Source organism: Mytilus californianus, unplaced genomic scaffold, assembly GCF_021869535.1.
Source record: "Mytilus californianus isolate M0D057914Y unplaced genomic scaffold, xbMytCali1.0.p SCAF_8, whole genome shotgun sequence".
Taxonomy (NCBI): domain Eukaryota; kingdom Metazoa; phylum Mollusca; class Bivalvia; order Mytilida; family Mytilidae; genus Mytilus; species Mytilus californianus.
Window position 1 is genome coordinate 110,783,732 of NW_026262734.1, and position 144,179 is coordinate 110,927,910.

Here is a 144,179-nt window from a genome sequence, read left to right on the forward strand (position 1 = left end):
ATGTATTATAGGTCAGTACTATTTTCTGCTAATAAAACAGTATCATCTGCATATAAAAGTAAAAATAATTTCAAAAATACTGTCAGTTTATTTTCGATATCTTGTGATAAAGATTTTAAGCCAGTTATATTTTTCTTTTCAAAAAAAGTTTGAAGATAATTTACAAATATAGAAAACAAAGCAGGTAAAAGGTTTCCCCCTTGCCGTACCTCCATCTCACAAGGGAAGAAATCGTATTTTTTACCCTGATGTATAATACGAGATTTGGCATAATCATACATATTCTGAATAACACGAAAAAATTTCCCATTTACTTCATTCTGCAATAATTTGAACCGAAGTAAATTTCGCTGTAAAGAGTCAAACGCTTTTTCAAAGTCGATAAAAGCACAATGTAACTTTTTCTTTCCCAATTTCAATAATTCAAATAAAAAATGTATAGTAAAATGTGTTCAGTCGTAAAATAATCCCTTCTGAAACCTTGGTTTTCCTTTAGTATACATAATTCATCAAGATAATTACATAATCTTGTGTTTAATATTGAGGTTAACAGTTTACCCAGAGTAGATAATAACGTTATAGGCCTATAGTTTTGTGGATCATTTTCAGAGCCTTTGTTCTTAAACAATGAAATTATATTTCCTATTAACCATGCCTCAGACAACAATCCTGTGTCAAAAATAAGATTAAATAAATACACATAAACATCAATAAAAAATTCAATAGACGAGCATATATACTCATTTACAATAAGATCATCACCAGGTGTCTTATTATTTTTCAGGCTTTTTATGGCCTTCAATACATTATTTCATCTTTAGTGATTCAAGCATTAAGAAATACATTTGATGAATTTTCGTTAACATCATTTTCTAATATGTATCGGTTTTCTGTTACGTTATATTTATTCCGATCCTTAAAAAAAGAAAACAAATCTTCAATATTAATATCACGTTTTTCCTTCGTCTACCTCGATTTAGAATTTTCCAAAATTCTTTTGAGTTTTTTTATCGCATTTTTTATCGTAAATTAACATAAAATTATCTAATATATTTATCCATAGTTTTTTTTATATAGAGTCTCACTACGTCTCATACGTTCCTTGAATATGCGTGAACCATATCTTTTATATAACCTGTTCGATTTTCTAAACGCCCTCCTTTCCCGACGGCATTCTGTGTTAAACCAATCACTGTTATTTTGTTTCCCTCCCGTGAAATCAAATCCATCAGTTTTCTGTACGAACTCCCCAAATGTATTTCTACCAGAATTGAGTAAAACATCTCTAATTTCATTTACAATTTCATCAATAGTATTTTTATCAACATTTTGAAAATTTTTAGTTTTTGTCATAATAAAAGCTGACAATTTAGATATACTTTCTTTGTCAATATTGTCTTTATATTCATTAACTTGATCATGATTCCATTTTCCAATACTTGTATTATTTTCACCAGATTTTACATTCATATATACATTTGATTGCTTAGTATTACTACAATTGGGTACTAATTCAAGTGGACAATGGATATCAGAATTAAACTGCTAAAAGGTAGAACATCAAAATTGTCGACTAAATAAAATACATCTGCAGTACTTATTGCATAATCTACGACACTTGTATTCTTGCTCGTAGGTTTACCTTCTTCATCATTTCCTATACGACCATTCATTATATACATGTTGTTATTCTTACAAAATTGTATAAGTTTTCTACCATATGTGTTTACACTTAAATCAGCACTGTGTCGTTTCCTTTGTATACCCAATTTGTCTAAGATATTTACATTACTACATTCATCCATATCAATTAAATTCTGTGCTAAAAAATCATCTGTGGCTACTAGATCACTAAACTCTTGTAAACTCGCTGTTCTACTATTAAAATCACCTAGAAGACAAATATACTTATTTATTCTTTGTTACTCAAACAATTCTAATTCTATATCTGAAAGTGCATTTTCTGATGTATATATAGAGTTTTCAGGTGGTATGTAAATTACTCCGAATATAACACTACTTTTTAAGTCAAATATTGTTTCGTTAATACTAAACCATTGTACAAAAGGACAATCGGTTTGTATTTGGGAAATACAATTTTCTAAATATTTCTAATAGCCAAAGGCAATAACACCAGATTTACGATTTAAATACTTTTTACGATTTTTAAAATGAAAAAAAAAATTATCCAATTCTACTGTATCCAGATCGTCAACTTTTGTTTCATTAAAACATACAACATCATAATTATCAAGTAAAGTAATAAATGCAGGGTACATTGATTTGGATTTAATACCACATACATTTAATGTTAATATTTGAATCGATTTATTGTTTACTATATGACATGATGTTTTATCATTAATTAAATGAAGGTCCGTTCCGCTGGAGTATTCAGGGTGAATGAAACTGTCTGTTAATACTCCTTGATTTATCTAGTGTCTTCACCCTCTGCGGGGTCCAATGTGTTTGTCGTTGAGGCTCTCTTTGAGGTGTTGCCCTTGGACGCGCTCCTTGCTTTTCATACTTCTCGTTGTCGTCATTTGTTTCCATCTCATCGTCATCGAGTAGGATAAATACATTCCCATCTATAAATAGCTTATCCTGTTTCAAATAAGCTTTCTTTTTATTTTCTTTTGCCTGTTTAAAATATGGCCATAACATTTTGCGTTTGTCCTTTATCTCTTTTGGGAATTGTTCCTGGATACCATAATGAGTCCCTTTTAGTTCCTTTGCCGACGACCAAACAATTTCTCTGTCTTTGTAGTTTTTGAATCGACATACGATATGTCTTGTTTTTATCCGTCTCGCCATCTTTTTTATCACGAAAGTCTGTTTCCTTTCCAAAACGATGCGCTCGGTGAAATCTCCATTTTATGCTCTGTATACATAAAGTTGTTAATAATGTTTTCTGTTCCTTCTATAGTTTCGTCGTTTTTACTGAGTGGAATACCATCAAACACTAAGTTCTCGCACATCGACCTTGTTTGCAAATCAAGATGCCTTTCATTCAAGTTGTTGAGATCACGGCGAATATCATCTAAATCAGTAACAATGTCTCCATTATTAATTTGTATTTCAGAGACAGTACTTTTGAGATTTTCCCGTTCTGTTTTACTAACTTCAAAGCTGCCATTTACAAATTCCATTCCCTTTTCAATTGCGTCAATCCTTTTATTAACAGACTGAGTGTCAACATTTATACCTAAATTTTTTTTATAGACGACTCATATTTTTTCAGCTTTTCGTCAATTTTGTCAAGTGTTGATAGTTTTTTGAACATTTCATCAACTTTTTGCACTAAACTGTCTATTTTATTTTCATTTCGGTATTTGCTTATTTCCCCGATTATAACTTCATTTGCACCTACTATTGGGACGTCTTTAAAAGTTTTTTATCAGATAAACACATTTGTCCTTAAAAAATTGACTCGTATTCTAACAATTTATGGAGAAAAATCTGCTGGTTGAACTTTGTTTTTTATTTTGTAAATCTCGGGCGATTTTGGACCATTAGAGCCCCGATTCTAAAGTTTGGTGGGAAGATGTCTCATTAGTTATCATACAACATTTTCTAATCTTTATATTAGTTAATGTATTTTTGGAGGCTAGCTCAACCTCTCACTTGTATGACAATTGTTTATAGTTTCGATGTATTGACTAAATAAGGTGAGCAACTCAAAAGATGTTAAAGGTTAATGTGATAATAATTGGAATGCAGCAGCCAAATCTGTGTAAACATACATGCCAGGCATATACAACACAACGAACTAAAAACAAACGTTCAAATTAATCTAACAAAGACGCCCACAAAAAGATGTATTAGATAGTAAGTGTAAAATTTGTCAATGACTTCAAGTAAAGTGGTTGTCCTTGATCAAGCAGGGGAATTACTGAAACCTGTATCTTTTAAAATTGCATTGCCTTGTTTTGTTTAAAGCGAGGCTTATTTAGATCATACTTATATTTGATATAAGTTACTTTTGTAAGTATTATTTTTATAGGTGTCCGTTCAAACATTCTTAACCAATTTTAACAAATTTTCACAAACATCTGTTTTTTGTCCCTACAATACAAGCAGTATTCCACGTAAAACACTAATTGCCTTTCTGACGCACTGATATTTCATATCCACGCTCCTGGGTCAGTTATTAGTCTCTTGGGGCTATCAAAGTATAACTTTCCTTGGAACTCGTAAGGTAGACGGATATATAGTCGCCGTCATGTAAAATTGGCACCGCGATTTTTATTGAAAAATTTTTAATTGCCAGGCGCGTTCACTCAAGATTCATTTTGCAGACTTTCCCTTACAACTGAATCGTTTATTTTATTCCCTCTACAATACGTGAATGGAATAAACTTGATCCAAAAATTCGCAGTGTTTTCTAAATTTCTAAATTTAAGAAAGAATTGAAAAACGATAGTCTACTAAGTAAAATTGAAACGTTTTATTTGTATGGCCCGAGGAAATTGAATATTATCGTAACGCAATTGCGATGCTCCGCTTCATTCTTAAACAATGACCTTTTTCGAGCTAATATTATAAATGATCCTTCTTGTCATTGTGGGTCAGATATTGAGGATGTCCATCATTACTTCTTCGTTTGTCCAAAATACACTTCATGTAGAAAAACATTATTCACTAATCTTAACTAGCTTTCCGATACAAAACTATTAATTTGCGGACACTTGGAACTTTCGAACGAACAAAATATTCATATTTTCAAACATGTTCAAAATTTCATCAAAAGGTCAAACAGATTTCTTGTGCCTTCATAAAGCGTTATTGATACTGGCACGGAACATCATCATCATCATCAACATCATCATCAACACTCACGTCATCATCACAGAATTATATAACTTTTCCAACTTTTTTTTCTCTCTCTCTCTCTTCTTTTTTACCCATGATAGCTTGTATAATATTCTATGAACTGTTTGCTTTACATGCATGTCCATTTTATTATACTATAACTGTAATTTTATATTGTATTATGGAGAAGACTTCACAAGTATGATTTACTTGTGTCTAATCCATTTTGCTTTAATTCAGCAAATAAAATATGTTTAAACTAAAACTCGAGATGACGTTTTTCAATTGGTAGAATCAACAATATTTATAAAATAAAACCACTCCTGTCCTACCTTTTATTGTGTTTGCACTGTATAATCCTTGACTTCACATAATCAAAGATTATTTTCAATGGTGGAATCCGACATTGATATTACCGGAAGTGTTGCCGTGGAGTTACAACTGCAGTCTATTTTTCTCGGGCCACTCGGATCTTTTCATCATTTTTATTGTTTACATGCAAAAAGCGCGGGAAACTGTATCACATCAATGACATGGATATTACCGGAGAGTAACGAATGTTATGTAAATAAAGCATCCTCATAGAAACCATGATAGCGGATTTATAATGACAAATAATCTTGGATAATGTGAAAGTCAGGATTATACAGTTTAATCACAACAAAAGGTAGGACAGTACTGTTTTTTTTGGAAAGATTTTTGATTCCCCTAATTGAAAAACGTCATCTTCAATGAATGCGGTAGGTTGTTTAATAATGTTCAACCAAAAACATGGTGTCAATTTTACCTGACAGCAATTATAGATAGATAGTAACTTGTGATTCAATTAATTTATTTCTGATTTGTAACCCAAAACAATTTCATGATTATGATTCTTATATAATTGTAATTACTTATTCTTACAAAAATGTATAAAATAACTAAACTCAGTAATATTTTTGTAATTATTTTTAAAGTAAGCCTGTTTCTCTATACTCCTCTCTCAAATTTGATAATTTATTAATTTGTGAGAAACAATAATGTACAATTTCATAAAAACTACATTTAGTCCATGCATTTATTGAAATTTAAAATAACTCTATTGAGTAATTGAATAATTTATAAAAACAAAAATGAGCTATATAAGTAACTGAAAACAATACTATTAGTAGAACATATCGTATACAGTATTTACAATTTCTCGATAAGTAAAGGTGTAATACCATCATTGATTTCCCCCTATTAGTCTTTGTTAAGTTTGCACTTTTCAAAAAATTGTGCAGGATTTATCTTTGTTTCAAATAAGGAAATACCTGGCATGAGTGCTGTTTTATCCTGTCCTGTACTATAGAAAAAAATTCACATAACAAGTCATTGCATATAAGAAAATAACCATCACTGAAAGTTAACCAATCAAATTTTCCCCCTTATTTAAGCTGTGTACAAGCTTTAGTAAACATGTTACCTCAAGTTTCCAAAATATTCTATAGGAACCCCAAATAAAAAAATAATGGTGCTTTGAAATACCCAAGATATATGTTTATGACCCAGAAATGTTTTACTGCAATAAAATGTAGGATTAATTACCCACAACTGTCAAATTCAAGGGAATTTTTTTTCGACCTATTTTCGTATGCAACCGGATGTGACTTAATATAATTTGGTGGTATTACACCTAAACATTAAGTAAATAGGTATACAAGGGGAAACAAATTGGAAAAAACGCCTTAAAAAAATTTAACCTATAAATTGCACATCATGACCACCTGCAATAGTAATACACAACGTGAAAAAGTGAAAACCCCGATGGCGGGATGTATAAATAACGAGTCATGTCAAAAGTCATACAACCAACAGAAACATGATAGCGTGAAGACAAATAAAATGCAACTTAAGAAAAAATAAAAGAATTCACAACATCAGCATAGATGATCTATAACTCAAGACCATCTTGTATTATTTGTATATCAGGTCTATATTCTTGAGAAAGTAACAAGAAAATTTTTGATAAAGATTAAACCCTTGCTCATTATTTATTTGCTACGACACCGATTAAACGGTTTTTTATACTGAGTAGTAGCCCCAAGTTCTTCAATATTCAATGTGTTGCGAAATGTAAACCCCATATGCTTATGTAGGGGAAATTTATAGTTTCAAAATTTAAATCGTCTCGTTTATCATATATTCTGGTACTGAGATAACCGCTTATGTCAAATTAGAGGTATAAGTCTAATGATAATGTCTCTTTTTCCTTTCCTTTCTAGATCTTGAGGATATAATAATGGAACCTAATCGGAAACGTTTGGATTGGTAATTGTAAAAACATCATCAATTTATTTGAATGTGAAATAAATTATCTAGCTTCTTTGATCTTCTTGTTTTTGAAAAGTGTCTGAAGGAACTCCGACTAATATAAAAAGAATAAGAGGTCGACAAGGAGAGACACACGGTTAGTTCACATAGGAATACCTCTCTAAGTTCAACAAATATGTTGTCAATACGAATCTGTTTTATATTGATCACTTGTTCCTATGGTTAGCACGTTTTAACTTTAAGTTCACTCTTAGCAAAAAAAGCGGTATGGTATTAAATTTATGGCGTAACTAGTATGCTACCATTTTTATATTGAAAAGCATTATGGATTATTTCCTTTATCCGCTTTTCATGTTCACTTCGGGAATGGTTGAATACAGGTTTGAAAAACTAAAATTTTGATAGAACTAATTTCAAAGAAAGATCAAGATTAAAAATTATCTAGAAGTTCTTCTGAATTTCTTTTTAATCCACACATGGTTAACACCACTACGCTACACGAGTTGATAGTTTAACAGCATTTCTGAAAACCCTTTTTCGCTGAATGCAGAATGTTGTCTATCTAGTAGACAAATACATTGTAGATCATGCAGATTAGCCAACAATTTACCATTGTTTGTACGGAGTCTTGGGACGCTTAGGTAACTAATACAAACAAGGTAAGTCCATAGATTGTTTGTTCAATGTGATGTTCATTGAAGGACTAAAGATTCGCCAGAATATCATCCTTGTTAAATGATAAGTTTTGTATTTAGGTTTTAAATTATTCAGAAAATAGAAAATTAAATAATAGGACACCATGTATTATTCATGTATCCGCATGTACACTTTCATAAACCTGACACTATATATTCACATTATGCTTTACATTACATAAGATGTAGATCTAGAGCATAGTATTACTAACTTGCAACGCAACGATAATTTTCATCGACGTAAGAATTTGCATTTAAATGAATAAAGACAGATATTTAAATGATTTTAATACACAGACTATTGAGCATTTAAAAGAATAATGACAGATATTTAAATGATTTTAATACACAGACTATTGAAACCAACTTTTCAGTGAAAGTATGAATATTAATTGTAAACAACCTTTCAGCAGAATCAACCAAAACAAACAATTCAGCTGCGGTGAGTAAATTTTTGTTTGTTTGGTTTACTTATCGTTTAGCTGAATGCTGTATTTTTTATATCTATGCTAGTGGAAAATTAACCCTTTGAAGTAAAAATCTAATCAGTTGATTTGTTTGTGCTGGAATAAGTTTATAGTTGCATTTTGACTGGTATTGACATTCGTATAAACTAATACCCGTCAACCTTTTGACAATGGAGTTTGCTTATCCTTTGTATCGTCTTACCTTCTTATTTTTTGTTGGCCCGGAAGGGGGGGATGTTACTTAATCTTTAATTCAAAGTTACTACGAGAAATTTGATCTGTACATGAATACATAATATACATTCGTTCTGTTCTAAGAGAAATGTGTTTGCAAACAGTGTATATTTTCATAATGGTCTATTATTGAAACGTATAAAAACAAAATAACAACAATATAATCTTAATTTTTATCAGATACCAATTTTCGTACATAGGAAAAATTGCAACATATGTTTTCATATGTTTAACATATGTTTTCATATGTTTAACATATGTTTTTCATATGATTGAAAACATATGTAAACATATGTTTAGGCCCGACATGAAAACATATGTTTTCGAACATATGAAAAACATATGGAAAACATATGAAAAACATATGTTTTTAAAATCATATGAAAAACATATGTTTTTCATACATGTAAACATATGGAAAACATATGTTTTTCATATGTTTTTTACAAACATATGTTTTTCATATGTTTTCATACCTGGCCTAAACATATGTTTTCATATGTTTGTCCTAAACATATGTTTTCACATGTTTGGCCCAAACATATGTTTTCATATGATTTTATCTTGGTCCTAAATATATATTTTTTATATGTTTTTAATTGTTCAAATGCATTTATTTTCTCATAGATTCTAAACATGGTTTGTATATATATGTATTTTTTTTTTGCAGTAGGTTTTTTAAAGTTATGTTTTGATGTTTTAATGTTTTTCTTCGTTATTTTTTTTTTCTGTCAGGAACTCATTTTGAGTGTAAATACTTCAGTGTGATGAGTTGTTGCTTTAAAAAGTAAATAACCCAAAATACCAAACTCCACAGAAAATACATGGCAAAATCAAAAGCTCAAACAAATAAAAAACAACTGTATACAGGCATTCTTTTATGCAGAAAAGTAACAGTGCTCCATAATTTTTATATCAAGTAGAATTCTTTTTTTATTAACCTGTTAACGTTGTCTCTTCTATTTTCATATTTTTGTCTCTTTGACATTCCACATTTCTATTGTCTAGTATATTCTATTTTGGTTTGTTTGTCTCTTCGACATCCACCATTTCTATTGTCTATATTCTATTTTCATATGTTTCTCTCTTTGACATGCCCCATTTCTATTGTCTATATTCTATTTTCATATGTTTGTCTCTTTGGCATACCCCATTTCTTTTGTCTGTATTCTATTTTTAATATTTTTGTCTCTTTGTCATACCCAAATTCTATTGTCTACGTTCTATTTTCATATGTTTGTCTCTTTGATATACCCTATTTCTATTGTCTATATTCTATTTTCATGTTAGTCTCTTTGACATACCCCAATTTTATTGTCTATATTCTATTTTCATATGTGTGTCTCTTTGACATACTCCATTTCTACTGTCTATATTCTATTTTCATATGTGTGTCTCTTTGACATACTCTATTTCTATTTCCCTATGATGTATGTGATATTTCTATTGCTATATCACCATACACAGATATTTAATTGTCTCAACTGTTGGCTATTACTGGTGCATGTGTATGCAGCCGCTTTTTTGGAAATATCCTGTATGATTAAGAAAGACAACTAAATTGACTTTGAGTTCAATATTGTATTAATCTAAAATTAATGTTCTTTGGTTCTGTTTCTTTACTTTTCAGTTCCTGCAAGTAAAAATAAAAGAACAGAGTTTCAATGTCCACCTAGTCGTACATTTTTTATCTATCAAGGGGCAATATTAAAAAAAAAAAACATGTTTTTTTGTTCTCAAAAATATTTATAAATAAAAAATGTGCTTGGGGGAAAAAAAGTTCTTTTTCTTGTATACTAAATATTTCAAACCGACCTTCAAGGGCATTACTATAATAGTATACTACATGTATAAGTTTAATAAAAAAAAATGAGAGCATTTACGAGGCCATTTTCCATAAATTTATTATTTCCAAGGGGCATAACTCTTTTGAAAAAAGTTGATCGGCCAAATTTATAAAACTTGACTAGGATTATGCTGATATTAACCTATAGAATAAGTTTTAAAAAATCTGGCAAGAATTGTACCTGCAAGACAAATATAAACACCTTACAATCATTCCATAAACATAAAAGTAGTTCACCTATACTTTTAGTATCTAAAAAAAAAGACCAAATCAAGAGAAATTTAATACTGACCAATGAACCATGAAAATAAGGTTACGGTCAGATGAAGCCTGCAAGATAAATGTAAAGTTTAACCTAAACACCTTACAATTTCAATCTACAATCATTCCAGAAACCAAATATAGTTCACCTTTACCTTATAGTATCTGGAAAACAGACTAAGCAAGAAAAAAATATCCAATGAACCATGAAGATGAGGTCAAGTTCGGGTGATTACTGTCAGACCCACTGGTGGCCTTTGGCTGTTTTCTGCTCTTTGGTCGGGTTGTTGTCTCTTTGACACATTCCCCATTTCCATTCTCAATTTTACATCAGTACACCTTACAAACATTCCATACACCAAATATAATTGACTGAATGCTTATAGTATCCAAAAATTAGACCAAAACATAAAGACTTATTACTGAACCATTAAAATGAGGTCAAGGCCAGATTACAACTACCAGTTGGACATCTACACCTTACAATAATTCCATACACCAAATATAATTGACTGAATGCTTATAGTATCCAAAAATTAGACCAAAACATAAAAACTTATTACTGAACCATTAAAATGAGGTCAAGGCCAGATTACAACTACCAGTTGGACATCTACACCTTACAATAATTCCATACACCAAATATAGTAGACTTATTGCTTATAATACCTGAGATATTGAATTGACCACGAAAACTTTCTGACAGAGTAGACAGACACTAGGACCTTGCAAGATACCCACACACTAAGTAAATATAAATATCCTATTACCATGAATACTATAAATAATATTAATAAGAGAGAAATTATGAGAGAAATTAACATTACAAAAAACCTTTATTTTTTCAAGTAATCACTGAACCATGAAAATGAGTTCAAGGACAATGGACAGTTGACTGACAGAAACTTCATAACATACATATGCATCTATAGACATTGTACATAGTATGAAGCATCCGTGTCTTCCACCATCCCTATGTCGAGCTTTCTGCAGCGGAAGTCGCAAGCTCATCAAAAAAACTAAGCCCATTTATTAGTTCAAATACGGAAAAATGAAAAAGAATATTTTCAAAATTTTGCCTTGGATACTGTAGTTTGGTCATTAAGAAGCTTCGAATATTCTGTCTCAATTTCACAAAATCCCATGTCTGTTTGACAAAGTTATCGATGTTCAAAAAACATTTAACCACAGACTGAACCTAAATTTTAGGACAGCGACGCCACCTCTGGCAGAATCTGAGCCTGTGTCGCTCACCTTGGTCCAAGTGCATATTAAACAAAGGACACAGATGGACAAAATTGTGTTTTGATGATGGTGAAGTGTTTGTAGATCTTACTTTACTGAACATTCTTGCTGCTTACAATTATCTCTATCTATAATGAACTTGGTCCGGTAGTTACAGTGGGAAATATTTTGTAAAAATTTACAAAAATTTACAAAATTTATGAAAATTGTATAAAATTGACTATAAAGGGCAATAACTCCTTAAGGGGTCAATTGACAATTTTGGTCATGTTGACTTATTTGTAGATCTTACTTTGCTGTACATTATTGCTGTTTATAGTTTATCTCTATCTATAATAATATTCAAGATAATAACCAAAAGCTGCAAAATTTTCTTAAAATTACCAATTCAGGGGCAGCAACCCAACAACGTGTTGCTTGATTGGTCTGAAAATTTCAGGGCAGGTAGATCTTGACCTAATGAACAATTTTATCCTGTCAGATTTGCTCTAAAGGCTTCGGTTTCAGAGATATGAGCCAAAAACTGCATTTTACCCTATGTACTATTTTTTAGCCATGTCGGCCATCTTGGTTCACGGGCGGGGTCATCGGACACATTTTTTAAACTAGATACCCTAATGATGATTGTGGACAAGTTTGGTTAAATTTGTCTTAGCAGTTTCAGAGGAGAAGATTTTTGTAAAAGATTGCAAAAATTTACGAAAAATGGTTAAAAATTGACTATAAAGGGCAATAATTCCTTAAGGGGTCAACTGGCCATTTTGGTCATGTTGACTTATTTGTAGATCTTACTTTGCTGAACATTATTGCTGTTTACAGTTTATCTCTATCTATAATAATATTAAAGGTAATAACCAAAAACGGCAAGGTTTCCTTAAAATAACCAATTCAGGGGCAGCAACCCAACAACGGACACATTTTTTAAACTAGATACCCCAATGATGATTGTGGCCAAGTTTGGTTTAATTTGGTCAAGTAGTTTCAGAGGAGAAGATTTTTGTAAAAGTTTACGGACGACGGACGACAGACGAACGACGGACGCCAAGTGATGAGAAAAGCTCACCTGGCCCAATGGGCCAGGTGAGCTAATAATATATGTATAGCCTAAGCCCGTCTTAGTTTAGTATGAACTTTTTCTAATATAAAATCATCTATTCTGCTGTCTACAGTTTAAAAAAAAACAACATTTAGGCATTAACTCTGATGTCTATTAAATCTTGATTTCCTGTTACATAGGCAAAATTGTTTAAATATACAATTTAAAGGCATGTAGTGGAATCTCAATAAATACTTATGATTGCAATGTAAGTTTAATCGTTGTTGTAGCTATGAAATCTATACAATAACGTCATTCACTACAGCATTAGGGTTACAACGTTACCATAGTTCAATGTTAGTACTTCACGTATACTATTTTCAGACAAGGCAATATTAACTCATGAACATACCCGTAATATGTTGTCATTTGTGTTACCATCCATACTTCATGCATTAAATAAAAGAATAGCGCTTCAATGTACCTCGCCAATTGATGGATATATAAAATTTGCTGTCAAAAAGCAAAAAATATGTATGTTCTTTTAACCTTTTTCATAAATTATAAATAATCTAAAAGAAATGAAGACATGTGTGGGATTGCTTGCAATGCAGTTTTTCTTACAATATCTATTTCCAAGAGGTATAACTACTGTAAACATATTTGATCAGCAGTTATTTTCTAACTCATAAAACTAAAAGACCATGCTGATATAGACATATGGTATGAATTACAAAAATATCTGACAAAAAAATGTAACCATTACAGTGCTTTACTGGTTATCTTCCATAGAATTTACATTTCAAAGTGAAGTAATTCCTGTATAAATAATTTATCCAAGACATTAATGGTATATAATAAACCTTTGGTATACATTAATATCATATGAATAAACTTTAGACATAGAAGTATGTCTTCTCTGTATGAAATCCTGTTAGTAGATTTCAAATGTTGATATTATAATGACAATGCTTAAACATCCAAAGTCAAACACCATCCATGACTTGACAAAGTTTCAAAATCAATAGAGCATGACTGAGGGGCTGGGCAAAATAAAAACAAGGGATATGAAATGCGCTAGTACTCTGACATATACAACTGCATACCAAATATCAAAGATTTATCATTATTGGTTCACTCAAACTGACCTAATCAGAAACTTTTCACATTTAAGTTAAGTAAAAATATCAAAGTCAATCAACCATGACTGAGGGATTTGGACCATATAATCTCAATGGAAATGGAAATGAGAAGTGGATATCCTACTTCTACTGCAAAAAATATTATTGACTTATATAACCATAACACGGCCATAAGTTATTGTTTGGTTCCTCTTAATCTGACCTAATCTCAATTTTTAACAAATTGTTTATGACTTCGCCTCTGTTAAAACAGCATGCCCAAGACTCACTTTCATGACTGTTTTTGCAAGACAAAAAAAGAACAAGCAATTAAGTGTTAATAGAGCTTCCAACGCTATTTTCTATAAAATTGACCTGTAAAAAATAATAATTTGTCACTGCTTATAGAAATAGCCCACAACAAGAATCAAAACTTTCAACTCTATCATGTCTATGACCTCAAAACTTGCAACATGTATACAGAGTCTGACAACAACCAAATATTTAAACAAAGTTATCCTCTTCATTACATACCTCTCATCACAAAATTATTCATTGATTACTGCTCGTTTTATGCACATAAATCAATATGACAATCTATGAATCCATTATATAATCTAGAAAGCAATGCCTCAAATGAATTCTGTTCTGTTGCTTAGATTCTTCTACTTCTTGAAGTACATGTACAAAATGTACTTTCATTGAAAATGCTAAAAGAAATAATGTATAACATGTTCAAATGTATAATAAAATGAAGTTACAATATATCTGCCAAATTGCCTTTAATATTTTTATATGGCAAAATTGGCTTATTTTGATCTTTTAAAACAAGAACAACAGATCTAGACTTGCCCTGAAAAAAAATTAACTATATCAAAAGTATTAAATTATTTGAATGTTCTAATCCATCTTATGCATGTTATGTTTATTAAATCCATAGTCATGACTGTTGTATGAAGTGATGAATCAAAGTGGTTAAATCTGCTTTGTACAGATCTGATGTCAGATGAGTTGAGCAGTTTCACACCACTATCCCAGGTTAAGGAGCTACCATTTTATTTTATAGGGGGGAGGGGGTAGGATGAAAAATTTTGTCCTGCATTTTTATTTTTCCACTCTATTCAGTCCTGTTTTTTTTTATTTATAGTTTATCCTGACAATTTTTTTACATCAATTGTCATCCTGCCTTTTTTTTTTTGGCAAAGTGGCTCATCCTGCCTTTTTTTCAAATTTCATCCTAGCCCCACCTCCCCCCACATAAAAAACAAATTATAGCTCCCTTAAGGGGAGGGTTTGGCACCAACAAACTAGTCTGACTCCACCACATCCTGTATGTGCCTGTCCCAAGTCAGGAGCCTGTAATTCAGCGGTTCAAGTTGTCGTTTGTTCACTTTGTTGCTGTATATCATATTTGTTTATTTGTTCCTTGTTTTGTTTATAAATCATTATCAGTCTGTTAGTTTCCTCATTTGCATGGTTTTACATTTGTCATTTCCATTAAATGTCTTTTATAGCTGACTGTGGTATGGGCTTTGTTCATTGTTGAAGTCATCTTGTACCATAACTTATACTTGTTAACTTCTATGTCATCATTTGATCTCTGGTGGAGAATTGGACCCTTCTCATTGGCAATCTTACCACATCTTCTTATTTTTATATTCACATTTTAAGTAGATGTAAAGTAGACCATTCATGCACTCGACTAGGGTCCACATCTTATAATGTACAACAAGGTGATAAGACCTGCCGCTGTAATAGCCTGGTTCATATTTTTCAGCTTAAAAATATGTGAATAGGTGTGGAAAACTATCAGAAGTATAATACATGTATGTTAAGGCTGAGAATTACTAGATGTTTATTGTTATAGTACTCAGTAATAGTAGTCTCAGACTCAGGATAATTAAGGCTTATTGTACTTGTCATATGCAAATTTAAGCCCTGTAATTTTCTTAGTTGCAAGTCTTGTTTTGCCTTAAGGTAACATAAAATAAGGAATTTGAGCCTCAGATTTGAGCTTTAATCAAATGTGATGATTTTCTCGGTAATGCCGGAATGTGATTCTTGTCCGCTCCTGTATGTCCTGGAATCACGTGCACTTATAATTAAAATTGGGAAAAGGTTACATGTACAATATTACCTACGCGATGTATGAAAAGGTATAATACATTTTTTAAATCTAAATTATATGAAAAAGGGGGAGTAATTGCTCCCCAGGGACACCCCTATCTATTAAGTGTAAAATAGCTATTAATTGCTAGAGAGATAATAAGATATACAGGTCTGCATCAGTTAAGGTAATTAAGTTCTGTTGTGACATTAGATAAACAATTTCAATTACATCAAGTATAAGTCTACAGTCAAATAGTTTTTCGTGAAAAATAAACTTAGTGAAAGCACACACATCTTCTACTTTAATCCAATAATTAAACAAAATGTGCATAATAATATTTACCTTTCGTTGCGTTTTTAGGGTACGTAAAATTATCCATCAAATTAAAAACACTTTGACTTTCGTTGCGTTGACTTTCGTTTCATAAATTTTCTGTGTTTCGTTCCCCGGTTTCTTCCAGTTAATCGACAAGTCACCCATTTCAATTTATCTGTTTATAATAAATTTTTGATTCGCCAGTTTGAAAAACCAAAGTTCCTTGTATCATCTATCTCTGTCCATTCTTAAAAACTTTTAAAAAGACAGCAGCAGATGGTCGCGTGAGCGTCCATGGATTTTGCGTCATAGTATAAAAAACGGTAACGATGAAAAGATTTCCGGGTTTTCGTGTTCGACGTACCATGCAAGCTTTCGTATATTTACGTATATTTGAGGGTCTGGAATCAAGATGGGGGTTTAAGAATAGAAAATAATGACATAAAGTGCAAAATAAAGAACAGATAGCAAAAAAAAGCAGAAATATAGAATAAAGAATCATAGAGAATAATGGGATTATCAATAAAAAAAAGAATTGAGAATAAAGAACAAACTAAAAAAAGAATATTTATTCATATTATTATTTAATATTTATAACTCATTCACTTATTTTACATTCTGTTCAATTCAAAATTAGATAGCTCTGCTGTGGGGGTGACACTGACAGGGCTGACCTGCTTTCAGCATCATGATCATGTGGGATTTCGTGGGAAGAGTAAAAAGTGAACTTTCCTGTTTGAGAAATACGCTATATAGATAATAAATGAAAAAATGTATGTGATAATTAAATGACAAATTTTGACATTTTCTCAAAACATTTTTTTTAATGTCCTATAAAACATATGAAAACATATGAAAATCATATGTTTTTCATATGTTTACAAACATATGTAAACATATTTTATAAAACATATGAAAACATATGTTTGCTTCCATATGTTTTCATATGTTTCAAAACATATGTAAACATATGTTTGTAAACATATGTTTTTCATATGTTTGGGACAAACATATGAAAAACATATGAAAATCATATGAAAATCATATGTTTTGAAAACATATGAAAAACATATGTTGCAATTTTTCCTGTGTATAAGAAAAAAAAATCACATATTTTTATCAACCCGTTCGTTTTGTTAATTAACTGTATTCTGCCATGGTATGTACTATTAGTTGTTTATGTTCTATGATCATCTTTTAATCTTTAAAAACATGTAACTGTATATCGATCCTATTATATTCATTTCGTAAATGCCAGTTTGTTATTTAATTGCAGAACGTTAACTCACTTATTACTTTTATCTTGAGATCGATCATATAACTTTTTTTGAACTGAAGTATTTTTTTATTTTTGCAAAATGATACAACTTTCATCATCAATCATAAATCAAGACATTTGAAAAAAGAATAACTTCATTTGTAACGCAAAAATCGATTGCTATTGCTATATTTGAGTAAAATAAAACAGTTGTCAACTTGCTGGATTACAAGTTATAATATATATAATACTAAAATAACGAGGTCCAATTTGTTAGCCGCCATGACGTAAAATCGACGATTCAAAGAATTCAATAATATATATAGCTAATATATGACATTGGTGATGACTAAAAATTACACCTAAACTCTTTTGTTTTCCGCATAACTAATTTTACCAAAAATTAATTAAAGTTCCGGGTCGAATCCGATACCGATACCAATGATATATGAGCCTCGTCGGATAAAATAGACCTTATGCACAAAAAAAAACCCATTTTGCGTTTTGTTTATATTCATTTTGTTAATAATCATAAAATATTAATACAAAAGACCGTTTTACTGTAGCTTTCTTCTGTAAAACGTTTCGCCATTTCCAAGTTTTGACGGATAAATAGATTTAATATCAGAATCTCACGACAACGTGGTGAAATTAACGTTATCGTGCATTGATTCTATTCTGTATCGGTTATTTTCTCTGAATGAAGAGAGACATGAAAACTTGCATTTGTATACAATATCTAATTTAATTCATAAGAATGTAACAATGAAAACACAAAAGATTCTCAAGTTTTCAATCCAACTGTAACCAGTAATGTACATGTAAAATGTTACTCCTCTGACGCAAGGATAAAACTCGTCACGGAAGTTGAACTGAACAAAAGGACGGACTTCATTGTACAGATAACGCCTTCTCTCCTCTATCAGCTCCGCTGGCTGAATAACTTCTCCGGTAGGTTTGCGGTTTCCTGTAGAAGGATCAGTCTTTTCTCCGGTTGACCAAGAGTTTCTCTCGCAAATACGACTCCTACTTCGTCACTGGTAAATCTGAAGTGATGAAATTTTCCTATACATCTAAGTGGTTTGATATATTTAGTGGAGAAATTATCCCATCTGCACCACTTTAACTAGTTTTCGTCCATGACATTTCCATTATAAACTTCTGACCTATTGCATTTTACAGAATTGTCTACAATTTGAACCAGTTGTGATACAGTGTTTACGTCCGACTTTCTAAATTTCTTTTTCAACATGCCAAAACATACGTCGCATAAACATAGTGTGTGCCCAGAAATCATATAAGCAAATAAATAGTTTTGTGTAAACCCTTTGCGCACCTTTGCAACAGATAATGTAAAGTATTTCTATTTTTGTTTTGTCCCACGGATTTATCAGCATAAAAATGACACGCCATTTCACCGTAAGTATTACCATGCAGATAATGATGTAGCATGCTTAAAACAGCATTGGGTCCATGTGTCCGACTTTGATTTTCTCCGATTGTTTGAAAATGATTCAGTAATATATACAAACTACCGCAAGACGTTACTATTATGTAACGTCACAAGTCGCTACTATTAACGATAACAATTCTGTCTGATGAACCGTAGGAGATGCGGTGAAAGCGCTAACAGAAACAATGTTCGATCTATAATGTGATTTTTTGTGTTTTTTTTTATTTTAAAACTATATATTGTTACTTTGTCAACACATCTGGTCTTACTCCTTTTGGAGGTTAGTAAATTTCTGTCACTTTTTTACAGCAATTATTGGCTTAATCAAAAATATGATATAAAAATTTAAATTTAGATATCTAATATCGTATCTAACCTGGCTTCGTTCGTGAACAATTTTTGATAATGGAATTTGTTTTGTTTTCTTCCTATTTTTTTTATAAAGATAAATATTTGTTGCTTATCTTTAAGGTGGATGGGGGGTCTTAATTAAAATCCATAGAATTTTTTAATAATTTGTCAAAATGTAGTTTTTATCATGCTTTTTTCCAAAATATAATAAAAAGTATTGGTCACCGGACTTTTTTTCACGCTACAGGTTGTGCAAAATTGTCAGATTTTGTATAGATTATGCATGGAAAATCAAATTTTGTGTGATAAAAAAAAAAACTACAACATAGAATTTTAAGATAAAATGTGAGAAGATAGCTCTTATAAAATGCTTTCAGATAAGAAAAGGAAAAAATGTGGTCACCAGACTTGTTTTCTTGCTACATATTAAAAAAGGTAAATTCACAACACTTTCTACTATAAAAATTACTTTATCTGAGTTATCTCCCCTTATGTGGCAAAGTTGAAAAAAAAATTAATCAAACAAAAATATTGTGTTTTTTAGAAAATACAGCCATAAATATGATAAAACACATAATATTCTATATTAACATGAAAAGTCTTACACATGAATTACATACTACTCTCAAAATTTGCACATGTCATTAAAGATCTAAACCAATTGTTATCTGCTACTTCAAAATCCAAGATGGAGGAAGCCACCTTAATGACAAGCAAGGTTGGGCGGTAAATACCGCCCCTGGTATTTACCGGTATTTACCGCCCCGGTTAATACTCCTCAACTGGTCAATACTGGCAAATACTGGTCGATTGAAATTTTCATAATTTTTTTGACAGATTTAACCATCAATTCTAGTTAAACATTATTTGATAGGGGAAATTATTTTTACTTTATTCCTGTTGCATGATTTAGTTTATAAAAAAAGAATGATATTGATATGTTTTATTAACTTTTACCATAAATAATTAAAAAGTCAATTGTTCATGAACAATTGAAAGGTCTTTCCTTTTTTTCTTTTATTGATAGCCTTCAAAAATATATGGTTGCTAAGGACTTTTATGTTCATAACAAGTGGTTGCTTAGGACTGATATGTCGTAACTAGGGACAAAAATGTCATTTCAAGTATTAAAAATGTCATAAATATATTATTCATAGCCTTCTAAATTCAAAAATATATGGTTGCTAAGGTGTTTCATGTCGTTGCTAGGGACTTTGACCTCATACCTTGACCTAACTTTGTAGATCTTATTATGCTGAACATTTTTGCAATTCAAAGTTTCTTTCTATCTCTATTCTCGTTTGAATTATAAGCAAAAAAACATCATTTCGGACCCGAAAAACAGTTTTGGTCCCCTGGGTCCATAATTGTTGGTCCAATAATTTTGGACCCACATAACAAATGTAGATCTCGACATGACACACATTTTCTCCGTTTCATTTTATCAGCCATCTTTTACGGTTATTGAGTAAATCCGATAACAAGCTAAGGTCAAAATATAGGTCATGACCTTGACCTTTAACTTAGGTCAATTTTCATTGTCACGTGAATGGATGATCATTGGTGAAGATCCTAGGTGGCTACAACTTACGGTTTTTGAGTTTTAATGGCCAACCGACATTGGTTAATTTTCGAAGGGGCATAACCCTACCAATGAGTCGTTGGATCTTTTCGATCTATATGTAACGAAGAACCAGGGTCTGTTCTTGAACAAATTCCACCCTTCGTTTTTTTTCTACCTATTATGGTTACGGAGTTAGAATGATAACAAGGTTTTCGGTGTTAGGGGAGATAACCGCTATAAAAGAAATGTTACGGGGTCGTGTCCTCACCACAAGATAGCTTTTGGTCAACCGATTCTAGATACCTAATATCATTTTAACATGTCGCGTACTTTTTTGGGGAAATGTCGTTAAAGTTTGGCGGAAAGAATAATAATAGTAATAATAATAATTAAAAAGTCAATTGTTCATGAACAATACAAAGGTCTTTCCTTTTTTCTTTTATTGATAACCTTCTTAGTTCAAAAATATATGGTTGCTAAGGAATTTTATGTTCATAACAAGTGGTTGTTAAGGACAAAAACATTCCCAAGGATAAAAATATTACTTCCAGTATTAAAAACGTCATATATACTATTCATAGTATTTCAAGTTAAAAAAATAAGTGATTGCTAAGGACTTATATGTCGTTGCTAGGGACAAAAATGTCATTTCCAGTATTAAAATTTCATATTTATATTATTCATAGCCTTTTAAGTTCAAAAATATATGGTTGCTAAGGTGTTTTATGTCGTTGCTAGGGACCTTGACCTCTGACCTTGATCTAATTTTATAGATCTTATTATGATGAACATTTTTGCAATTCAAAGTTTCTTTCTATCTCTAACTCTTTTGAGTTATCAGCAAAAAATCATCATTTCGGACCCGAAAAACAGATTTGCTGCCCTAGGTCCATCTTTTTTGGTTATTGAGTAAATCCGATAACAAGCTATGGTCAAAATCTAGGTCATTACCTTGACCTTTGACCTTAGGTCAATTTTCATGGTCACGGGAATAGATGATCATTGGTGAAGATCCTAGGTGGCTACAACTTACGGTTTCTGAGTTTGAGTTGCCAACCGACATTGGTTAATTTTCAAAGGGGCATAACCCTACCAATGAGTCGTTGAATCTTTTCGATCCAAATGTAACGAAGAACCAGGGTCTGCTCTTGGACAAATTCCACCCTTCGTTTTTTTCTACCTATTATGGTTATGGAGTTAGAATGATAACAAGGTTTTTAGTGTTCGGGGAGATAACCGCTATAAAGGAAATGTTACGGGGTCGTGCCCCAACCACAAGATAGCTTTTGGTCAACTGATACTAGATACCTAATATCGTTTTAACATATCGCGTACTTTTTTTGGGAAATGTCGTTAAAGTTTGACGGAAAGAATAATAATAATAATAATAATAATAATTAAAATGTCAATTGTTCTTGAACAATTGAGAGGTCTTTCCTTTTCAAAATGTAAAATACATGTTCCAATAGGCGTAGAATGCATTGAAAAGCTCTCAAAGACACATAAAACCGTTAAAATATGACAAAAAAAAACAACAAAATTCGCTATTTAGGACATAACCTTGACTTTTGATCTTGTGACCTTTTTGAAGGTCATCAGTTCACAATGTCATCGTAAAAGACCCCATGGGTCTAGGACCTTTGGTTCAAGAGTTAAAGCTAAGTTTACTTTTTCAGAAACCGTTAACGGGGGTTATGCCCTTAAGTATATGTCAAATCTCTTCGGTCATAATGTAAAAAAAGTTGTGCCTTAGTAACCTAAACATTTCTCACTATTTACTATTTCTGTAAGTATAATCGTTTTGGAGATATCCAATAAAAAGTTGTAAGGTCAAAGGTCAAGGTCAAACTTAAAAAGTTTGAAAACACACTAAAATCCTTTATATAAGGTTAAAAACACTTAATTCGCTTTTGGGACATGACCTTGACCTTTGACCTTGTGACCTGTGTCAAGGTAATTGGTCCCAAATGTCATTGCTGAAGACCCCATGGATCTAGGACCTTTGGTTCATGAGTTAATGCTAATATGTCTTTTCTAAAACAGTTAACAGGGGTTATGCCCCTTACGGATAAGTCAAATCTCATCGGTCAAATGTAAAAAAAGTCGCGCCTTTATGACCCAAACATTTTTCACTATTTACGACTTCTGTAAGATTAACCGTTTTTGAGATATCCAATAAAAAGTTGTAAGGTCAAAGGTGAAGGTCAACCTTAAAAACCTTTAAAACACACTAAAAATCCATTAAATAAGATTAAAAACACACAATTCGCTATCTTGGACATGGCCTTGACCTTTGACCTTTTGACCTTTGTCACGGTCATTAGTTCCCAATGTCATTGCTGAAGACCCCATGGGTCTAGGACCTTTGGTTATATAGTAAAAACTGATTTTGTCTTTTCAGAAACCTAAAACAGGGGTTATACCCCTTACAGAAAGGTCAAATCTCTTCGGTCAAAATGTAACAAAGTTGCACATGACCCAAACATTTTCCACTGTTCAACACTTCTGTAAGTATTAAGGTTGCTGAGATTATCCCATAACAAGGTGTTAGGTCAAAGGTCAAGGTCAACATACCAATTTGACCTTGAGGAATTTTTCAAAGTCACATGAATTGATGATGATTGGTGAAGATCCTAGGTGTCTACGACTTACGGTTTCTGAGTTATTGGGGCCAACCGACTGCGGTTAATTTTCAAAGGGGCATAACCCTACCAATGAGTCGTTGAATCTTTTCGATCCAAATGTAACGAAGAACCGGGGTCTGAACCTGAACAAATTTCACCCTTCGGGTTTTTTCTACCTATTACGGTTACGGTGTTCGAATGATAACAAGGTTTTTTGGTTTCGATGGGATTACTCCGAACCGACAAATTTTTTTGACTCACAGGGTGAGTTTCGGATAGGTATTCATGACACCGATACAAAGTGTGAACATGAAAGTGACACGTCTTACGGTTAAGGCTGCTAACTTCGTCAAAGTTTGGTGGAAAAAGAATAATAATAATAATAATAATAATAATAATAATAATAATAATAATAATAATAATAATAATTAAAATGTCAATTAATCTCGAACAATTGAGAGGTCTTTCCTTTTCATAATGTAAAATATATGTTTCATTAGGCGTAGAATGCATTGATAAGCTCTTTAACACACTTAAAACCCTTAAAATATGACAAAAAACACAAAATGCGCTATTTGGGACATGACATTGACTTTGACCTTATGATCTTTGTCAAGGTCATTGGTCCAGGATGTCATTACAAAAGACCCCATTGGTATAGGACCTTTGGTTCAAGAGTAAAAGCTAATTTAGTCTTTTCAGAAACAGTCAATTGTGGTTATGCCCCTTACAGATAGGTCAAATCTCTTTGGTCATAATGTAAAAAAGTTTTGCCTCTATGACCCAAACATTTTTCACTATTGACGATTTCTGTAAGTATAATCGTTTTTGAGATATCCAATAAAAAGTGGTTAGGTCAAAGGTAAAGGTCAACCTTAAAAAGCTTTAAAACACACTGAAATACTTTAAATAAGGTCAAAAACACATAATTCGTTATCTGGGACATGACCTTGACCTTTGACATTGTGACCTTTGACAAGGTCATTGGTCCCAAATGTCATTGTTGAAGACCCCATGGGATCTAGGACCTTTAGTTATATAGTAAAAGCTGATTTTGTCTTTTCAGAAACCTAAAACAGGGGTTATGCCCCTTACAGAAAGGTCAAATCTCTTCGGTCAAATGTAACAAAGTTGCGCCTTAATGACCCAAACATTTTCCACTGTTCAAAGCTTCTGTAAGTATAATGGTTTCTGAGATTATCCCATAACAAGGTGTAAGGTCAAAGGTCAAGGTCAACATACAAACTTGACCCTGAGGCATTTTCAAAGTCACATGAATTGATGATCATTGGTGAAGATCCTAGGTGGCTACGACTTACGGTTTCTGAGTTTTGGTCGCCAACCGACACCGGTTAATTTTCAAAGGGGCATAACCCTACCAATGATTCGTTGAATCTTTTCAATCCAAATGTAACGAAGAACCGGGGTCTGGTCGAGACCAGATTTCACCCTTCGGTTTTTTTCTACCTATTACGGTTACGGTGTTTAAATGATAACAAAATTTTATGGTTTCGGAGGGATTACTCCGAACCAACAAAATTTTTCGACTCACAGGGTGAGTTCCGTATAGGTATTCATGACACCGATACAAAGTGTGAACCTGAAAGCGACATGGCTTACGGTTACAGAGGGAAATTTTGTCAAAGTTTGGCGGAAAAAAAAGAATAATAATACTAATTAAAATGTCAATTGTTCCTAAACAATTGAGAGGTCTTTCCTTTTGTAATGTAAAATACATGTTCCAATAGACGTAAAATGTATTGATAAATTCTTAAACACACAAAAAACTGTTAAAATATGATAAAAATCAACAAATTCGCTTTTTAGGAGATGACATTGACTTTTGACCTTGTGACCTTTGTGAAGGTCATCAGTTCACAATGTCATCGTAAAAGACCCCATGGGTCTAGGACCTTTGGTTCAAGAGTTAAAGCTAAGTTTACTTTTTCAGAAACCGTTAACGGGGGTTATGCCCCTTAAGAATATGTCAAATCTCTTCGGTCAAAATATAAAAAAGTTGTGCCTCAGTCACCTAAACATTTTTCACTGTTTACTATTTCTGTAAAATTAACCATTTTTGAGATATCGACTAAAAAGTTGAAAGGTCAAAGGTCAAGGTCAACCTTAAAAACCTTTTAAACACAGTAAAATTCTTTAAATAAGGTCAAAAACACATAATTCGCTATCTGGGACATGACCTTGACCTTTGACCTTTTGACCTTTGTCAAGGTCATTAGTCCCCAATGTCATTGCTGAAGACCCCATGGGTCTAGGACCTTTGGTTATATAGTAAAAGCTGATTTTGTCTTTTCAAAAACCTAAAACAGGGGTTATGCCCCTTACTCAAAGGTGAAATCTCTTTGGTCAAATGTAACAAAGTTGCGTCTTAATGACCCAAACATTTTCCACTATTCAAAACTTCTGTAAGTATAATGGTTTCTGAGATTATCCCATAACAAGGTGTTAGGTCAAGGGTCAAGGTCAACATACAAATTTGACCTTGAGGCATTTTTCAAAGTTACAAGAATTGATGATCATTGGTGAAGACCCTAGGTGTGTACGACATACGGTTTCTGAGTTTTCGTGGCAACCGACACCGGTTAATTTTCATAGGGGCATAACCCTACTAACAAGTCGTTTAATCTTTTCAATCCAAATGTAACGAAGAACTGGGGTCTGGTCCTGAACAAATTTCACCCTTTGTTTTTTTTCTACCTCTTACGATTACGGTGTTTGAATGATAACAAGGTTTTTTGGTTTCGGAGGGATTACTCCGAACCGACAGAATTTTTTGACTCAATGGGTGAGTTCCGGATAGGTATTCATGACACCGAATTAAAGTGTGAACATGAAAGCGACACGTCTTACGGTTAAGGCTGCCGACTTCGTCAAAGTTTGGCGGAAAAAGAATAATAATAATAAAAATATGACAAAAAACAACAAATTCGCCATTAAGGACAGGACCTTGATTTTTGACCTTGTGACCTTTGTGAAGGTCATTGGTCCACAATATCAATTTAAAAGACCCCATTGGTCTAGGACTTTGGTTAAAGAGTTAAAGCTAATTTTGTCTTTTCAGAAACCGTTAACGGGGGTTATGCCCCTTAAGAAAATGTCAAATCTCTTCGGTCAAAATGTAAAAAAGTTGCGCCTCAGTCACCTTAACATTTTTCACTATTTACTATTTCTGTAAGATTAACCGTTTTTGAGATATCCAATAAAAAATTGTAAGATCAAAGGTCAAGATCAACCTTAAAAACCTTTAAAACACAGTACAAATCCTTTAAATAAGGTCAAAAACACATAATTCGTTATCTGGGACATGACCTTGACATTTGACCTTGTGACCTTTGTTAAGGTCATTGGTCCCAAATGTCATTGTTGAAGACCCCATGGGTCTAGGACCTTTGGTTATATAATAAAAGCTGATTTTGTCTTTTCAGAAACCTAAAACAGGGGTTATACCCCTTACAGAAAGGTCAAATCTCTTCGGTCAAAATGTAACAAAGTTGCACATGACCCAAACATTTTCCACTGTTCAACACTTCTGTAAGTATTAAGGTTGCTGAGATTATCCCATAACAAGGTGTTAGGTCAAAGGTCAAGGTCAACATACCAATTTGACCTTGAGGAATTTTTCAAAGTCACATGAATTGATGATGATTGGTGAAGATCCTAGGTGTCTACGACTTACGGTTTCTGAGTTATTGGGGCCAACCGACTGCGGTTAATTTTCAAAGGGGCATAACCCTACCAATGAGTCGTTGAATCTTTTCGATCCAAATGTAACGAAGAACCGGGGTCTGAACCTGAACAAATTTCACCCTTCGGGTTTTTTCTACCTATTACGGTTACGGTGTTCGAATGATAACAAGGTTTTTTGGTTTCGATGGGATTACTCCGAACCGACAAATTTTTTTGACTCACAGGGTGAGTTTCGGATAGGTATTCATGACACCGATACAAAGTGTGAACATGAAAGTGACACGTCTTACGGTTAAGGCTGCTAACTTCGTCAAAGTTTGGTGGAAAAAGAATAATAATAATAATAATAATAATAATAATAATAATAATAATAATAATTAAAATGTCAATTAATCTCGAACAATTGAGAGGTCTTTCCTTTTCATAATGTAAAATATATGTTTCATTAGGCGTAGAATGCATTGATAAGCTCTTTAACACACTTAAAACCCTTAAAATATGACAAAAAACACAAAATGCGCTATTTGGGACATGACATTGACTTTGACCTTATGATCTTTGTCAAGGTCATTGGTCCAGGATGTCATTACAAAAGACCCCATTGGTATAGGACCTTTGGTTCAAGAGTAAAAGCTAATTTAGTCTTTTCAGAAACAGTCAATTGTGGTTATGCCCCTTACAGATAGGTCAAATCTCTTTGGTCATAATGTAAAAAAGTTTTGCCTCTATGACCCAAACATTTTTCACTATTGACGATTTCTGTAAGTATAATCGTTTTTGAGATATCCAATAAAAAGTGGTTAGGTCAAAGGTAAAGGTCAACCTTAAAAAGCTTTAAAACACACTGAAATACTTTAAATAAGGTCAAAAACACATAATTCGTTATCTGGGACATGACCTTGACCTTTGACATTGTGACCTTTGACAAGGTCATTGGTCCCAAATGTCATTGTTGAAGACCCCATGGGATCTAGGACCTTTAGTTATATAGTAAAAGCTGATTTTGTCTTTTCAGAAACCTAAAACAGGGGTTATGCCCCTTACAGAAAGGTCAAATCTCTTCGGTCAAATGTAACAAAGTTGCGCCTTAATGACCCAAACATTTTCCACTGTTCAAAGCTTCTGTAAGTATAATGGTTTCTGAGATTATCCCATAACAAGGTGTAAGGTCAAAGGTCAAGGTCAACATACAAACTTGACCCTGAGGCATTTTCAAAGTCACATGAATTGATGATCATTGGTGAAGATCCTAGGTGGCTACGACTTACGGTTTCTGAGTTTTGGTCGCCAACCGACACCGGTTAATTTTCAAAGGGGCATAACCCTACCAATGAGTCGTTGAATCTTTTCAATCCAAATGTAACGAAGAACCGGGGTCTGGTCGAGACCAGATTTCACCCTTCGGTTTTTTTCTACCTATTACGGTTACGGTGTTTAAATGATAACAAAGTTTTATGGTTTCGGAGGGATTACTCCGAACCAACAAAATTTTTCGACTCACAGGGTGAGTTCCGTATAGGTATTCATGACACCGATACAAAGTGTGAACCTGAAAGCGACATGGCTTACGGTTACAGAGGGAAATTTTGTCAAAGTTTGGCGGAAAAAAAAGAATAATAATACTAATTAAAATGTCAATTGTTCCTAAACAATTGAGAGGTCTTTCCTTTTGTAATGTAAAATACATGTTCCAATAGACGTAAAATGTATTGATAAATTCTTAAACACACAAAAAACTGTTAAAATATGATAAAAATCAACAAATTCGCTTTTTAGGAGATGACATTGACTTTTGACCTTGTGACCTTTGTGAAGGTCATCAGTTCACAATGTCATCGTAAAAGACCCCATGGGTCTAGGACCTTTGGTTCAAGAGTTAAAGCTAAGTTTACTTTTTCAGAAACCGTTAACGGGGGTTATGCCCCTTAAGAATATGTCAAATCTCTTCGGTCAAAATATAAAAAAGTTGTGCCTCAGTCACCTAAACATTTTTCACTGTTTACTATTTCTGTAAAATTAACCATTTTTGAGATATCGACTAAAAAGTTGAAAGGTCAAAGGTCAAGGTCAACCTTAAAAACCTTTTAAACACAGTAAAATTCTTTAAATAAGGTCAAAAACACATAATTCGCTATCTGGGACATGACCTTGACCTTTGACCTTTTGACCTTTGTCAAGGTCATTAGTCCCCAATGTCATTGCTGAAGACCCCATGGGTCTAGGACCTTTGGTTATATAGTAAAAGCTGATTTTGTCTTTTCAAAAACCTAAAACAGGGGTTATGCCCCTTACTCAAAGGTGAAATCTCTTTGGTCAAATGTAACAAAGTTGCGTCTTAATGACCCAAACATTTTCCACTATTCAAAACTTCTGTAAGTATAATGGTTTCTGAGATTATCCCATAACAAGGTGTTAGGTCAAAGGTCAAGGTCAACATACAAATTTGACCTTGAGGCATTTTTCAAAGTTACAAGAATTGATGATCATTGGTGAAGACCCTAGGTGTGTACGACATACGGTTTCTGAGTTTTCGTGGCAACCGACACCGGTTAATTTTCATAGGGGCATAACCCTACTAACAAGTCGTTTAATCTTTTCAATCCAAATGTAACGAAGAACTGGGGTCTGGTCCTGAACAAATTTCACCCTTTGTTTTTTTTCTACCTCTTACGATTACGGTGTTTGAATGATAACAAGGTTTTTTGGTTTCGGAGGGATTACTCCGAACCGACAGAATTTTTTGACTCAATGGGTGAGTTCCGGATAGGTATTCATGACACCGAATTAAAGTGTGAACATGAAAGCGACACGTCTTACGGTTAAGGCTGCCGACTTCGTCAAAGTTTGGCGGAAAAAGAATAATAATAATAAAAATATGACAAAAAACAACAAATTCGCCATTAAGGACAGGACCTTGATTTTTGACCTTGTGACCTTTGTGAAGGTCATTGGTCCACAATATCAATTTAAAAGACCCCATTGGTCTAGGACTTTGGTTAAAGAGTTAAAGCTAATTTTGTCTTTTCAGAAACCGTTAACGGGGGTTATGCCCCTTAAGAAAATGTCAAATCTCTTCGGTCAAAATGTAAAAAAGTTGCGCCTCAGTCACCTTAACATTTTTCACTATTTACTATTTCTGTAAGATTAACCGTTTTTGAGATATCCAATAAAAAATTGTAAGATCAAAGGTCAAGATCAACCTTAAAAACCTTTAAAACACAGTACAAATCCTTTAAATAAGATCAAAAACACATAATTCGTTATCTGGGACATGACCTTGACATTTGACCTTGTGACCTTTGTTAAGGTCATTGGTCCCAAATGTCATTGTTGAAGACCCCATGGGTCTAGGACCTTTGGTTATATAATAAAAGCTGATTTTGTCTTTTCAGAAACCTAAAACAGGGGTTATGCCCCTTACAGAAAGGTCAAATTTCTTCGGTCAAAATGTAAAAAAGTTGCGCCTTTATGTCCCAAACATTTTTCACTATTTACTATTTCTGTAAGTATAGTCGTTATGAGATATCCAATTAATAAGTTTTAAGGTCAAAGGTCAAGGTCAATTTTAAAAACCTTCAAAACACACTAAAAATCATTTAAATAAGGTCAAAAACACATAATTCGCTATCTGGGACATGACCTTGACCTTTGACCGTTTGAACTTTGTCAAGGTCATTAGTCCCCAATGTCATTGCTGAAGACCCCATGGGTCTAGGACCTTTGGTTTAACAGTAAAACCTGATTTTGTTTTTTTAGAAACCTAAACTAGGGGTTATGCCCCTTACAGAAAGGTCAAATCTCTTCGGTCAAAATGTAACGAAGTTGCGCCTTAATGACCCAAACATTTCCTACTATTCAAAACTTCTGTAAGTATAATGGTTTCTGTGATTATCCCATAACAAGGTGTTAGGTCAAAGGTCAAGGTCAACATACAAATTTGACCTTGAGATATTTTTCAGAGTCACATCAATGGATGATGATTGTTGAAGATCTTAGGTGTCTACGACTTACGGTTTCTGAGTTTTGGGGGCCAACCGACTGCGGTTAATTTTCATAGGGGCATAACCCTACCAATGAGTCGTTGAATCTTTTCAATCCAAATGTAACGAAGAACCGGGGTCTGGTCCTGAACACATTTCACCCTTCGGTTTTTTTCTACCTATTACGGTTACGGTGTTTGAATGATAACAAGGTTTTTAGGTTTCGGAGGGATTACTCCGAACCGACAACATTTTTCGACTCACAGGGTGAGTTCCGGATAGGTATTCATGACACCGATACAAAGTGTGAACATGAAAGCGACACGTCTTACGGTTAAGGCTGCTAACTTTGTCAAAGTTTGGCGGAAAAAGAATAATAATAATAATAATAATAATAAACAGAAGAAATACAGTAAGGTCTTTCCCTTTTGAAAAAGGAAAGACCTTAATAATAATAAGCAGAAGAAATACAGTAAAGTCTTTTCCTTTTGAAAAAGGAAAAACCTTAATAATCTGAAGAAATACAGTAAGGTCTTTCCCTTCTGAAAAAGGAAAGACCTTAATAAACAGAAGAAATACAGTAAGGTCTTTCCCTTTTGGAAAAGGAAAGACCTTAATAATAATAATCAGAAGAAATACAGTAAGGTCTTTCCCTTTTGGAAAAGGAAAGACCTTAATAATAATCAGAAGAAATACAGTAAGGTCTTTCCTTATAGTGAAAGGAAAGACCTTAATATAGTTCTATGGGGTAATGCTATATAACATACTTAAGGTATGGATATAAAGTTGCTATATCAGTAATATCAACATATTTTTTCTTGAAAAAGATTTGATTTTAACAGGTAAACAGAATTACAGGTGACTAGATTATCAGGGCATTACCTATTATATGGCAAGCAAGTGTCAAAAGTTTAATTAATATTACAACTGTCCCCTAATAAATGTTGATATAACAGGAAAAAAGTCATAAAAGTTATTTTTGAAGACTCTTTAATACAATGATTTTATTCCTGACTATTCAACAGCATGATAAATATCTTCTCAACTAAATACAGAAAATGGAAAGTTTGAAGGATCTATACTCATTTGGCTGCTGTTTTTATCTATTTCTTTAATATTTTATTCTAATAATCACTGTCCATGATGTGTTCATGAAGAATTTCAATTTATATAAGAAAAGATAACACTAAAAAAGTCTAATATTGACTTGAAAACTTTCATAACTAACATTTGTTGAATGTAGGGCAAAATATCACAGGACAGAAAGTCACAATTCAATTTTGAGAGAACTGTTTCTTTGATTAAGAAAAGACTTATTTTTTAAGACATCTTTTGTTATTACATTTGATGAAATTACTGTTAAGAAAACAAGCTGTCTTAGTCTTTTTAGTGACTGGCTTCATGGTGCCAAGAAATATTCTTTGTATGATTAATATTTAATAAATCTTCATTTAGCCACGTTAAAATGAATTTATTTCAAGGGTTTTCCCTTACATATTCAAACACTTGTTTAAACTAATTAATTGTTACTTTTTGTCCTTGTACAATGTAGTAAATTAGTGACTTTCTGTCCCTTTACCCAGTAATTGACCAGGTAGGGACTGTCTTTAATAGTAATATTCTATCAAAATTTCAATTGACCAGTATTTGCCAGTATTGACCAGTATTTGCCAGTATTTCCCGGTATTTACCGGTATTCTGTATTTACCGCTGGCCTGGTCAATACTAGTATTGACCGCTTTTTTGCCAACCTTGATGACAAGGATAAATTACATAAGAACCGGTTTATGTGTTTCAAATTACGAATATCACAATTATAAGTAAAGTATATATCTGAAACCTTTGCACTCTCTCTTATTTCTGGTGGGTGTAGAAACAGCGTTGGTTGCGCCACTTTCAAATTTCTCAAACAGTAATTTTCTTTTTTTAACACAGCACTATAAATGACCAAATACAAATTTCCAACTGACATAAGCAAATAGATATTTTCCAGCAATGATTGAATGAAATATTTGTTGTTAAATATATGTTCCAGACCATATGAGTATTTGGACCGTACGCGTATGGTCATGACCATATGGGCATACTCATATGATCCGACCATACGCGTATGTTCTGACAATATGCGTACATACTCGTTTGGTTATTAATGGGACGAACCATATGAGTATTCAGACCGTTTAGTTATATTCCGAATAAATTCCTGACCAAACACAACTCGTTCGAGCAAAAATCGGCACAAATATTTAACTGAAATCTGTTATCTTATGTTACATATTGTCTAAATCTTTGTATTTATATATTTGCTGTCTTGCTTTCGCTATCTAAAGATATTTTAAGCACCTTTATCTTCCCGACAGTTTCGTCTGTACGTGAAACCTCAAGTGTTTGGGACATGTATTTTCTTTTTCCTCGCGTTTAGATTAAATTTTTCAATAATTTCTTATAATTTCCTCTTATTTTCACTTAATTGATGTTTTCATAGTGCAATCTTACTTTAACAGTGGTTTCTACTAAAGAATAATTGGTAATACGTATAAACTACTGTAATGGTAAATCGTGTAAAGAGAAGCATGAACGAAGTAAACGATAGATATTCTTGTTAGTTATGTCAAAATATTTTGAATGATTTATATGGTTCCCAGGAGTCATATCCATCCCTTGTCATTTAAGCATGTTCAAATATCTATGTAATGGTTGAAATCCATACCTTAAAACCATGTTTCCTTCTTCAAAATTAATAGAATGAATATAAGGATAATTCACTAGGGTTGTATACGCATTAGGGATTTTCCGTTTTGATTTTTCCTCGGAGTTCAGAATTTTTGTTGTTTTTACTTTATACGTATGGGGACTTTTGTTAGAATTTACAATTATTTCATGTTCTTTATGAATTAGAACTAATATAATAAAAAGTATAACAAGCATATCCAACTTCAAAAAAGAGGAAATCTATCAGACCAGACAAAGTCACACGATATTAATCGACGGAACAAGTGAAAAAACAACTTCCATCTTCCTGACTAAAGCCAAGGTCACACCTTACCGGATAGCGCGAACGGACGCCGAACGGATAACTTTTTTTTTCAATCCGTGCAATGTCCATTAGACATCCGTCCATATCCGTTTCATGTCCGTTCAGGTTCCATTTTATCCGTCGACGTCCGTTCTGTCCCGGTAGAAAATTATGAGTATGTTCAAAACTTTAAACGGACGTCCAACGGATGAAGTGTCCGTTGGACGTCCTGTAGCCGTCCGTTTTTTATGGTACTAGTCCGTTCCGTTTCAGTTTTGTATCCATTACTTGTCCGTTATACACCCGTTGGACATCCGCTAGACAAATTCACCAACGGACTTCTACGGGACGTATAACGAATAAAACGGATGTGAAACGGACATTAACGGAAGGATAACGGATACGTACCGAATTTTATACGGAAAATGCCTATTAAAATTTTCGCGTTATAAATGCCAATTATTGGTATTTTTGTTTTCTTGCCGGCACGTCAGTAACTTCTAGTAGTCCTTTGTTAATTTATGTATTATTGTCATTTTGCTTAGTTTCTTTTGTTTCCTATTCTGACAGCGGACTCGGACTTCTTTTAAACTGAGTTTTACGGTACATGTTGCTGTGTGTTTTTTGTATGTACATTGGCTAGAGGTATAGGGGAGAGTTGAGATATTACAAAAAATGTTTGACCCCATTTTTGCGCCTGTCCCAAGTCCGGAGCCTATGGTCTTTTTTAATCTAGTATGATTTTTAATTCTAGTTCATTTATATGTTTTGGAGTTAAGCATGGACTTCATTAGGGTCTACTCATGGGTACTTTGAGTGGGCTCATGAATGAAAGAATTTACAATAGACCCCTATGAGAATTTTTAAATGATCTTTACTTTAGAACAGCTAGTGATCTTCAAATTTGTCAATGAGAAAGCTCGAGATACTGATCACTTGTTCTTCGATCAAGCATACTTTATTTTCGGGCTCAGTAAAGAAAAAGTAGAATTATATCAAAAACAATACATTTGTAGCGTGTGGTAGAATTTTCATAGAGAAAATTGTTAAGTAATATTTCTAGATTTTAGACGGATTTTAATTTTTTCATGTGATATGGTTGTTTATAGGGTGGAAAAATCGATTGTTTTGAAAGAAATGATTTCAGAAAGAGGCCTAATTTTCCAGAAGTTGTTTGGAATTGTTAAGAATCTATAATTATATATATGGTTAATGCCGTTACGCGAGTAAACAGTGTCACAGTATTTATGTAATACATTTTTGATTGCGGACAACATCTTAAGAACAATTCCTTTATAGAACATGCATTTGAGCCAGCAATGTTCCGTTGTTTGTACGGAGCCTTGTGTAGTGTAGGTATCGGACACACACAAGAAAAGTCCTTTTGTTTTCAGGTTTACCTTGCATTATGTCCGTTACGTCATTTTTATGTTTAAATATGTTGAAGGATATATGTATAATACATATACGAAGTGACCACGCAGACAGCAAATGTATTTGTCATGTTGAGATGTGTTCAGTTTTTATGATTAGTAACAACATAAACATAAGGAGATGTGATATGGTAGATAATGAGACAACTATCCACAATAGTTCAAACTAGGTTAGCAATCAACAAAAAAGAAAAAATCTACAAATGTGTCAACTGACCGCAATTGTCATTTTAATCCTTAAAGGTTTAATTGCCCTTTAAATGAAATGTTCTCCTCTTTTGCAATTTTTAGGGGAAAATATTTTAAAATAAAGATAAGAGAAAAATTTATCGGCACTGAATAATTAGCAAATAGATAAACAAAGCTGTAATTATAAGTCGATTCCTTTCTTTATTAATCGTCTTTTATGATCATTTATTCCCATTGTATGGATTTTTTGTGCAAAAATTATATCAGATAAAAGCATTGATAGACAAAATCTACTGATTTTGTTTTATGCGTACCTACGTTACGTCACAGACAAATAGTCTTCTCTTAATGACGTTGTTCCTGACGATGAATGCAAACGATAGAGAATACAGCAATGTTTAATAAAGGCTACAGTAGTATACCGGAGTCATAAATCGATTGAGAGAAAACTAATCCGGGTTGCTAACTAAAACCGAGGTAAACTCATCAACTATAAGAGGAAAATACAGGAACACTAAGATCACTGAAGTGCAACAAAAAACATTATATTAGTCGACACAACATGCAAACTGCAGAACAACAACGAACATCTTTCATCAGCGACTGACTAACCACAAACAGTGACGCATTTACGTAACGAATGTGCTATCTCGAATTTTATAAAAATATTTTCACAATACCAGTACAAGCAATTTGTGTTTGGTATAACGATAATTTTTCACTTCTGTTCTCGTACTATGAACAACAAAATTATTTATTTTATAAAATATATTCTCGTTCTCCATTGTATACCTTACTTCAAATTACTTTTATTTACTTGTGTATGTTATTTTTGTTGGCGGTATTCGGTCCAAATGTTATGGCTGTCGTTCTGACATTGCTTTACATCTAACCCCCTTGTTTTATTAATTTTGTATTTACATTGTGTCATAGATCAAATGTATTCGTTCAATGTATGTTCACTTGTTTTTGTTAATATGTCTTTTGATTGAGTTAAGCCATTTCAATTGATATTCTATAGGGTGTCTTGTCTAGCTTTAAAATCAGGTTTAATCTACGTTATCTACATCAGAAAATATCATTACCCAGTCAGGAATATGACAGCTGTTATCCATTATTTTATGTGTTTGAGCTTTTAATTTTGACATTTGATTAGGGACTTTCTGTTTAGACTTTTTCTCGGAGTTTGGTATTTTTGTGGTTATCCTTTTCTCTATGTAATGATGTATACTATTCATTCAGATTGAGTGAAGATTGGCGCCTTTTAAAACGTTCAAACCCGCTACACCTGTCCTAAGTCAGGAACCTGATGTTCAGTGGTTGTTGTTTATAGATGTGGTTCATAAGTGTTCTCTTTTCTTCGTTTGTTTTGGTATAGATTAGACCCTATATAGCTTGCTGCTCGGTCTGGGCCAAGGCTCCGTTTTGAAGGCCGTACTTTGACAAATAACAGTTTACTTTTACAAAATGTTTCTTGGATGGAGGGTTGACTCATACCACATCTTCTTATATCTAAATACCATAGGACAGAGCAGATGGTATGTTACTGCTTAGAAATGGGAAATTGATACTAGTAATTAGGAAGCTGAGATCAGCCCGTATGTCATAGGTTTTAATGTGAAGATGTCCATCTGTTTCAATATTGAAGAAAATATCAAGGTTTGAAGCAGTCCTTCTTGTATCACTATTATCCTTAATTTCAAGTTCACGGGGGTATATGATATTAATTGGGTTGTAAAAATATGCAGCCTCTATTGGAATTACTTAACATGTGTCAACTGTGAAGTTTTAGAATAGTACATGTGTGGTTCGGTTTTTATCATGTATAACTTATACGATTGTTTTAGTTAAATCAGGAAAGATTTATATGATTAATTTTACATCATCATTATCATACTGAACTGACACTGTATTTATTTATTTTTTAATTTTAGATGAACAATAGTATAAAAGTATTTTACAGAAGAAAAATGCTAAATAATGATGAATAATTTAAGGATTTTGTTTGTTCTTCAGGTATGTATATCTTAAATATCTTTAAAACTTCTTCCGCGATTTTAGAGTGCATAATACACGTTACCATTCTTATTGTAATGTATTGTATGTTGCTTTTTCGCTTTTCAAATAATGCTTTGCTTAATACAGATTATAATGTTCACGTGGAATCTATTGATATACACTTATCTCTACTTTAACATACACTTCGGGGTGATTCTATATATACGGCAAACTTGTATTAAATTTTTAGTTGAGATCAATTTATCTGAAACAAGAATGAAACAGTCCCGTTAAGTTAAAGCCATAATTGGTATCTTCAACGTACTCATACAGATACAAAGAACATGTAAATTCACATTATTTCGATACTGCAAAAAGAGTTGAGATGAATTCCAGGAAGCAGTTGAAACTGTGATGCTGTTCAACACTTTTCTCTCTTTGGGCGAGTTGTTGTCGCTTTTACATATTCCCGGTTCCATTCTCATTTATTTTATCAAATTAAAGTCATCAGATTAACATCAGGACGGATGTGTGTACCTGGACAGGATTAAGTTGACATTTGTTTTAATACACGCAATCTAATTAAATTGGAATAGTTATCAAGTAAGAGAGATCGCTACTATTATGTACATTAAACATTTGCTTAATGTCCTGCTTGTACTTAAAATTGTGATTATTAATTTTGCAGTACTTGCATTGCAAACGGGATGTCAACGTCATTTTGATTATATTGTTTAGAACCTGTCTGTAAAGGATCCAAATACTCGTATCGGTTCATTGAATAAAATAATTTTTACATTACTTTTATATATTTTCAATTGTTTAATACAACGTTTAACATACACTACAAGCCAAGTATTAACTTTTATAGCCCTGCATCTTTTGGATACAAAAGTATCATTATTAGGCACAAGTTAAAGACTTTACCAAAGTGAGTATGGTGTCTCTACACTAAATCCATTGACGGTGTACTAAATGATATTTTATGTAGTGTTGTCATTTTAGCGAAATTTAATAGCATTGCCATATAAGCGGTTGGTTTGGCTAGCCATAATACCAGGTTCAACCCTCTATTTTGTTCTTAAAATGTTCTGTGCCAAGTCAGGAATATGGCAGTTGTTATCAAATAGTTCGTTTTTATGTATGTTGTAATTTGTTTTTGTTGCACTTCAGTGTTTCTGGTGTTCCGTTGTTTTCCTCTTATAGTTGATGTGTTTCGATCGGTTTAAGTTTGTAACCTTTTTTGGTTTTATCTCAATCGATTTTTTTACTTTTGAACAGCGGCATACTACTGTTGCCTTTATTTATTCTGAGCAAACACGATATGTTTTTCAACTTTAATCTAGTTCTCTTAAACTGCGATTGTTCTTTGCTATTTGTTTTTTGTCATAATGTTAAAGTACTGTAACTATTTGAGGTGAAATAAGAAGATGTGGTATGATTGCCTTAAATATGTCATATTTAATAACATGATTAAAAGATATTTAAACACAAGAATATATTGAAAAGAATATCAAAACGACAAGCAACAAGTTCTTTAATGTCTTATATTTTAATTTGTTTTCTATCATGGGATGTTAATTATATGTGACTGTGACCTTTTCACGTCAATGACGTTTTGAATTGCTTATCATTTGTCAGCTAAACATATAACAAAATTGTTTTCGTAATCTATTTTTCACCAATTTCCCAAAATATTTCAGTTATTTGTCAACCTTTCTAAAACCCAAAATCTAGGCATATATTGTTTTCCATACTACTTCCAAATTGGAAATATTAGTATGAAGTTATAGATACATGAATATCGTGTACTTTTAAAGTCGAAAAATATCGGTTTATAACCGAAATAAAAAATATTATTCACTGAGTGCGAAGGTGAGGTTTAACTCACTTTGTTATAACATATTTCTTCAGTGTAAAACAAATATCAGTTTTATGCCATTATCATTTTTTAAGTTGATATATCCCGATAATATTGTAAGGTCTCTACAAATTAAAATAAGTACTGTACACCAACTTATTTTTACGACTTTCGCAAGAAAAAAATATAAAGGAAATATAACTTGTCGCTAATATGTAAAACTTGGATTTTTCCTTATCAAACTACATCAGGTAAATTTGACAATCGCGAAATTATATTGGCTCTGAGTGGTCTCCAAAGTGCAAGACGTGAAATAAAGAAACCGCGAAAAATCAATTGGTTCTCAGTAATTGATTAAAACATTAGATTTCTAAGGCTGAAATTTAACAAACGGCCAAAGCCACTATATAATTTATCTTCAAAGAAAAACATGCATTAGCTTTTGTCGTTATTGAATAGAGGTAAACAATAAAACAGGCTTTGAAAAATTACTATATAAATTAATATTAAATACATTTAACTAGGTGTCAATCTTTTCATAATCGTTTGCGGTTCGCTACGAACGTTAACACTACATGACGCCTCATTTTCTTAACAAATACTATTGTACATCCTGCGGTCACTCTGCGTTTAATTGTGGTTGAGTTGCCATGATAACTGAATTCTTTGCTATAATATTTGGCAGACTGATACTAATTTGAGACATTCTCGGACAAAGGGTTTTGGAAGGTATTGATAATGCGAGACATAAAAACAGCGTCTTATGCAAGAACAGTCCGTCATTAACAATTGTAGTTAAAGACTTTTAGGCTCAAGCTCAGATTCTTCTGTGTCTGGATTGCCTGATTAAATAGACGTTGAGTTAAACAATTAAACCAATGTTGTGACATCAGCCTATTTATTTAACTTGGATTCTTTTCTAAAATTAACGCTACCTAAATCTGTCGCTTTAATGGACTCACCAAATTATATTCTAAGTTTCCTTTGTGTGCCTAATTTCATTACATTAGAATTTGTCGGTTAACTGATTTCTGTTCACTAATGGAATTTATGTCAAAACTTACATATACATTTTTCAATTTTACTTGGAATCAAATCCCTTCTTTATGTTTGTTATATGTGTTTGACATCATTACGGTGACGAAACCTCTCGGGTACCAATGGGTTGCAGATTTAACAATGTTGTGCTGTTATTTAGAGTAGGTATCAATATAAAATGTGTTTTCAGCCGTGTATTATCTTCACTGGTGATCCATTGGATTGATCCTTCGTAAATTGTCACTTGTTTAGACGAACTTATTAAAATAATTATTTTTGTGACTGTACCGTACGATCCTTTACGATAGATATTAAGGTAATCTGCAATCAATTCCATCTCCATGCCTAATATATCATGTACTGTGTTTCAATTCTAACGTCACATTTCTCAAATTACACCGAGTACCGAAATTGCACCTATTTAGCAAAAATAGAAGCGGAAATCTTATAAGATTTCTTAAAGACAAGACAATTTGTACTTTAATTATTTGACATTATACACGTCTTTCAATATAGATAAATATATTTAAATTTACACAAAACGTTCATAGTATATAACCACAGATGAAGTATTCACTAGAAAAAGTAAAATGAACGGAAACGTTGACAGGCGACGTCTACAAACAGTCATCTTTTAAAAATCAGCAAATAAAATATGTTACTAGCATCCATATCCTGAAAAATGAATAGTAAGCATGGACTGATGTCAAATTGTTATACACATTTAAAAAATGAAACAAAACATCTGTTATCCGATTTTTAAAGTTTTGAATTTAAGCATTGGTGCGATTTTGGTTCTCCTAATTACAGGACCATGGATCATTTGGAGGTCTGTTTCAAACCATTTTCTATAATTCAATATGGATTCAAAATTAAATTGGTGGAACCATATGAAAATAATACAATAAAATAAAGAGAGACTGGAAATTTTTGTCTGGATCATAAATAAACGTCAAAATAGGTGCAATTTGGGTACCCTCACGTTAGATTCAATTGACGAGGAAAGGTAAAACTAGTCCACCCATTGAGAGAAATTGTAAACAGTGTATGAAAATAGAAAATAAGATCAACACAAACGTTTGAGACATGATTTATATTATTTAAGATACACATAGACCTAGGTGAACGACACATGCTCTTTAGAACTTCTAGTTCTTAAGGCTTAATAAAATGTCCATCAATTGTGAGAGACGTCTTGATTCTCCCTACTAACAAGAATGAAACTGGTTTGTTAAAATCTGTATTTCTTCGAAATATTTTAAATATTAAGCTTGCTGCCACATGTGTCATACGCCCTCACAATATTTTCTCCAAAGCCTTGGTGTATTGTATTTATAATTGTTCGAGTTTTTATTGAATATCATACTGGCACTACGGGTCTTTCATATGTAATTTACATGACAGTTTTCTGAAAATCTTTATATATGATATTTTTTCTGCTTGAATAACTGGAAGCAACTTTATGTAATAAACTTAGCCTCACGGCTCAAGTGATCATGTTCTGTTATTTATACTTCTTTTTATTTTGGATTCTATTTTACTTATAAAGATTGTTCAGTGTTTATTTTCGAAGACATCGATTAGTACGAACTATGTAATGGTCACAGACATACAACTTTCTTGTCTTTTTTCATATTTATTGTTTTGACTGAAATAAACTGATAATCCTAAAACTAACAAAATTTACGTAAATATTAACCTGTTCATTGAGATATGAATATCAAACAAAATGCTATCATCCGGTGCACGTTGAATATTAGACATAGATTAAGAACAGTATTAATATCTTCAAGGTTATTGCTGTGACGTCGGAATATGCAGTTAGATGCCCCGTTGCAGCAGAATGGCGTTTTAGAGGGAAAAAGTTTAACTGTGGTGATACACAATACGTATGTTTGTTTCGTTCGCCAGGGGATACATATCATGAGACCTGCAATGGACTTGATTATAGCAGCACAGGTAATACTATCTTTGAATTACCAACTACTTAAAATGATAAAGAAAAGAACCTACGTAAACCTTGCCAGGATTACTTCATAACACCTCCGGTTTGTGTTGCTCGGTTTAAGTTTTAGGTTTGCTTACGTCTTATTGATTTTTATTGTCTCTTTTGTATCTTCCTACCTTATTTTGACAGCGAATTTAATATCAGATTCCGATTGGTATTTTGTTTTACATGTAACTAAAATATTTTTCATATTTAATCATTTGTTGAAATGTTACAATCCAAACCATATTTGTGTCACTATAGCTGAGTTTTTTTTCCAAAAAAAAAACACGTAAAAGTAACTGAAAAAACATATCAGATACAGAAAAACATGTTTCATACACTTACATCTTAAAAGCTAATTATAATTGAAACTAAACGTTAGATGAACTCATATCGTGTTGTTTTTTTTTTTATTTAAATTGTGTACAGAGAAAAAAATATATATGATATCACATGCTTTATAGACCTCTAAGATACGTCATTCTTCTGATTAGTGCTTTTAATTGTTTGTTTGCAATACAGGAATTATTTATAAAAAATTGTCAAAAAATAAGAGGCTACATCTGCAACAGAGACGTAACTAATATCCAGGTCTCGTCCTCTTAATTAAGAGAATCATTTAAAGATACAACGGCACAGCGAGTCTATTACAAAATTATTAAAAGAACACAAAAGAAAAACAAACAATACCTACCGTTATCTTGATGATATTTTTTCGTTAAATAATCCAGAGTTCTCAACATATACTATAGAAATTTTACCAAAGGAACTTACTTTAACTTAATCTAACATAAACATCAGTAGTTGTCCTTTTTTATATTAAGACATTTCAATATCTAAAGGGAAAAGAGGGACGAAAGATACCAGAGGGACAGTCAAACTCATAGATCGAAAACAAACTGACAACGCCATGGCCAAAAATAAAAAGACAAATAGACAAATCATAGTACAGATGACACAACATAGAAAACCAAAGACTAAGCAACCCGAACCCCACCAAAAACTGGGAGTGATCTCAGGTGCTCCGGAAGGGTAAGCAGATCCTGCTCCACATGTGGCACCCGTCGTGTTGCTTATGTTATTACAAATCCGGTAAATAGTCTAATTCGTTAAGTCACATTCATGAAAAGGGAGGGTATTGTAGTTACGACATAAGGAACATATCCGATATCATCTGTGAAACGGTTATTCCATAACGGTCAACCAACTCGTGATGGCGTCCGTAAAAATTACGAAGGGAACTTCATACAAAAATTTACGAAAAAAGAGACGATTTTTCATTCCCTATTGTTAATTTTCCATTTTTAAACGGCGATGTTCCGTTAGCTCCATCATACTGTGTTTATATATCCCAACTCGTTCGTTATGCCCGTGTGTGTAGTGATGTCATAGATTTTAACAAACGCGTATTCACAGGTAAATGCATCACTGGTACATTATTAAGTCAGGGATTTTGTTACCATAAACTACTTTAAACTTTTACTAAATTCTTTCATAGATACAAAGATGTGATTAGTAAATTTGGCTGAAAACTTATTAAAAACGGTATTTTACATCCTTAATTTTACAATTATATTGTACTTAAAGCGCGGAAACACTATGTGATCCGTGTAAACTCATCGAACCTTTAAACAAAATTATTAGTAAAGGTTATCTTACCACTGTTGTTATAAGATCTTTGAATATAGTTTACATTGGAACAAGTATCGATTTTGTCATCAGCAAATTAAAACATAACTTAAATTGTATTCTTTTCAAACGGGATGTAAAAAGACACATCTACGTTCATTTTTTATCTATAAAGAGGTAAACTCCTATCCTTCTACCTGTCGATACATTAATTTTTGGCATTGCACAAGTCATGTCTTCTTTGACTGTCCATAACGTTAAAATACTTTATCCCTTGGATGTGTTTTAGTTGATTTTAGTCTCTGATGCATGATTTTTTATTATTATTTGGTTTTGGCTTTTGACTAGCTGCCAGTAACTGCAAGTACGTTCAAATTGTACTTTCTTGTTATTTTGACCTGGTGATGCTATTTGTAATGTTTTTTTGTTATTCAATGTTTACTTATTCAGGGTTATTTCTCGTCTATATGTATCACTCCCAAACGTGTTCATCCCCTCAAACGTGTCCTACTCCCCCAAACATGTCTATTTCGCCTAAACTTCTCCTAAATCACCCAAACGTGTCGGATTTCATACCCCCAAACGTGTCCGATAATTGTTATTCGCTAAAACGTGTCCAGATGAAAACGCTAGAACGTCTCAAAACTCTTAACGCCAATATTTCTCAGTGAAGTCAAAAACGTTTACGGCGATTTAATGGCGTGGAATACAGGAAAAACCTTCGGGTACGGTTGGATTCTTAAAAATCGAAGTAGCTACCCACAGAAATCAAGAGGAAAAGTGTAGTAGTCTGTATAGACAAATGCCCAAGACATGCTACACTGTGCACAGTGACTTCTGCTTTCAAATAAACAGACATCAAGTTAAAAAAATCGCACAATAAAAAGTTTGTTTTCCTTGCAGCGGTTTTATTATTTTTTTATAAATATAATTATCATTGTTTTAAAGTTCAGCTAGAGGTATTTTACAATAAAGAATTTAATACAGTACATTTCATCTTGTAAGTTTTACCGGTGCTTCACTGTTAATAAAGTGGTCATTTATTAGCAATAAATTGTTCAACGCCGCTTATTTATATTACGCATAATTGCAAGCTGAATTTGCAACACACACTTAACTACTGACTGTTTATTGCTTAATGTTCAGTGGCAAATATGTCATGCGTATTAAGAAAAAAAAACATTGCAGTTTATTAGTTTTGTACAGTTTAAATCCTAGTTTATTAAGGGAATTATATTGTACTAATATTGACCGATTATGCCTTAATGTATTTATAATGTATGAGGGTAATGCATGACCTGCTTCATGCAGAATTGGTTTCTGTGCGTGTAAAAGGGAAACCTTAGGGTTTGTTTTGTCGTTCATTAACCTCATATTGACACTTTTGGGGAAATCGGACAAGTTTGGGGGGGGGGGGGGGGGGATGGACACGTTTCTGAGTATTACATGTATACCAGCTTTGATAAGTGTTTTTTTATGACAATACATTTTTATTTCTTGGTACTATAAACAACAAAATCATTTTTTTTGTAAAAATATTTCCGTTTTCCATTTAAACTGTATACCTTACAACAACATAATTTGCATTTACCTGTGAATATTATTATTTGTGGGCGTTTTGTCCAAGGTTATTGTTGTTTTTCTGAAATTGTTTAACATCTCTCAGCGGTATACTACTGCTGCCTATATTTATTCACCCTTTATTTTATTGATTTAATATTTACATTGTATCATAGATCAAACGCATTCGTTCATGTATATTTACTGGTGTAAATATGACTTTTGATTGAGTTAAGCCATTTCAATTGATATTTTATAGTGGTCTTACTATGTTGTGATGTTGCACTATTGTTTCAGATAAGGGTGAAGGTTGGTACTTATTAAACGTTTAAACCCGCTGCAACTGTCCTAAGTCAGAAAGCTCCTTACAAACATAGATTAATTTCGTCTTCAAACCATTGTTCCACTACTAAATTATCTATTGTACTTACTAGTACACATGGTACAATAAAAAACCTGGTAATACATTGTTCAAATACGGCCTTTGAAAATAGTGGAATTAATTACTTTTGGAGTGTCAAAAATTCGGTAGAAGTACTTGATAAATTGCATGGTTATATTGGTGATTTCAAATCTGTTCACAGTTTTGATTTTTCTACCCACTATACCACTTTGCCCCATAATCTTATAAAGAAAAAATTCACACACCTGATTAAATGGGCATTTAAAGCTGACTATGCGGTATGGTCTTTGCTCATTGTTTAAGGCCGTACGGTGACCGATAGTTGTTAATTTCTGTGTCATTTGGTCTCTTGTGGAGAGTTGTCTCATTGGCAATCATACCACATCTTCTGTTTTATATTTAAAAAGTCGGAACGCCAATATATATGTTCAAACTCTTTTAGGTCATTTTTAAGTAACAACAAACAAAAAAACTATGTCAATTGTGCCTGCTTTGATAATATAACTGCCCTTGAATTTTTACTAGATAACATGTTTGTTCGCTATGGAGATTCTGTATCGGCAGGTTATCGGAATTCGTATTGGGACTAACTGTGCACAACTAAATGCGGACATGTTTCTGTATTGTTATGGGTTACGATTTAATTTATGACTAAAATTAGCAAAGACCCATCGAAACAACATCTGATTCAAAAATTTAATAACACTTTTAGATATTCAGTATGTACACTAAAGAGATTTATCCTGCCGAACTGACTTTATATAAAGCTAATACTAACAATGAACACTGCCCTTTCCTGGATCTTGATATCTATATCTTCAATGGAAAGCTTAATACCAAAATTTATGATAAAAGAGATGATTTTTCATTTCCTATTGTTAATTATACATCTCAACTTGTTCGATTCGCTCGTGTTTGTAACAATGTATTTGATTTCAACGAAGACATCTCTGTATTACTGAAAAAAATATTACACCAGGGTTTTCGATATCACAAACTAGTCAAAGCATTTACTAAATTTTATCATCGGTACAAGGACATCATTCGTATATATAAATCAACATGCAGACATCTTATACGTTCAGGTATTTCACATCCAATATTTCATGGTAATTTTCTAAACAAAGCACAAACATGTCGGGATTCACTTCAAAAGCTAATTAAACCTTTAAACACACTTATTTGGAAAGGATATAGTTACGATACTGTTGTCAGGTCATTAAGGATTGCAGATTTTGGTATTAATATTGATTCACTCATAGGGCTTTGCATCGGAAATAAACAAATTTATTCTAAAACCAGTTGTTAGCATAACCAAGGTTATGTTCTTTTCATATATTTTATGATGGTATAATACTAAACCCCTAACGGGAGGGATTGTGCTTGATTTTCATATGATGAAGACATAATCTTTCAATCAGTTTAATTGAGGTCTGGAGCTTGCATGTCAGTTACTACTAGTAGACCTTTGGTAATTTATGTATCATTGTCATTTTGCTTCGTTTCTGTTATTATCTATTCTGACATCGGACTTCTTTTAAACTGAAACATTCCGCTATTGTGTTATTGTTCTAGTATAATTTTTGTATTCTGGTATTTCATATTTGCTAATGCTTTGCCTATATGCCCTTTTGTGTTTCTTTTATACATATGACGTGGCTCTTGTTTTAGAAGAAATACACAATAAGCATATAGACAAGCGGCAAGAAGGAAAGGTGAACTGCTATTTTACATTTTGCAAAGGATATGCCTAAAGAACTAAAGACTATAATATTTTCATACTTTGAACGACAAAATTATTTCATATCTCTACCTGTGTGACGTTTACATTCTGACGTCAAACGCACGATTCTACGTTAGAGTCAATGTTGGTCTAGCCATTTGGTCCTAGTACTTAAAGACTTTTAGTCGTTTATGGGTGGATTTGGCATACATAGATAAAATTCAAAAATGGAAAAGCGATGGGTGAGGTTGTTAGGTTTGATATATGCCTTTTTGTGCTTCTTTGTTATATATTTGTTTGTTTGTGTTGTGATTTTTGAGGCCCTTTATAGCTTGTTGTTCGGTGTGAGCCTAGGCTCCGTGTTGATAACCGTACTTTGACCTATAATGGTTTACTTTTACAAATTGTTACATGGATGGAGAGTTGTCTCATTGGCACTCATACCACATCTTCTTATATCTAAGCAATTATTTCCATATACAAATCATGTTATGCTCGCTTAATGCACTAATTTGGCATACATATTGAAAACCATATTCATTAATAATAATATGTACTAAGTTTCAAGTTGATTTCCCCAGATGCTATTACATTACTATGATCAGTAAACCGGTAAATAATTAAATAATTCAAACATTAATTTTGAATATGAAGTTAAGTCTGGTTATCTCGAACTCGGTTGACTCGACATTTTGGATGAGTCGAAACTTTCCCGTGGGTTCGAACTTAATATAAATATATGTAGTTCAACTCTTGATAAGACAAAATTGGATGAGTCGAAATTTCGGTTTCCTCAAACCGAATTTACCGTCCCAAGATAAACAAAAGGTTATAAATTGCATTATTTATCTCAGACTATACACATATGTCAAACATGACCTCGGACTTGAAATGGATTGAAGAGTTCTACTGATAATACACGTGTTTTCAAGTTTAAAGCCACTTACCACTGAATTGATTTATGACTTTCTTTTTCAACATATGTTTACCTGTATGTGGATTCTTTAGAACTGTTGTTTAATTTTCAATAACGATCTTTTTCTGAAATTAGATCAAAACTTTTTTTTCAACCTTGTATTTCACCATTTCACATGTGAAATTGTAAAAATCGTCTTAAAGAAATAGTCCAAACTGCTTTTCAACATACAAATGGTAGCATACGCTATAAATGTATTACTTTGGGATACCCTACGCCATATTTTGTTAATAGTGAACAAACAGGTAAAATATGCCACACAGAGGAACAAGTGATCAGTATGCTGGAGTTTCTTGTTGACAGCATATTTGTTGCATTTGGAGGTAGACTGTTTCTACAAATTGTCGGCATTCCTATGCCGACCTGTTCTTATTTTCATATGTTTCGGAGTTCCTTCAGAAACTTGTTAAAAACAAGATGATTAAAGAAGCCAGATCATTTAATTGTACAATTAAATGAGACTTACCTTAAGTCGAAATTTGATTGTAATTTTGTTGAACCTATTTATGCTGAGAGTTAACATGAGATGCGCACGCAGATCGTAGAGGTCATTTTTCAGAGAATGTAACAGAGCACATAAGCACATGATACACCAAAAGAAAACTGGGTGGGAATACGAGTGATAAGGAGGGCATGTTAACTCTCAGCATAAATAGGTTCAACAAAATTACAATCAAATTTCGACTTAAGGTAAGTCTCATTTAATTGTACAATTTTATTGAACCTATATGCTGAGAGTACCATGAGATTTCAGAGATATGTGATCTGTTACTCATGTTCACTGTAATTTAATACAGCCTCATCAATCATGATTTATTTTCAGGCTTTAAAAACAAGATGTTGTATCAACTTTGTATTCTATCAAAGTACAAAAGTAAAGTAAATCAAACATACATTGACATATGCACATGTTATGTTAAACTTTAAAATGTCATTGATTGTAAATCTAACATATGTATTATCATTATTCATGTTATACATGAGACTTATCAGAATTTGATAAGATATGACTTCTCAAAACCTTCACACTATAATTATCATTATAATTTTGTTTAGATACAGGTTTATCATAAAATTTTCTGAATGTTGATTCGTTTGACCAACCTGCCGCTTTTAAAATAGTATCTACTGAAGTAGCACACCGTAGTGCTGCAGATGTACTTGCTGATCTAGTACTATGTGGTTTGTATATAGTTATGTCTACACCAGACGTTTGCAAAACAATCTTAACCCAACGTCCAAGACTGTCTTTAGACACATGAGAATATGGTTTTATACAGCTCAAGTTTAATTTTTGGGTTTTCCGAAAACATGATGTTCTAACTGACTACTCTTTTAGAACAGTTACAATACACAGACTTTTATCCTCAATAAAAGCTGGCAACTCTATTGGTTGTAAATGCCTCCCTGGCTTTGAACATTTTAATAAATTTCTCACATCTATATATATGTTACTATCTGTAACAGTTATATCATCTAAATCTAAGCCATGAATGGTTTGTAACCTTTGACCTGTTAACAATAATAGCAGTGTAACTAGCTTATATGATAAAACACGTAAAGATAACATATAAACTGGTGTTAATGTCTTCAAATATTTAAGCACGACTTCAACATCCCAGGTTCTTTGATATCTGGGTAATGATGGCTTAAGATTGAATATGCCTTTTAGAAAGCGCTTCACCAATGGCCATTGCCTAACAGTTTTCTCTTGAATTACAGACATAAATGAAGATAACATACTTCTGGCAGTATTAATAGCACTGTAACCTAAACCTATTTTATATAACGAAGTTACAAATTCTAAAACATTTAACTCAGTGGCTTTAAATGAATTAATTTTTCGTTCACTGCAAAATAACAACCATCTTTTGAAATATGTCCAATATTGTTGTCGAGTAGCTGGTTTCCAAGATGCAATAATGATTTCGGAAGATTCTTTTGATAATCCATAATTTTGCAAGATTTCCCCGATATCCTGAAAACTGCTAATCGTAATTTCACTAAATGATGCTCTTTTGTTGGATTCTGGGGTTGATAAAGAAGATTTTTTCTACTGTTTATTATAAATGACTGTGCCACAATCCGATGAAGTATTTGTGGAAACCAGTTCTGAGTGTTCCACAATGGTGCCACTAATGTCATGTCCGCTTGATCCTGGTCCACCTTTTGCAATATCTGCCCTATCAGACTGAAAGGTGAAAAACAATAACAATTAATGATACTCCATTTTACAGAAAAAGCATCTACTTCTTCAGCATATTTATCAGGAAAGTAAGAGAAATAACGTGGTAATTGATGATTAAATTTTGATGCAAACAAATCTACATCATGTGGTCAAAAAAAAAAATCAATAATATTAAAAACATCATCATGCAATTTCCACTCAATATCCACATTTATTGATCTCGATAGTCTATCTGCTTCTATATTAGCAACTCCTGGCAAATGACAAGCAGTAACCCAAATTTTCCTTTGTATACACCAAATCCACAATTCCTTTGTCAAATTATTTAACTTTACAATGCGGCCACCCATTTTATTAATATAATTCACTGCGACCATGTTATCTAGATACACTTTTACATGAATGTTGTTTCTTGACGAACAAAACCAAATTAATGCTAAAAATGCTGCCTTAAGCTCTAGAAAATTAATATGGTTTTTCTGTTCTTCATATGACCAAAACCCTTTGGTTTCGAACAATGTATCTTGCACAACTGCACCCCAACCAGTGTTTGAACTATCAGTGTTAAGAATAAACTTCGGATCTATTAAAGTCATTGGTTTGAAACTACTATTTATATTATTAACCCACCAATTTAAATCTGAAATATTTCCATCTGACAAAGACATTTTTGCATCAAAATTTCCATAATTTTGTTTTAATAATATATCTTTTGTAATTTCTAAAGATTTTATATATAATGGTGCATACTGTACACCTGGTTCCGTTGCTTCTAATTTTCCAATAACTTGTGCAAACTCTCTTATTGTAATCTCTTCTTTGAGAATTAACCGACTACATAATTTAATTATATTGTCTGCCTTTTCTTCTGTTACTCTAATACACATTGTTATTGAATTAATCACAAAACCCAAAAACACAATAATTTGAGTAGGTTGAAGTACAGATTTATCAGGATGTATGGTAAAACCAAGATGATCTAATAATTGTACTGTGTCAATTATATTACTTTGACATCCAGAAAAGGTCTTGCTCACAAGTAAACTATCATCAATATATGGTGTGCTGCAATGTCCTTTACTTCTCAGTTTTGAAAAAACAACTTTTAAAATTTTTGTGAAAATTCGCGGTGCTGTTGTTAATCCATTTGGCAAACAAGTGTATTCATACAAAACCTCATTCCAATAAAATCTAAGATATTTCCTATCTTTTTCATTGATGCTAACAGAATAATATGCATCTTTTAAATCAACAGAACCAAACCAGCAATTTTGTGTAATGTTTGTTATTGCTGTTTTAAAAGTTTCCATTTTAAAGTGTATTTGTTCAATATCAAGATTTAACTGTTTTAAATTTAAAATTACTCGATAAGTGCCATCTTTCTTGGGTCTCACAAAAATATTTGAAACATACTGATCCTTAATTGGAGTAACAGGTTGAATAATTGTTTTTGAAATAAACTTATCTATTTCTTTTTGTACATATTCATTTTCTTCACTGCTGAATACAAGTGGGTATGGCTTTATAAGCTGTGTAGGAATGTTTTCAAATTCTAACTGATAACCTTTAATAATATTTAAGATCCAATAGTCAGATGTTAATTCCTTCCATCGATGAAAAAACTTTGAAATTTTCCCCCCAATAAAATTATTAGGAATATTTTGAAGTTTTATAGCAGTTAAGTCAATCAAGTGATCATTTGTACTTACATCACTATCAGAAATAACATGATCTACTTTTTGTCTTTGTTTTTCTTCTTGTTGAATGTCTTGCTGCGGTCTAAAAAACCATCATCATCATATTTCCTTATTCTTTTGATTGGTTTTCCTCCATCAATGTGGCGTTTTCTTTTCCCAAATTTATGAGGAAATCCACGCCCTCCATGGCCATGATGGCTACGTCCCCTGTTAGAAGACTGATATGAGTTCTTGGGATTATCCTTCCCAACTTTTTTACACACACTATGCTCCGCATCTAGCTCTTTGATTTTTTCTTTAATATCGTCCCCAAACAGCATGTCAGTGACTGGTGTGGTATCATCACACAGACCTTTATACTGGGGTTGAATGTCCCCCTTAATGAAACTCCTTCGTCTGAAGGTTATTTCGCTATAACAAGCTTGAAATAGCTGGTACGTATCTCTGCACGTAACTGCATATGCTTGCAGTTCCTCTCTAGACATTCCTTCTTTCTTTGAAGATTTATCCACAAACATATCCATCATATACATCAATGGGCAAGCTGTTTTAGACAAGAGATTCTGTAAACGTTGTAATTTTACATCCACATCTTTATTCCGTGGTGTCATTTGTTTCCAAATACCTACAAGTATAATATAAATTTAGTATATATACACTAAAAAGTTTATAGTGTGTATATTATTATTACATGCAAAGGATTTTTACGCAATATTTATACATTTACACATTTCGCATAATCATGATAATTATTGCGAGTTTTTAATCATATTTATAATACTATATTATTTATTACCATGTAAATTATGGTTTGTATTATAAAAAATTGATTTGCAGATACACTTGATTTTTCACAAGATAAAATTTTTATCAAAATGCAATTTAATTGCATAAATCCTCACCTATGTTGACTCGTGGGACTTTTAGACTGCTCACATTAGCAGGCTTATCATATTTCTTTGTGAGATTTTTGTATTTTTCTTCATTGACTCGTGTCCTCAGTCCCTGGTTCATGTATGAGGCTAAACCAGAATTAATTTTTGGACCTGTCTTTTCATCTGAACTAATGAAGTCTTCCAATTTTTTATGGAAATATTCTTTATAAAGCACAAAAATGTCAGTATTCACCTCTGAAACTAACAAAACCTTTAAATAGACTTATTAAGAAGGGATATAGTTACGATACTGTTGTCAGGTCATTAAAGATTGCATATTTTGGCGTTGATATTGATTCACTTATAGGGTCTTTGCATCTGCACTAAACACATTTATTTAAAAACCAGTTGTTGGCATGACACGGGTTATGTTCTTCTCATATATGTTATGATGGTATGATACTAAACCCCTAACGGGAAGGATTGTGCCTGATATTCATATGATGAAGACATAATCTTTCAATCAGTTTAATTGAAGTCTGGAGCTGGCATGTCAGTTAACTGCTAGTAGTCTGTTGTTATTTATGTATTATTGTCATTTTGTTTATTTTCTTTGGTTACATCTTCTGACATCAGACTCGGACTTCTCTTGAACTGAATTTTAATGTGCGTATTGTTATGCGTTTACTTTTCTACATTGGCTAGAGGTATAGGGGGAGGGTTGAGATCTCATAAACATGTTTAACCCCGCCGCATTTTTGCGCCTGTCCCAAGTCAGGAGCCTCTAGCCTTTGTTAGTCTTGTATTATTTTTAATTTTAGTTTCTTGTGTACAATTTGGAGTTTAGTATGGCGTTCATTATCACTGAACTAGTATATATATTTGTTTAGGGGCCAGCTGAAGGACGCCTCCGGGTGCGGGAATTTCTCGCTGCATTGAAGACCTGTTGGTGGCCTTCTGCTGTTGTCTGTTCTGTGGTCGGGTTGTTGTCTCTTTGACACATTCCCCATTTCCATTCTCAATTTTATTTCATGGATTCCAAGACATTTTCATTTTCTGCCTTTTCAATATCATTATCTACTTCATTCTCAAAACATGCTTCATCATCGCTATCGTAACTTTCGTCACTAGAAATATCTGAATATAATTCAGACTGTGCAGATATGTTTTTAGTTTGGTTATTGTTCATATCATTATCAAACAAACTGTCCAGTTGCGATTGGTAATCATCCTTTGTGGGTTTATTTTTCACGACCTTTCTTGGTCCGGCCATTGTTGCCGATTGTCTAGGATTCACCTTTGTGGAACTTTGTGTAGTATCAGTTCTTGAATTCTGATTTTTCATCAAAGTTTGGATATGCAATTGATTTTGCAGTAGCATATTGTAGATATCCGGTGTGACTACTTCCGGAGTGTGAGTGACAGGAGCATTGCTCATGGCTCCTCCTCCTACATTAATGTTTTCAATGCTTGCTTGAAACCCACTAATATTGTTATCATAACCTGGCGAAATAAGTTGCCTGTGGTCATTCATAATGCTAAAAATATTGTCACTTTTTGAACTAGTCTTGGCCGTGCCAGAAAGTTCCGATACCGAGTCAATGCTCGAATGTTCAGCCATGTCATTAACAAATGTATGCTGACAACGTGACAAATTATCCATCACAAGCTACATCGTTAAAATATTAATCCATCCAAAAACTATATCAAATCGTAAAGTTTGTATTCCAAATGTCACAAATATATTAATTTCCAGTTAAAAACAATTAAGATATCCATTATTTTCAAATAAACATAAGAGGGATAAATTCCATGACTTGACCTCATAAGACCAAATACGCTAGTGACCTCTACGATCTGCGTGCGCATCTCATGGTACTCTCAGCATATAGGTTCAATAAAATTTCAAATGCAGATACATTGATGGTGTTCTCTCCATTAAAAATCAAAACTTTGATTGGACTCATTAATATATCCCTAATATTACTTTAACTATTTAGTTCTTTTTTGGTGATATCCATGACCATTTGACGTGTCTCTGAACTTGTACATCCCGTCATTGTGTTATTGTGTTATGGTAAATTTTTGTATTTTTATCTTTCATTTTTGCTAATGTGCTTTGTCTTTATGCCTTTTTGTGTTGTTTTTTTGTTACATATGACATGGCTCTGTTCTTATACATCCCGTCATTTTGTTATTTTGCTATGGTTAATAATGGAATACTCGTCTTTCAGTTCTGCTAATGTGCTTTGTGTATATGCCTGTGTGTGTTTCCTTGTTCCATATAAGGTGGCTCTGTTCTTATACATCCTGTCATTGTGTTATTATGCTATGGTAAATTTTTATATTCATGTTTTCATTTTTTTATGTGCTTTGTCTAAATGTCTTTTTGTGTTTCTTTGTTACATATTTATTTGTTTATATAGCGATTAAGATTATAACACAATGTTGACTGCTGTACTCCAATTGTGGACATTTTTACCTATTATGTCTGTGTGTTTTGTTCACACATCGTTGTCAATATAATGGAATTGTATGCGACTGTCATACAATTGAGAGGTTTAGCTAGTTAACAAAAACAGGTTTAATCCATTTTTTTCTACATAAGAAAATGGCTGTACCAAGACAGGAATACGACAGTTGTTGTCCATTCGTTTGATGTGTTTGAGCTTTTGATTTTGCCATTCGAACTTGGACTTTCTTTTTTGAATTTTTCTCGGAATTTGGTATTTTTGTTATTTACTTTTTACCTAAGATTATCTTTGATCACCATGACAGATAATTAGGATATATTGCTATAGTTTAGAAAAAAATATTTTTATAATGTTTGAAAAATATTTAAACGATATAAAACACTTATGAGCTTGGTTGTGAAAAAGTGAAGATTAAGACTTAGTGATCAACTCAAATCTACGCAATAGGCGTCATTAATCTTTTTTGTACTTTAGCTTGCAAAAAAATAATTGAAATAGAAAAAGATGAATTGAAATCTTAATTTTCTAAAACAAACACACTTGTATCAACAGTTTTTTCAAATTTAAATCACGCTAGAATCAATTGATATTACTACTTCGGCTAAAAACTGAGGAAAACAATTTGCATCTGTACAAAGAAATAAGTAGATAACGATAACATATAAATTTATTATAATGATTAAAAGAAATAACATACAGATACAACGATTAAAGACCCATTCATTTATTCATCGGCCGGCATTAACTAAGCTTAGCAAGAGTTGTAGCCCTTAGTCTGTAAAATTTCCGATATGTTTAACCTCCGGTATTCTTTGAGTCAAACTACGGGTATCTCGAAAAATTTCTCTGGTCTGACTTACTTCGAGATAACGAGAGTCGACGATTCACTTCAAAATGAACACGTGTACTTAAACTATCCCAAACAAAAAATAATACATGATACGGGACAGACGGAACCACAAACGAAATTACACACTGGGAAACATAATGCTCCTCTTCTATTGTAGGCGGGTGATAAAATTATTTCTAAAAGTATTAACTCTATATTATTGTTATTGCAAACAGCAAAACTAATACAATTCAAAAAAGGTCACAATAAAAAAAAAATCAATTTGAAGCGATAACAAAATTTACATATTTTTAGACTCTTAAAAGGTTTTTAGCACGTGTGTTTTTTTTTCAAATTTTGAGTAGCTTATTTGTTGCTGTAACAATTTAGACTCCTTCTTCTAATTGAAGTATACATACTCCAGTTGCTGGATTTTTTCGGAATTGCCAAAGGTTGCCTTGGATGGTTTTCGCCTCTTTCGGGTTGTTGTCACTAATATTTAAAAAAGGAAACATTAAATTTAATTATCTATTACTATTTTGGATAACATGAATCCCCCATCAGTATAATTAGGATGATGTAAAATGAATCTTATCAATCTAAATTAATGTAACTGAAACAACTTCTACAGTTGTACAATTGAAAACCGAACAAAAAGATAATTAAGTTCACTTCTTGTAAGAGAAAAAGAGATGTTGGATAGCAAGTTACCAAGGAAAATAAAAAAAATATCATCCTGACTATCAGAAGACGTAATTGAGGATATATCTTTAACAAATATTTGAGTCGAAGAACGGAAGAAAGTATACAAATAAACATGTGCAGCGTGAACAAGAAATGTGTCAGTATCATGAAGGTAGTTTTAGTCAGAGCAATATCACTGAAATAGTCAACTACCTTAGTTTTTGAGTGTTCGTCTTCTAAATTCGTTTATGTCAATTTTAGGCAGTAAACTTATATATGAACCGTACTTCAACAAAGCACTCTGCAGCATCAATCGTTATCAACCTTTCCCCTTCTCAACTGATGGAAACAGTAAATGTGTGTTTCAAAAGTCATTTTGTAATGAAAAGGGACAATACGCTTTTCAAACTGGAACTTTGAAAAGTGACACAACATGTGGATGCGACTTGTCAAGAGGATACGAATTTGCTACCAAACCAAGAAACAACTGCTACTGCATACCGTCGGAAGAAGACTGTTCCTGTCACAAACTTCCTTGCAATGAAAAAGGTATGTAAAACAAAAAACAATCACACATCTGCATACCTCTGTAGTATTATAGATTGATGAAGATACAGCAAACGAGTAATAAAATATAAACCGCAGTTAAGCTTTATATTGATTCAACAATACACCATTTGTTATATATCTTCAAGACTGTAAAAAGAAATTATTAAGACGACACATGTTTTGCAAATAACCTTGATTTACTTTATTAGGTTTTTCCTTTTTTCTGTGGAAAGACCTATTGTATTTGTTGCGATAAATATTATTTTCTTTTTCCGCCATCTTTGTTCTTGCGTGTAATTTTGTGTTTGCAAGATGTCGCTTAGATGTTTGGTATATGATATCGCATAGTTTATGCGCCTTTGAAATTGACAATGTTTAGCCGAATATTTTTCTTTGCAAAAGTTATCTCCATAATCGTAAAGAAACCGATCAATTTTTTTTTTAAATAACCGAATTCCTCGATTTATCATCAGGACGTTTGGCAATTTTGACCGAAGCGATACAAAGAATCCATATGAGAGTTATTTCGCCTCCTGTATTTTCAATAAGTGATATGTTGATGTATAGCATGAATAGTTAGTGATAGTTACCAGTATATATTGAATTGTGGTCCTTGGTGCTCAAAAATGAATTTGAGGTCAAGGTCATGTTCTAAATATGTTTTTTTTTTTTTATCTCCACTGAAAGCTATATATAGAATTACAAATGCAAAATATTACTTTTATTGTGAAAAAGGTATAAGTTTGTTCTGTAACAATCCAATGAGATCCTATATGAGCGTTTGCCCCTGAAAAGTTTAAATTTGATATTGATTGAGTATTTCTTCAACATGATACATGATAAATCCATACGGTCTTTTGCAAAGTGTTGGTTAATATATTGCATTGAAAAATTCCAACCGAAAGTGACCCTTTATTAGCAAGAAGTAGCCATTTATGCACTTATTTCATGGAAATATACATACAAATCATCTATTTGTTTTAAATAGACATACATAAACCTATCATTTGAGACCAAAAGTGACCTTCGATAACCCGGGAGTAACTTCTTATCTCACTTATTACAGGCTAAAGTATATAGAAACCATGTTTTTTTGGAATCAGAGTAAAACAGATACCTTTTAAAACCGGGAGTGGCATTTTATAAACCAGAAGTTATCAATTATCTTCCTTATTTTAAGCAAAAATATACTAAAACCATGAATATTTGAAATCAGTATGAAAGGAGCTATCATATGAGACTTGAAGTGACGTAAATTAAAGAAAAACGGGAGTAACTTCTGATGAATTATTTATAAAATTAATGTAGAAAGACCTTCAATTGTTTGTGAACAATTGGTTTTTAATTATTTTTCTTTCATCTTCTGTCAAACCATTTTCTTGCGTTAAATAGTGGTATCAAAGGATGTCTCTCGGATTTTTTCCACATCATATCGAACAGTTATTGCGCTTTTGTAACTCATCCTATTCACCCGAACAATTTGTTTGTACAGGTCATCTCCCCAAACACCGTGTTTTGTGTACGAATTTGCTTTGCAACTGTAACACAAATCAATAAGTTTATTTCTCCAAATTGCTTGCTGTACTCAGGATACATCGGCCAATTTTAACCGAAGCGATACAGACTCCATATGAGAGTAAGTTTCACTTTTGTATTTGTCATAAGGGATATGTAAATGTTACTCATGAACAGCAAGTAATAGAGACCTAAGGTATCTTGGTTTGAGGTCCGTGGTCCACCAATATTTGATATATTGTATCGTACAGTTTATGCTCTTTTATATTTTACCCTATTTAGCCGAACTATTTTCTGTGTAAGAAATATCTGCTCGCACAGTATTTATAATGTGTGTGCCTTAACCAAAAAATATATCGACTAAATCGAATTTGTTTGTTACATCTGTAGAAATATCAACCTAAACAATTAGGTCAAGGTCAAAGGTCAGGTTCTCAATGTTGACTTTTCCTTGTTTTTGCATTTTCTCTGACACTTTGAAAGATTTATATATATATATAAGAACTAGTGCAAAATGCTTGAACAATTGTGATGAAGATATGCTACATTTGGTTTGAAATAATCTAATGACATCTGACAGGAGTTAATTGATTATTTTTTCAACTTTGTTCACAATAACTCCATAGGGCCTTTTGTAAAATGCTGCGCGACACTTGACCTTTAAAATGTCAACCATACGTCACCTTGAGGAAACTGGAAGTAGCGGTTTTCGCACTTTTGTCATGGAAAAGTACTTAAAACCCATATATATATATTTTTCTAATAGACATATGTCTTACAGGTAAATGTATATGGAAACCACATATGTTTGGAATGAGTGTAAAACAGCTATCATATGAGACCGGCAGTGACAATATAAACCGGACGTAGGCAATTATCTCCTCCTTTTTTAAAAGGGGAGGTAATTGCCTACTTCCGGTTTATGTTGTCACTGCCGGTCTCATATGATAGCTTTTTCACACTGATTCCAAACATTTATGGTTACTAAAAGCAAAAGTATTTTTGGTATCAGTGAACGAAGCAAATATATGAGACCAGAAGTGACATTTACTTAACTGGAAGTAGATCATTGTCTCCCTTATTTTACCCAAAAGTAAATAAACACCAATTATCTGTCGAATTTGTATGAAAAACATATGATTGGACGCAAATAGTAACTTTCAGCAAACGGGAAGTATCTTCCTATTCATTGTTAAGAAAATTGATGTGGAAAGACCTTCAGTTGTTCTGAAAAATTGGGTTTTAATACGTGAGTGATTTTTTTCTTTTTCGACTTACTCTTCATGCTCTTATTTATTTTTTTGAAATTTGCTGTTGATGAAAGGTAAAGGTAATTGAAACACTTCGGTTATCCCTATACACGAACTGGGTATCCACTATTTGTTGTAATTTTCGTAATTTGTTGTTGTAATGGTGTCAAACTTTGTATTTGTTTTGATCTCGACCTGTTTTCATTTCGGAAGTATCCGTTTTCGCATATTTGTCATGGAAAAGTACTTAGAATCCATTTACATTTATTTAATAGACATTCGTCGTACAGGTAAAATGTAAGGCTGTCAAACTTCGTATTTGGTTTTGATTTTCGACCCGTTTGCATTCTTCCGCAAATTTGGCGTTTTAACATTGTTGTGCCGATATTTAGAGTAATTCCGTCTAAATTTCACCTAGTTGGTAACTGAGAGGTTTTGTCGATGTGTTTGATATCAGTCATACATAACAGACTTCACAGACCGTTGGGTTTGATTCCCAGTACAGAAAAATACAAATAACAAAATTTAAACCCAGGATAGTGTTTAAATTACAATAAGAGACGCGAAAGATACCGAGGGGTAAATCAATTATCTTGTTTGGAAAGGATAAAGCCTACTTTGTAGAAAAATCCTTCTGATTGAAACTAAAAATTCTCTGATACTGACATTTTTCTGATTCTTGATTTATTGACAACATATGTGTTATGTTGGAAGGAAGTGTTTTTCAATAAACAATGGGATTACCTCAGCTGTATTTTGCAAAACCGTTTTGGAATATTGAGTCCGCAACATACTGAATGCTCTTCAATTTCGTACTTTATTTGGTCTTTTGACTTATTTTTATTTGCGCGATGTCACTGTTCAGTCTTTTGTAGTTATAGACAAGTGCAATCCTGGAACATATATCTATGAGGAGTTTATTCACTAAATAAGTTAAAGTGTGATGACTTCATTGAACGTATATATCCTATCAAACTTGAAATACAGGATACTACAGATACTGTTAGATGTGCTTATGTCTTGACTCACATAAGACAGAGGAAGTAAACAAGGTTTGAAAAAAAAAAGATAATTGTTGCACTTTTCTTTTATCAAGAAAAATGTAATACAGGAAATCACTTTTTTGCATTTCTTGGGTTGCTAAAAAACAAACAATATTCCTTCTAACAGTAAATCGTCAAGAGACAGTATGACGACAGGCTAAGGGTAAAATAAGTGTACGTTTCTATGTTTCCTTGAAGTATTCACTCCTTTATCTGCATCCATGGTAGACCTAACATTTATGATATACTTGTACGATACTCTTATTTGTTTTGATATTTATTAGAGGGGTCATGAAAGAAAAGTATACCAATAATTGCAAAGGTGTCTGCAATGATTAAACACAACATGACTATTATATTATTTTTTCAATAATAAATTGAAAAAATTATATAGAAAATGTTAGATGCACATCTTCGTGCTGACACACATGCAAAAAGAGTGAAGAAGATTCAAACAGATTGTTATCCGAATCATTAGTTTTTGTTTAAAGCACCAGTTAAAGTCTTACCACATGACAAGTTCAAAGCTATTTCCGAGTAGTAAGTATTAAACTAACAACATATATATGTAGTAAAGAGGAAGAAGTCAGACAAAATAATTATTTAGTTACGTGTTATCAAAAAATGAAGACCTCAGACAAATGTCCTAAAGCCATCATTGTTTTCCTTTTTCATTTTACAAACAAGCCCGAATACACAAATATTTCGTAGTGCATTTCTTTCAGACAATAAACTCAAATTAAAAAAAAACCACCTATAGGACAAATAATAATATCAAAATTATAGAAAATTCTCCCAGCTCTAACTCCAAATATGGTTAATTATGTGGTAGGGAGGTCTAAATTTTAGTTTTAACAGGTTCTGACATACTAATTTTTTACCTTGTGTAACTGGAACAAATCACTACTATATCATCGTACCAAAACGGATAAATATAAATGACCAATTCTAAAAAAAAAAAAAAACTTTGAATGACCTAAGCATAGGAAAGTTGGCCAGGGCCATAGGATATATATTATTGAATTGATAGCAGTTTTAATTTTCAAATTTGAATGTTTAATTTTGAGGTTTAAATGTCAAGATCACGGTGGATAAGGTTGTCCTGCGAGAGAACGTTTTGTGCTGGTGATTTGGTCCTGACTGGTGCTGGTGATCATTGCAAATATGTAAACAAAACGAAAATGCTGATTTTTGACGTTTTCCAGCATAAAAATTGAAAGGAAATAGTTGAGATATTTCAATTTTGTTTCTTATGGGTTCATAGGCAAACAATGTAAAATGTGACCCTCTAAACTGTTTCAGTAAGCGAAACAGAAAAGTGTTCATTTTTAGAAAATCTAGAACTGAAAAAACAAATAAAAAATGCCTATGTGTGAAAAACCTGCGCAATTAATTAAACTTGTGCATTTTCTCAGTTTAGACATGTCCTGATTCTGTGCTGGTGGGTCCTGATACGGTGCTGGGGATTTTTGGTAAAAGGTTGGTCATATTCAAAACAAACGTTACAGAATCAATAAAATTGGACAGATAATTGTATTCAATCGGCTTTGTGACTCCTATTTTTACTTTTGAACATCCATTGACTGTTTAATAAGCGTTTTCAAATAATCGTAACTTATATTACATAATCAGATGAAAATATATCTAATTAGAATAGTTTTATTTAAGATATTAAATGCCCTTAAATTGGTGATGCTCTAGATAACATGCTAACAAACAATTAAAAGGTGCTTGAGGTAAAGCGACATTTATAACGACAATAAACGTTTGACTGGTTTATTTCAATTAAATATACGAGGTTGGATGATCTAACTATTGGTGCCTCTAATTTTTCCTTCGACTGGATAAAAAAACCGACCCATTGTTGCTTACCATATATAGCTGATAAAAACTAACTACAATGGAGCAAGATGTGAACAATTGCAAGTCAAAGTATTACCTGCAAAAACGAGCGAAAACTATAACGAATGCTAGCTATAAAAATGTAAACGATTAAAAAATGAAGACGTTCGACCTGATTGAAAATCCTCTTTTGAAAAAAAAAACAAATATGACAAATGGCAACCATCAACAACCACTTGTTTTGGGCACTCGTAACTTAACATGGTTGTTTGCGCTCGCTCAGCCTCCACATCCTCCTCCCCACCTCAACCCAACCAACACCTCCTCCTTTCCTCCTTTATTGGTACAGTTGTGTAACAACACAACACTTAGCACACAACATAATAACATAAAGACACAAATTATTGAACCACGAGTACTCGCAGCTACTGAGAGCTAGTTCAAAGCCGTATTTTCAACTAATAGATAAACCATGTTCTATGAGATTAAAATTTCAATCGGTATTCATCAAACAAATTTCGCAAAACTTAAGTTCAGTTCACATTTAAATTTTTGGTATAGCAGAACTTAAAAACTGTGCAGTGAATCTTGTGCTCACAACAGTCATTGTCATAAATTTGTATACATCAGACATTATAAAGGGCATGTTGAAGATACTAATTAGTATTTTACAGTTCAATTTAGTGATCATAAAAAGATGGAGATTGCATGGAGGTGAAGATAGGATAAGAAGAAATTGATAGGTTTTTTGAGAAAAACAGCAGTAAGTGGTAAAATCCTCAACAAAATCTCAATAACTTTAGCTCCCACCCTGACGAGCCATGTGAGCTGTCGGTATCCTGTTGCACCTACCGCCCGTACTTTCTTCCTCTTAATTCTTTATCAAAAATCCTTGACAACAGAATTTACTTTTAGATCTTTAAAATGTATAACTTACAAAATCTTATTTTTGTGTGTGTTATCTAGGGTATCTAGTGTTCATTCTCTGACAAATTCTCTTTTCTTCCACGAACTATTTAAATATTTTTTAGTGTTTTATTTTCGAAAATTCCCCGCGACAACCTATCATACAATGACTTTATGTTCACAAAAGGCAAATGATGCTTAACAGCTAATAGATACATTTTTCTTTTAAAGTACAGCTTTTAATCTGCATCAAATAATTTTTTATCAATAGTTTTAGAATTTCAAAACTATTCCAAGCTTAACAACTTTCACCGTGACATCCCTCTCCCTTATTCAAAAAAAAAAACGAAATATTATTGTCATCCTTTTAGTAAATACTAAATTGTTACAAAGAAATTTGATTTTAGCTGCTGAGGGCACATGATTCTTACGCACAGAAACAAGGCTGAGATTCATATGGTTGATGACAAAAAAGTATCTACAGTGTCGGACAAATTTGTCAGAGAAACAATATCCAGGATGTTTAGGTTACACTGAATTTATTATCTGAACGCACATGATAGTTTGCCGTGATCAACTTAGGTTGTGCTTGATTTTCATATGATGAAGACATAATCTTTCAATCTGTTTAATTAAGGTCTGGAGCTGGCATGGGAGTAACTGCTAATAGTCACTTGTTAATTTATGTATCAGTTTCATTTTGCTCAGTTTCTTTCGTTACCTATTCTGACACGGTCTTGGACTTCTTTAAGCTGAGTTTTACTGTGCGTTTTGCTGTGTGTTTGTTTATTCTACATTGGCTAGAGGTATAGGGGAGGGTTGAGATCTCACAAAACATGTTTAACACCGACGCATTTTTGCGCCTGTTTTTGTTGATAACCGATAACAGCAATTTAAATTATCTTAAATAAGAAAACAGAAAACAGTGAATTCAAAAATAAAAAAAAACCAGTAAACAGGTTTTTTTTTCTTCATAATAACAGTTCACAACAATGTCAATTTTAAGAAAACAGATAACAGCTAATTAGTCAATAACAGTTAACAGCTCATATATCTTCAAAATAACAGTTAACAAATGTTTTAAAATGTCTAAAACACCTCAACAAAATATATCTTGCACCCCCTCTCAAAAACCAAATTAAAACAAAATAGACTCAACTTTGCTCATATGAAATATCCACCAAATATATGTTAGGTATATTTTCTATCAATTACACAACTTTTCTGCATCAATGATCTTGAATATTTGCCACTTTTAACTAAAATATAAAGGCACAGAACCAGGACATAGGTGCACAGAACCAGGACCGTTTTACCTAATCAGCAGTACGTCGTCAGGACAATTTCGCTTGGCTAATTTGCACGACGACTTTTGCAATAAAAAAATGTTGTATTATTCCTTGCATGGTATTTAGGACGGGTCAGAGAAAAATTAAGCAACGGAACGGTTGTTTGATTGCCGTTCTGATACAATGTAAACAAACACACCAGCACAGAATCAGGACCCACCAGCACCAGTCAGGACCGAATCACCAGCACATAACGTTCTCTCGCAGGACAACCTTACCCACCGTGAAGATGTGGGTCGAATAATTCAAAAACTGTATCATTCATTGTTCTCCAATATATATGTAATGTATTTTAAAGGGAACAAAAAGTTTTAAAAAGCATACCAGGTGCAATTCCACCAATTCGTAGTTAGTCACATTCACATGCACCTTTGACCTTGTGTGTAACCCAATTTATCAAAATTTCATGCTATTTAAATTTAAGTGAAGTATTACAAGAATGAGATTTTGGAATGGATTGAATCACAAAAACACATTTTTTAGAAAACTGCATTGAAATAGGACACTGCCATGAATATAAGTCAACAGAGCTACACTCAGTGTTTTGGGGAGATTTTGTCTGACTTTTTCAGTCTATCTTTTATATTTTGTTATAATAAAAAAAAACTATTATACCTTAATATACAGTTATAAGTAAATGAAATTATTTTTGAAGTAGTAACAATAAAAGGGAAGCTTTGTATGTCCCTCTTTGGGGCGCGGCGTCAATTTTAATCATTGTAATGTCAACCCCTCACTTAATAGAAAAAAGAAAATAACAAAAATACCGAACTCCGAATAAAATTCGAAACGGAAATTCTCTAAGCAAATGTCAAAATCAAAATCTAAAACGCACGAAACGAATGGATAACAACCATCATATTCCTGACAGATATTTTTGCATGCAGAAAATGGTGGATTAACCTGGGTCATATTTATACTTTAATATCAAGAAATGGTTTCCACCCCAGTAGTCAGCACTTCGGTGTTGACATGAATATCAATTATATGGTCATTTTTATAAATTTACTGTTTGCAAATGTATGAATAGTTGGAAATTCTAAGGATTTATTCCAGGCATAGACTTCCTTAGCTTTATTTGGCACAACTTTTGGAATTTTGGGTCCTCAATGCTCTTCAACTTAATACTTGTTTGGCTTTCTAACTAGTTTGATCTGAGCGTCACTGATGAGTCTTATGTAGACGAAACGCGCGTCTGGCGTATCATAATTATATCAATTATAAGCCTGGTATCTTTGATAACTATTTGCAAAGAGTATGAAATAAAGAACAAGTTATACACTGTTCACATTAGGAACAATATAGCCAAAAAACGATTACTGTTTCCTCAGACCAACTATGATATTCCATCTGGAACGTTTTAAATTTCCTTAATTTTTTAGTCTTTGTGACTTTGGACCAAACAATGAATGTCTCTTTACCAAATTTCATATTTTAAGCTTAACTTGGATATGCCTGTATTTAAAGCAGGTATAGTAGTTAGACGAAAACCAGGTTAATTCTCAGGTTAATGATCTCTGATGAAAAACCAATTGACATAATAGAACTGATCCGAATTTGGTCCTGTTGTAATGAATTAATTTACAACGGCATTTTGAATGTAAGGAAAGAAACGATATCTTCAGGTTACGATTTCGTTTTAGTTTTAAAGTAATATTAAACTAAAAATATAAAAATTGTTACCTTAAAAAATTGAAATCGACTTATTATCAGATTATTTTTCGTCATTAAGAATCAGATACAAAATTCTGCTTCATCAGGTTAATTTCTCCCAGGAAACTCATTTTATTTGCTTTTAAATCGTATGTTGAATAAACACTTGACTCAATTTATTACGTACACAAACAGAATATATTAGAAATATTCGTCCTCATATTATTGTACTTTTTTCTCTGGAAACCAGATATACAAGTTTGCGGGAAATGGTATGGCTATAACATGGCAAGTGGCAAGAGTAACTGTGAAAAAAAGTTAACTACTGTGACTTCACAAGTATATTGAAGTTTCGTTTTATTGAGTTTCCTACAGTCATTGAGGACTTTGTCCACTGATAATAATTTGCTCCCGATTATTACTATATGTCAGTTCCATACATTATTCTATCGTTCGTCGTCGTTTCCTCAAACGTAAATATTTCTGGTTTTAAAATTAAAACAAAATGGAGCAATTAAAGTCAAATGTATTACGAAACAGAAATATGTAGTGTAAACTAGAGTTATAATTACTTTAATTCTCTTTCTGTCAAGCGTTTTGTAAATTATACACTTTCCAAATGTTTGGCCAATTGTGTGTTCAATACAAACATTTCAAAAAAGAATATTACAATTCTATATGCGTTTTACCCTGGTTTATAATTTAAAGTGTAGTTTTTTATGTATGTTCTTGATCATTCTCAACATTCAATACTTGGTAGTATAAGCTGTCAGTCATTATGTAACTAATAGTGAAGCTATAAAAAATTTGGGGACATAACAATTTTACCTTATTATTATACACTAAATTGATTTTTAAGAATGTGATACTAATCTCCTGAAGATGTGTATTCATTTATTGTTGTTAGACAACATTTGGCAAAGGTATTTTGCACAGTGAAAATTACGGATTTAAATCATGAAGATATAAAACCACTAATTTATAGCCCCATTGCTTTTTGTGTAAAATTCGGCAATTTTAAGCATTAAAATGGCTATTTTGTCTAAAGTTCAAATAAAGTGGCAGTCATTTCATGTCTAAACTATACCTTATCCTGACGAGTGCTGAAAATTTAACATACCTTGTAATGGCCTGACCATTAAGTTTAACCGACGATTGGGCTCAAGCAATAAGACTATCATGTGCTGATAATTTATTCCCAAACCAATCTAACAAATGGTAAAAAGCTGAAAATACAAAATAAAATACAATTTTACAATGTGTTCAATTAATGTTATAATGTATGCATGTCAAGTGTAGACAATAACAAAGTCCATAGAACGCGAAATAAAGCTGCAGTTATTTAAGGTGAAGTTTCCAGTATATCACGGATAAAGAGTTCAATTATGTGAAGAACGATTTGAAGGCATCAAATACAAAGTTATAAATGTAACTCACTTTGTGGTTAGCCACGAATTGTGTCCTAGATGACGTTTGTCCTCCGAATGTTCTCCAGTACTGAGATGACCTTGCAGTATTCAGTTCGAGGTACGTGTAAGAAAGGGAAAGGTAACGATGATACGATGTTTTGACATTCTATACGGTTTAACGATGAATAATCCTCCTAGACTGGAACACATAAACAGATTAAGAATATAATCAAACGAACTATATAAATTCAGGAAAGGCGTAACAGAATACTCCCCGTATGATGTCTATCTGATATCACTATTCCATAAATTAATCGCATATGAATATAAGATAAATAAATAAATCCCAACATAAATTGAATATGTACAGGTGAAATGTCCACTATTGGTCATGTGAGAAATATCAGGTCTAAACTTACGACTTTTCACTATAAAGTTTCCTGAATAAATTCATTCTACGGGAAACTGGGTTTGGCACAGTTTCGTGTCTATTAGAAGAAGGATATCTCGGATGAGATTGTTGTGTTCTGTAGAATATTCCATTTCTGCTGTATCGATAATGGGAACTGTTTTCTCCAACGTTGTAAGACGGCGATATTCTCCGGTAAGTATGACGGGAGTTAGTACTTGGTCCTCGTCCGATTTGGCGAAATGTCACATCTTTGTGAGTCTCAGACGAAATTAAGCGTTTCGTCCTAACGTTCCATCCTGCGGATCTAGTCGCTGTAAAGTGGCGTCCTCGACGTTTGATTTTGTCGTAGTAATGTCCAAAAAAGGTGTGATGATGTCCAGATAAGACCACCGGTTCCTTTTCACTAATATTCAAGTCAGACTTGACGATACTGCTTCCTAATCGGAGTAGAAGTTGATTGTTCAAACGCAGATTGAGATTAGCAATCGGTCCTTCTTTCGGAATAGGTTTGTGAATGCGACTGATTTCCTCTCCATAAACTTCAGGTCTTGTTGATTTCGGAATGACTTTTTCTTCATCAATAGAATTTTCTATAAAAGTCACAGATTTTGCTTTTAGTGACACGAGTGCTGTCCCTTTAGAGAAATTCGTGAGTTTACCAGGCTTGGTACTAGGTTCAGTACACTCAAGGAATTGTATGGAATGCGATTTTGCAACCTTGGTATTCGCATTAAAGTATTGGTCGTTATCCTGAACAACAATTGGATTCTTGTCCTTGAAGACTATTTCCGGTCTTGGGGCAAGACGTTGTTCTGGTTCCGTGATTGAAACGTTAGTTATCTTCGTGTTGACTTCAAGCGGAACAGTTTGCTTGTCAATGTATCTATTTCCAATTATGACCCAACCAAGTTTCAACTTTTGGGCAAATGGAGTTCTGGATGGTCCTAGGCGTTGTTCAAGGACGTGGTGTGCCTCTATAAGGTCTCTTCCAATTAAGAAAAGAATTTGACAATGTTCCTCTATTGGTGGAATGCTTCCTCTGAGTTCTTTTAGATGAGGATGATGCATTGCGACTTCAGGAGTAGGAATTTCGTCTCGATTATTGGGAATATAATTACAATCAATTAATGTAGGCAGATCAAATTGTACGTCACCATGTACAGATTTTAAGACGAAATCTTTTCCTCTTTTCCCGGAAGTAGCTACTCTGCCGGAGCATGTTGTAAGAGAGTAGTTCTCAGGTTTTTCTCGAACGTTGAACAGACTGAAGAATTCAGGCGAGGCAAGAGACCGGTTGCTTTGGTCGTCAATGATGGCGTACATCCGGATAATTTTGTCTGTCCTGTCCTTGTGGTACACATCCACAGGTAATATCTTGGCACAAGATTTCCAACTCTTAGGATCTTTGTGGATCTCTGTGCAGGTCGAACTCACAGAGGTTAATATGATTTCAGCGGACTCTGTCTGCTCCCCGCCGTAGATTGTGCCAGAGGAACTAGATTGAGATTGTTCGTGCGGTTGCACCTTTGTTATGTGTAGTGCGGTGGTGTGTCGTTGACTTCCACACTCATTACAACTGATACTTGCGTTGCAGTCCCGACTTCTGTGTGTGGTTGACTCACAGCACTTGTAGCAAACATTATTTTGTCTTAACAGTTCCTTGCATTCTTCTATTGATTTGGCTCGGAACGCTCGGCATTCGTTCAAAGGATGCTTGTATTATGCAAAATGCACAGACTTTGTTGTTCACGGCTGTCTCCAGGTTGTTGTTCAACTGCTGTCTTATGGACGTTGACTTTAGAATACGTCTGAGGTGTGAACTTTGGCGCAGCACCTTTTGTATTTGGTGTGACTTTTGACCCAAAGATGAACCCAGGATCGTTCTTAATTTTGCTAATTTCCCTGATGAAGGCAGAGAATTCTGTGAAAGGTGGAAAGGCAACTTCATATTTAGACTTGTATCTTGAAGCCCTTGTTATCCACTTTTCTTGGAGTCCGTGTGGCAGTTTTTCCACACTTGGAATTAATCCCGGACGAAGAGTCGAAATAAGCTAGCAAACATCCCAGCTTGGGATTTTCCTTGTGATACTCTATTTCTGATAGAATATTAGACAAGTCGTAAAGAAGTGCGCTGTCTTTGTTCGTCAGTGTTGGAAAGTTGACAAGTTTGTTGACGAGAGACGCCTCCAACATTTCTAGAGCACCATATCAGTAGTTCAGTCTCTCCCATAGTCTCTGTAGGCCTCTTGTTGGGTTGTTTGCATTTGATGCCCTTATACTCATGGCATGTTTGGCAGACTCTGGTCCAAGCCATTTAATAAGTAGGTCTATCTGTTCCGAGTCTGAAACTTGTAATTCGTCTATGACGTTTTTAAAGCTGGCTTTCCATGTATGGAAGGATTCTGCCCGGTCGTTAAAGCTTGTTAACTGGGAGAACAGCAGACCCTTTCGTAGAGGAAATCTGGTTATCTCCGACGTAGGATTGATTTGTTGCATGTGTGCAGAAGGAGTCTCTTCTATAACGTCTTGTTTTTGATATGAAACAGGGCTCTCTTCTGAAACGCCTTGTTTTTGGTGTGAGACAGGGATCTCTGCTTAAACGCCCTGTTTTCCTATGCCAGCTACTGTTCCCAGATCTGGGAATACATTAACTTCTGGTGATTTAGCATGTGCAGGAAAGACCGCAGGTGTTTGTGATGGCAAGTTCAATGCCACGGATGGCACGAACGCTGGTGCTTCATGACTTAGTTCAATCTTAACAGGCGTTTGATTTTTCTTTTGAGGGCCTGTCACTTCCTGCACGGCAGTTGGATCAGGATGTTTATTGACGAAATCTTGCACACGTTGGAGCGAGTCTTCCGTCTCGTCAGGGAGATCGTCTAGCGCTTGGCTGTCATCGTACTCTAGGATACGAGCCTCGGCTTCTGCGGCTGCAGCTTCTCTTTGTGCTTCGAGAATGTTAAACTTGGCCTTTAGCTCGGCTTTTTCCCGGCTTACTTGTGCGGCCTCTTGTTGCATTTGAGCCTTCCTGCGTATGGCCTCTTGTTCTATTTGCACTTTTCTGTGTGCGGCCTTCTGTTCTAGCTGAACTTTTCTACGTGCCACCTCCTGTTCCATTTCAACCTTTTTACGTGTGGCTTCCTGTTCCATTTCAGCCTTTTTACGTGTGGCTTCCTGTTCCATTTCAGCTTGTCTGAACATAGCTTGTTCCTCTAACATTGCCTCCTGTTGAAGGATCAGGGCATGTTGTTCGACAAAGGCTATTTTAGACTTGGCAACCTCTGCTTTGGCACGCTTCCTCCGTGCTAGGCTTGACATGTCAGACACGTTAGACATACCGCTGTGTGAGGTTTTCTTACCCTTTGAGGTTTTTGTTTTAGTGGATTTAGCCTTGGTCAGGGCGATGCGATGTTCGTGCAATGTTTCTATTGCCAGGTCCACTTTGGACAGTCGAATATCTAACGTGAGATTACATGCGTCTATGTCCGTTAGACTGTCCAATGTTCTGGTCCTTTTTAGAAAGTTCAGGTATTCATCTGTGAGCCTACGATAGTTAGTACAGGCTTTTACAAGTTTGTCCTGTGCTGTTAAGAGTTGCTGGAGCTCGTTAGGTGGCGTGGTGACTTCCAATAACTGGGATTCTATATCAGACCAGAGGGCCTCTAGTTCCTGACAGAACTTGTCACGTTTTTCTGTGAATGCACCCTGGCCTTTTTCCGTGAGTTCACGTACTCGCCTAGTCTCGGGATTTTCCTCTACATTCGACGGATTGTCCACAGGCTGTCCAGCATCTATTTTCAGCTCCGCTTCTGTTTGGAGTTTTATTTCTTGACGCTCGAAGTCATCTTGGCGTTCTGCGTGATCAGAATCCATGTTTTCTAATCAACTAACGGATAGTATAATTAAAATAGACTGTTGCAAACGTTGGCGGTTAGCTGCCTGGTACACACAAGCTGTGTTGCGTAATGTTGTTGTTACAGTTGTAACGATACTACGTTGCAGTTCCTTGTCTGGATATGTGTAGACAGGTTGTCGTCAATTTACTGTACGTCAAGGGATGACGCGTTCTTGCAGGGCTCAACAGCCAGGTTGCAGCTGTAGAACTGACGTGGAGTGGCGTTATCAGTGTGACACAACAGGCAAGTTGTAGACTTTTTACTGTAATGGCCTGACCATTAAGTTTAACCGACGATTGGGCTCAAGCAATAAGACTATCAGGTGCTGATAATTTATTCCCAAACCAATCTAACAAATGGTAAAAAGCTGAAAATACAATTTTACAATGTGTTCAATTAATGTTATAATGTATGCATGTTCTGCAAAAGGAAATCACGAATTCACCAACATTCCAACTGACTTCATTTTCAGAAAACGATATCTGTAACAAACATAAACTATTAGCAGTGTCAAAAACTCGTTGGAAGTACTTGATAAATTGCATGCATATATTGGTGATTTTGAATCTGTTCAAAGTTTTGATTTTTCTACCCTATATACCACTTTGCCTCATATTCTTATTAAGAAAAAATTCACACACCTAATTGAATGGGCATTTAAAAAGTCGGAATGCCAATACATATGTTCAAACTCTTTTAGGTCATTTTTTAGTAGCAACAAACAAAAGAGCTATATCAATTGGACATGCTTTGATACTACATCTGCCCTTGAATTTTTACTTGATAACATTTTTGTTCGCTTTGGAGATTCCGTATATCGTCAAGTTATCGGAATTCCAATGGGGACTAACTGTGCACCACTTATTGCGGACCTGTTTTGTATTGTTATGAGTTACAATTTATGACTAAAATCAGCAAAGACCCATCGAAACAACATCTGATACAAAAATTTAACAATACTTTTAGATATTTGGATGATATATTGGCTCTCAATAATGACGACTTCAGTATGTATACTAAAGAAATTTATCCTGTTGAACTTACTTTAAATAAAGCTAATACTAACAATGACCACTGTCCTTTCCTCGATCTTGATATCTATATCATGAACGGGAAGCTTAATACAAAAATCTATGATAAAAGAGATGATTGTTCATTTCCTATCGTTAATTATCCATTTTTAGATGGTGACGTTCCCTTGTCACCATCTTATGGTGTTTATATATCTCAACTTGTACGATTCGCTCGTGTATGTAACAACGTATTAGATTTTAGCGAGAGAAATTTATGTATTACTGAAAAATTATTACACCAGGGTTTTCGATATCATAAACTAGTCAAATCATTTACTAAATTTTATCATCGGTATAAGGACATCATTCGTAAATATAACTCAACATGCAGACATCTTATACGTTCGGGTATTTCACATCCAATCTTTTATGGTAATATTCTTTACAAAGCAGAAAAATGTCAGTATTCACCTCAAAAGCTAACAAAACCTTTAAACAGACTCATTAAGAAGGGATATAGTTACGATACTGTTGTCAGGTCATTAAAGATTGCATATTTTGGCTTTAATATTGATTCACTTATAGGGTATTTGCATCGGAATTAAACACATTTATTCCAAAAAACCAGTTGTTGGCATGATACGGGTTATGTTCTCATATATTTTATGATGGTATGATACTAAACCCCTAACGGGAGGGATTGTACCTGATTTTCATGTGATTAAGACATAATCTTTCAATCAGTTTAATTGAGGTCTGGAGCTGGCATGTCAGTAACTGCTGATAGTCCTTTGTTCATTTATGTATTATTGTCATTTTGTTTATTTTCTTTTGTTTCCTATTCTGACATCGGACTCGGACTTCTCTTAAACTGAGTTTTACTGTGCGTACTGTTGTACGTTTGTTTTTTCTACATTGGCTAGAGGTATAGGGGGAGGGTTGAGATCTCAAAAAACATGTTTAACCCAGCCGCATTTTTGCGCCTGTCCCAAGTCAGGAGCCTCTGGCCTTTGTTAGTCTTGTATCATTTTTAATTTTAGTTTCTTGTGTATAATTTGAAGTTTAGTATGACGTCCATTTTCACTGAACTAGTATACATATTTGTTTAGGGGCCAGCTGAAGGACGCCTCCGGGTGCGGGAGTTTCTCGCTGCATTGAAGACCCATTAGTGGCCTTCGGCTGTTGTCTGCTCTATGGTCGGGTTGTTGTCTCTTTGGCACATTCCCCATTTCCATTCTCAATTTTATGTCAAGTGTAGACAATAGCAAAGTCCATAGAACGCGAAATAAAGCTGCAGTTATTAAAGGTAAAGTTTCCAGTATATCACGGATAAAGAGTTCAATTAAGTGAAGAACGATTTGAAGGCATCAAATACAAAGTTATAAATGTAACTCACTCTGTGGTTAACTAGAATTGTGTCCTAGATGACGTTTGTCCTCCGAATGTTCTCCAGTACTGAGATGACCTTGCAGTATTCAGTTCGAGGTACGTGTAAGAAAAGGAAAGGTAACGATGATACGATGTTTTGACATTCTATACGGTTTAACGATGAATAATCCTCCTAGACTGGAATACATAAACAGATTAAGAATATAATCAAACGAACTATATAAATTCAGGAAAGGCGTAACAGAATATACCTTTAATTGAATATTAGAGCGTACTAGTTACTACAAGTTTTATAGTACAAAAACAGGTACTTCTGGTCTGAACAAAAGGGCAAATGTGCCACTCCTGTAATAATAGTATATATCTTTTTATTATTCAAAAGAAATTCAATTCAATGATTATACAGTAATTCCAAGTTGCCACGCTTTTATATGATATCAAAACTACCCAAATTTTTCATCTATTGACAAAGATACAGCTATGCGTAGGAACTATTGTGTTCGAAATATGTACTAGTTTCTTGAATAGTCTTTCTGACTGAACCTGAATTAGTGGTTCCATACACGGGTTTATCCATGTCCTATCTCAAAAACATGTTCGCTGCCATTAACAGGTCACGTGGTACGTCAGTCTTAGCACTCGTGAATGATTACGCACGTGTAATTTCTAATCTATATGATTATTGGTCATGTATAACGTTCTTATTTCACATATGTCACGTACATATGACCATGGCAAATAACGAAAAATGTAAGAAAAGGTGTTGTTAATAAATTTTATAACAATCATCGTACATTAAAAGCTTGGAAAGTATTTTTTTATGAATTATATGGAAATGACGACGAGTATTCTTGTTTGGTTCCATTTAAAATACATGTTATGCCGCTAATGAGACAAAGAGATTGCAGTGGATTAAAGCTTTAAATAGAAAAAACACTTTCAAAGCAAGTTTTCGTATGCTCGGAACACTGTTTGGAAGGAACTCCGACTGAACAAAATCCTTATCCGAAATTAAATCTTGTTTATGACAGCCAGACAACACCCGGTAGACGAAAACTGTCGAGACAAGAACCCGAAAGTAGACAAAGAAAACCTTTACGTAAGAAAATGCCTGTACCAAGTTGGGAATATGACCGGTGATATCCATTCGTTTAATGTGTTTTAGCTTTTTATTTTGCCATTTGATGAGGAACTTTCCTTTTTGAATTTCCTCGGAATTCGGAATTTTTGGGCTTTTACTTTTTTTTTGTCTTTATGAATATTACTCTTACTTTTTTGTCGGTTTTTGTTATATCCATTTGACATGGCTCTGTACTTATACATCCCGTCATTGTCTTATTGTGCTATGTAGATATAAGAAGATGTGGTATGAGTGCCAATGAGACAACTCTCCATCCAAGTCAAAATTTATAAAAGTAAACCATTATAGGTCAAAGTACGGTCTTCATCACGGAGCCGTGGCTCACACCGAACAGTAAGCTATAAAGGGCCCCAAATTAACACCAGTGAACATACACTGAACAAATAAATTTGACCTATGAAACAATGTAAATACAAAAAAAAAAACTAAGGGAAGAATAATAAAAGTAACATGTTATATCGGTATGAAATGTTAAACAATTTAAGAAAAACAATATGCTCGAACAAAAATATCAGCCATTTGCAATAACTTTAAACACAGGTAAATGAAAATAATTTTGTTGTTAGGTATACGTGTACAGTTCCAATAGAGAAAGGAAATATTTTTACAAAAAAAAAAATTTTGATGTTCATAGTACGAAGTGAAAATATATAGTAATACCACACGCTTATCGTCAATTTTTGCATTTATGTGCTTTGTGTATATGCCTTTTTGAGTTTCTTTGTTACATAAGACGTGACTCTGTTCTTATACATAATGGTGACTGCTGTATTCTAATTTTTGACATGTTTACCTTTTATGTTTGTTTGTTTTGTTCGCACAACGTTGTCAATATAATGGAATTTTATGCGACTGTAATACAAGTGAGAGGTTCAGCTAGCTATAAAACCAGGTATAATTCACCATTTTCTACATAAGAAAATGCTTGTACCAAGTCAGGAATATGACAGTTGTTATCCATTCGTTTGATGTGTTTGAGCTTTTCATTTTGACGTTTGATTACAGACTTTCCGTTTCGAATTTTCGTCGGCGTTCGGTATTTTTGGTATTTTTCTTTTTACATGTAATAACCCCTACTTCCTTTGACTTTTATTTGATAATGTCTTTCTGTGGTTTTAATAACACGCATATTTCCCACCATTTATCAGTTCTTCAAGTGTAATCCGTTTTGTTCGAACTGGACATTAAACTTCAAGTAATGTGTCATCCTTTAAAATTCCACCTGGACTACTAAAAAGCAATTGCTCTTCAATTGAGACATATATGCCAGTATCTAAAAAGATACTTCATAGCGACCCTATGTGCTCTTTAGTCACAGACTCTTGCTAAGAGCCATGTCTCGTGAATTTATTATCTGTGAATTTGGGATGCAAATGTTCCCGGATAAATGATGTTGCATCAGTTTGTCTTTAATTGGCAATTTAGTTGCACTGCTTGCAATTATGCGCAATTTCCTTGCATCTTCCAATAAAACACTGCAACATTGACCTTTTGTTCCATGTTCAACTTATATATAAACTAATTGAGCTATCTTATCAATTAAGTAAGATATTGAATAAATCAATCATCAAAGCTATCTTATTTAACTTAATATACAATATTTTAATAAACAAAATTATCTTATATTCAAGATAAAAAAGGTAGGTATAAGAATGTAAGTTCTCAAATACAAGTTATGAGTCCTAAGTCCCAAGGAGACAACAATTTGATTCTGAGATGGGAAAGGGGTGCCTGGCAGATTTTGGATTATTTTGGCTCCTATTTAAGTGAAAATGAGTAATCTTGCCTTATCACACACGAAAATATTTCGGGCCCCAAATATTCAAAACCGTGCGGTTCCAAAAAAAAATCGCTCACTTTGCTTGCATGCCAGATCTGGGACTTAAAGGGACTTTTAAAAAACTTCTAAAAATGTTCAACAATAACTAAATCGTCAGTGAAATCAGTGCTAAATTGATCTGTAGTGAAGTAATAATTGGTAGTATAAACTCATCAAAATACAATACAATTGATATATGTTTCTTCCAAATATGTTTTTTTAAAAGTACATTTTATTTGAATATTTAGATACAGGAAATGTATGAATTTAATAAAGAATGAACCCAATCTAATTAAAATTAAATCCTTGATTTGCTCCCGTTCTGATATGTCGTGCATCATGATCGGAATGAATCCACATTTCATGAAAAAAATCATTAACTAAGATTCTTTGATAAAATGGAATTTTAAAGGTTTTTTTCTGGAAACATAACAAAAATACAACAATGTATATTATTTCACCTTATGAAAAGTCTCCTTTCCAACTACACAGAAATTATTGATGATAAAATATCAGGAATAAAAAATGTTCAAATCCTGAAAATTGTAAACCAATGTTTGAACAGAGAAATGCTTTAAAAATATAGCAATGTATTCAGAGGTGAAAACTGCGGGAAAATGGAATTAAAAATTAATTTAGTTGCATGTCTCTTTCTCTATTAGGTCCAGGCAACATTATGAAGGTATCTAATAGTTGCAGATAATCAAGAAAATGTTCTGCGGACTCATAAAATCTAAGTATTATTTTTTTCAGAAGTTTTGACAGTTGTTGCCTTTGGAATAGGGGGCAGATGGGATAGAGTTCATTCACAAAAGTTAGGTAGTGAAAAATAATTCTCAGGAGTAGAGATGGCATTTTTTGTGTCATTTGCGCCTGTCCCAAGTCAGGAGCCTATGGCCCTTGTTGGTCTTGTATTTATTTTTTTAGTTCCTTTATATGTTACGGAGTTCAAATCGATTTTTTCTGAATGAATGAGCTACACTAGTTGACCTGTGATGTATTAACATAAGCATACACCTTATCGCTATTTGGAAATCGGTCTCGGTTGACCAGAGAATCTGCCCCGCTTGAATTTTTGACGTCATCACTTTTCCATTGTGGCGTCAGATATTTTGTATTATAATATATAAAACATATGAAAAATATATGTTGATATTGCCTGTACTATGTACGTTGATTTTGTCTATATCTATGTATTTTTTTTTTCTGTTTTGTTTTTTTTTCATGTTTTTTTTTGGGGGGGGGGGGGAGAGGCGTATTAATGAACACCATTTAGTCAATTCAAAGTAATGTTTATCTTTTTTGCTTTTATATATTCTGGAAAAATGCAAAAAAAAAATTCTAAATTTAGATATTTCGATTTCAACGAGCTACTGTTTGGAAGAGCACTTACAGTACAAGTTATACTGTTCAAAAACAGAAACTCATAGCTCGGATGAATTTTTGAAAATGCAAAACACATATTTTACAAAATGAAACGGTCAATTGAATCATCGATTTTTTACAGGTAAGGTTTTAGCTATATTTGTCCGTTCTTTTGAATTGGCTTGCTAAAAGTGCAGGCACATGTATAGTATTTTAAGCCGCGAATTATGTGATCAACTCAACTGTTACACTTTTGCGCATATATTTAGGACATAGTTTTTTGAAGATTTACTTCACCACAACGTTAACATGCTGTCACCATGGTCACGCCAAGGTTGGACCCTGTTTTTTTCAATATCGTCTTTGGCCGTCTACAGGCTAGAGTTTCCCACAGTGGAGTAGTAATAACTGTAAATATTTAACAAGATCACAATTTCGCAACTTTGGAACAGATTCTAGCAGCCTGTCTTTTCTAAAGACCGCTCAGGAAGAAGGATCGGTACATCCGAGTGTTTCATCTACGGAATCGAACCATTCCCGCAACATTCATTGAAGTTGGGAAGTTGGGATACCAGGATTGAGAAAAATCATCTCACAAACAGTCTGCAATCGACTGCGACAATAAGGCATTAGATCCAGGAGACCCGTTGTGAGGCCATTAGACAGACAGAATAGTGTCAAATGATGCAATTGACTAAGAAGCTGGACATTCAGCAACTGACGCAGAATCTGGTTTAGTGATGAGTTACGTTTTTTGTTTGACATAAGTGATTAGAAAACGCGTGTATACCGCCGACTGAATGAACGTTTTGCCTTCTTGTATGTCCGACCAGTGGATAGCTTCGATGGAGGAAGTATCAAGATGTGAGCGGCTATCTCCGATGACCGTAAAACAAAATTGAAACATGTCCTGTGTAGTTTAATGGCTCAAAAACGAAACTCTTAAACCCCACCTTATGCATGTTATTGACCGACAGAGAAATTAAATTAAGCAGAACAATGCTAAGGCATCATAGAGCTTGTTAAACAATCGCCAACCTCCAGTAGAATAACATGAATGTGCTACCTTGACCTTCCAAATGACCGCAATTGAATCCTGTTGAGCATTTATTTGACCTACTGGATAAACGTGTGCGCAAGCATCAAACCCGCTTCTCAGGTCCTTGCTCCGAAAAATGTTGCAGCAAGAATGGCGTGCAATTTTAAGCAACATTATTAGAACGTTGATATCATCCACGCCGAGGAGATACGTAGCAGTCTTAACAGCGAGAAGTGGTTATACACGCTACTTATTATAATTGCACCGGCAGTAACTCTTATTGTGATAAATTTGACTTGTTTTCATCAATTTCGGCGGAATTGACTATTCTCTTCTTAACTAAAACGTTTCGAGTTAATATCTTTATTGGTAATTGTATATATTTTAATTCAAAATACATGTATTATTTTTTTTTAAACCAATATGCGTTTTGTATTTTGTATTTTTTTTTTGGCAGAGTATATTTTCCTTAATCATTTTATTAATAAGTGCATTGCAATTTAAAGGTTCATTGTGAATATTTTATTTGAGATGATATTCGTCGAAATAAGAATTTCATTCGATTTAGACGTATTCTGCTTTCACCAAGAATGTATATATGGAATGTATATATGGTGTGTTTCTATAATTGTAGATAAACAATGTCCCAGTGACAGTGATGAAGTATTAGCCAGATCGTAAGTCAAGCTGCTTAAGGTAGTTCAGGGGTATAGAAAAAAAATGACAGAATATTCTTATACTTTGCCAAAATGAAGATTTCACTATGCTTTTTTAAAAAAAATGATAAAAAGTATGGGTCATCGCACTATTTTTCAAGGTACGAGTTGTTCAAAATTGCCAAAATTTGCTTAGATTGTTCATGAAAAAACACATTTGTGTGCATATAAAGAAATCTATGAGACAGAATTTTGAAATAAAATATGAGAAGATAGGTTTTATAATATGCTTTAAGAAAATAAAAAGAAAAAATGGTGTCATCGAAGTTGTTTTCTTGCTACAAGTAAAAAATGAAAATTTCCCTATATGTCCAGTATAAATTTTGTACTAAGAGAGTTATCTCCCCTTGAATGGCTTATTTGAAAAATTAATTCTTAAAGCACAAATATTTGGTATTTGTTAAAACATTTTCGATAATGCAATGAATAACTAAGTTTTCTTTATATAAATAAACAGTGTAACCAATAAATTGCAAATCTGTCTCCAAATTTGCAGATTTGGGCAAAGAACTAGACCGATTATTTACTGTGATTGTACAATTCAAGATGGCGGTATACCCTTGAACTACCTTAAGCGTCAATTTTGATATATTGCATTATATTTAACCCTTGAAACTGTCCTACATTTGGAGTAAAAAAATATATCATAAACTGATGCCTATTAGCTCATAGCTTGAGCATGTTTATTGAAAGAAAAGTTGTAACGTTAATAAACATTCGCCTTACATTATACATTCTGCAAAAAACTGGATTGTCTTACTTCCTTGTTTTACAATTTTATCCAAATTTTTCATTTGATATTTATAAAGTTTGTTGTCCTTTTGATATAAGTTTATTTGTATCGTAACTCTAATAGGCGAGTGAGATTTTTCAAAAATCCTCTTAGTTAAGGACGTGTGTGCCCCAACCAAATACAGGACTTTATTGTATCATTCGAAATCTTATTATCTGTACGTTCTGACTGGCACGGTCGTTAATAATTCGAACAGTTGAATTATCATTAAAGCAAGGTCAAAGTTCAAAACTGAACATTCCAAACACTTGCAATAATGAAACATACGATTTCATATTGATTTGCCAGGAGTAAATCGTACGAATTTGTAAGACCGGGCAAAGCAGAATGTACAGAGAATGAGATTTGGAATGATAAACAATTAAGTCGTGTAATAGTTGAGTTCATTGAAAATTTTATTCAATGGTTGATGGAATCAACTATAAATCTATCACCACTCGCAATGAGCAGTTGCTGATTTGAATTCACCAAAACTGTTTGTCGTGCCCTCGGTATTTTACTATATGTTGTCTCTTAAAATTAAAGCCACCGTGACTCTTGTATTTACCAGCACTCTGTCTGATAATTCATTCAGGTTAGTGTCAACATACGTATAAGCTTCATTAGCTACTTTCGACACACATATTAAAACATGCAATAAAATTGTACATGTACCAAGTTTTAGAATAGTTTTATTGATATACAAGAAGTTTCTTGGTGTTCCTAAACGATAGGTTATACAGACAGAAGTAGAAGTATACTAACCAACAAAATTATTTTCTTTTACCTGTGTAAAATTTTGATAATGCAAATGGCGTAATTTTTTTTCAAAGTTGATGTTTTTCTGGGGTTGTTTAGCATTTCACAGCGGCATAATACTTTTACTTTAATTATTCATCCCTTATTTTTATGAACTTTGTATTGCATTGTATTATATATCAAATTTATTCGTTCAGTGTATGTTCATTTGTGTAACTAAGTCTTTTGATTGAGTTAAGCCATTCTAATTGATATTTTATAGTGTGTCTTTGTATGTTGTGATGTTACTCTATTGTTTCAGATAAGGGTGAAGGGTTGGTACCATTTAAACGTTTAAACCCGCCGCAATTGTTTGCACCTGTCCTAAGTCAGGAATCTGATGTTCAGTAGTTGTCGTTCGTTGATGTGGTTCATAAGTGTTTCTCGTTTCTCGTTTTTTTATATAGATTAGACCGTTGGTTTTCCCGTTTGAATGGTTTTACACTAGTCATTTTTTGGGGCCCTTTATAGCTTGCTGTTCGGTGTGATCCAAGGCTCCGTGTTGAAGACCGTAACTTGACCTATAATGGTTTACTTTTATAAATTGTGACTTGGATGGAGAGTTGTCTCATTGGCACTCATACCACATCTTCCTATATCTAATAAAATTGAGAATGGAAATAGGGGATATGTCAAAGAAACAACAACCAGACCAACGAGCAGATAACAGCCGATGGCCACCAATGTGTCTTCAACGCAGCGAGAAAATCAAGCACCCGGAGGTGGGCCGCAGCTGGCCCCTTAATAAAAATGTCTGAAAATGGACGTCATACTAAACTTCGAAACATATAAATGAACTAAAATTAATAAACATACAAGACTTACAAAGGCCAGAGGCTCCTGACTTGAGCCAGGCGCAAAAAAAGTATTTTTCTGTGTCTGTGTACTTTTTATAATGAGTGGTGTAACTCTTCTGTCATTGAAAGAAGAATAACAACTTTGACCTTAATAAGTGCTGTAAAGTCGCCAACACTGACCACTCTTTCAGTAGCACAGTAGCAAAGCAGCGATACAACAGCTATGTTACATCTAATTGTAAAACGGATAATAGTATTTATATTCTTACTTGTGGAACTTGCAAGCTGCAGTATGATGACGAAACAGAAACTAAATTCAACATCAGACTTAACAATCACCGGTATTTTTATATAAAAAAAAACTGTCCAATCACGATACACCTTAAGAACAGGACATACTTTTGAAAATATCACCTTTCAAATAATAGAGGTAAACCAAAATTGGGACTCCCAAAGTAGAAAACAGAGACAGAGAGAGAGATTCTGGATGCATCAGCTACGTACTCTAGAACCTGGTGGACTGAATGAGAGAGATGAAAAACAGTTTTACCCAAAACCAAAGGAATAAATCCTGAACTTCATTCTATTTAAGTAAAAAACTATTTGTTTTGATTGATTTTGTACTTGGTTGGCTGCACGCGCCTGATGAAGCTAATTTGTGAAGCGAAATATTGCGTGAATATATAAAATATAACAACTATTTTTATAAAACTCATTAGTGTGTTAAAGTTAAATTCTGAGGCACTTATATATATAGTGCAATGCGATTTGGTGCCACGATATCTCAGTAGCATGAGTTCGGATCCCGGCGAGGGAAGAACAAAAAAATTGCTAACGCAAATTTACAGATCTAACATTGTTGGGCTGATGTTTAGACGAATTATATATACAGAATGTATTTTCAGCCTTGTGTCACCATCACTGCTGGTGATCCGATGGATAAAATCTGTTGTAGAGTCTTTACTGGTTCAGACGTACTTATAATATAATTATTTCTGTGACTGCATCTTACATTAATTTGTAGGATCCTTTACAATAGATAATTCAGCTGATCTGTAACTATTCCATCTTCATGCCTTATATATCATGTACTGTGTTACGACGCTAGATTAAAACTGACGAGGAAAGGTAACACCCGGCCACCTAAAGCTCTATTTTAAGAGCCTAGGTAGTCGAGTGGTCTAGCGCTAGTGCAATGCGATTTGGTGCCACGATATCTCAGTAGCATAAGTTCGAATCCCGGCGAGGGAAGAACAAAAAAGTTGCTAACGCAAATTTATAGATTTAACATTGTTGGGCTGATGTTTAGACGAATTATATATATGTATATATATTGAAAAGTTTTCAATTTTGTCCACGCTGTGCATAAAATAGGAAAAAAATAAGGCTGAAAATGCACCAAATATTTATATTCAATATGAATATTCACATTTTCTCTTTTACAAACAAATATTCACAACAGAATAAAATAACGGCATATTAATAATCGTTCGAAAAAAAATTATTTTAAAAAAATTCCTTGGCTAATCCATATCAGATCAGATCTTACTTCCTTGTTTTACAATTTTATCCAAATTTTTCATTTGATATTTATAAAGTTTGTTGTCCTTTTGATATAAGTTTATTTGTATCGTAACTCTAATAGGCGAGTGAGATTTTTCAAAAATCCTCTTAGTTAAGGACGTGTGTGCCCCAACCAAATACAGGACTTTATTGTATCATTCGAAATCTTATTATCTGTACGTTCTGACTGGCACGGTCGTTAATAATTCGAACAGTTGAATTATCATTAAAGCAAGGTCAAAGTTCAAAACTGAACATTCCAAACACTTGCAATAATGAAACATACGATTTCATATTGATTTGCCAGGAGTAAATCGTACGAATTTGTAAGACCGGGCAAAGCAGAATGTACAGAGAATGAGATTTGGAATGATAAACAATTAAGTCGTGTAATAGTTGAGTTCATTGAAAATTTTATTCAATGGTTGATGGAATCAACTATAAATCTATCACCACTCGCAATGAGCAGTTGCTGATTTGAATTCACCAAAACTGTTTGTCGTGCCCTCGGTATTTTACTATATGTTGTCTCTTAAAATTAAAGCCACCGTGACTCTTGTATTTACCAGCACTCTGTCTGATAATTCATTCAGGTTAGTGTCAACATACATATAAGCTTCATTAGCTACTTTCGACACACATATTAAAACATGCAATAAAATTGTACATGTACCAAGTTTTAGAATAGTTTTATTGATATACAAGAAGTTTCTTGGTGTTCCTAAACGATAGGTTATACAGACAGAAGTAGAAGTATACTAACCAACAAAATTATTTTCTTTTACCTGTGTAAAAGTTTGATAATGCAAATGGCGTAATTTTTTTTCAAAGTTGATGTTTTTCTGGGGTTGTTTAGCATTTCACAGCGGCATAATACTTTTACTTTAATTATTCATCCCTTATTTTTATGAACTTTGTATTGCATTGTATTATATATCAAATTTATTCGTTCAGTGTATGTTCATTTGTGTAACTAAGTCTTTTGATTGAGTTAAGCCATTCTAATTGATATTTTATAGTGTGTCTTTGTATGTTGTGATGTTACTCTATTGTTTCAGATAAGGGTGAAGGGTTGGTACCATTTAAACGTTTAAACCCGCCGCAATTGTTTGCACCTGTCCTAAGTCAGGAATCTGATGTTCAGTAGTTGTCGTTCGTTGATGTGGTTCATAAGTGTTTCTCGTTTCTCGTTTTTTTATATAGATTAGACCGTTGGTTTTCCCGTTTGAATGGTTTTACACTAGTCATTTTTTGGGGCCCTTTATAGCTTGCTGTTCGGTGTGATCCAAGGCTCCGTGTTGAAGACCGTAACTTGACCTATAATGGTTTACTTTTATAAATTGTGACTTGGATGGAGAGTTGTCTCATTGGCACTCATACCACATCTTCCTATATCTAATAAAATTGAGAATGGAAATAGGGGATATGTCAAAGAAACAACAACCAGACCAACGAGCAGATAACAGCCGATGGCCACCAATGTGTCTTCAACGCAGCGAGAAAATCAAGCACCCGGAGGTGGGCCGCAGCTGGCCCCTTAATAAAAATGTCTGAAAATGGACGTCATACTAAACTTCGAAACATATAAATGAACTAAAATTAATAAACATACAAGACTTACAAAGGCCAGAGGCTCCTGACTTGAGCCAGGCGCAAAAAAAGTATTTTTCTGTGTCTGTGTACTTTTTATAATGAGTGGTGTAACTCTTCTGTCATTGAAAGAAGAATAACAACTTTGACCTTCATAAGTGCTGTAAAGTCGCCAACACTGACCACTCTTTCAGCAGCACAGTAGCAAAGCAGCGATACAACATTTATGTTACATCTAATTGTAAAACGGATAATAGTATTTATATTCTTACTTGTGGAACTAGCAAGCTGCAGTATGATGACGAAACAGAAACTAAATTCAACATCAGACTTAACAATCACCGGTATTTTTATATAAAAAAAAACTGTCCAATCACGATACACCTTAAGAACAGGACATACTTTTGAAAATATCACCTTTCAAATAATAGAGGTAAACCAAAATTGGGACTCCCAAAGTAGAAAACAGAGACAGAGAGAGAGATTCTGGATGCATCAGCTACGTACTCTAGAACCTGGTGGACTGAATGAGAGAGATGAAAAACAGTTTTACCCAAAACCAAATGAATAAATCCTGAACTTCATTCTATTTAAGTAAAAAACTATTTGTTTTGATTGATTTTGTACTTGGTTGGCTGCACGCGCCTGATGAAGCTAATTTGTGAAGCGAAATATTGCGTGAATATATAAAATATAACAACTATTTTTATAAAACTCATTAGTGTGTTAAAGTTAAATTCTGAGGCACTTATATATATAGTGCAATGCGATTTGGTGCCACGATATCTCAGTAGCATGAGTTCGGATCCCGGCGAGGGAAGAACAAAAAAATTGCTAACGCAAATTTACAGATCTAACATTGTTGGGCTGATGTTTAGACGAATTATATATACAGAATGTATTTTCAGCCTTGTGTCACCATCACTGCTGGTGATCCGATGGATAAAATCTGTTGTAGAGTCTTTACTGGTTCAGACGTACTTATAATATAATTATTTCTGTGACTGCATCTTACATTAATTTGTAGGATCCTTTACAATAGATAATTCAGCTGATCTGTAACTATTCCATCTTCATGCCTTATATATCATGTACTGTGTTACGACGCTAGATTAAAACTGACGAGGAAAGGTAACACCCGGCCACCGAAAGCTCTATTTTAAGAGCCTAGGTAGTCGAGTGGTCTAGCGCTAGTGCAATGCGATTTGGTGCCACGATATCTCAGTAGCATAAGTTCGAATCCCGGCGAGGGAAGAACAAAAAAGTTGCTAACGCAAATTTATAGATTTAACATTGTTGGGCTGATGTTTAGACGAATTATATATATGTATATATATTGAAAAGTTTTCAATTTTGTCCACGCTGTGCATAAAATAGGAAAAAAATAAGGCTGAAAATGCACCAAATATTTATATTCAATATGAATATTCACATTTTCTCTTTTACAAACAAATATTCACAACAGAATAAAATAACGGCATATTAATAATCGTTCGAAAAAAAATTATTTTAAAAAAATTCTTTGGCTAATCCATATCAGATCAGATACAATCGTGTATATTCCTTATAAAGCACTACACGTGTTATCTAGCTATTTTGTAAACAAAGCAATTAGTATGAAAAAATCATTCAGGTGAAGACATAAATTATATCCGGATTAATGAACATACGTGTACTAACACAATTAATCATGATATATGTTCTATACTAATGTTAACGATGACGGGATAATTAAGGTACCAGTATCTAATATATTCATTAACAAATGAAAATATGTTAATAAAACTTAGTTTAAATGAATTTGATTTTTTCTCAAGAAACTTTCATACCCAGAACTAATTTTGATAATCTCCAAGCTTCTTTTTTGTGTGTCTCAGAACTGCCGACCTTGTTACCATGGTAACGGGCGACATTCAAAGATAACGTGTGAACCTTCAACTTCAACATCCCGGCAAACCCAAAAGAACTACAATAATGAATAAAAATAAAGTTGTATTTGGTTGTTAAAGAGTAAATATGCCAAGGTTTAAAGAGATCAATAAAAACTAACGGGGAGTGCCAATGTCATCTTTATAAATGAATGAAATATAAGTCAGTTCGCGGCATCATTTAGACACTGACATGATTCACATAGTCCTAGGAAGGTAAAGGAGGTAAGATATTAATATATTATCTTACCTCCTGTACATTCCTAAGAATATGATTCGTTAAATGCAACCGCGAGGAAACAGTGTGTATTCTATATTGGGTTAGTAGGCGGGACTTATTTCAATACACGATCAGTAGTAGTGTTACATCCCTTTATAAAAACACCACGATGTTGAGGAAACACCTTAAAGGTTTCAACAAACAAAAAATTGAGGATGAATGATTGAAATAAATTCATAAATCACATTTAAGGATGTACTAAAGTGAAATTTAAAAAATCAAGAAATTAAAATTAAGACTATGAGTCGAAAGAGCATCAGTTAAGGAACAAAATAAACTAAAAACATTGTTATAATTATAGGTTATGGAGCTCCTTTTTGAGATATTTGAGTTTTAAAATACGGCGGGAAAAGGCTGACTCGGACTTTACTTTACATATGCATTGATATTATTTGGGTCGCAAATCGAAAGAAAAAAATCAAGCATCTGCTTAAATTTTGGGAAATGACCTTTTATGAGCTATTTAAGTCTTTTATAAATAGAAAATGGGTGTTATGGGGCAAACTATTTTACCCTGTATCGAAGGAAAACCAAGTAGTCCGAATATCTGACACAAATTTCCAAAACCTCATCTAAGTACATCCTCAAAGCTAACAAGTTGAAATAGTCGGTAAGATGAATTCGTGACCTTATGCGATATATATGGGGTCATTTAATTCCATATGGAGATTCGATCTTCGCTCTCACCCTATATAAAGATTACTGACAATTATACATATATTATATCGTATTTGGTCACTTGGACACTATGTAGCTAATTTTATTGGTAAAAAGAGAATAACTGGGTGTTAAAATCAGGCATGGGGCGAATAACATTTCAATGTAATGCATTATATTACAATAACTCTAACAAAACTATGCATTAAATTACAATTACATTCATTAATCAAAGACATGCATTAAATTACAATTACTTTAGCAATGTAATGCATTGAATTACACATTACATTTGTAAATTTTATTATAATGTGAATTGAAAAATCAAACATTTAAAAAAAAAACATGAAGTCACAAAAGATTCTAGCATATGCAGTAATTGTTCCATAAAAGTATACATGTAAAAAGTCGATTCAATACGGCTATTACATTTTTAATTATTTTAACTTAATGTATACTTTTTTTTTAATTTCAATCAAAATATTTACTGAGAATTTCTTTCCTAATTATATAATAAACATAGAGCTTAATCAATGTAAAACAAACTAATTAGTGTTTTAGAACAATGTTCAATTAACTTTTATTTAATCATGACAAGGTATTCTTTGATCTTTTGACAACCATTGAATACAGTAATGCTTTTCAAATATTTATCTTTTTATGCAGGAAAATATATGAAATAAAATGAAAAAAAGAACTCAATCTGATATACAGTGTTGTATTATTTCTTTATAGAGGTCATTTTGTAATGTGGTCATTTCAGTAGTGATTTATGAAAAGGATGAAAAATAAATAGAAAATCAATATTCAAATGATTATGGTCTTAGTTCATCAGGATATCTTAAATTCTGATTTCGTTAAATCTCCAACAATATGTTAAAGATACATAGTATTTGAAAAAAAGTAAAGCCATGTAATGCATGAAATTACACAACTTTTTGCTAAAGAAATGCATTAAGTTACAATTACATGTAATGCAAAAATTACTGCATTACACATTACATGCAATTACTTGGAAAAATGTAATGCACTACCATGCATCACAATTACAAATTAGCATTACCCCATGCCTGGTTAAAATATGGAGAAACGAGAATTATGGACAAAATAGATAGAGAAAATGGTATAAAAAGGGAATAATGAAAAGGAGGACCCCCAGCAAGAATCATACATCAAAAAAACTAAAGGCTCTAAAGAGCCTTTGTCTCTCACCTGGGAAAATTTAGATATTTAAAAAAGGACACTCTCCAACATTGTAGACGAGAATATAATTAATAATAAAATCTCTGGGGTTTTTTTTATCTTATATTGCTGATCATTGAAATCTGTTTAGTTTTTCTCTATTTTATTTAGCTTTTGCTACAAACTCAAAAACGGGTAAAAAAAGATTCCTAATTTATGGGAAATAACTCCTATATGAGTAACAGTCTACTAATGATATCGGCAAAATTTGACTTGTTAGTAGGTTTTGACTTGCTTATCATTTTTGATGATCTAAGTTTCTGTCTATCTATCATAATGTTCATCATATAAGGCAAAATGCAAAACAAATGGTAAAAATTGTCATTTTAGTGCAATACCTCTAATAAGGATTCTTCGGACAATTTTCGACATTTGTTGCGATTGTAGATCTTCTCTTGCTGAACATTTTTGTTTGTTTAAATTTCTTTCTATCTATTATAGGTTAAAAGATATTAGGCAAAAACGCAAAAAAAAAATTAACAATTCGTCATCAAAGGCTAATAACTCTAATGAGGATTCAAGTGACGATTTAAATCATAGACTTATTTGTAGAACCTGTCCTTCTGATCATTTTTGCAGTTTTAAGTTTCTCTCTATCTACATGTATCATAGTTTTCAAGATAATAAGGCAAAAATGAGGAAAAGTGGTACAAGTTGTCATTTAAGGCCAATAACTCCTACAGGAAATCGTCTGACAGTTTTTACATAAAATGGACAATTAGTAGAGCTCAACATTCTGAACAATTTTACCCTTTTCAGATTTCCCCTATGTATAACTGTTATCCGAATAACAGACAAAACTTGCATTTTACCCCACATGTTCTATTTTTTTTAAACATGTTGGCCATCTTTGTTGGCAAGCGGAGTCATCGCACTCATTTTTTTAAACTAAATCCCCTTATGATGATTGCGGCCAAGTTTGGTTCAATTTGGCCCAGTAGTTTCAGAGGAGAAGATTTGCGTAAATGATTACAAACATTTACGAAAAATTGTTAAAATTGACTTCAAAGAGCAATTACTCCTTAAGAGGTCAATTTTACTATTTTAGTCAATCAACTTTTTTGTAGATCTTACTTTGCTGAACATTATTATTGCTGTTTACAGTTTATCTCTATCTATAATGATATTCAAGATAATAACCAAAAACTACAAAATTTTCTTAAAGTTACCAATTCAGGGGCAGCAAACCAACAACTGGTTGTCTGATTCGTCTGAAAATTTCAGGGCAAATAGATATTAATATGATGCACATTTTTACATATTGTCAAGATAAAAGCCAAACACTGCATTTTACCCCTATGTTCTATTTTAAGCCATGTCGGCCATGTTGGTCATGTTGGTTTGTAGGTGGGGTCCTTAGATACATTTTTTTAACTAGATACCTTATTGATGATTGTGGCCAGGTTTGGCTGAATTTGTCTATGTAGTTTTTTATAACTTTTTTATAACAGTTAACGGACGACGGCGGACGACTACGACGGACGCCAAGTGATGAGAAAAACTCACTTTTCCTAAAAGGGACAATGAGCTAAAAAGGAGCAAATATTTTCCAATTTGTTGGAGATTATATAACGGCATTAACATTCTGTCCTTTTGGTTCATAAGGCTGAATATATATACACAAATCGAGAGTTCTATAAGTCTATGGTTTCTAATATTTATGTCAAGAACAATAAAAAGTGACTATATTTCGTTTTTTATAAATTTATAAATATTTTAGCTTGTACTGGCCTGATAATTGAGTACTTTTTATACCATAGGATGGATTGTTATACATAAAAGTTAAGCAATTTAAGTTTAAAATTGCAAATTTTATTGTTGCATAAAAAAGGTGTCTTTACTTTCCATTGTTTTAGAATATTATACAAAGGCATTGAAATTATGTTCTGCTGGTCCCAAAGAATGAATAGTATTTTTCACAATTTGAGAGATCTATAAGTCTATGGTTATTAATATATATGTCGATAACAATAACATGTGACGATATTTCTTTTTGTTGTTAATATTCTTGAACTGGCCTTATAATTGAGTACTTTTCTACCTAATGGATTGTAAGAAATCAAAAAGAAGAAATTTAAGTTTTAAATTAAAAATTAGTTGTCGCATCAAAAAAAAGGTTTTAATATTATACAACGGCATTGAAATTCTGTTTTTTTTTTGTCACTAAGGATGAATTGTTTTACACTAATTTAGAGTTCTATAAGTCTACGGTTAAAATATCTATGTCGATAACAATAAAAAGTGACAATACTTATTTTATATTATTAATATTCTTGTACTGGCCTATTAATTGAGTACTTTTCTACCTCATAATAATTTGTTAAGAAATTAAAGTTCAAAATTGCAAATTTTGTTGTCGCATCAGTATTCGGTGTCAGTATTTTATCTTTTGTAAAGATATCATCTTACAACCTTAAAATTCTGTTCTTTTTGTACATAATGAGGGACATTTTAACACAAAATCTATAGTATTTTTTATGTATATGTATATACAAAATGGCAATATTTCTTTTTGTATAATCAAAGCCTGTACCATAGTACTGGCGGGATAAATTCGCTGTTCATACCTTCGGATGGATTGTTAAACATAAGAGGGAAGGAATTATATCGACGATTTGTTTTATAAAAACTAATTCCTTATGTATGCAGGGATGAACAGGTTTTAAGAAATTGTCTATATAAATGTCGATCATCTAAATTATTTTTAAATTCAGTTAACCATGAACTACGGTACATTTTTTGAAATTAGCGTATTGTCTGAAAACAAAGTTTCATAGATCATTTTATGTCGTCTGTTTTATTTCAAGTCTAAATAAAATTGAGAATGAAATGGGGAATGCGCCAAAGAGACAACAACTGGACCAAAGAGCAGAAAACAGCCGAAGGGTCTTCAACACAGCAAGCAAATCCTGCAACTGGATGAATGCTTCAGATGGCCCTAAAGAAAATGTGTACTAGTTCTGTAAATATAACGTCACATTAAACACCAAAAAATATATTAAATGACCTAAAATTAAAAAAAAACATACAAGACCAACAAAAGCCAGAAGCTCCTGGCTTGGGACAGACGCAAAAATTGCGGCGGGGTTAAACATATTTTGTGAGATCTCAACCCTCTACCTATAGCTCTAGCCAATGTAGAATAAACAAACACACAACAATACGCACAGTAAAGCTCAGTTCAAAAGAAGTCAGGGTCAGTGTCAGACTAGGTAACAAAAGAAATTAAGCAAAATGACAATGAAGGACTACTAGCAGTTTCTGACATGCCAGCTCCAGACCTCAATTAAACTGATTAAAGATTATGTCTTCATCATATGAAAATCTAGCTCAATTCCTCCTGTAATTGGTTTAGAACCATACCATAATAAAAGGTATGAGACAAACATAACCCTTATCATGCCAACAGCTGCCTTTAGAATAAATGTGTTTATTTCCGAGCAAGGACTTCTGAATAAGTCTGTTTGAAGGTTTGAGGTGAATATAGATATATTGTCAAAAAAACATTTTGACGTTTAGCAGTAACTTGAAAACTGCTTATTAACATGCAATGTTACTTATAATGACATTAAAAAGAACTGCTATTATATTTTAAAAGTATCGCATCCATTTATAATTTAAAGCATTTGTTTATTTATGTACAGAAGAAAAACCTAGCACTTCAAACTTTAGTTTAAACATATTTATTTATAGTGGATTGGGGAACAAGTTATTGCAACTTATATTAATCGATTTCCACTTTGCGGGTGCGAGTGCTGCCTTGTAGCGGCATTAGCCTGATCTTCTTCGAAATCTACAAGGGTGTATTTTACGTGCAAGAGATATGGCTCTCTCTTAACACGGGTCAGCCATTTATCGTCCCCACACGAAGTATGCATGGTCAATAAAATGTATATTTACACGGTTCTACCATATGAAAAACCCTTTTTCTAATTGATTGAAATCGACTCAATCAAGAACCAATCCCGGAAATGAATTACTGTGAAATCACTGAGCTGGAAGCAGTTCTAGCGTGTATTTGATATGAAAACCAAAAAAATCATAGATCTGATAGAGACTATATTCATTTAGTATCTTGTCTAATGCAATAGCATATACAAAAGTGTTCCTACTCGACTTTTTACACTATAAGTTCTCATTTTAAACTTACAGATAATTGAAAAAAAATGCTTCCAACTTTGTTGCAGTACACATATGCCAGAAATGATAAATATATATCTTTTTAAGAAAAGGATACAACAGAGGAATATATCAAAAGGATAGTAATACTCATAATTCGAAAACCAACTAACAATGCAAAAGCAACAAAAATACAATCAAAATGATATGCAACAGTCTACAAAACATAAGAAGAGTAAAGTTTTGCCGACTTGTTTCTTTATACAATTTCATACATGAGCTTCCCAGTAAGAATGAATAAGATGTCAGCATCATTCTTAAAGTTGTGTATTTAACATGATGTCTTATCCCTTAATTTCGCCCAGGTTTTGACAGTGTAGAACCCATTCTCTCATTGAATTAAAAAGGGTAACCACAGTTACAGTTAAGTCTGATTATATCTTGAGAACATCGAGACATTTACAAGTATCATGAAAATGGTAGGTTGGGAAGTCAACTTAATGATAAAAAAGTCATCTACTCATCTTAGACTTCTTCTTTTTATTTCACAACATTCCAGCTGTACTTGCATAGTTGAGATGGCACCATCTTACCTGATTATCACTGGGTTTTTGTTAGGATTCGTGTTGCTTTAAATTAAATTTTCTGTGCATTCATTTGTTTCATTTTGATCTTGGTATTGTCTGATTTCTTATACTTTCTATAGGTCCCTTAGTATTGTTTGCCTCTTTGTACAGTAAATAAAGTCATCATAAGAAGAAAAACAAACATATTTGCATATTACCTTAGGATGATATCATATCCGAAAAGATGCAAATGACTAAAAAAAACATTTACGAACAAAAAAATGAAATGAAATCGTTATGAGACATTGGGAAATATGTTTTAATATGTATACATATCGTGCAAAACCAATTCACAATTACATTTATTTGATGTCTGTGATTTAGTATAATAATAACAAGGCTTTGATTACCCAGTCTTTTGTAGTAAAATAACCACATGGTATATATGTTGTTGTCGTTTGAAAATATACTAAAACAGTATGCTTTTGTATTCAGCTCATATTCTTAGTCCATATCTAAGGTTAAGAATTTAACGGTTTCTTTGTTGCATTTCTTTTTCTTTATGATGGACATTAAAATTAAAAAAGATAATAATATCAATTAAAAGATCATACAAAAATTCAGTAATTGTATTTCTCTCAATTTTAGCACATCTGGCTCGTCGTCGTCCATTAACTTTTACAAAAATCTTCTCCTCTGAAACTGCAAGGCCAAATTTAACCAAACTTTGCCACAATCACTACTAGGGTATCTAATTTAAAAAATGTGTCCGATGACCCCGCCTGCCAACCAACATGGCCGACATGGCTAAAAAAAAGGGCATAGAGGTAAAATGCAGTTTTTGGCTTATATCTCTGAAACTCCAGCATTTAGAGCTAATCTGACACGAGGTAAAAATGTTCATCAGGTTATGATCTATCCACCCTCAAAATTTCAGACGAACCGAATAACCCATTGTTGGGTTGCTGCCCCTGAATTAGTAATTTTAAGGAAATTATGCAGTTTTGGGTTATTATCTTGAATATTATGCAGATAGAGATAAACTGTAAACAGCAATAATGTTCAGCAAAGTAAGATCTACAAATAGGTCAACATGACAAAAATTGTCAGTCGACCCATTTAGGAGTTATTGCCCTTTATAGTAAATTTTAAACCATTTTTAGAATTTTTGTTATCATTTACAAAAATCTTCTACTCTGGAACTACTGAGACAAATTTAATTAGATTTCGCCGCAATCATCATTATAGTATCTAGTTTAAAAGATGTGTCCGATAACTCCGCCTTCCAACAAACATGGCCGACATGGCTAAAAATAGAACATAGGTGTAAAATGCAGTTTTTGGTTTATATCTCTGAAACTAAAGCATTAAGAACTATCTGACAGGCGGCAAAAATGTTCATTAAATTTACATTTATCTGCCCTGAAATTTTCAGACGAATCCAACAACCCGTTGTTGGGTTGCTACACCTGAGTTAGTAATTTTACGGAAATTTTGCAGTTTTTGGTTATTATCTTAGATATCATTATAGTATCTAATAATATCTAATAATCTATAGTATCTAATACTATTAGTCATGATTTTAACCCTATTTTACATGATTTCCAAAGCATCAGTATATACAGGTGAGCGACACAGGCTCTTGACAGCCTCTAGTTTGTTTGTTTGTTTGACTCTATAAGACCGGTTCAAGCAACACCTGGAATGCTTATACTAAATAAGCGTTATGAATGAATGAATTCTAATGCACTAAACATGGAAATCTACAAGGCCGATGAAGAACAAAATGTTGTTTATTATATATTCATCAACAGAATACGTAATTTGTATATAATCCTGAGCAGGTAATGGTGTATACTTGATCATGTTGTTATTGATATATTGTCATATTTCCATATACAGGTTAGCAGAAAACCATATGCTAACAACATTAGTAATAGATCAATTTAATAACGCTGACGATGAATACAATGGTAAGTGTCATATAGGAAATCACCATAGTTTTAACATCACATTTTTAATTCCCAAGCCAGGAGACTATAGTTCTATGATTGTCGTTGTTTCAAGTCTGTCGTACTTGTTTTTCATAATTGTTTAATTGTTTTGTTGTTTTCTGAATTGAGTTGTTTCATATTTTTCATACTTTGGCGTTTTATAACCGACATGTCTTTTTCTCATTGTTGAAGGTCGTATGGTTGCCTATAATTGTTTACATCTACTTAATTTGAACTTTGGTGTATAGTTGTCTCATTGGTTATTATACAAGATCTCTATATTGTTATATAAACTTGTGAAATCGCATGAAGTTCAGCGGTTCCTGCTTTACATTTTGCACCCGTCGTGTTGCTCATGCATACAGGAAGTATCAATATGCGACACTTTTATTCAATAATGGTCTCCCTTATTATGATGGCGTCCGTCACACTTCGAATGGCATGACTTCCACGTTATCACCCTTGCTTTCCAAGCTTTCAATTAAGCAGCATCCGTCTTTTAAAGAAATCAAGATAGAAAACGAAATCCATGGAATGTTGTATCAATTTGGAGACATCTTCTTTTATCGTTAGCACTGTTTGAATGTCGTTATTAAGAAATAGAAAATTCACGATGGGAAAATTGACACTGCTTCTTTTGTCGTACGATTTGGTTGTCAATCGACCCTCATTGTTAGTTTCTGTACGTAATTCAAGAAACTTGAATGTTTGTGTGGTATTCTAAAGTTCAAGTTTATTTTGATAGATGCAGTCAACATAATCATCAAACTTTGGATTATTCAATTGGAAGGAAAGTGTTTTGGGGCGTTATCAATATGTCTGAATATCATTGGCATTGACGTCCTAGTGACTTGTCCAATTTTTTCTTACTTACTAATGCTTGAATCAAAAACAGTTAAAAAGGCCAAATAAAATACGACGTTGAAGAGCATTGAAGACCCAAAATTCCGAAACGTTTTGCCAAATACAGCTCAGGTAATCTATTTCGGAGGTAAATAGGAAAAAAGAAAAGTAATCATCATACGTTAAATATCAGTTGAACATGTCATTTACTATACAATGAGGTTAATGCAATTTCACTGACTTTCCATCTTAAGAAGTAAACTCTGCATGGCTCGTTGTATTTTCATCATTGACGTAACCTAATATGAGCATGTATAAATAATTATACTGTAGAAATCAACATATAACGTAAAAGTAAAGATATTGATTTAAAACATTTAAGTATTTTTCTATTGTTGGTTTTTTTTCCAAAAACCAAAACGATATACTAAAACTTTCAATAATTGGTCAATTCGTGAATGAAATATGTTTAAATATTTACGGTCTTTTAAATATCGATAGAAAAGCTTGAAATGAAAGGTGAGTAAGTCGAAGAACTGGTATACTGTACATAAGCTTTCTCTGATTGAAAATTCAATGTTGCTTAACATTTCAATTGGTTAAAACTCGTCCTTTTGAAACGGACATTTCCTGTCTAAATGGATATGTAAATAAAGGTAAAATAGCAGCAATTAAACAATAAAAGTCTGAATAAGCCATTACAATATTTCTTTTTAAAACTATCTTTATCTAGTATGATCAAAAATCATCGTACTTGTTTGTTGTTAATCTTTAGGTTAACCAATCTGAAACTTTCTAAATATACTTTTAAGTTTTTATCAAATTAATACTTTCCATCGTTTTGTCATACTAACAAATATACAATTAAAAAACTGGGTCTTTTTATTCCATTGTTAGATTTAAGATACAATAAGAAACAGTCATGTAAAACGAAACAGTAACTATGTTCATAATTTGTTCTTGTTTTAGGTAAAACACACAGATTGCAGTGTTTATATATTACCACAGTATTACTAATATTCATGACCAGTGTTGTTTCTCTCTACAGTAAGTATAAAGTTACGATGTATCAATAATGCAAAACTGTCGTCTTGTACAAAGCAAGTTTGATTGTTACATAATCACCCCGTATAACCCCGAAACAAATGAATCCGGACGTTAATGCGTTCGAAGCAATAATCAGGATAACATTTGGGATGACAACAATTTCGAAGGCTCTCTAGAACTTATTTGAGTATATATCAATATGTCAATGTGTATGTTAGATTATTTATTCAATTATACAGTTGTTGCAAGTTTAATATAGTATATATAACATTTGATTAAACTGCTAGATGAAAAAAGCAAAGACATGGTGCAATTTCCTACGTTTTTTGTGGTAAACAATGCTGAATATCTTTTTGTACATAAATTTTTGCGTTTCAATACCTTAAGCAATAATAAATAACGATACGTTGAATTAGTACGTGCCTTCAAATGTTCCCAAGAACTCAGAATAAACGCAATATCATACTAAATAAGTTTTCTCTTACTGTACCGTTCGTATCACCAAATGTGTCGAGTTCGTTGCTCGTTTTTAAATAATCACTGTACAATTCGTTGACAAAAACCGTCACAAATCCCTTTCTTTTTAAGGTATTTGAGATGGCATCGGCGACCATTTTTTTTAATTTTTTTGTAATTTTTTATCTGTAAACTTAGTCGAAGTAGTTGACATAAAATATCAGTCATCTAAAGCCAAAATTGCCATCTTTTAACTAGCGTACATCATAATTTTTTCTATTGAAAATTAGGACTTTCAACGTTATTCCAGATGAAATAATCTGTTAAGAAATATATTACAGATGAAATAAAGTTTAAAAAAATATAGTACAGCCAATAAAACATCAATTAAGACTCTTGCTGTTCACAGTTTAAGGCTCTTTTAAATTCCGATGTTGTTCCAAGTTCGCCTAAACAAAAACAGCCATAAGAGCTCGTTGACCTTCGTTTGCCGTATGCATTAGATGGCATTCCATCTGTTTTTTTTTTTTTTTTTTTTTTTTTTTTTTTTGTAGATGTGGTATGATGGCCAATGAGACAACTATCCCTAAAGTTTAAATGAAGTGGGTCTAAGCAATTTTTATATTCTAACGTACTGCATTCATCAATGAGAAAAACCTATACCGTATACTAGTAGTCGCCTATCAATTGAGAAAACTAACGGTCTAATTTATAACTAATGAATTATTTGTTAACGAAAAACAAATGTGACAGATCTGTTTCACCATTGTACTACAGGCTCCTGACGTTAGACAGGCACATAAATAATGCGGCGGGATTAAACATGTGAGCCCTCAACCCTCTCCCTAACCTGCAGGGGCACTGATGTAACAGCACAACATGATAAAAAAAAAATCTTTACAGTTGCAATTGGCTCAAATCAAAATATCGATATAAGGCACAAAAGCAATACACATAAAGTACAGAAATAAGAGTAGTTGTAGTAACTGATAGCTATTTCAAAGCCAATTACAACTAAAAGGTAAATTATGTTATTCAAACCTAAAGTATTAGTCAGTATATATATCCAACGGATTTAGAGTGAAGACGTAATAAAAATGATGAACTTGTGCAATGCCAAATATAAGTAAACAGTATCGAGAGGATGTACGATCTCATGAGTTCTCATAAGTGTGTACATATGGTAATAATATTTGTTGATGTTTTGATTTTTCAAAAACAAAATCATTGGCTATTTAAACAACATCACCGTAAAAAATAAGATATGCTATCTCGTTTTAAATAAGAATTCAACAGGTACAGCAAAACTTTTTAGCCAAATCTTTTTGGCTATGAAAGAATTTGGTAAAGTCTATTCTCATCACGTGTTTCACACCACTGTCTTAGTTTAGGCAGGTGATGGACTTGCAAACATGTTTCAAATTAACCCAAACGCATTATGTACCGGTGACCCCAAAACGTGACTGGGGAATAAAGATATGGTCTCTTTGGTCTTTTTCCGACCGGCAGTAAGACACTTGCCGATGTGGGGAACCTGATTAGCTGTGTGGGATGTACAAGTACGCAGCCATGTCCAGTCATAATGGGAATATTAGATCCAATGCCTCGTGGAGAGAAAGCACCACGCTCTCATAACTTTACGAACCCTAGAAAAAAACTCTCTGAGGGGTACATAAATGGCCTGTTGCAAGGCAACATTTTTGTCCTTACCTAATATACTTCATTTTATCCAGTGGCAGTCCAAACTTCCACGACGTAATTCCGGACGGCCTCCTTCCAGGACCTACCTGTAGTATGTGTTGGAACTTTGTGCTCATCCTGAACTTGCAAGTGAACGTTAACCAACCAACAATCAGCCAGTACGTACGAGTGTCATTAACAAATGGGGGTCCAGAAAATTTTCAGTACTAACTTTGAAATGTTTCATTTTTTTATTGACAACTATAAAGACATTAAAGAGGCAACAAAGCAAATGTGTAAGGTTAGGTAGATGATTGATGCTTTGCCCAACCACATTATTTACCGATGACGCCACGGTAACTGTGGAATATAAATATGGTCCCTTTGGTCTTCTTCTTCCGACCGGCAGGAAATCCGTCGCTGAAATTGGGTGTCCGTTTGGCTGTGATAAGTGTCTTAATAAGCAGCAACGTCCGTTCAGATTTGTGACGTTCACTCCGATTACTCGCCATGAGCATGATGAGAGTATCATGCCCTATGCACTTGAAGAACCATTGCAACAAATCTTTGAGGAGCCTATAGGTGGCATTTTGAAGGACCAGTCAATCTCCCCACCACCACCACCATCTCATCCCGATCAACCTTTATCATAGGACCTTCATCTTGTATATTTTTGGTGATTAATAATGTACATACATAACATATTTACCATTGGACGCTAGGAAAACAATAAATCAATCATGTTGCACGTGCATCATTCAATCAATTTATCATTTCTATTTTTTAAGTTAAAATAAAACATGCAGGAATCTGGGCTGCATATTTTAACGATAATATTCTTATCGTGCTGACAATTTTAAAATGGCAAATGTTTAGAAAATCACAAACTTTTTGTGTTTCTATATGCTTGTAGTTACTAACTTTGGTAACATTGAATTTTGTATCTCACTAGAAATACTACCACACTTTATTTTCGAATGATAGTTAACTCGGACAAAACAAGTCCGGCTATCAAAAATAAAAAAACACTGAGTTTGTCGGGGTTCTAGATGTCCATCTCATAGAGAACAAAATCCATAACGATTCTAGGTCCAATAAGAGACGTTGGTTCTTCAGATTGGTGCTTTTTGTGGTTTTTCATGAAGTCAAGAGTGTAAAACGCATAAGTCAAAATTTTAATGAAATTCATATGGGTGGGTAAAGACTTTAAGATGCTTATAATAACCAGAATGACAAATCAGTTTGATGTTGGCATAACCTTTATACCTTAAAGATAAAAAACAAGAATGTGTCTATGGTACACGGATGCCCCACTCGCACTATCAATTTCTATGTTCAGTGGACTGTGAAATTGGGGTCAAAACTCTAATTTGAAGAAAGATCATATCATAGGGAACATATGTACTAAGTTTCAAGTTGATTGGACTTCAACTTCATCAAAAACTACCTTGACCAAAAACTTTAACCAAAAACTTTAACCTGAAGCAGGACAGACGGACGGACGAACGGACGCACAGACCGAAAAATATAATGCCCATAATTGGGCATAAAAACCTAATTGAAGAAAGCAAACCAGTTGATATTGAGAATCATCTCTTCACATTTACATCTCCACATTAAAGAAACTGTATTACTTATTAACGATGGTTTTAAGTTACATATTCATTGTATAAACATATTCTTTACCCTTAAGGTACCTCTGTTGTATTTCATGACCCCCTTGGATACGCCTCTGAGATTCAGGCCAAGAGCCTATAATCAATTGATTGTTTTTGATTGCTGTCCATATCAAAAAGAAGATGTGGTATGATTGCCAATGAGACAACTCTTCACAACAGACTAAACGACACAGAAATGAACAACTATAGGTCACCGTACGGCCTTCAACAATGAGCAAAGCCCATGCCGCATAGTTAGCTATTAAAGGCCCGAAAAGAAAAATGTAAAACAATTCAAACGAGAAAACTAACGGCCGATTTCCAATCTGATAGCATTTTTTAAAACGTTTACCATACGACATTCAATGTACTGTTACACCACTGTCCCATGTTAAGGGGAGGGTTGGGTGCCTGCTAACATGTTTAGCCCTACCACATTCTGTATGTGTATGTACGTAGTCAGGTGCACCACTTATTGCAGACCTGTTTCTGTATTGTTATGAGTTGCAATGTATGTCTAAAGTTAGCGAAGACCCATCGAAACAACATCTAATACAAATATTTGAATGATATATTGGCTCTGAATAATGACGACTTCAGTATCTACACTGGTTATATATTTGTGTTTCGTTCATTATTTTGTGTATTAACTAGGCCGTTAGTTTTCTCGTTTGAATTGTTTTACATTTTTTCATTAGGTCTGTAGTTGAGAGTTGTCTCATTAGCAATCATATCACATCTTCTTATTTTTATATACATATATCTGACTAGTGACTAACGGATATCTAAATGATTTCAACACATGTTTTTAAAACACTGTTTTATATTCGAATTCAATGAATATGTACTTGATAATGAATCATATCTTATCCTTTATCATAGTTGCCATCAACAACCTAATAAAGTGTTGAAGTTAAAATCATCAAGTCGAAATTTTTGGACGCCATCACGAGTTGTTTGACCGTTATAGAATATCTACTTCGAATATGACAATATATATGTTATCAGTTGTTGTCAACCAAATTCCATTTTCTTTTCCTCGACTGTGACATAGCGAATATAACTTATTGTTATATATTTACATGAACAACATGACGATGTCACATATGAAGCAGGATCCACTTACCCATACGTAGCACTAAGGATCTTACCGGACTGATATTGGGGCTCGTGTTGCTTAGACTTGAATTTTCTATGTCGTGTTTTATGTGATGTTGCTTGTATTTTGTCGTTTATCGTTTTTATTTTACCATTGAATTGTATGTTGGTTTTCTACTTATTGATATTCATTTGATATCTTTCGCGTATGTCTTGTATGGATTAAAATATTTCGGTTGACTTTGCGTGCTACATTTTTATCGCAAACTGACACTGTATGATTTCAAGGGAAAGTTTCTCATCATTTTTTGTAAAAAAGAATTTCATAATAAGAATCCTTTCGAATCATTACACTTGATAACACTATAATACAACGCTAATCTTAAGGCATTAGAAGCAATGTTTCTGATTAGATTTTTAAAATGAAAATAAAGATCAAACTTCATGGTAACCTGTTCGGTTCGATTTGAAAAAAATAAACGCGAAAAAATTAAATATATTTTATGTTTCATAGATAGTAAAAACTGAAGCTAGTCGAAACGGCAGTTGAATATACAAAATAGTAATATATTATAATATTAACATGAACATAAAACAATACATGTTTTGCAATTTATGATAAGAACGTTAAGAACGTTAGATTTTAACATCAGCACAAATTTAAAATTTGGAATGGAATACGTACATGAACAGAATATTTTCAAATATCAAACGTCTCACATTATGGCAACATATCAAACGTCTCACATTATGGCAACATATCAAACGTCTCACATTATGGCAACATATCAAACGTCTCACATTATGGCAACATATCAAACGTCTCACATTATGGCAACATATCAAACGTCTCACATTATGGCAACATATCAAAAGTCTCACATTATGGCAACATATCAAAAGTCTCACATTATGGCAACATATCAAACGTCTCACATTATGGCAACATATCAAAAGTCTCACATTATGGCAACATATCAAACGTCTCACATTATGGCAACATATCAAACGTCTCACATTATGGCAACATATCAAACGTCTCACATTATGGCAACATATCAAAAGTCTCACATTATGGCAACATATCAAACGTCTCACATTATGGCAACATATCAAAAGTCTCACATTATGGCAACATATCAAAAGTCTCACATTATGGCAACATATCAAAAGTCTCACATTATGGCAACATATCAAAAGTCTCACATTATGGCAACATATCATGTTAATATCAAATTTGAAAATCTTATCAACGTGTTACTTTGCACTTCCATGTACTCTTTAACGCATGATGTGTTCGCACGTATATGGGATTGGTTTGACCTGCATTAACGACCCCCAAGCCTTATCACCACACCCGCGTGTAACAAGACCGGTCATTACGGCTCAAATATTTACAGAATTGTAGACATATATTTATTTCAGGAATATTCTCCAAATGACTGTCACGATTACATGACACGTTACGAATGATGCACTTGTATTTAAGTATGATGATATTACATCTTCTTTCAGTCATGGTATGTAAGAAAATTCACAGATTAAAGGAAATAAACCGTCAACGTAAGTTAACAGCATATAGTCTGTTTAAAATCGTTTCACTTATTCATTTAGTCCTGTTGATGATAAATGTTTGATTGTTAAACAATTTTGTTAACTATTGAGGCAGATTTCACCAAATTAATAGAAAATAAAATAAAATTTATGAAAAACAACAAACAATAAAGTAAAATCTAAAAACCTGATACTAATCAAATCTACACAAATTGCTTTGTTAGTCGTGTTAGAAAAGTCGATACTACTGTTGGCGCTCGTGTTGGATGGAAGATGGATTTAATATGATGTGGGGGTCATCTTCCAAAGTATAAATACTCTATCTTTTTTTATTACATGTATGACCACTGAAATACAGTATTTATAGTATGCAAGACAAAATCAAACAATCATTTAAAAAGACCCAAAATTAATAATTAAATGTGAATTTTAAAACAAATTACGTGGGATATTAGAGATAATTATAACCATACATGTTATTGTATTTTTTTTATTAAAGAAACCAAAGTTTGATAAAACAATAAGGCAAATTTATGCCTTTTGTGAAAAAATGGAGGGGGACATGTTTTTTTTTTGTTTTGTTTCAGAATCAACAAATTCTTAAACTCATAAAGGAACAAGAGTTTTGTCCAGCATTATCTCCTAATGGAAATAAACCATCGTTTTTCTCTCATTCTGGAATAAAACAATATATTTTGGAAACCACAAGTTCACCTTTTACACAAGATGAATGCTCACTGATTTATTCTAAATTGCAAATTTTGGATTGTGTGGTCACTTTCATATTAACAACGACACTCAAACATTCTTTTGTTCAATTTTTTACATTTTTTTTCGGCGTTTTCCATATGAATTGAAGTCTCTTATATGGTGTAACAATAGGTGGTCAATTGACCTTTGACCTATGAACTTGAAAATGTATTGGGTTCTAGATATTCATGAGGGTTACGTATATGCCAAGCAAAGTCAAAATCGAGTCTAGAGTGTTAGCAAGAATATCAAATAAATTACAAGTCTGACAGTGACCTTGACCTTTAACCTCGAAAATTTATAGGACTTTAGATATTAATAAGAACTAAGTATGTACCAAGTTTGGTCAAAATCCTGGAACGATGTTGAATATAGAGTGTTAACAAGAGTGTTACGGACGGAAATTTGACGGAAGGACGGACAGACGGTATCGTTACATTTTCCCCTCCAATTTTGTTAGCGGTAGGATAAAAACCATTGGAATCGGAAATGCAGAGACTTTATTTTATATGATTACAATGGGGTCAAGAAGGGTCGATTTATTTACATTAATAAAAACCCGTCATAGGGTATGCAATTGTAGCTACGAGAAACAATGTCAACTGAAGCTAAGTTTGTTTTTTTCTCTTTTGTTTAGTCTTGCAAACTTTTTTTTCTTAAATCGACACACAACGAACCAATATTAGAGTACTTGCAGTTACTGAACGCTAGCTCAAAGTAAATAATAACACCATCCGAATTTTTGAATAGACCTTGAATTATTTATTACTTGTTAATGACTTTTAGCTAGCTTTCAGTAAATGCGAGTTTTATTATCTAATAAAAAAGTGATTCAATTGTCATAATTATTTAGTTCAGGAGTACCATCCGAGATCACAGATTAGCAATCCGTGATCACAGATTGTCAATTTTTTTTTTGGTGTGTTATGGCTTTCGTAGTATACGACTACACCCTTTTACCATTTTTTTACAAAAAGTTAAAACACGATAAATTATTCACAAGATAAATATTAATTGATATAAAATTGTATACATTAAACCTTTTCTGGTTATTAAAAAATACATTTGATCTTCTCCTGCGTTCTTTAATAAATATAATTGTTTATGATTAATCTCAGAGGTATCAAACACGCCCATACAGGTAACAAAAATATTTAGTATTTGTACTTTTTGAGATGGTCCCCACATCATATAGTATTCATCTTCCATCCAACACGAGCGCCAGCAGTAGTGTCGACTTTTCTAACACGTCTAATAGCTATTAAAAATATAAATATATTATCTTGATTTACAACAATAATGATTATTTTCAACACATATTATATAGTTTATCGTTTTCAGTTCTGTAATAACAATAAACTAGTAATAAGTTCAACACCTTACATGAGCAATACGACGGATGTCGCATTTGGAGCAGGATTTGCTTACCCTTCCGGATCACAATTTTGTAAAAAAACAGAGCCCGCATATACAAATATGATTTTATATTATTAAAATAGTTCATATTTTCTTACTGTATTCAAGTAGTTATTATACATACTAACTCATATATATATTTTTTATACAACTCCGTATTTATTTTAACACATGCATATTTCACAAATTTGTCTATGGCTTCCGATCATCAGCCGCCCAGCCAAAACTTTAAACATTATGATACTCTTGTTAGATGCTTAATTTGTATATACATATACATATATAAGAACGTCTGAACCAGTGACGACTCTACAACAGATTTTATCCATCGGATCACCAGCAGTGATGGTGATACAAGGCTGAAAATACATCTGTATATATAATTCGTCTAAACATCAGCCCTATAATGTAAGATCTGTAAATTTGCTTTTGCAAATTTTTTGTTCTTCCCTCGCCGAGATTCGAACTCATGCTACTGAGATATCGTGGCACCAAATCGCCTTGCACTATGCCCGACGCGCTAGACCACTCGACCACCTAGGCTTCACAATATATATATATTCATAAAAACACAAAACTCAGGTAAGTAGATAATAAAATATTAATAAAACTGTTCTAATGTTTTCATCCTTCAAGGGACTTATCAAGATATGTTACAAAGTAAGTGGCATCCAACGCACACAAAACGGAATATACCTTTCTGTATGGCCCGACGAATCTGTGCAATAGTCACAGACAAAGATCTACGAGAAACTAGGTTAATTGAATCGAAGTCGTCCTTACTTCTTCAAAAGTACCCGTTAAGCCTAATCGAGGCTGGTGCAAAAAAGCTAAAGAATTCAGAATAGCTCAACTTAGAACACCGAAACAAAAAACAGAAAAAAAAACATAATTCCGTTCGTTAATACGCATGATCCTGGCATCACCAATGTGTGTAATGCCATCAAAACGAATTTACCCTTTTTAATGGAAAGCGAGAGGATGAGGAAAATTATTCCAGCGAACTCTGTAATCAATAGCAAGAGACAACCAAGGAACTTAGAAAGAATTCTTACAAAAGCAAAATTTCAATCGAAAATTGAAAATTTTTCTGTGAAAACATGTAGAGATCCAAGATGTGGAATTTGCAGTAAAGATAACTATAACTATCTTGAAACGGGTGAAACAAAAACATTTAAAAGTGGACAAATATTTCATGTAAATGTAGTCATGACTTGCAAATCCAGAAACTTAATTTATTGTATAACATGCCCAACCTGTAAAGAAAATTACATCGGACAAACTGGGAAACTAAGTGCAAGAGTACGTGTCCACAAACAACAAATCCGCCACTCACACTTACGGCAAATACCACTAAGTGAACACTTAGACATATGTACCAATGGAAAATTTAAAATTTTCCCGTTCTACAAATGTCGTTTCGATGATGAGGAATATAGAAAATTTCTGGAGAAGCGCTTTATTAAAACATTCAAAGCAAAGCTAAATGCGTAAAGGGAGTACGCAATTTATGCACAACAGTAACGTAACTTCACACTACCCCGTGGAAACTTTACTTAGTTACATATCTTGATAAGTCCCGTGAAGGATGTAAACGTTAGAACAATGTTATTAATATTTTATTATCTACTTACCTGATTTTTGTGTTTTTATGAGTATACGAATCTGTACACGACTTATTTTAAACATTTATTATATATACATGATATATATATTATAACTACTGATAATCAGCTATATATAACTATAATATAAATAGTTATCCCACTCAATTTGAACTTTTTCAATGAAAAATGCTATAAGGACAACAAATACAGGTGTCGTTATAAATAAACCATTTTTATTGATTGTGATGCGGGCTCTGGTCTTTTACAAAATTAAATGATAAATGCTACAAGGACAACAAATACAGATGTCGTTATAAATGAAACATTTTTACTGAATGTGGTGCGGGCTCTGTTATTTTACAAAAGATAATCCACAGTTTGTGGTGATGTTCGTGTTGCTCAGGTTTTTGGTTTTCAATGTTGTGTATTATGTACTTTTGTTTTTCTGTTTGTCTTTGGGGGGGGGGGGGCATATTGTTTTACCCCTGTCCATCAGTCCTTCCGTTCGTCCATCTCTCCGTTCGTCCGTCCGTCCCATTATGGGTATATAATTATTCAATATTACTCCGCCTACAGTTTGAATGCTAGGATGTTTTCACTGTGCTGGCTATTTGTATATATATTAAAAGTGTGCATGTAGAATCTCAAGATTTTTAATTGATTTGAAGTAATATTATGATGTTTTTTTAGATATTCAGATGAATCAAAATGAAATCATTTATAAACGTTCATTTGGTAAGTTTATTCCATCAGAATATTATCTTAACCTGTTACAAGCCAACTACAGTGCAAATACAGGCACACAGATTTTGTTTGTGGTTGTATACGGAACCCGAATCGAGGATATTGGGTCTTATAATTTGACTTTTGTCCTTCTGTCAACATTTGTAGTAAACGCAACACACTCTTAAGTATCGTGGGAGAAATTTTATACATTTGGTGTGCATAACATGAAGACTTTGTAAAATTGTAGCAAAAAATAAAAAAATCTGTGCATGCTACCATTCAATGAAAGAATGTAGATAATATACTATTTGAAATTAATTACAGTGTCAAAAACTATCCGTAGGTTGCAAATGTCAAATTTACCGCCAAAATCGGTATGATTCAAAGTGCATGGATTTTGAAATCAAAGTGCGTGTAAGAACTGATGGGTTAAGATTGCTTCAATTTATCAGTGGGAAGTAAAAGTAAACATTGCATTGTATAAAGCATAGGTTGTAGTTGATTCAATTACAATTATGAACAAAAAAAGATAACTCCAATTTTACAAATAACTTAAAGAATGACATCATTGGTATTTTTAGAACATATAAAAATATATTAGCTGCCTCTGGCACACGTTATGCAATTTCTTGACGAGTATAACATCAGTTTGTAACTTTAATATCTGAAAGATATAAGAAGATGTGGTATGAGTGCCAATGAGAAAACTCTCCATTCAAGTCACAATTTATAAAAGTAAACCATTATAGGTCAAAGTACGGTCTTCAACACGGAGCCTTGGCTCAGACCGAACAGCAAGTTATAAAGGGCCCTAAAAATTACTAGTGTAAAACCATTCAAATGGAAAAACCAACGGTCTAATCTATATAAAAAACGAGAAACGAGTAACACTTATGAACCACATCAACAAACGACAACTACTGAACATCAGATTCCTGACTTAGGACAGGTGCATAAATTTCATTGATAAATTTCTGGAATGTTCATGAATAGGATGTTTAGAATGATATGATTATGAAAAAATTTATTGGTTACTCTTGTGATGAATAATTTAGAAAATTGAAAATTATAGACATTTCACCTCGCTTAACTTTCATAAGAAATCGGACAATACTAATCTACATATTTAAGTCTCGACAAAACGTACACCATGATAGATGCCATGTGTGTTTTCTTTGGTCACGTTGATGTTGTGACTATATATTTCCTTAATCTAGCTCTGTACTAAGGTATTAATAGAAAAGACAATTATGTGGAATATTTAATTGCAGTATTAACAGTGAAATTTAATGTCGAGCATTGCCTACGTTTGAAAATTAATTGTTCGTCTTTTTTTTCGTTACTTCGAAAATTTATCAATACAAACAGCATTTATCTACTTTATTTAAAAGAAAGAATTTTTGAGTATATGCTGCTTTAAGGTGAGACAATGACTGAAAAGGAATGCATTAAACAGTTATTTGATTTTCATCGTAAAAATTTTGCAAAATATATTTTCACAAGTCGGCCTACGCTGTCAATGTAAACAGTGCATGATCGATGCATACAAGTTTTTATTTTGATTGATTCAAAATATAACGTTTCAATTAATAACTAAATAAGTACATGCCGTGTCGTTGTTTCCTTACGACAACGGCCGCCATTTTTAAACTATTGCAAACGAACGCTACAATGTGAACTTTTCAATCAAATTTTTAAGCAAAAAGTTTGTGACCTAAACTGATTTGGTTTTCTATTTCATTGAAATTAATGTGTTGTACATCCTTTTGGGCTTGGAAGAATATTTTTTTACCATCAACAAGTTGAGAAAATGTATTATGTAAGATTATTAATATTAATGCAATTTTATCGAGGTTTAACCAAGAAGACAACAGAGGGTGTGTGGTTATGTCACCTCAATTTTCAAACTTTATTCCAAGCAAAAAATTGTTATAGAACATATTTAATTGTAAAAAAGATAATTCTGTAAAACACGGGGTTGGAAGGTAAAATTCACAATGTAACAAAAATTAAAAATAGGTATGACCTTTAATCTATGAAGCCCTTTAATTTTCATTGATAAACGATTGGCCATCAAACATTTACAACTGATTTGTTAAAGTCACGTGATGACCGCAATAGTTGGATATGAACCAAAATCTGCATACATTGAAACTATTCGATTTGATTTCATTATTTGTTGGTTTTTGTTGGCTTTTTTTTGGCAGAACAGTTTGAAAAACAGTTTGAACAGTGGAAGAAAGATGATGACAAGTTTGTAGGTACAGCTTTAGAGAAAAAACTAATGAAAACTGTTTTGAAACAAAGTTCCATTACCCTCGTAGGGAACTCTGGCGTTGGAAAAACTTTCCTTTTAAGACACATTGCCCTCAAAATGAGTAAACATGGTTATACTGTTATTCCGTGTAGTCAAGCTAGAGATATTTCTTTTTTTTATAAACATGGGAGGAAAACATTATTTGTCTTTAATGACGTATGTGGCCGTTATACTCTTGATCAACAAGAGTACACTGACTGGAAACAAAGGCTTGATGACATAAGATCTCTCCTTGAAGACAAATATTGTAAAATTTTGTCTACATTTAGGTTAGACGTTTACAAGGATAAGCAATGTAGCAATTTGTCAATTTTTAAAATGTGCAATGTGGATTTAAGTTCAAAGGATTACAGAATAAGTGATGCTGAAAAAATAGCCTTAGCTGAAGTGTACTTTAAAGTAAATACTGACGAGGTAAAGGAATTGTCGGCAACATATGAATGTTTCCCACTTTTGTGTAGTTTATATTATAAACAAAAACTCCAAGACCATGTTAGCGTTAAGTCTTTTTTTAGCAATCCTTTTGCTGTTTTTGAAAATCAAGTTCAACAAATGATAAGCGAAGGTGATAATGGTAAGTTGAAATATTGTAGCTTGGTCCTTTGTGTAATGTTTAACAACACATTGACTGAAGAAAACTTGTCCATTAAAGATATTGATACAGTGATAAAAGCTTCACTTACAGAATGTGAACTAAATAAAGAAACATCCACCAAGAGTTTAAGGAAATCCCTTGAAACACTTGAAGGTACATATGTGGTGACGGAAGATACTACATACAAAATCATCCATGAAAAGCTGTTTGATTTTTTGGCCAAGTACTTTGGGGAAAAGATGTTACAGCTCTTTATTGATCATGCCGAAACTGCATTCATACATGAGAGATTTCTAATGAAGACAGCATATTTAACGGGCACAGAAATAGAGTTTTCAATAACAATTCCTGATAATTATGTCAACAGTTATATCGAGAGACTTCTGAAGGACTGGCTGAATGGTTTTATATACCGTGTATTTCATAACAGAAACATGAATGATACTAAATTTACAAATACATTAGTATCAAGTTTAAACAAACTCGATCAAAGAAAGCAGTTAGAACTTGTTTGTACTCAGGATAATCATAATAAATATACAGCACTTGCAGGGAGTTGCTTTATAGGTAATGTTGATCTGGTCGGGTGGTTGATAAGTAAGCATAGAGACATTAATCATCGTACTGTTGATGGTTGCTCACCTTTATTTTGGGCAAGTCAGGAAGGCCATGTTAATGTTGTTAAGAAACTTTTACAATATTCTCCAAACATAAATCAATGTGACAATGATGGCGCATCACCTTTGTATGTCTCAAGTCGGAATGGACACATAAATGTTGTAAAAGAACTGTTACAAAATTTAGCGGATATCAAAAAGTGTAACAATAATGGTGTTTCACCTCTGTTAATAGCAAGTCAGGAAGGTCATGTTGGTATTGTTAAAGAACTTGTTAAATTTTCAGCAAACGTTAATCAATGTGACAATAATGATGCATCACCTTTGTATGTCTCAAGTCAGAATGGACATGTTAATGTTGTTAAAGAACTGTTACCAAATTCAGCAGATGTCTCTATCCGTCACAAAAATGGTGTTTCTCCTCTGTGTATAGCAAGTCACAACGGACATGTTGATGTTGTTAACGAACTCTTACAACATTCAGCAGACGTAAATCAGTGTAACAGTAAGGGTATGTCACCTCTGTATATAACAAGTAAGGAAGGACATGTTGATGTTGTAACAAAACTGTTAGAATATTCAGCAGATGCCAACCAGTGTTGTTATGATTGTTCATCACCTCTGTATACAGCAAATCAGGAAGGTCATGTTAATGTTGTCAAAGAATTATTACATCATTCAGCAATGGTAAATCATTGTAACAGTAAGGGTATGTCACCTTTGTATATAGCAAGCCAGGAAGGACATGTTAAGGTTGTTCAAGAACTTCTACAACATTTTGCAGAAGTAAATCAGTGTAAACATAAGGGTATATCACCTCTGTATATAGCAAGTGAAAAAGGACATGTTGATGTTGTTTCAAAACTGTTCGAATATTCCGCTGATGTCAATCAGTGTTGTTATGATGGTTCATCACCCCTTTATATATCAAGTCAGGAAGGTCATGTTAATGTTGTCAAAGAATTGTTAAAACATTCAGCAATCGTAAATAAGAGTAACAGTAAGGGTATGTCACCTTTGTATATAGCAAGTCAGGAAGGACATGTTAATGTTGTCAAAGAACTGTTACAACATTCGGCAGACGTATATCAGTGTAAACATATGGGGGCATCACCTCTATATGTAGCACGTCAAAATGAACATGTTGATATTGTTAAAGAACTGTTACAAAAAATAGCAGAAGCAGAAAACTTTTATAATGATGATGCATCAGCTTCGTGTGTAGCAAGTCACGAAGAACATGGTAATATTGTGTGCTAACATTCAGAAGAAGTATCGTCTAATAGAGCCAAACTGTCATGTGACACGTTTTATTGTTGAAGGCCAATGAATATGTTATTTTCAACTTTATATGGGTTTACATGGACGTGTGACCTTTAAAAATGTTTGGTCCTCAATGCTCTTCAATCTCGTTCTTTATTTAGCCTATTTAACTTTTTTTATTCGAGCGTCACTGATGAGTCTTTTGTAGACGAAACGCGCATCTGGCACAAATACAAAATTTCAATCCTGGTATCTATTTTTTATTCATATCGCTGTGACTGTGCATCAATAATAAGATTGTGTTAACAAGCTAAACTTGTGTAGATATTATCATGTATCGACTAAAGATGATAAATTGCATGATAATTATTAAGACTTGAGTCAATTGTTTAATACCTTATTATGATATTTCGACTCGAAGTGATTAATCGCATGATAAATTGTTCAGACATAGGTCAATTGTTGATGACCTTATTTGGACTAAAGGTAATAAATAATAATTATAATGATAATAAAATAATATAAAATAGAATAATAATAATAATAATAATAATAATAATAATAATAATAATAATAATTAATAATAATAATAATAATAATAATAATAGTCATAATCATCATATTAATAATAATAATAATAATAATAATAATAATAATAATAAAGTAATAATGTAAATAAATCAGTCACCGCATAGCAATCATTAGTAGATCTAGAATTATTAAATATGTTTTGTATATTTCAATAACGTAATATCTTGGTTGTTTTCCTTCTGATCATCCGTATAAAAATAAATGAAACGGTTTGATTATTTATTCAAGAGATGCACTTACACACGTGTTCCGTATGAAATGATTATTGTTTATGTTTTTTTTCTTTTTTTTAAATTGAGAACTGTCAACAACATACATGCAATGAGCCTTTTACTAATATACTGTAATAAATAGAAAATGAAAATGATTCGGCAGTAGATATATATTTTTCACATTCAAGAAAATTGTAATAACGTCTTCATCCGTGTACTTAAATAAAGTAACAATTCGTTGACCTATTGATGTATCTTAATAACATTCAAGTCAAATTTATCAATATCTATTAAAACAATCAATCCATACAAACAGGTAAAAAAAAAACTATTGATTTTGTGAAATTTTTAGTAGGTCCTGAAAACAATCTGAATTAAAATTTTCTTGTTTTTGGAAGCTTTAACAATTGCATTGTGACAATGTTACTTATATAGATATATGAAGATGTGGTATGAGTGTCAATGAGACAACTCTCAATCCAAGTTACAATTTATAAAAGTAAACCATTATAGGTCAAAGTACGGTCTTCAACACGGAGCCTTGGCTCACACCGAACAGCAAGCTATACAGGGCCCAAAAATTACTAGTGTAAAACCATTCAAACGGGAGAAAACAACAGTCTAATTTATATAGAAAACAAGAAACCAGAAACACTATGTCTTTAATGAAAGATGTTGACTTTCATACTCTGGAAAGAAATCACATAATCCAGGAAGCAGTATATTTACATTGACGTGCAAGAATAATACTGTAGATAATAGATAATGTTGTAGTTTTTCATATTAACATATTCTTTTTTGATAAACTCATATACGAACGATTGATTTATATTTATTTTTTCGTTTGATTCCAAATGCAGGGTTGATAAATCACCGTCTTTGGTGTATATTTGTCAAGATATAAATATCTACACTTCCTGACATTTGTGTTGGGTTGATTTTAACATACTTAAATAAAATTCAAAAATAAGTAAGCAATGAACGTGGTTGTTAAATTTGATATATGCTTTTTTGTGCTTTTTTGTTAAATATTTGTTTGTTTTTGTTCTGATTGAGATTGTGACACGGTGATGACCGCTGTACCCCTATTTTGACAATTTTACCTATAATGTCTGTTTTGTTCACGCATCGTTGTCAATATAATGGAATTTGATGCGACTGTCATACAAGTGAGAGGTTAGGCGCTATAAAACAAGGTTCAATCCACCATTTTCTTGATAAGAAAATGCCTGTACCAAGTCAGGAATATTACAGTTGTTGTCCATTCGTTTGATGTGTTTTATTATTTGATTTTGCCATTTGATTAGGGACTTTCCGTTTTGAATTTTCCTCGGAATTCATTATTTTTGTGATTTTACTTTTTGTGTAACACATGTATCATTTTCAAAAAATTGAAACTAAGGTTCCAACTTCCTCAGACAAAATAAACCTTAGATGGTCACATGACTTTGTTTAAAACCTCGTTTTGTCGTAAAGCTCTTCGTTTTTTTCTGTTCTCATATAATCTTGTCTTTTCCAATATTAGTATTCGAGCGTCAATGATGAACGTAAATTCAGAAAGGAGTTTAAAATGCAGCAATCTGTGTTAGTTTAATTTTTTGTGAGCTCGGGATTTATCCTTACAATGTATTGAAAACTATGTACAACAGAAGCAACCGAAAAAGTATTTTTTTCTATTAAATAAAGGCAAGAGTAGTATACTGCTGTTCGAAAGTCATAAAACACAAGTAGCCTATTTTAATTATATGCTTTCACCCGATATCGATCAAAAGAGATAAAGATTATTACAGATGTGACAATAACCCTTCTATGTCAAACAAGCAAAACAACATCGATCTATACAATACAACTCCGTGAGTATCTATGTGCTGTACAAAACAATGAACTGTCGGATTAATTCTTCCTACTAGTTCTTTCAAAGTCATCCTGGAATGTTCCAATTCGTTACATCATCGATGAAGGAGAAAGTATTAATAGGTCACGGATACGAAAATAAAAGAATCGTTAGACAGTTTAATTTCAGATTCCTTGTCTGGATTTAGTTCTGGTAGATCATGTAATTGACAGTTTTCTGACGTAATGGAAAACCAGTCAGTGTTAATAGACCATCGTATATTCTGGGATGCAATTTATCCTCATAAGGCACAAGCTCTCAACAAAGAGCCTCAAAAAAAGATTATGAAAGAGACTGTATTTAAATTGTATCCGTGTTCAATCGTATGTCGGATAACTGACTTAAAGTTTGTAACTGAACGTAGACAGCAAGTTGTATTATAGTATGGCAGATCGATGGGTTTGATGATAAAAGCACCAAACTTTGCATTGAGGTAGTTCTTGGTTTTTCAAATAAAATTAGCTATGTACCCACCTGGAATTTTTTTAAATGGCGGCCTTTTCCAAGATGGTCGCCAGTTAATTTCAAAATCAGAATATGTCACTTATATAAGGTCAGATTTATAGTCTAATTTGGCATGGCAGTAGTTCTTGTTGTTTAAAAAATATTGGTTATGATCCCACCATGAAAATTCAATATAGCGGCTTTTTCAGGATGGTCGTCACAAAATATAAGAAACAGCATATATCACTTAAATAAGGTCAGATTTATAGTTTATGGTAGTACTGATTGTTGTTTAAAAAATATTAGCTATGAACCCACCATAAATATTCAATATAGCAGCTTTTTTCAAGATGGTCGCCACAAAATATAAAAAACAGCATACATGTTTATCACTTACATAAGGTCAGATTTATAGTCAAATTTGGCATTGCAGTAGTGCTTGTTGTTTAAAAAATATTGGCTATGATCCCACCATGAAAATTCTATATGGCGGCTTTTTCCAAAACGGCCGCCACAAAATATCAAAAACAACAAACATTCTTTATATAGTTCAATTTTTGTCATTTTAGTAGTGCTGTGTGCTTCGAACAATATAAGCTATGGACCCAACTTGAAATTGAAATATGGCAGCTTTTCCAAGACGGCCGCTATAAGATATTAAAACCGACAAAATTTCCTTTCAGAAGGTTACAAAGTGTTTAATTTTGAAATACCTTCAGCTAAGTGCTCTATAACATCAAATGTATCCCATATTCAACATAAACAGATTTGTGAGGAAAGAATATGACAGTTGTTATCCATTCGTTTGATGTGTTTGAGCTTTTGATTTTGTCATTTGATATAGGGACTTTCCTATTTGAATTTTCCTCGGAGTTCAGTATTTTTGTGATTTTACTTTTTTCGTTACTACAGTACCATTCCTGCAGAACATTTGTCTACAAAGAGTGAATCACGTATAGACAGTGGCGTTATTCAAAAATTTAAGCTAGACTTAACTAAAATGTATAATTCTCGTGTATGCCACATTCAACATAAACAGATTTGTGAGGAAAGTATAGAAGATCGTATGAATATGACAGTTGTTATCCATTCAATTGATGTGTTTCAGATTTTGATTTTGCCATTTGATTAGGGACTTTCCTTTTTGAATTTTCCTCGGAGTTCAGTATTTTTGAGATTTTACTTTTTTCGTAACTACAGTACTATTCCTGCAGAACATTTGTCTACAAAGAGTGAATCACGTATAGACTTTGGCGTTATTCAATACTTAAGCTAGACTTAACTCTCTTAGCTTCTCGTGTCGAACTGTGATCCACTAAACGTAGACATAGTAATGATCTAATAACTGCAGTAATATCAGGCTTGCCAGGCAATTCACAAAAAAGTAAAATCACAAAAATACTGAACTCCGAGGAAAATTCAAAAAGGAAAATCCATCATCAAATGGCAAAATCAAAAGCTCAAGCACATCCAATGAATGGATATCTGCTGTCATATTCCGTACTTGGTACAGACATTTTCTTATGTAGAAAATGGCGGATTGAACCTGTTTTTATAGCTAGCTAAACCTCTCACTTGTATGACAGTCGCATCAAATTCCATTATATTGACAACGATGTGTGAACAAAACAATCAGACATAATAGGTAAAAATGTCAAAAATAGGGGTACAGCAGTCAACATTGTGTTATCATCTTAATCACTATTTAAACAAACAAATGTAACAAAGAAGCACAAGAAGGCCTACATCAAATCTAACAACCTCATTTTGATTTTTTATTATACGATTTAATTTATATATGTAAAATCCACCCATAAAGGATTGAAAGATTTTAAGTACTGGGACCGAATCCTTACCCCGACAGACACATGGTTAGATTATCATTAACTTTGACGTAGAATCGCGCGTTTGACGTCACACAGATAGAAATAGATTAATTTTGTCATTCAGTGTATAACGGGATGCATAAGTACAGACTCACGTCAAATGGATATCACAAAAAACAGACTTAACTTATTCATTTTTATACATAAATAAGGCCGTTAGTTTTCTCGTTTGAATTGTTTTGCCTTTTGTCATTTCGGGGCCTTTTATAGCTGACTATGCAGTGTGAGCTTTGCTCATTGTTGAAGGTCGTACGGTGACCTATAGTTGTTTATTTTTTTGTCATTTGGTCTTTTGTAAAGAGTTGTCTCATTGACAATCACACCACATCTTCTTTTTTATATTAACAGTAAAAGTAATATCAATAAAGACAAATAAAAGAATACTATAACACGTTATTAAGATGTAAAACAATGTCAGTACCCAGAATCTATACTTCAAGACCATCGTGTATTATTTGTTAAGTTGATACGGAATATTTATCAACAAGGTCTTGGTACCTTCCGATGATTTTTTTTTAGAAAAAAGGAAGAGACGTTCTTTGGCGTACCCCTGGTTCATCAACTTTCTGCTCAGACACTGGTGACATTTTACAAAGTCTAAAGAGGAGCTGCAAGCTCTTGAATACCGAATAAGTTGCGAAATGTATATCCCATATCCAGGTGAAGTTAGTATATTGCTACTAAGGTGGGAGAAATTGATAATTTCAAAATTGAAATCGTCTCGTTTGTCGTAGAATCTGGTACTGAGATGACTGTGTATGTCAAATTCGAGGTATAAGTCTAAAAATGAGACAGGAAGCCGTATCTGTTGTTTCTTTAATTTCTAGTTCTGGGGGATATATTAATGGAACCCAATCAGAAAAGTTCGGATTGTTAAGGGAAATAACATCATCAATATATCAGAAAGTGAAATTAAATAACCTGGCTTCTTTGATCTTCTTGTGTTTGACAAGTGTCTGTAGGCAGGAGCTTGTTTCTTCTAATAAGTGATTATTTTTGTTTTGCAATAAAATAAACAAACGCAACAATTTGTTTGTATGACAACGATACTTGAAAAGGCTGAACATGCAGGTAGTTCAAGAAGTCATAATTCTTGCTTATAATTATTCATAATAATAATGGTTTACTTTTATATATTGTGACTTGGATGGAGAGTTGTCTTCTTGTTACTCATACCACATCTTCTTATATCTATATAATGTAGGCAAAAACTTTTCAACAGTCATTAAGCACATTAGTTGATAATCGATTGGCCGAATAGTCAGATGCAGTCAAGCTATTTGATTGAGGCATATATGACATTATCCATTTCAATGTTGCGTCTTGTTTTATTTTTCTATTATAAAGGAGGAGGTATTAAATGACAAAACGTACTGTTTACATTTGTCGTTTATGAATAATCCATCTACATTACTAGAAGATTCCATTGATGAAACATTCTAAATTGAGTATGTGGTTCCTCCCATGAAACCTGCATGGTTTCAGAATAGCAGCCGGGGACAATATTGTCAACAACAATAGCTCAACTACGTTTAACACATCGTTCCATAGTACAACAATTTCAATATTTCAGCATAAAATTAATTCTCACTTGGCAAATTCATTATAACATTTTGCTTTGAAATACATGCATGTGTTTCATACTTCTATCAAATAACAACCGTTTTATAGACATGCACTCAGTAAATTGTTTTACCAGAAACACATGTATGCTAACCTGGTATAATTACTCAAATGAACAACACTACCCTTGCATTGTATAAATAAGTTAACAAAATAATACCACAGATGATAATGAAAACATTAAATATTTCTAGACAGCATTCCACGCATGAAGAGCCCAGAAAATACTTGTCAATCGGCTTTACATGTCAGTCCACATAGACTGATGTTACAGGAAGATATCAAACCTGTCATAAAGATTCGACATTCCATGAATATTAACCAGCAATGTGTTAAAGGGATAGTAGCTACGATTTTGACAAAATTATCACCAAGTATTAAAGCTGCAAAAAGCAAAGATATGTACTTAAAAATTCACAATTACATCGTTGGAATGTTTACAAAAACTACAGTAGTGTTAATAATTCATAATTAATATCGTGTTGTGTGCCTAGTCATCTCATTAATTAAGCATCGTGTTAATTTCCCGAACTTGACCGCCATAGCCAGTGAAAGGACCCAGACATAAATAAATTTGAACACGAGCTTTTTGTTTTCTTAGGTATTTGATAATTTCTTTAAAGGGTACATATTTGACACCATTTATTAAACATGTAAACATAAAAAGTTATAACAAAAGCCTGCATACTAGTATTATTAAAAAATGGTTCTAGATCTTAAACAGTTGCGATAGTATACACTTTTTTATTACATTTGCATGACAAAACAAGGCCGATAATATATACACGTGTTTGTGAATTGAATTGGGGCAATCACGAAGAAACCACGGGAGTCTTCGTGTTATCTGGAATAATATAGAAATGTAAACATTTCGCAAAACGGCGTGTTGTTAGCTACTTCTTTGTGACTTTCCCGTGTGGCAAGTATTGTAACCGATTATAATAAACGATCTCATCGCCGTTATTTAATTTCAATTAACAATAATTTGTCTGTGGCATCTCTTTTATATTCCCTTTTTTCACATAAACTATCAATACACGTTTCATATCCGCGATAACATTTCTCTGTTCTACATTTTCCTTTCGAGGGGCAACGTGCGATTGTGCATTGAGGTTTGCCGAGTTAAGGTCAACATAGGTCATATGAATAATGGTTGGCTTCACATCGAATTATTGTCTGGTTGACAAAAATTTAATTCAGGTGTAAAACGGTAAAAAGCTTCTAAATGCTGAATTGAAAGTAAACAGTCATGGTTTTGTGTATACTTATTTAACATTTTGTACAAAATCATACATTTAGATTAAAAAAATTTTTTAGTGAAAATCGTAGCTACTATCTGTTTACCTCAGGAATATACTACCTTTGCTGTATTTGGTAAAAATTTTAGGAATTTTAGGTCCTCAATGCTCTTCAACTTCGTACTTTTTTTTGCCTTTTTAACCTTTTTTTTTTTTTTAGCGTCACTAATGAGTCTTTTGTAGACGAAACGCTCGTCTGGCGCAAATACAAAATAGCAATCCTGGTATCTATGATGGGTCTATTTAATCATTCCCGAGACATGTGTCAATCATACTTGTGAACAATTGTTTTTTGCTGTTCCAAAATCGGAGCAGTGGAACTGGCCTAATAAGGTATTAAAATAGAAATGATACCATTGAGAACCTTATGTGATTGGTTAGAAAACATTGGTTGAACATAGTACATTAGAGTGTTTCGGAGGCTCTCATACATCATTAACAAGACATTTCCATGAGGTTACAGTAGTTTTACTTTTCATTCTTATGCAAGAATCCTGAAATAATTTTTACTGAGTACGGAGACCCTTGTGAGAAATACATAACAGTCACAGAATGGAGTAATGATGAAACCCTTGAATTCTCCTTAACCGCAACTGGTCAGCAACATTTAAAAATGAACTGGACATTTTGATGTTAGATCATTAGAATTTTCCTTCTAGGTGTACAAAGATTTCGTTACACCAGTGTGTTCTATCATAAAAATGTACTTAATATTCCATATTCTCAGAAATAGTAGAATTATTTAGCAAATTTGAGGCCCAAGTGGCAAAAAAACAGAGAAAAATTTCTAACCCCTGGGTCGAAAAACATATAATTTTACCTGTAAAGGCTATGATTGAATTATTATAGATGTCTTTTTGCATATAGAAAAAAAAAACTTGCTTTGAAGACATGCACATAACAGAATTTAGCAGTCAGTTCTATAAAACTTTTAATGAATTTATATATTAAACTGGTATTTTCATACATACAACTTTTGCAAAAATGGTTTTGTTTTTTAACACTTCTAGTTCAAATGTTAGCCAAATTATGTTAGATATATTGTAAGAGATAATATTATCGTGCATGGTTTCTTAACTGACCATTAGAGACAAAAAAAGTGAACTTTTATAGGTAAATGGGTATAAATTAAGACGGGAACTGGAGACAGAGGCAGGATTGGATAATTTGTATAATCTTGAATGTTGGAATGATTGAATATTGATATATTAACGATAGTATCCTGAAATGGTTTCTATTTGCTATCAGAGAAGTTTCATTCATGTTATAAGCATTGCATGTCGCAAAACATACAAATAAGGTAAGCTAATAATAATTAAAGTCTTATTTTGTCTTCAAATGCTTTAAAAATGGAAACAGGGGTGAGAGCATCAAATGAAGTGTAAGATAAACGTTAAAGTACATGCAGTGATTTATTTTAGGCTATGATTCTGATGAATAAGTAATGTTGTGAAAAAAAAGGGTTTTTCAAGAGTTTTACATTTCAATTAATGTTAGTATAAGTTGCACTTTGTAAATACCTCTGTTTCACAAAGCTCGTCTCTTTTAGGGTGATATAATATAATATTCATAGATATTTTGTTTTGATTACCTACTGGTTTCAAAATATGATCTCTATGTTTCATCTCATAGAGACACAACTTTGGAATTTCCATTCTAGGATATAATTTGTTACGAAACTTCATTATAAAAGTAGCACAGTTTAAGTCGTAAAAGGATTTCATATGGGAAATTGCATTGTTTATATATACTTAAGTGCAACCTATGAATGATGCATATTTGGAGGTTTTTCTCGTCGTAGAGCACACCAAGAAATGAGAACTGATCAAATGAAAGACTGGCCTTGGGCAATATTCGACTCCCCAAGGTATGATATACGACAAGAAAAACCTTTAGATATGCTTGATCTGACTTAAATTCCATTCTGCACATATTTGCCGGATTTGCATCCTTTTTACCGATCACACTAAAGTTGGATATTCTTTTCTTGTGATTTCAGGTGTTAAATACGTTCAAAGGCTCATTTATAATGTGAAATAAACATCACTTATTTATCAAGATATAAACTGTATTAATAACTAGACATCATTGAGATGGGAGCCATCTCTGTGGGCCCCGCTGTGAATAACGTGTGGTAAAAAAAATGTATCTTTACCAAAGGACATGGGGTTGTCAACTGAAACCAAAGTTTTTGACCTTGACCTTTGACCTAGGAAGTTGTACATTACATTTTGACACACCCTCTGGTGTTGGTTAATATACATGTCAAGTATAAACTTTGAAATCATAACGGTTCTCAAGATATAGAGCGGACATGATCTTTACCATAGGACATGGGGTTGTCAACTGAAACCAAAGTTTTTGACCTTGACCTTTGACCAAGGAATTTGTACAAACATTATGACACATCCGCTGGGGTTGGTTAATATACATGTCAAATATAAAGTATGAAATTATAACGGTTCTCTAGATATAGAGCGGACACAATTTGTTACGGACGATCGGACGGACGGACGGACGGATAGACTGACGGAAGGACGGACGGAATGATCACTACAGGGCAATCGTCATTCGGCGGGGCGCTAATTATCCAGTTACAATAAAAGAAGAATTGTAACTGAATGAAGCAAGACACAAATGAATTGTTACGGTGTACGAAAAATACAAATGACTTTGTAAGTTATATTTTATATTAACTATTGTGGTTTTTTTATTGGTGGTGGAAGGGGTGGTGTAAAAGGTGTAAGCAGTTACTTTATAATCAACTTGGAACATCTTAAATAATTGTTACGGGTGCGGATTTTCTCTTTCTTTGTCCAAGTAGATCGACTGTTTATACAGTTGTTTTATGACTACGTTGACACTGACGATGGTTATATGTTTAAACGAAATATTTATCAATACGATATTTATATAATTCATCTATACATTTTATCTTTTGACAGAAATTAGTTTTCCCGTTTTAAAATCTCCACTTAAAATCTATTAATACGTTTCCGAATCCAGTAGTCAATCACTAAGATAATTAACTTATCTTACCCCTTAAAGCATTACTTAAATCATGTTCCAGTAAAATATGTTGCAGAAATAACCCTAGGTCTTATCTGAATACCTAAGATCAGATGTTTATGTCATGAACCAATATTGTGCATATTGCTATTAAAAAAGGAATCAAAGGGCAAAGTATGCTTTCCTGAACATTAATACTAATAAGTAGAACAAGCTACTTGTGGTCACTTGTCATTACAAATTGATTTGGTTGATAATTTATTTTAGATTATCTTAATGTATCTGGTGTACTTTCAGAGCAGTTTGAAAGACGATTGGAACAGTGGAAGGCGGAAGATCAAATGTTTGTCAGTACAGGAGCAGAGAAACAACGAATGAAATATATTTTGACAGTAAGCTGCGTAACGATCGTCGGAAATTCAGGCACTGGGAAAGATTCCTTTCGAGGCATGTTGCAGTCAAGATGATGGATCAAGGCTATATTATAATTCCATGTGATAGCCCTGGAGATGTAAGGCAGTGGTTTAAGCATGGAAGGAATACATTATTCATCTTCGATGACGTTTGTGGATGTTATACCCTTAATCAACAGATATTCAGTGATTGGAAACAGAGGCTTGATCACATTATATCTCTTCTTAAAGACAAATGTTGTAAAATCTTGTCTACCTGTCGGCAAGAGGTGTATAGAGATGAACAATTTAACAGTCTGTGTATCTTCAAAAGATGTAACATTGATATAAGTTCACAAGAATTCAGACTAAACTCCGCTGAAAAATCTGCTTTAGCTGATATGTATACGTACTTTCATGAAAATACTGATAAGGTAGTAAAGAACTGTCAGAAAAATATTATTTTTTCCCACTTATATAGTTTATATCGTAAGCAGATACTTCGGAAACATGTAAGCCTAAGCGCTTTTTTTAGCAATCCGTTTGGCGTTTTTGAAGACGAACTTGATTAACTGTATATATATCTAGACCGTGAAGATGTTAATATGAAATATTGCAGTTTAGTTCTTTGTGTGATGTTAAACAACACATTGACAGAAGAAAATTTGTCTTCAAAAGGTAAGGAGATAGAGGCAATGATAAAATCTTTACTGCATAAATGCGAACTGAATAAAGGAATATACATCGAACGTTTAAGCAAATCCCTTGCAACGCTTGAAGGTACATATGTCACCAAGAAAAGAGGTACATACAAAATAATCCATGATAAGTTGTTTGATTTCCTGGCGAAGTTCTTCGGTGATAAATTGCAACCGCTGTTAATTGTTCATGCAAATACTGGCTTCATAAGCGAGAGGTTTATCTGGAAGACATCAGAAAATTTAAACACAGATATAGAGTTTACCATTAGAATACATGAAAGTCAACTCAATAGGTATATAGAAAGACTACTGAAGGACTGGGCGAGTGGTTCTGTACGCAGTGTATTTGGAAACAGAAACATGCGTTCTCCTGCATTCACAGAAAAATTTATAAACTGTATAAACAAACTGGAATATTCGAAGCAAGAAGAACTTGCCTTAACAAAAGATACTACTAGTAAAGATATAGCACTTGCAGAATGTTGCTACAATGGTTTTGTTGATCTTGTCAAATGGTTGATAAGTAGGAATAGTGACATTAATTATTGTACAGAAGATGGTTACCTTCCTTTATTATGGGCTAGTCAGGAAGGACAGGTTGCACTTGTGAAAGAACTGTTACAACATTCAGCTGATGTCAATCAGTGTGACAATAATGATGTGTCACCTCTGTATATAGCAAGTGAGGAAGGACATGTTGATGTTGTTAAAGAAATGTTGCAACATTCAGCAGATATAAATAATTGTAGTGATGAAGGTGAATCGCTTCTGTTGAAAGCAAGTCAGAATGGACATGTCAATGTTGTAAAAGAACTGTTACTACACTCAGCTGATGTAAATAAATGTTCGGATGCAGGTGAGTCACCTTTATGGATGGCGAGTCAGGAAGGACATTATACTGTTTTTAAAGCACTGTTACGAAATTCCGCACACGTAAATATATGTAATAATGAAGGTGAATCCCCTCTATGGATAGCAAGTCAGAATGGTAATCTTAATATTGTCAACGAACTTTTACATATAAAACATTTAGCAAAGGTGAACAAGTCATCAAATGATGGTGGATCCCCACTATGGATAGCAAGTCTTAAAGGACATATCAATGTTGTTAAAGTACTTTTACAACATTCAGCAAATGTTAATAGATGTTTTAATCGTAACGTGTCACCTCTGTTGATAGCTAGTCAAAATGGACATGTAACTGTTGTTAAAGAACTGTTAAAACATTCAGCGAAGATCAATAAATGTATGAATGATGGTAGTACCCCTTTAATAAGAGCCTCGCATTCAAACCGAATAGTGGTTGTTAAAACACTTCTTCGGCGTGGGGATGTTGATATCAATTTCTGTAATAAAAATGTACGTTCTGCACTTTATTGTGCAAGTCACCAAGGACATGTTTATGTTATTAAAGAATTGTTAAAACACTCAGCAGATACAAATAAATGCGATTTTAGAGGTGTATCACCTCTCAGGATAGCAAGACGAAATGGACACGTAAACGTTATCAATGAACTGTTACATTATTCAGCAAAAGCCAATAAATTTAATGCTGACCATTTTACAATGCATAAAACAAATAGAGAAGCATCATTTTCAAATTGTAAAAGTGATAACATACTGTATTGACACTTGTCAATTCGTGAATCATTGTGTTGTATAAACATCTAGATGTTTTTTTTACTGATTTAATTGTATTGTTGAGTTTTCATTTTTTGAAATATTTCTCTTTTTTTTTGTATTCCTCTTTTCTTTTTGTTTTGATTAACGGTATATCGCGTCTATATGAAATGTGAAATACATTTTGGAAAATCACGTAATTGACTCTTTTAATGATTTGTTTTAGTGTATTGTCGGAGTTTCAGATGTATGATTCAATAATTATATTAAGTGTATAATTTCATTTCTACCTGTGTATATAGTAATGAGATGTAAATTTCATATGAAAAAATACAGAAACGTTAAGCTTAACCTCGGAATTTGATTTCTGCCATAGAGATTAAAATTTAACATTTCTTGTTAGTTGCTAGAAAGACTAAACTTAATTTGGAGTATGTCTGTGATTGGGCTTACTAACAACAATTAACATGATTAGGTCATAATTTCCTCAAATGTGCATATAATAATAATTTTAATTAAGTAACAGAAACAATTTTTAATATTCTTTTCATATGCGGATCAAGGATTTTGTAAAAAAAGGGTCAAACTAGGCTTTTCAACAAATTTAATTAGTTTTCAAAGGTACCAGGATTATAATTTAATACGCCAGACGCGCGTTTCGTTTACATAAGACTAGTCAGTGACATGACTGTCTATTAATGCATATGCAATGTCGTTAACGAAAGTTTAAATTTCTTTCTTTTGAAGACAAGGTTCCATATAACAATAGGTCATTAAAATACTATATGTTGAACAGAACATCTGCATGGACAGTAGTTGTGCTAAGATATGTGTGTTTTTTTGTTATCTTCATTGTCTTGGAGCGGAGGGATTGATACAATGAATATTACATAAGCATTTTGTTTTATTTATCAATTGTTTCTATGATAAGGTTACTTGACCAAATCGGAGTTCACTAAATTTGAAAAGGGAAATACTCTATTGCGTATAGTAATTTCTTATGTAACAGTTTCACTTAACAGATTTGTATTTACAATCTTTTATTACATGGAAATATTTCTGAATCGTATGATCATTGTTCATTGTTTGTATGTGACGTAGCTTGGTAAACATATAGTAAGGCATTTGGTTCCATGTTTGATATTGTTGAAGCTTATCTTTATTGTTTCTGTTATTTCTGCATACCCTTGTAAATTTTTGTCATTTCAGGATATCTGTTATTCATGAATTTGCAAATTTGATATCAATGAATTATTGTATATAGCAAATAATTTAAAATTGGATAAAATAATGAATGTCAATGATATCTTGTGTAAGTCCAGTTAGTAAAATCATGTTCATAAATGTTATAATCATAATGAGCATTCAAGTTGTACCTTGTTGTTTTCATGAAAAATATGAACTGTCAAATGTCAATTACAATATCTAAAACTAATGACAAAAACATTACTTTAACATTAATAACCACTAAGACGAGACTAGTCGTGTTGTGACGGTTGAGATTCGTTGTTTACGTATTGTGCTGACATTAGTATTTATCGAAATATGTATGTGATAAGAAGTCCCTTTATGGACCTATTTAGTCAGGGTAGATCTAAGACAATCAGTTATACTTATGTAGAGATGCAGTTAAGGGACGATGTCAGCATCGGGAAAAGTGGTTCAATGACTAGATTAGTTCACAGTCTTTGTGTAATTGGGTCATTCTATCCTCTATATCTATATGCTAATATAGACTTATGTCCTTTCAAAACGATAGGTCAGTCTTTTGAGGAAACAACCTGGACGATACCAAGTTTCTTCAAAGTGCTTCGAGGCATAAAACGATTACCTGTGTCAGGTCATAATTTAGCCCGATCATAATGTAAACTGTAGTTGTTAAATCGATTCGGGGTTTTCTAAACGATTTTCCATCCGTCAACCAACCGATTCGGCATTGTGTACACTTTGTGGTAGTTTCGATTAGACCCCATTTCGCCGCGATTTCATTTCTCCACTCTCAAATTTACTTGAAGTATTAGTAGTAAAGTAAAGAAAATTTCAAGTTTTACATATTCGCCACGATTTATATTCGCGATAGTTTTCTTCTCGCGAAAGTCCCGAAAATTAGTTGGTTTACAGTATGTTGCAACAAACAAATGGCAGGTTGGCTCGAAATGTAAAATGCAGAAAAACTAGAACCGTTAATGTTATTGACAGTGTACAACCTGAATCCATCACGTTGGCAATGAATCTTAGTTAAATCTAAAGTTATCCATGTTGTCGATTTCAAGAAATTATGAACGTGGGAAGCACGAGTATTGTATGAATTCTGCTTCAAATGAATACACAAATAAGTCGGCAAAAAGAATTTTTAGAAAATTTAACATTCATTGATATATCAATCTAACGTTTCGAGATGAAAATATTTCCAATAAAGTTGACATGTACATGTTTAACACCAACTTCGGAGAACAATTATTAGGATATGAAAATCTGATAGATACTATCTCAGTTTTGTAACAACTCTAGGTTGTGCAAATATTGAGCGTTCTTTTATTTTCTTTTTTTTTTGGCGGGCATCTGCGTCTATAGTCAGCTTCACATCCTAAATGCATAGAACCACTAAGTTGGTACCGCTCGAAAAAAAAATTCAAGAAAGTAGTACATATTTTATCAAAAGAGTTCCTACGCATAACTGTATCTTTGTCAATAGGTGAAGTATTTGGGTAGTTGTGGTATCAAATGAAAGCTTGGGGACTTGGGATCAATGTAGAACCCTTGTTAAAAGATTCTTTTGAAGAATAAAAAAGAATTTACTATTATAATAGGAGGGCACATTTGCTCTGTCGTTCAGATCAAATGTACCTGTTTTTGTAGTAACTAACTTCTTGGAACCAGTACACTCTAATATGCAATTAAATGCATGTTAAAATTTTCAGCACAAGTCAGGATAAGGGATAGTTTTGATATGAAATGACTGCCACTTTATCTTAACTTAAAAGATGTAATCATTAATGCTTGAAATTACAGAATTTAACATAGAACATGTAGAAAGCAATGGGGTTATGAATTCGTGGTTTTATACCTAAAGAAAAAGGATTGATATGCATAAGTTTATCATATGTTTATAATGCCAACGTGTATGTCGGATTTATTGAATTTCCCAAAGCTAACCTAAAAGTTTGATTTATATGTACAGGCTTGATAAGCAAAGGATATATTTCATTGACAACTTCCAGATACCAAGATTAACATTAACTTTATATTAATTTCAGCTGAATCACAAGTGTTAAACAATTGAGCATAAACATAAAGTAGTTAAGTTCCTTCACTGTTCAAAAGAAAACAAAACTATTAATTATATGTGTCTAAAGCACTTTTCTAGATTTAACTCCATCAGCAAAACGAAAACATGAATTAGTGAGTATTTTTTAACCCCTCCAAAAAAACAAAATAAAATTATTTAACAATAATTGAACAGATACAATGATTTAATATGAAATCAAAGGCTGGAATAGTAAAATCATGTTTTTCGATTTATAAACAAGAGGGCACATGCTGCAATGTCTCGCCTGTTCTACTTATTTAGGAATTCGTGTTTAAAGTCTGTACTATGAAGGTTTTACTACAAGTATCACATAAACATAATACGCCCAAATAACTAACTTCATAAAATGCAACTAAAATGACAACAAGAGTGCACAATCATGTGGAAATTTCTCGCCTGCTTTACTTGATTAAATTAAATTTCATACCATACACCAAATAAAGTTGGTCTATTGGAAATACTAGGATGCTGCAGTCAAACGGCAAGAGAAACATACCTGATTGCCAAAATTGAATATTGACTGTAATTAACCATGAAAATGAGGTCAATGTCTGATGAACCTTACTAGACAGACATATACACCTAACAACCATTCCTTATAACAAAAATATTTGACAATGACTTATAGTATTTGTTAAATGGACAAAACCATAAAAACTTGCCAGACAGACATGTCTACCTTACAATCATTCCATGATACATAATAAATATAGTGGCCATATGGTATATAGTATCATTAATTGATATAGCCAAAACAGGAAAATGAAAATAAAATTGTCTAATGAATCCTAAAAAAAGGTCAAGGTCAGATAAAATTTGTTATTCAATAATACCAAATACGGCTTATATTTTGATAATATAAATAGTATCTGAGAAACTAAACAAACCACAAAAACTTAACTTTGACAAATGAACCATGAAAATGAGGTCAAGTTCAGATGAAACCTGCCAGTCAAACAAAGACACCTTTCAGTCATTCCACACACTACAAAATAGCATGTATAGTATCTCTGAGATATGGACTTGGCCACGAAAACTTAACATAGATCACTCATCCATAAAATGAAGTCAGGTGACCCGTGTTTGGGAATATATGCACACCTTACAAGCATCCAATATACCAAATATATTTACCCTATAACTCATAATAAGGGAGATTTCACAGCGACAAAACAACTAAAACAAGCATTCAGAAAGTATTGCATGGCCATACATAGTCCCCTCCCAGCTAAAATTCATTGTACTGGAACAACGAACTTGATCTATAACTTGTCATGGTGTTTAACTATATAATGAATATCAAATCAAAATCCTCATGCATGACGAAAACAAAATTGAAAAACTGATGAATTTGCAAAGTACAAGGACCATAACGCAGCAAAAAAATCTTCGCAACCGAACAACATTTAAACTTGATCTGTAACTTGCCATGATAAAACAATATATATAATATGTAATCGATATCAAGCATAACAAAAATAAGTGTGTAAAACAGATGATTTTAGAGGACCATAATGCTGAAAAAAAAATCTTCCGAACCGAACACAATTTATTCTTGATCTGTAACTTGTCATTGTAAAACTATTTATCAAATACCAAATCAATATTTTCAAGTATAATGAAAAAAAAAAATGCGGGATAATGATTTCTTGCCTGAATTTTCTTAAAAGAGGGGCGAAAGATACCAGAGGGACATTCAAACTCAATCCATGGAACATTACTCTTCGCATATCATCATATTGGAATAAAAGTCAAGCTTGATCTGTTCCTTGTCATCGTTTAATTATAAACCAAATATCAAGCATGACAAGAAAAAGTGCGGAAAACTAACTACTTGCGTGAATTTTTAGTCCAAGGACCATAACTCTGTACAAAATCATCAGACCGAAACAAATTCAAATTTGATCTGTAACTAGGCATGATGAAGCTATGTACCAAATAATCGAATCAATACCTTCAAGCACGAAGGAAAAAAGTGTAGAAAACTAGTTTGCCAAACTGGAGGATGGACAGACAGACATATTAACAGAGTGCAAACCTTAACTTCGTCGATAGATGCAATTGCTTAACCATGAAAATGGCAATAGACATATGACAGACAGGAAACTTCTTAGTATAAAGCATTTTCATTCAAGGTATGAAGCAGCCAGGTCTTCTACCTTCTGAAAAATAAAGCTTTATACAAATATTTTATGCCGTCGCTGCCGCTAGATTGTAATCCATAAGTCTAGCATTTTGCGACTTTTGACGCATGTGAGACAATGATATCAATATTTAATGAATATTGATTTATATACTTATGACAAAAGAGACTGATCATTGTATTTCATTTGAGGGACTAGGAAGGAAAAATTCGATTGTTTTCTTATTTTTTTCAAGTCCCACCTTGAAGGAATATAAATTCAAGACCCCTTTTAAAATACATGAATATTTTAACACCCCTCCAGGCTCCCTACAAATTTCTCAATGGCTTTAAAACTGCCTGTTTATGTATTGACCTTGTTAAATATTCAAGGTTTAGAAATTAGCTTATTAGCCCGGAGAACTGGCGATATGTTGGGTTTTTTTTGTCGACGGAAATGAAACAATAAACAATTGAAAATTCTACTCGGAAAGGTTGAATAAACAAGTATTCTGTGAGTATTGCATGACAATACATAGTCCCCTACCGATTATAAATTTATTGTTTTGGAACAAACTTCCAACTTGATCTATGACTTGTCATGGTTTATACAAATGGTCCTCAATGCTCTTCAACTTTATACTTGTTTGGCTTTTTAACTATTTTGATCTGAGCGTCACTGATGAGTCTTATGTAGACGAAACGCGCGTCTGGCGTATCAAATTATAAGCCTGGTAACTTTGATAACTAATGAAACTATATAAATATCAAGTAAATATCTTCAAGCATGACGAAAAAGAGTGTTGAAAACTGTTTATCTGAATAAATGTTCTTAATCCAAGGACCATAACTCTGCACAAAATCATCAGACCAGAACAAAATTCGAACTTGATCTGTAACTTGTCATGATAAAACTGTAAACCAATTATCAAATCAATATCTTCAAGAATGACAAACATAAACTGCGGAAAATTGATATTTTAGTGAATTTTCTAAGTCAAAGGACCATAACTCTGCACAAAATCATCAGATCGGAACAAAATTCAAACTTGATCTGTAACTTGTTATGATAAAACAATACACTAAATATCAAATCAATATCTTCAAGCATGAAGAAAAACTGGAAAACTTATTTGCCGGACTGACGGACGGAGAGCAAACGTAAAGTCCCATTCGACTTCGTCGGTAAGGGACTTAAAAGAGAGGCGAAAGATACCAGAGGGACATTCAAACTAGTCGAAAATAAACTGGCATCGCCATGGCTAAAACAGAAAAAGACCAACAGACGAACAGTAGTACACAAAACACAAAATTTAAAACTAAAGACTGTTCAACACTAACCCCACCAAAAACTGAACAATATATCCACATAAACATAAATAGACATTTATTTTTATACATCTATTCGCCATTTATACATCAATGATTCTTCCCCTTGTCAGAAAATCCGTCATGGACGTTCGTAGACTGAATTACTTGGAATAATTGAAGATTGCAAGAACAAAGATTTAAATATGAATTGAATGCTTCTTTTTGTAAATTCATTGGGGTGTAAAAGCGTTGACCGAAGTACATTTTGTATGAAGCACGAAAGCTTTTCATTTTAAAAATGCACGCACGGTCAACGCCTTTACAACCCTATGACATTACTAAAAGGAGCATTCAATACGTATAATTAAATTTTTTTTATATGATCAAGAAAACATGATAACCATCAAGTTATTCTTTCATTTACCTGTGCACTTTATTGTGGAAACATGTGCCATCATGTATATTTCAATTCATGCAATTCATTTTGGAAATGGAGAATGACGCGAGATTGCTGTTAGCCAATCAACATAACGTATATTAATGAAACATACATCTAATGTAATTGTTATAGTATGCATTGCCTGTATTTATTTTCATTTAATATGTAGAATGTGAGATTTGTCTCATTTCTGCTCGTCGACTTTGTTACATCGTAGTGTATAGTATGTGGGATTGTTCTTATTACTGATTTGTTTTCCGTATTGTATATATAACATTGTATTTTATTGAGTAAATGTCGGAATCCGACAACGAGTCTGTATTTACAGACGACTTTCTATTGTATAACAAAAAAACAGACGACATAGAACCCGATATTGGCTATTTATTGCAACTACCGGCTTCTCCGCTACAGTTAAATACTTTTTTAGTTTTGTTAGACACCAGCTACCCCTGCCTGGACACCGTTTGATAAATTTCAAACCTCAGATTTTACCAATTCTAGTACGCCAAACACGGGAGTTTCTTAAACACTTGACGACGTAGTTCAACCTGCCATATCAAATTTCAAACATAATTTTTTTCACAAAATGAAAAAAAATTAGCAAATTGTCGGAAATTTGGGGATATCCACATGAAAATGCATTTCAGTTTTTGAATGAGTTCGAGTCTTTGACGAGGCCCATATCGTCACACTGTGCTGTGTATTAATGCATAATAACATCTAGTCGTGAACGTTGACTCCAAACAACATAGTTACATTTACTTGGAACAGAAATGTCTGGTTCACGACTGATTCGACCTGATGTAAAACAAACATGGTTCAATCCAAATTCAATGCATGTACCAAGTCTTTTTTTGACAGTTTGTTTAACTTCAAACTTTTGTAATAAAATGTTTTCCAAAACGTGTCATGAAAAATACAGAGGCACACAGTATTAAAAAGAAATGACATGAAATTTGGTACTTTTAGTATATACGTAAAGGACACTGCAATACCCCCCCCCCCCCCCCCCCCCCCCCCAAAAAAAACAAACAAACAAACAAACAAACAAAAAAAACAAAAAAAAAACAACCAACAAAAAACAACAAAAACAACAAAAACACCTTTAAAACAAAGGCCTGAATAAACTGGTGCCAGAATGTTGTTTTGGTTTATTCAATTTGTTTACATCCCAATATTTCTCAAACGGTTCATCTGATTTAGATTTGTTATCACTTCTATCCTTATTTACTGATGGAGTGTTTTAAAGTTTGCATTTTTTCGTAGCATATATAAACATAAAAAAAAATCAGCTTCAACTGTCAGAAAGCTTAAAATATATCACTCCTCGGTCTAACTAACGACAAAATCATCATTACTTGAAAGATTGATAAACAGAATCGCAGAAGTAAAGTAGTATTGGATACAGCCAATTCAATAGTTCTCAAGTGTAGCATTTGAAATTGTGTAAAATTATAGATTTAATGTATCCAAACAAAATGGAGGTTGAACAACATTCACCATACATGTAACTATGGTGTATTTCTCCTCTCTTATTTCAAGATAGCCTCTTTTTCAAGTGTAAGTTCAAAACATAGACCTCATTATTCTGATCGATTTGTGTTGCATCAATACTTATTGGATATATTGTTAAATGGTTGCAGAACTACCCTTTGATAATATTGTATGAACAAGTTGCTACAAGACGATAAGCCAACGAAAAATTAAGTTTTGACATCCAGTATGGTATCAACTCAAATATTTATGAGTACTGCTGTGCCACTGTCGTGACTGCAACACAGTTAAATATTACATTTATGAACAAAAATGAATTTCAAATTAAATAAATAAAATAAAAAAATCAGAATCGATTTGGCATGACACCTACAAAAGTCAAAAAGACTTCAAAATCTCTCGGTCATACTGCAAATATCGTTTTTGGATTGTGATTTACTTGGCAAAATTGCAGCGTCTTTACACAAATACCTTCTGTTTACTTTTGATCTTAGTCAGATTTATAGTTAAAAAAAAAAAGAAAAAAAAAACTTTATAAATTTCATGCGTCCGAAGTTCTTTTCTGAATTTGCCTTCATTAGGAACACTTAAAAACGAAGCAGTTAAGGAGCTTCATGACCAGAAAGAATCTTTAAAAAATAGTCAAATCCAATTAAGATCAACTTTGCTTGAGGTAACTTTAACCTGATTTACTCAATAACTTCAAAGTTTATGAACTAAAAATTCAAGAAAGGCGCCAGCAAACATGTTTTACCCAGCCACATTCTGTATCTGTTGTCTCAAGTCAGGAGCCTGTAATTTAGTGCTTGTCGGTTCTTGCCATACAACTTTTTTTAATGTTTATTGATTTTATTTTTCTCGAGTGGATCGTTTTACAATTGCGAATTCGGGGACTTTTGTAGATGACTAAGCGTTAGAGAGCCGTTGTTGACCTTAAGTTTTTAATTCTACGTTATTTGGTCTCTGGTGCTGGAGACTGAGGCGGATCCAGGGGGTGTCACCTGATGCACGTGACATCTCCCTGAGTTTGGAAAAAATGGTGCTCTAATAACATGTATGTTAATACAATAAAGGTACAATCACCGATCGTTAATACTTGTTAAATCGGTTCTTTATATGTTGAGGTGTGAAAATGAAGAGACAATTCTCAATGTTAAACTCTATTCGTTCTTCAATATTATACTGTAAATTCAGAAATGATTGCGTGCATTTATTACTAGTATTGCGGTTTTGTCATTTTAGACTAAAATGCGATTTTAATTTTTGCGATATTGAGAAAAATCCTGCTTATTTCATATAAATAATTTACAAATACGCGTTTAAATTATTAGGATTCTAACCCTTTAGCATATTTCGCAATAATAAAAACAACGCAATAATTTCAAAATTTACAGTATTATACAGGTTTGATCGTCATTTCCAATGTTCCCGAATATTATTTTTTATGCTATTGTGATGCCCAAGTACTATTGATTTCAGGTGTTGTCTCATTAACAACCATGCCAAATCGTCTTATTTTGTTATTGTTATACATTCAAATCATGTAAGACTATTGAGCTGATGATACACTCAGGGACTGATAGTCTACCACAGAGATATCAACCCAATACTTTAAAAAATGAAAACAATACTATATACATTTCATTCGTCCGAAGCGCCTTTCTGGAAAACGAAAGTATACATTTGTACTGAACTATAACGCATCCGTAATGGAAAAAAGAAAACGATTAAAACTGGATTATTCCCCATTTACTGAAAAACAATTATATTAACTACAAATGATTTTCAATCTAAATATGTTATGTGAGATATGTCAGATAATTACGTAAAGTATAAGTCATGTCGAAGTCCTGGTGTCTCTTATATCACCCTGAAGATCATAAATACATTTATTAAAATCAAATATGTCAATAAAAGTTTTGATTTTGTAAATATTGCCTGTTTTGCTAACGATCATTCTGTTTAAGAACAAATTCAAGCTGGATATTTTGATAATTTTGAACTCCCTCTTATTTGTTATATTTACAAAAAATCTACCCGGAAATATGTGTTTAATTATAAGTGTGTAAAGATGTAAATATCAGTGACAATACACCTACGTCATGAAATTGCAGTAATTCCGAATACATTTATGGCCCTAGTTCCCATGTTATAACAGGAGACCTTAGCATCATTCGTGACCGAGAGTTGAAATCATTCCTCAGTAAAGGACCTAAACATTGCCCTCCCCCCCTCAATAATTAATTGGAATGAGTGTCTTAACATTATCCACGACTCACTCAGTACTTACTATAACTGCTCTTGAATTTTTAATAGATAACATTTTTGTTCGCTTTAGAGATTCCTTATATCGTCAAGTTATCGGAACGCCAATGGGGCCTAACTGTGTACCATTTATTGCGGACATGTTTCTGTGTAGTTATGAGTTACAATTAATGACGTTCCATTGTCACCATCTTATGGTGTTTATATATCCTAACTTGTTTGATTCGCTCGTGTATGTAACAACGTATTTGCTTTTAACGAAAGGAATCTATGTACTACTGAAAAATTATTACACCAGGGTTTTCGATATCATAAACTAGCCAAAACATTTACTAAATTTTATCATCAGTACAAGGACATCATTCGTAAATATAAACCAACGTGCAGACATCTTATATGTTCAGGTATTTCATATCCAATCTTTTATGGTAATATTCTTCACAAAGCACAAAAATGTCGGCATTCACATCAAAAGCTAACCAAACCTTTAAAAAGACTTATTATGAAGGGAAATAGTTACGATACTATTGTCAGGTCATTAATGATTGCATATTTTGGTATTAATATTAATTCACTCATAGGGTCTATGCATCAAGAATCAGCACATTTATTCTAAAACTAGTTGTTGGCATGATACGGGTTATGTGCTTCTGATATTTTTTTTATGATGATATGATACAAAACCCCAAACGTGAGGGATTGTGATTGATTTTCATATGATGAGGACATAATCTTTCAATCAGTTAAATTGAAGTCTGGTTGATATTTTTTCACCATGCCAAAAAAATAACTGATGTAGATTTCAAAGTACAACTTAATGCTGAGCTGAAAATAATCTGTGATGATTATTTTTTTCCTGGTTTACAAAGATTCTTTTTTTAGACAATAACGCGGTTGTGTTAGAAAGCACCTTTTTTTCTTTGTAAGTTTACTTTACCGGTTACGATCAAAGGTACAAGATGAAATTTCTTAAGTAAAATATAGCCATAATCTACACTAACTAGTATTCAGTATATGTTTACACTAAATAAAGTCTACTCTTGTACCTGTGGTTAAAAGCACTATTGTGAAAAATCTCGCAGTTGAAATCTTTAGTTGCACCGCTACGTAATAAAATTTACGGTTGTTTTTGATTAGTGCAGATCACTTGATAAGGAATTATGGTTACTTGGGACTTAGAAAGTAGCTGTTTACCACTGGTTAACTATTTAACCAATGGCTAACTAACCATACTTCAATTTTGCTTTTGAGCAATACAAAAATAGCCAAAGGATAGTATGCCACTGGATAAGATAATTTTCTATTAGATAAGCTAACCAATGGCTAAATTTAGCCATAGTTTTGGGCAACCCAGTCCTGATGTCAAGAAAAAACATTGATAGTATAGAAAATAAAAACTCTACGACATTCATTTAATTGATCGATTGATTGTTGAGTAATATAGACTGTGAGGTAAAGGGAAATAGTGTAGTTAGGAAAGGTGTATGATGCAGTGGGGAGAGAGGAGAAGACCCCCCTCATAATCAAGACCCTTAACTATCGAATTTATAATGACGTACCTTCCTTTATATACAAAAAATAAATTGCTACTCGACGGTAAATACCAATCAACAGTCTATATTGGGAAGTCAGACCAAGGACAGTAAAGACGATAGAAATACAGCTGAAAATTAACTAAATGTTATAATCGTTTTCATTTAGATAATAAAGAAGGTATTCAGTTATCGTCTCGGGACAACAATTCCTCAACAGATGTGTTTGACTAGATTGATACGGCAAGAAATTATCCGGCTTATTTTAAACAATATTTATTCAGATAAATCATCACATAACGATATAATACAATTGAAACAAATATTTACGATACAGAAACAAGTAAATTTGCTTTTACAAATCTGTCTCCTATTACACAAATAATACACTTATTGAACAATACATAAATATATATACTGGCATATTCTGTAATAAATATATAAATATTGAAAAGGTGAAAAATACAATAGAGAAAAAAGAATAAGCATGAATATTTGTAATGTATACAATGGGAAATGCTTTGGTTCCTATTAAATGATGACGCAGAAACATCAAGGGTTAAAACGTTTGCTTTTGATAATGTATTTATGCACCAAACCAAATAAATTACTATTTTGCTCATCTGAGATTACCGTTGATCCGAAAAGCAAAATTTTTATGTCAACTTGGACAGGAAGAACTGAAACAGAAGCTAATAGTTCATGTCATTAATCGGTGTATATAAGACAAGATAACAAGAAGTGAGAGTTCGTTTCTACATCACAACAACGACAGTTTGGGGAGTCTACTAAATTACGAAGGAATAGGTGAGAATTCAATGAACTTGAATACATTCTTAAGCGAGCATGAAGAATTTGACCAAGACGATATCCTTGATAGTAATACAGTTGGACCTTACTATTTTGGGTACGAATTTGTTTTTTGAATAATGGTAAAGATTCACATTTTCTTATATTTAAGTTATTAATTTAAATTATTAATGCTGGTAAGTTTAGTATACCCCAACATTTCTTCTTTAATAAAAAGTTCTGCAAAAATCATAACGGAACGTTCTGAAAGTGATTGTTGGTCAAGCTTTATACTATTAGGAATCTACCAAACTCTGATATTCACCATACACTAATCAATCAATAAATCACACCTCACAGCATTGTCATATAAGAAGGTTTTTTTCAGAACAATGTAACTATCGAGGTACATTTCGGTGGAACATAGTGGCATTATACACTAGTGCTTGTAGATGGATGTACAACTTATATAGGAATGTGTTGCTTATATATACGTCATTTGGTTTCTGGTGGATAGTTGTCTCATTAGGAACAATACCACATCTCCTTATGTTACATGACAATGGCAAAATTGTAAAAACTGTAGTTTACAATTTCACGAATATCGTTCACAACCCTATTTACGACTCTCTATAGAGACAACAAATGCGCCACAAAACTAAGAAAAGTAACGGACAGACAAGTGGAGTGATTGTTAAGTGTTGATTTAAATGCAGTCACACAATATATACATTAAAAAGGGGTTATTACGTTAAAGGCAATTTCACTACACGTCATACTAACTACATGTACAGAGTTTGATAGGTTAAAGTTCTGGCCACTTCATATAAAACTACCTTTAAAGGACAAACAAATTGAATGTATGGTATCACATGAAAAACAAACCTTTATTTGTCTTTTATATAAAACACAAAGAGATGCGCCATGAGACCAAAGAACGAGGACGTAAACATCTACATGCTATACCAAACAAACCAGACTTACTCTTATGCCATAAGTGTGGATTTTTCTATGACAATACAATTGTACACATTTTAATACAATGCTGCAGCGTATCGCCAACAAGAGACTTA

The 144,179-nt window shown here is 32.9% G+C and overlaps 1 protein-coding gene across 1 annotated transcript; it reads left to right on the forward strand.

The window, feature by feature from the left end:
* The first annotated feature begins 8,207 nt into the window (after positions 1–8,207).
* Positions 8,208–116,707, forward strand: LOC127712610 (uncharacterized). The gene is made up of 10 exons (XM_052219154.1): positions 8,208–8,241; positions 37,942–38,023; positions 42,698–42,863; positions 58,194–58,481; positions 82,157–82,199; positions 98,453–98,523; positions 100,357–100,434; positions 106,842–106,889; positions 111,344–111,388; positions 113,587–116,707. The coding sequence occupies exons 2-10, from the start codon at positions 37,988–37,990 to the stop codon at positions 116,166–116,168; spliced, it is 3,357 nt and encodes a 1,118-aa protein (XP_052075114.1). The 5' UTR covers positions 8,208–8,241; positions 37,942–37,987; the 3' UTR covers positions 116,169–116,707.
* Positions 116,708–144,179: the final 27,472 nt, after the last annotated feature.

Excerpts from the sequence above, each read along its gene's own strand:
- LOC127712610 (XM_052219154.1), top strand. The coding sequence starts at position 37,988 with ATGATGAATAATTTAAGGATTTTGTTTGTTCTTCAG. Across the intron at positions 100,435-106,841 it reads CAGTGTTGTTTCTCTCTACA|TCATGGTATGTAAGAAAATT; the intron begins GTAAGTATAAAG and ends ATCTTCTTTCAG. Across the intron at positions 111,389-113,586 it reads CATTTATAAACGTTCATTTG|AACAGTTTGAAAAACAGTTT; the intron begins GTAAGTTTATTC and ends TTTTTTTGGCAG.